The 114,795-nt window shown below is 38.5% G+C and overlaps 29 protein-coding genes across 29 annotated transcripts; 13 read left to right on the forward strand and 16 right to left on the reverse strand.

The window, feature by feature from the left end:
* Window positions 1–462: 462 nt before the first annotated feature.
* On the forward strand, window positions 463–3,981 carry EAE97_008035 (uncharacterized protein; the record flags this gene model as incomplete). Its single annotated transcript, XM_038878549.1, has 3 exons — window positions 463–2,765; window positions 2,819–3,278; window positions 3,319–3,981. Exons 1-3 carry the CDS (start codon window positions 763–765, stop codon window positions 3,979–3,981), a joined length of 3,126 nt encoding a protein of 1,041 aa, XP_038730799.1. The 5' UTR covers window positions 463–762.
* A 1,321-nt stretch (window positions 3,982–5,302) lies between these two features.
* On the forward strand, window positions 5,303–6,027 carry EAE97_008036 (uncharacterized protein; the record flags this gene model as incomplete). The annotated part of the gene is given in 5 exon segments (XM_038878550.1): window positions 5,303–5,441; window positions 5,505–5,674; window positions 5,709–5,800; window positions 5,822–5,888; window positions 5,905–6,027. 5 exon segments carry the CDS (start codon window positions 5,303–5,305, stop codon window positions 6,025–6,027), a joined length of 591 nt encoding a protein of 196 aa, XP_038730800.1.
* Window positions 6,028–6,770: 743 nt separating this feature from the next.
* Window positions 6,771–7,970, forward strand: EAE97_008037 (uncharacterized protein; the record flags this gene model as incomplete). The annotated part of the gene is made up of 2 exons (XM_038878551.1): window positions 6,771–6,957; window positions 7,024–7,970. The coding sequence occupies 2 exons, from the start codon at window positions 6,771–6,773 to the stop codon at window positions 7,968–7,970; spliced, it is 1,134 nt and encodes a 377-aa protein (XP_038730801.1).
* A 779-nt stretch (window positions 7,971–8,749) lies between these two features.
* On the reverse strand, window positions 8,750–9,592 carry EAE97_008038 (uncharacterized protein; the record flags this gene model as incomplete). Its single annotated transcript, XM_038878552.1, has 1 exon — window positions 8,750–9,592. The coding sequence occupies one exon, from the start codon at window positions 9,590–9,592 to the stop codon at window positions 8,750–8,752; it is 843 nt and encodes a 280-aa protein (XP_038730802.1).
* Window positions 9,593–10,339: 747 nt separating this feature from the next.
* On the reverse strand, window positions 10,340–11,320 carry EAE97_008039 (uncharacterized protein; the record flags this gene model as incomplete). The annotated part of the gene is made up of 3 exons (XM_038878553.1): window positions 10,340–10,441; window positions 10,527–10,720; window positions 11,074–11,320. 3 exons carry the CDS (start codon window positions 11,318–11,320, stop codon window positions 10,340–10,342), a joined length of 543 nt encoding a protein of 180 aa, XP_038730803.1.
* Window positions 11,321–12,048: 728 nt separating this feature from the next.
* EAE97_008040 (uncharacterized protein) lies at window positions 12,049–14,328 on the reverse strand (the record flags this gene model as incomplete). Its single annotated transcript, XM_038878554.1, has 1 exon — window positions 12,049–14,328. The coding sequence occupies one exon, from the start codon at window positions 14,326–14,328 to the stop codon at window positions 12,049–12,051; it is 2,280 nt and encodes a 759-aa protein (XP_038730804.1).
* Window positions 14,329–17,585: 3,257 nt separating this feature from the next.
* Window positions 17,586–19,247, reverse strand: EAE97_008041 (uncharacterized protein; the record flags this gene model as incomplete). The annotated part of the gene is made up of 2 exons (XM_038878555.1): window positions 17,586–18,754; window positions 18,803–19,247. The coding sequence occupies 2 exons, from the start codon at window positions 19,245–19,247 to the stop codon at window positions 17,586–17,588; spliced, it is 1,614 nt and encodes a 537-aa protein (XP_038730805.1).
* Window positions 19,248–19,715: 468 nt separating this feature from the next.
* On the reverse strand, window positions 19,716–20,183 carry EAE97_008042 (uncharacterized protein; the record flags this gene model as incomplete). The annotated part of the gene is made up of 1 exon (XM_038878556.1): window positions 19,716–20,183. One exon carries the CDS (start codon window positions 20,181–20,183, stop codon window positions 19,716–19,718), a length of 468 nt encoding a protein of 155 aa, XP_038730806.1.
* A 1,537-nt stretch (window positions 20,184–21,720) lies between these two features.
* EAE97_008043 (uncharacterized protein) lies at window positions 21,721–23,980 on the reverse strand (the record flags this gene model as incomplete). The annotated part of the gene is made up of 2 exons (XM_038878557.1): window positions 21,721–23,457; window positions 23,537–23,980. The coding sequence occupies 2 exons, from the start codon at window positions 23,978–23,980 to the stop codon at window positions 21,721–21,723; spliced, it is 2,181 nt and encodes a 726-aa protein (XP_038730807.1).
* Window positions 23,981–28,852: 4,872 nt separating this feature from the next.
* On the reverse strand, window positions 28,853–30,673 carry EAE97_008044 (uncharacterized protein; the record flags this gene model as incomplete). Its single annotated transcript, XM_038878558.1, has 3 exons — window positions 28,853–29,727; window positions 30,098–30,193; window positions 30,295–30,673. 3 exons carry the CDS (start codon window positions 30,671–30,673, stop codon window positions 28,853–28,855), a joined length of 1,350 nt encoding a protein of 449 aa, XP_038730808.1.
* A 675-nt stretch (window positions 30,674–31,348) lies between these two features.
* EAE97_008045 (uncharacterized protein) lies at window positions 31,349–32,410 on the reverse strand (the record flags this gene model as incomplete). The annotated part of the gene is made up of 3 exons (XM_038878559.1): window positions 31,349–32,094; window positions 32,154–32,291; window positions 32,368–32,410. The coding sequence occupies 3 exons, from the start codon at window positions 32,408–32,410 to the stop codon at window positions 31,349–31,351; spliced, it is 927 nt and encodes a 308-aa protein (XP_038730809.1).
* A 434-nt stretch (window positions 32,411–32,844) lies between these two features.
* On the forward strand, window positions 32,845–34,059 carry EAE97_008046 (uncharacterized protein; the record flags this gene model as incomplete). Its single annotated transcript, XM_038878560.1, has 2 exons — window positions 32,845–32,998; window positions 33,089–34,059. The coding sequence occupies 2 exons, from the start codon at window positions 32,845–32,847 to the stop codon at window positions 34,057–34,059; spliced, it is 1,125 nt and encodes a 374-aa protein (XP_038730810.1).
* Window positions 34,060–42,515: 8,456 nt separating this feature from the next.
* Window positions 42,516–43,245, forward strand: EAE97_008047 (uncharacterized protein; the record flags this gene model as incomplete). The annotated part of the gene is made up of 2 exons (XM_038878561.1): window positions 42,516–42,612; window positions 42,713–43,245. 2 exons carry the CDS (start codon window positions 42,516–42,518, stop codon window positions 43,243–43,245), a joined length of 630 nt encoding a protein of 209 aa, XP_038730811.1.
* A 1,292-nt stretch (window positions 43,246–44,537) lies between these two features.
* EAE97_008048 (uncharacterized protein) lies at window positions 44,538–46,986 on the forward strand. Its single transcript, XM_038878562.1, has 5 exons — window positions 44,538–44,565; window positions 44,625–45,542; window positions 45,608–45,979; window positions 46,049–46,450; window positions 46,679–46,986. The coding sequence occupies exons 2-5, from the start codon at window positions 45,341–45,343 to the stop codon at window positions 46,864–46,866; spliced, it is 1,164 nt and encodes a 387-aa protein (XP_038730812.1). The 5' UTR covers window positions 44,538–44,565; window positions 44,625–45,340; the 3' UTR covers window positions 46,867–46,986.
* A 343-nt stretch (window positions 46,987–47,329) lies between these two features.
* Window positions 47,330–54,634, reverse strand: EAE97_008049 (uncharacterized protein; the record flags this gene model as incomplete). The annotated part of the gene is made up of 3 exons (XM_038878563.1): window positions 47,330–53,735; window positions 53,800–54,065; window positions 54,470–54,634. The coding sequence occupies 3 exons, from the start codon at window positions 54,632–54,634 to the stop codon at window positions 47,330–47,332; spliced, it is 6,837 nt and encodes a 2,278-aa protein (XP_038730813.1).
* A 4,549-nt stretch (window positions 54,635–59,183) lies between these two features.
* EAE97_008050 (uncharacterized protein) lies at window positions 59,184–62,598 on the reverse strand. The gene is made up of 2 exons (XM_038878564.1): window positions 61,428–62,598; window positions 59,184–61,358 (listed from the first exon to the last, which is right to left on the reverse strand). The coding sequence occupies exons 1-2, from the start codon at window positions 61,644–61,646 to the stop codon at window positions 59,727–59,729; spliced, it is 1,851 nt and encodes a 616-aa protein (XP_038730814.1). The 5' UTR covers window positions 61,647–62,598; the 3' UTR covers window positions 59,184–59,726.
* Window positions 62,599–64,354: 1,756 nt separating this feature from the next.
* EAE97_008051 (uncharacterized protein) lies at window positions 64,355–66,692 on the reverse strand (the record flags this gene model as incomplete). The annotated part of the gene is made up of 6 exons (XM_038878565.1): window positions 64,355–65,211; window positions 65,320–65,682; window positions 65,846–66,020; window positions 66,265–66,322; window positions 66,454–66,514; window positions 66,608–66,692. The coding sequence occupies 6 exons, from the start codon at window positions 66,690–66,692 to the stop codon at window positions 64,355–64,357; spliced, it is 1,599 nt and encodes a 532-aa protein (XP_038730815.1).
* Window positions 66,693–69,022: 2,330 nt separating this feature from the next.
* Window positions 69,023–70,731, forward strand: EAE97_008052 (uncharacterized protein; the record flags this gene model as incomplete). Its single annotated transcript, XM_038878566.1, has 2 exons — window positions 69,023–69,548; window positions 69,797–70,731. 2 exons carry the CDS (start codon window positions 69,023–69,025, stop codon window positions 70,729–70,731), a joined length of 1,461 nt encoding a protein of 486 aa, XP_038730816.1.
* A 2,988-nt stretch (window positions 70,732–73,719) lies between these two features.
* On the forward strand, window positions 73,720–75,009 carry EAE97_008053 (uncharacterized protein; the record flags this gene model as incomplete). The annotated part of the gene is made up of 1 exon (XM_038878567.1): window positions 73,720–75,009. One exon carries the CDS (start codon window positions 73,720–73,722, stop codon window positions 75,007–75,009), a length of 1,290 nt encoding a protein of 429 aa, XP_038730817.1.
* A 660-nt stretch (window positions 75,010–75,669) lies between these two features.
* EAE97_008054 (uncharacterized protein) lies at window positions 75,670–76,518 on the reverse strand (the record flags this gene model as incomplete). The annotated part of the gene is made up of 1 exon (XM_038878568.1): window positions 75,670–76,518. One exon carries the CDS (start codon window positions 76,516–76,518, stop codon window positions 75,670–75,672), a length of 849 nt encoding a protein of 282 aa, XP_038730818.1.
* A 1,614-nt stretch (window positions 76,519–78,132) lies between these two features.
* On the forward strand, window positions 78,133–78,667 carry EAE97_008055 (uncharacterized protein; the record flags this gene model as incomplete). Its single annotated transcript, XM_038878569.1, has 2 exons — window positions 78,133–78,354; window positions 78,413–78,667. The coding sequence occupies 2 exons, from the start codon at window positions 78,133–78,135 to the stop codon at window positions 78,665–78,667; spliced, it is 477 nt and encodes a 158-aa protein (XP_038730819.1).
* Window positions 78,668–79,768: 1,101 nt separating this feature from the next.
* EAE97_008056 (uncharacterized protein) lies at window positions 79,769–80,279 on the reverse strand (the record flags this gene model as incomplete). Its single annotated transcript, XM_038878570.1, has 2 exons — window positions 79,769–79,940; window positions 80,002–80,279. The coding sequence occupies 2 exons, from the start codon at window positions 80,277–80,279 to the stop codon at window positions 79,769–79,771; spliced, it is 450 nt and encodes a 149-aa protein (XP_038730820.1).
* A 998-nt stretch (window positions 80,280–81,277) lies between these two features.
* Window positions 81,278–81,689, forward strand: EAE97_008057 (uncharacterized protein; the record flags this gene model as incomplete). Its single annotated transcript, XM_038878571.1, has 2 exons — window positions 81,278–81,522; window positions 81,608–81,689. 2 exons carry the CDS (start codon window positions 81,278–81,280, stop codon window positions 81,687–81,689), a joined length of 327 nt encoding a protein of 108 aa, XP_038730821.1.
* Window positions 81,690–82,141: 452 nt separating this feature from the next.
* Window positions 82,142–83,209, reverse strand: EAE97_008058 (uncharacterized protein; the record flags this gene model as incomplete). Its single annotated transcript, XM_038878572.1, has 1 exon — window positions 82,142–83,209. The coding sequence occupies one exon, from the start codon at window positions 83,207–83,209 to the stop codon at window positions 82,142–82,144; it is 1,068 nt and encodes a 355-aa protein (XP_038730822.1).
* A 1,002-nt stretch (window positions 83,210–84,211) lies between these two features.
* Window positions 84,212–88,716, reverse strand: EAE97_008059 (uncharacterized protein; the record flags this gene model as incomplete). Its single annotated transcript, XM_038878573.1, has 4 exons — window positions 84,212–85,991; window positions 86,047–87,756; window positions 87,805–88,509; window positions 88,565–88,716. 4 exons carry the CDS (start codon window positions 88,714–88,716, stop codon window positions 84,212–84,214), a joined length of 4,347 nt encoding a protein of 1,448 aa, XP_038730823.1.
* A 1,677-nt stretch (window positions 88,717–90,393) lies between these two features.
* On the forward strand, window positions 90,394–96,313 carry EAE97_008060 (uncharacterized protein). The gene is made up of 2 exons (XM_038878574.1): window positions 90,394–94,471; window positions 94,524–96,313. Exons 1-2 carry the CDS (start codon window positions 90,781–90,783, stop codon window positions 96,074–96,076), a joined length of 5,244 nt encoding a protein of 1,747 aa, XP_038730824.1. The 5' UTR covers window positions 90,394–90,780; the 3' UTR covers window positions 96,077–96,313.
* A 596-nt stretch (window positions 96,314–96,909) lies between these two features.
* EAE97_008061 (uncharacterized protein) lies at window positions 96,910–98,622 on the forward strand (the record flags this gene model as incomplete). Its single annotated transcript, XM_038878575.1, has 3 exons — window positions 96,910–97,075; window positions 97,172–97,684; window positions 97,772–98,622. 3 exons carry the CDS (start codon window positions 96,910–96,912, stop codon window positions 98,620–98,622), a joined length of 1,530 nt encoding a protein of 509 aa, XP_038730825.1.
* Window positions 98,623–99,175: 553 nt separating this feature from the next.
* EAE97_008062 (uncharacterized protein) lies at window positions 99,176–101,398 on the reverse strand (the record flags this gene model as incomplete). The annotated part of the gene is made up of 3 exons (XM_038878576.1): window positions 99,176–100,082; window positions 100,168–101,103; window positions 101,160–101,398. 3 exons carry the CDS (start codon window positions 101,396–101,398, stop codon window positions 99,176–99,178), a joined length of 2,082 nt encoding a protein of 693 aa, XP_038730826.1.
* A 3,428-nt stretch (window positions 101,399–104,826) lies between these two features.
* EAE97_008063 (uncharacterized protein) lies at window positions 104,827–106,068 on the forward strand (the record flags this gene model as incomplete). The annotated part of the gene is made up of 4 exons (XM_038878577.1): window positions 104,827–104,871; window positions 104,927–105,321; window positions 105,376–105,628; window positions 105,693–106,068. The coding sequence occupies 4 exons, from the start codon at window positions 104,827–104,829 to the stop codon at window positions 105,822–105,824; spliced, it is 825 nt and encodes a 274-aa protein (XP_038730827.1). The 3' UTR covers window positions 105,825–106,068.
* Window positions 106,069–114,795: the final 8,727 nt, after the last annotated feature.

Consider the following 114,795-nt stretch of genomic DNA (forward strand, 5'->3'; position numbering starts at 1 on the left):
TTGATATAGATTCCCCTAAATTCTTTAAAAGTTTATAAATCTATTTATATATATTTCTTTTTAATAAATGTTTTTCTTAAAGTTATTAATAAATTATAGATTTTGATATATCTAATTAAACTAAAATGAAGTATATATTTTCTTTTATATAGTATTAGTTGAATTCTTTATAAAATACTGATTTTTTTAATGAATTATATTCTCCATATAATTCTTTATTAGTGAGAATAACCTTATATTTAATTGATCATATGTTTGATAGCATTTCGAAGTTGAATTGATTGTTTATAATTTGAATTGTTTATTTTGAGGGTATTTTCAAAAAAGCGCGTGTTCCGTCAGTCCGTGCACCCCCTGGTGCACTCTTATTAGAGATTAGTCATCATGAATACACATTAAACTCCACCTCACCCACGTCCGATACATCGTTAATCATCAACATCCTTAGGATTGTAGATTTATTGATATATATCCACACGAAAGAAATCCACCTTTAGTACCCTATTATTCCTTTTTCAAATTGTTACTACATGATTGGTTCATCCTTCTCGTTCGCCCCGCCGTCCGCAGTCATCATGCACGCCCTCGTGCCCAGGCGCTCTCGCGCCCTTGTTATCCCGTGTGCCCTCGATGTTACCACCAGCATAATCCCATTTATTGTCCAATTTGGTCCATTTTGTTCTTCTGCCGTTTGACTCATTGCCCGATCCATTCATTCAATTCCACTTATCAAACCGAAACTCAATAATTTCTACTTTCACAATGACTTTACCTTCCGCGGAGCAAACATCTCCGACAGCCTTATCACGGGATGTGGATTCTTGGTCGTCCAACCCTGAATTCTTGGGTACATCGCACGTTTCTTCAAGTTATCTGGATGATTTGATGCAGAATGTACCTAATCTTACGTTTCTTAATGGTCCGATCGAATCGGGCACGTGGTTTACTCCCCATTTCGTACATGGTCTTCATGCTACCCAACTTGAACCTAGCCAGGACTCATATCAAGCATTGGCCCCTGTTCAAATGCCATCGAAGCATGTGTCGAACTTCAATAAGAAAGCGAAGTCTAAATCCAATGCCTACACACCCGCCCCAGATACCCACTTATCCGGTACTACAACTCGAGTTAAGGGATCTGCTCGCATAAGCAAAACCAAAAAGTATCCAGGGGGCGCCAGTGCCTTCGTTATCAGGAAAAGAGCAAGAGAACGGAAGGAACATCTGTTTCAAGCGTTTGCTCCGCTTGAGAAGGCGAAGGAAGCTCTGAAACCTTATTCCAAATTGTCCAGACGCTTCAAACAAAAGTCCGAGTCCTTATTTCTTCAGTTGGAGAAGCTTATAGATGAGGCCATCTTTGCGGATGATACATCTGATTTTTCCTCAATGTTAGAGGCATCAAATTTGGAAATGGATTCAGCATATGGATCATTTTCTGACATACCACTATCGGACGTTTCGAGCTCTGTGTTTGAACAACGCGATATTCACCTTGAAAGACAGACTACTACACCATCTAGTATTCAAAATTTGGAGCTTCATTCGGATGAAGAAACAACTAGACCATTTCAGCCTTTATCGCCTACTTATTCATGTACATACGGACCTGGAGATGAACGATGTCCATATGCTACAAGCAGAAAGTCCGATTGGATTCGACACGAAGAATCTGAGAAACATTGGCCACAGAAGCGTTATATGTGTATGCTCTGTGCCGAACCACGATCAGACGAAGATCTAAATCCTTGCTGCACTTACTGCTCTTTAGCATTCTCAACAATTGAGGAAGTGCAAAGTCATAGCTTGAATTGTATCGAAGCCAGAAGAAAGGAAAAAACTTTCACAGGAGCAAAGACTGATCACTTTCAAGCCCATCTAGTCGACGTTCATCATCGTCCTGGACTTGACACAACTTCTGCAGCCTGGACATACAATCACAAAACAAAGTGGCAAAGGTACTGTGGTTTCTGTACATACCACTTCATAGACTGGGAAGAGAGAAAAAACCATGTTGCCGACCATTTCAAAGAAGGAGCTGACATCTCGAATTGGGATCCTTTGTTGCACAATCCCCGACGAAAAAACGCGGATGAACCAGGCTTACCACCAAGAAACGACGATGAAGATAATGGCGATGATGATGACGATCATTCGCACCAACATGGCAGAGGAAGGTTTTCTGAATATGAAGCTACGCAAAGCGCTTACGCCACCACTACTGGTAGTAGCAGTAGTTCTTGCGACCTATCAAATAATGGCTACTTGGACTGGGATAATAATGAAGGGGGATGGGGTCAGTATAATCTCGACTATGAGAAACGCTGCTCGAACTCACTTGTGAACTACGTCAATCGCCCTCGGAGAAATCGACAGGATATGAAACGAAACAATCCTGGCTACGAAGCCTATGAAAACGAATGTACCAGCGAATCATATTCTACTGGTGACGAGGTTTCAAGAGCCGGACCAACAAGCGCGGTGTCGAGAACCTTCATCGAAAGCACAATTATGGCGACGTTGCAAATGGGTAAGTTGATTATTCTCAGCTGTCATCATTCTCAAATTCCCCTTAACAATGATATATGTATCCGTTTCATAGATAATCCTCCCACTCCGTTTTGGAACTATCTGCGGATTTCTAACAAGGCCCTTGAGACAGTCAATGACACGTATGTGTCAAGGGAGAACAGTCTGGATCACAAAATAAGTCAGGAAAATATCAGAATCAAGAGGGACTCTCCGAAAGTTACACTGAACTCACAGAGGTATGTTATATTGTATTCCAGAAAGTCTTTACTTAATGCTAAATTAGATATAGAAGTCCTCGAGAACATTATCATTCTCGTACGCATCCAAGATGTTCAAGAGAGCTTGGGCAACTTCCTGACTGGCAGCCACGTTCGCTAAACGCTAACTCCAAAGAAGACAAAGAGACTCGCTTTAAATACGAATGCAAATGTCATACTGGCAGTGGAGAATCTTCCACCGGAAAGGATTATGTTATTGGCCACCAAATCTTCGCCCGACGACAACGCTCAATAGACCATGTGAAATCCCACCATCAAAAAGTGGCTGGCACTGTGAAACATCTGCTATCTCGAGCAATATTTGACAATCAATCCAAGCCTTGTCCTCATGTCCCGGTCAAGGAATGGAAGATTCGCAGAGTATTTGGGGTGTCCTACTCTGGTCTATTGCATCACAATCCCGGGTATTATGAAGATGGAAGCCTTCTCACATCTTCCGACACGATATCATGGGGAGATGAAGGCAACTACGTCTTTGATCCATCGAATCGTTTTTTTCAATAATAAACAGACTTATGGACCAGGCGAACAATTGCAAGATCGTTTTTTTGAATTCGCACGAGACCAGAAACATAGAGCCTTGGGACAATCCTGCAAGAGAAAGTCGAATTGCTCTGAATGTCAAGGATTTGGAGGTCAGCGTGCATCGCGTTCAGTTCCTTTACTTTGGGACTGTGCGAGGTCATCTGGGATCACAGAAAAGCAATTGGCTTGGATGATCAGACCGAGTTTCAAGCCTGTCAGGAGTGCATCAGATCGACCGAGATGTCAAAAGGCGAAACCAGTATTTCAACAGTCGGTTGCGCTAGAAAGATATCTTTCTGATTATAACTTTACTGAACACCTGGCGTACCTTGCTTCCCGGCATATTGGTGGCGATGAAAGAAGTCCTTCGAGTGCACTCATGCATTCTCCTTGTTTCACGTCCAATGAGGAAATCCTCGCTCTGCAAGTTCTGCAGAAATTATGGGTGTGCTTGTTCAGAGTTCCTGGAGAATTGAACATAAAACATATAATTAATGTTCAGCGAGAAACAATCGACGACCAAGATGTGGATACGCATTTACTTTTGGGAGGCATAAGGGCTTTTGGGTCAAATCTTACCACATCTCCTGCTGATATTGACACGGTTGTATCAGAAAAGAGCAATGGAGATGCGGGGAATCTAGAATGACCAACCATTTTGGCAGTCAACTTGTCTAATTGTCGGATTCGGACGTTGTTTGAAGGGCATTGCGAGCATGGGTGTGGGTTTCATATGGAGTAAATGGACATGGACCTTGGTGGTGAAATTAGAACTCGGTATTCTGCAAGAGGTCTAGAGGGTTTGATGTATTTACTGGAAGCTAGAGCAATATTTTAGCATGGTGTTTGCGGAGCTAGGTATATTGCAGAGGATCATATTCATCGCTAATCATAAGAAATATTCTGGAGTGTTAAGGTATCAATGTAAAACCATTTTCTATTTGTTTAACCCGTCTTGAAAGGAGTATTTACTTTTTAAATGATTGTGTGGGTGTGTATCAGAGAGACATGAGCAAACAGTTCTGATTTGTTTGCAATACTGCCTGTATATAATGCACTCACTATTCCCAGTAGTTGCTAGTACTTAAAACCATGTAAAGAAACTTGGAGTCTCTAGGCATATTTTTCTTTCTGATAATAGCTTATGTACCATCCATTAATATGGATGTCAGGAATAATAGACTATTGGTGAGATTGAAAATTATATGATGAATTTACAGAACAACGTTGTCCTTCAGTTCCTTCTTAAGGAGACAGTCAATTCTCAATGCTCATTGAGATTGAAGTTCCGAGGTTCCTTTATTCATCTAATACAGAACCAAGAAAGAGGTATCATTTTTCTTTTCTTTTCTTTCGATACCCATTCATCAAGCTTGATATTCAATGTTCTGAGTGATCAACTTGCTACTTGCTTCGTAACACCACGATGCTGTATTAGTCATAGCCTTTCCAGTACTAGAAGCAATTCTCATAGCTATTGACAGTTATAGTCAGAGGAATATTAGTTTCTACTCCTGTACGAACAGGTCCAAACTCCAAGTGACATTGAATAATTCTATTGTATGACTTTAACAATGAACAAGAGCTCTGGAATGGATCTTCTGATGTTTATTGTGATTCTTTGAGTTATGCAAGTATATATAGAAGTTCGGTTGTTGATTCCGGTTCGGATTCGCTTGTAGACTGGTTCTGGTGCAGTGGAATGGGGGGGAGTTAGGTAGGTATATAAAGTTCTTGAGATTTGGAACTTAGAATTGTAGTTGATTACCTACTTGCATCCTATTACATACTACTTACGACTTAAACCCTAAACCCTGCAACTTTCCCACAACTTCGAAACTACCTAAAACAGATTCCAAGCATCCAAATCGTCTCAAGGTCCCCTTATATTTCATCCTTCCTACATCATGGAAAGAAACCCAGAAGCAGATCATCTTGATCCTATCTTACAAGAAATGAATCTACTCTAAATGGATCCTTCGGACCAAACAATCGCTCCAAAACCTGAGCAACAAAACACCAAAGAGTTTGCAGCCAAGATAGCCTTGAAAACTTCTCTACCAGACACAGAGACAATTCCCACAACTTTAGTCTCTGGATCTCAACAAGGTAGCATATCCCTTTAATGCTTGATTGTTGTTAACATTTGGCTAATGAGAGACTTTACCATAGTTGGGACACCAAGGATTTTGCCGGAGATATTGTACCAAATCATCGACTGTCTCGATTGGTCCGATGAGCTCCCGACAATAATTTGTGTCTCCCTAACAGCAAAGGTTTGCTACGACTATCTAGCATTTCTCAGAAGACAAGGGGGGGTGGGGGGGTGGTACAAGATGGCCGTATTATGTCATGGGATATGAGATGGAATCTTAGTCTAGATCAGTGATTGGAGCTTGCACCTCTATTAAAGAACTGGGTTGGAGGCGACTAAAGAGTTGCCGGTCCGAATACCGTCGCGGCCCTATGTTTAAATTCAGTTGATTCAGAATATCAGGAAACACCAAACGTTTTGTTCCTCTCCCGTGCGGTTTACGGCGATACATGAGAGGAAGAGTTTGACTTGCCACAGCGACACATGGACTATCACAACATGAATATGCCGTTCAAGTACAATTTTGTTACCCACGCACCATACTTCCACCTCCACTCCGCAACAAAGTCGACTGGTACGAAGACATGGCACACTTCATAGTTCATGATTGTATCATGGGTGAATGGAATGAAGAAAGCCACAACGGCTTTGGCGGTTGGTTCGACCCTGAGAGAATAGTGTGTACTATACCACATCACCCCCAGGGCTTGTGCGAAGTGCGGCGACAATTCTGGCTGGAATACATGCACAACAGTTTGCGAGATTGGGGTTGCCACAGGGGGACCATCCGAGTATAAAGGCAAAGGAGATGGCAGTGGCTTCGTTGTGAAAATTGAGGATAACCTTGTCGTAACAACTGCGTATGACCGTCGGGTGCCACCCCTTCCGTGGACTCACAATGGTCGGGATAGTTTTCATCGCGCCATATGTTATTAAGAGGGCGCCACGATCAAAGATATGTTGAAGGCCATTGAGAGAGTAGCAGTGACTGAAGAGCACACCTTCCCTCTGTTTGGCTCAGAAATTTGATCGCGAAGATTTTGAAGTAGTCTAGCAGAATCTCATTACTGTTTAGTACAATATTCGAAAATGCAATCATTTCATGTTTAAAACTTACTCCGTTATTGTGAAGTCTGCTATCTACCTAATTATAATACACGAGTGAATATCCACTGGTCTTGGTTGAACCATATAGCCGGGGGGATTTTTTGCACATATTTGTGTCCCAGCAAGCAGATTTTTCCTACAACTCTGCTCAGGTCCTCCAAAAATCTCGACAGATGAAGTAAGAACTCTACACCATTCTATCCAGCCAAGCACATACAGAAATGAATCAGTTCACAATGAAGATTTGTGATCAGATGGTCACCGCCACATCTGATCAAGATGCAGTCGCCGCCCAAAAGGTTGGAGATATGAACTACTACAACAAGACAAGCATGACAGTAGATGCTGGCAAGAATCTTGTAGATGCTGGCAAGAATCTTGTAGCCACTGCTGATATGGATTTGGCTCTTTCATCTCAATACGGTAGGACAGACTTCAATCTCTATCCTTCTACTTTCAAGTGACTAACAATATATAATCTTCTTGCAGACCAAAAGCGAATTATTCCACCTGAAATTGTTTACAAGATCCTGGATCTCCTCTTTAAGAAACATGATATGCCGACAATCTGGTGTATTTCTCTTTCCGCCCGTATCTACTATCATTATGTCGCAAAATTCTACCATCTATTTGGAAATCGTCTTACAAGAAAGGAAACAAGAGAGCTAGCTCCGCTTCTTAAGAACTGGATGGGAGATCAATACCGAATCATGCGCCTACAGACCATGGATGCAATCTACTCGACAGCCTTATTCCACAACAATACAATGTTTCTCTCACGCAAAGTCTACGGCGAAACAGATACAAAGGAGCAAGCTCTGTGCCAGAGGTTTGAAGACTATAATAATTTCACAGCTCCACTGAACAGTATGCTCCATAGGCTTCCATGCTACAACGGTCTCCGCATTCCAGATCCAACTAGAAAGGGAGCAGATTGGTATGAAGAGACGGCTAAGTCCCTGTTGCTTTGCGTTATCCAGAATTGGGACAAAGGCAGCGGAAAACCAATCAGTTCCTGGTTCGAGAATCGAGACTCGCCAGAGTATCCTGCTCGTCAACACTTTTGGCAGGAGTACTTGCACAGTAGTCTACGAGTATGGGCTCATTACGAAGGAGAAGAGTTTGGAGGGAAGCCTTCATGGAGAAGACGTTCATGTGATTTAACTGGCCAATACGATCGGCCATATTCGAGGAAGCCGAACTGGACTTACAATGGCTGTGATAATTTACATAGGGGTCATTATATACAAGAGGGCAAAAGCAAGGACGAAGTTATGCAAATGATTCCAGATCACACTATTCTCAAATGGATGATACATTATGATGGCGAGAAATGGGTTACCAAGGCTATCTGTTTCCCGAAAGAAACTTCAATGAAAGAAGCTTTGAAAGCCTTTGAGAGAGATATCGAGGAGTCTTGGGGTCCGTTGTATTAGAGATGTGGAGTTTGCAGAAAGACAAGGCGAACCCATTGTTCTCCTATGCTTTCAATAGTTCTATTTGCAGGCAGCTTGGGGGTAGCATGCCAGTGGAATTAGGGTTTTATAATGAGTTGGCTCAGCTCATGTATAATTAGCAGCTTTACAGGTTATAATTTAAATTAATACAATATGCCGAACTATTCCTGATACTTCGATGCTGAACAATGCCTTGAGTACGACCAGTTGTATCGTTTTGATGTTAGACTGCAGGTGCCTGCACACATTCCTGGCAGTAAAAAGACTTTATACTAATTTGGTACAAGAGCTTGTGTGTGATTTTACTTCTTTATTATTCCTAGCTTATTGACTTCACATTGATATTCACGTAGGACATGGTTATGAAGTTGAGAATGTATGTTTCTGAGCATTATCATCACTGCATTGTGGAGAAGTAAGAAGTACAGTTGATTCCTTTGCTAGCCTGTCCTGCAGGAGCTTTTGATATGTAACATGGTTGATAAATTAAGAAGAACCCTAATATACCCCCTGATTTCATCCTGATGGCTTGCAGATTATTGAAGGAGGAAGAAGAAACACTTCGAGAATTGAATATAACTAGCCATCCCATTGATCAAAATCTAAGCACTGGGCCATGAAACCAGACCAAATAACAAAGAATCTTCTGGTCCTTTGAGAAAGGTGTTTGGCACTGCACAAGATGTAGTATTGGTATCTTTGATCTCAATCTTCGTATCATAGCCAGTATCCCTCATTGCACGCGGTGGCTTCTGGTGTCATAGCATTCCGAACATGCCATCTGAATCTCTCACTTGCCTCTTAAGCTTCTTCAACTCTTTTGAGTCTCTGTTGTTCCTCTTATGTACCCAATACCACAATATGCTATGAAGATACGAAACATAAAACTCATGGTAAATAATTCTTGGATGATGGCCAGGAATATAAACATTGGGTTGTCGAAATATCTTACAGCTGACTATTATATTAAGCAGTTCCCGGGCGGCTGTAGGATACCATTGCATACCCATTCCGTATGGACTTGACAACGTCTTGACTATTGGAGAATGGAAAGGTATATTTGTCGGCCAAATTTTAAATGGGAATTCTTTCCAGTGTCGAAGTCTCGCTGCGAGTTCCTTTTCACGAGGGTGGATAGAATCGTCGTCAGATAAATCTCCGTATACCTCGCGGCGCAGAAATATGATCTGGCAGCCAACTGTCTCGTTGAGAAAAAGTTCCGAGACCTGGCGATAGTCAGGGCCAATCCATGTCTTCAGCGCCAGCGCGAGTCGTCTCATGCCGTATCTATCAAGAAAAGGTTGTTCCAAGGAAGTTGGAAAACATGACGAAGTAGCTGACCTCTGTTGCATGGGATATTGTGTTTTTAGGAAGTCCCAGTATAAACGCGCAGTAAGACCAAGGCAGATTATTGTAGGTCGATTCAATTTCTCGTCGCCAGCTTCTACCATAACTTCGATGAGCCTGAGAACAATCTCAGGTAGTAGGAGCTGTTTGTTGTGGGGCGTAGCTGCTGCCATTACCGTGATTGATTCTTTGTCTGTATTGGGATAGTCGATCATTGGGGCATGAATGTCTTTCTTTATGAAACGTTGCGCCATAGTCAATGCCGGTGATTAGCGCGTTCTATTTCATGTATCGTAAGACGAAAAATAAGTGATTGCGATGTTGATTTATTGATTTGTAGGCTGGGAAGAAGAATAACTTGAAAGGCTGGTTGCGAGTTTCATTCAGAGAAAACGTCGCATTTATCGCATTTATATTTCATGGAGACTTGCATGAATTCCCAATGAAACCAATCGATGACGAAATCTGTTGAATTGATGGGTAGTGTAGTTATTGCGTTGTTCAAGGTGGACATTCTGGGAGAGGAACAAGAATAGTGTCTGGTTCGGCTAAAATTAAAAGCCAGCCGAGCTGCATCACAGAACTGGAGAAGTACCTAGGCAGATGGTGGATATTAGGATATATCCATGCCAAGGCAAAAATTAATGGCAAAAGATTTGCCATAAATATGTAAGTTTTACCAGGGTATTCAAGAAAAATTTACAGTGAATAAGCGCAAATCAGAAGAATGAAACTACACCTAATCAATTCCAACCAATGCATAAAAAAGTTGACTTGCTTTGCGTCGCTACCTACAAAACCTTTGAATACATGCTTCTGCTAAGCTCATATCATTTGGAGTAGATCATTTTCAAGGCTGATGGGCAGCGGAATTTTGGGTTCTCAAAGTCGAGCTCAATGGTCCATATCAATAGTTGTGGAATTCTTAGAATAATCTACATTCATCAGATTGTCCATAGCCATAGAAAAGGTAAAATTATATATAACAGCATTAAATTCTGTTAACTACTCCATCTGTGTCTTGCTACTACAATTCTCTTGGTCACCATCATCTCTTGTTGAATACGACATCTGAATCCATGGAGGGGTATAAGCTGCTTTGTCTACAAGAAGAACAAATTAGACATTCAATAGTTATGATGACGCGAAACAGAGAACGCAATAACAGGAAGCAGGATAATCACTTACTTTTTTTGGCAACTTCAACTCCACAAACACTTGACCCAAGTCCTCGGCAGCAGAGCTTGTTGATTCATTCATATCTGGGGAAGCTTTTGATCCGAACCTCACTGTACTTTCGGGACTCTCCTTGATCTTGGACTTTGGATTCGTACCAGCAGCCGTAAGCTCTGACTCTCTTGAAAGTAGAGAAGGGGTCGTAGCTGACAAGATATTAGTCCATCAACTCAGGTGGAAGATTAATCCAGTAAGTATCATACCGTGTAGACCAAAAAATAATTGGGTTCTTATTGGATACCGTCCAGGTTTTCTGTCCATTGACTTTGCCCATTGTCTCCTCAAGCGTTTTTCTCTCTATTTCTCCTTTTTCTGCCTGTTCATATCAATGACCAACCTATTCAGAACTGCATCGGAAGTATCTGCTTTTCTACTAGAAATGCTGCACTTCTCTATTCCGTCAGGTTTCCTGTTTTGGCAGATAGTTCGAAATGATGATAATGAATGTTGAATCTTGTTAATGCCCAATTAAAAATTGAAACCAGGTAAAGAAACATACCAATTTTCAGGACGACAATCAAAGACTCAGAAGTGAGAATGCTATGGCTACCATCATCCATTACCAGCAATTTCCTGCGTTTCCTGACATTCTCTATTGAGTGATCTTCCTCAGAATCCTCACGTTTGCGTTTTTTGGTGGAGGGAGCGCCTGTATTTTGTGAGGCTTCTTGTTGAACTTGCGTGTATGGTCGACATGGTGGACATGAACCAAATGTAACCCTTTGTGCTGATACTTCGTTTCCCATTTTTATTTGGGGAATAGATTCTGTTAAAATGTGAAGCTTGTTTGGAAGTCTTTTGTAAGCCGGTTCGAAAAGCTCTCAAAAGTTTGGTGGTATTGAGACCTTAAAATTTGTGCAGGAGAAGGTAAACCTTGGCTAACAGATTTGGAGCTCGGGAATTACAGCCACAAATTTCCGGTCTTTTTGGAAAAAAATTATTCACTAATAGTCGGCTGTTTAAGTAGCAGACTAGTTATTATATAGACTCGGGAGTATATACAAGGAGAGAGGAATGGTACAAAGATTCAGTTTACCAGCTTATTGAAAACAATGACTACTACAGCACCCAGCACCTAATTACTCTCTAACATCAGGACTTGAATATTTATTGATTGAATGTCAACTTTGATGTCAACTTCAATTTCAATCTCAAGATTTTTAGGAAGACTACCAAACAATTCTTTTATTGATTTAAGACATTGGTTGTTCATAATATTAGCTTGGTTCCGGGCCTCTTTTTTATAGCCGCGATACTAGGCTAATCCGAAAGGTATACATTTCGCTTGTCTAATCTCGGACCTGACCTATATGATTTAACCTTCGAGTAACCAGCGAATATACCGAAACTCGGCGTCGTGAATCAGAAAAAGACCTAATATCTCAACTTCAACATTGGGTGCTGCCTAAATGTCGAGTGGCGCGGATTGCAAACCTCGGGCACGGTAGAGTTCTGAGTTCTCCAGGGCTGGTTTTTAACGTTCCGCGCCACACTCATAGCAACACGCTATCTTTATCTCGTGAAGTCTACGGAGATAGTCTTGATTGGGAATAATCGTATCTTCTGAATCACGGTTACTTGCCTCAAATTGTTTCACCTTCTTGTCAAACTTCAGTAAAGTCTGTTTGACCTTCTGCCTTCCTTTCATTCCCTCGTCATCCATCCATTCTTCACGAAACTGATTGAAGTTTTTCCCATTGACCCAGTCCCACAGACAAGTATCTTGAAAAGTATACCACGACTCACAAATGGCTTTGAATCCAGGACCGTCACCATTTAGTGTCGAATACTCCCATTTTTCAACAAGAAATAGGTACTCAGAGGCACTAGCATCGTACCAAGAATGACCCATTCCATACGGGCTTGGCAAATCAATCGTGTTATCTATAATCGCATGTAAGCCGCGGCTAGAATTTAGCTGCATACCATCGAGATTCGTGGCATCGAGGATGGAGAGACAGGCGACGTATCTTTTCTCCAATCTTTCCTCTTCTCTCGTATATCCTTCCTCGTATTGATTCTTTGAAAGAAACATTGGGATTAAGCTTGGACCACCTTTACCACCCTTCCCCGACATCATTCGATATCTTTCTGGAACCCAACTCTGAAGGAAAGGTGCTAGAAGTGCTTGGTCTTCTTTTGGCAGATATCCTTCGTAGATCATATCACTGCCCGGAGGACACCATCGGGCCTTGAAAAAGCCCCAGTGAAGTTTACAGGTGAGTCCAAAGCATATTGAAGAAAGAAGTTTTCCATCTTCCTGTTCACAAACGGTATCGAGGATCTGACGGATTATCAAGCCTGGAAGATCGGCGAAACTCTTTGGTGATTTGGTTCTGATAATTTCTCTGGGCAAAAGATGATCTGTAACGCTTTCTGGGATGAGCCAACTGGTGGACTCAACCCGGGGTACACCGTCGATATCTTTATTCACTTCGTCCCACGAATCGACCGGCGCTGTCTTTTGGCGCTTAAATCTTGATCCATCTAGTAAAGGAGGAGATGGACTGGAGACATAATTTGGTTGTCCCTTACTCTCCTGTTCTTGTGCAGTACTTGGCATGGTGTTCAATTTCCGCTTGTGCTCTAGAGCCATGCTGGCATGTGCTGGTGATGTGTTTTTCGAGGGAGTTGAATGTGGTTGTGCGGTAATAATTGCAGACTCTCCTTCTTCGGATTCACTGTCTTCCTCATCTTCCGGTATCCTCGGCATCCCGTTCTTTCTGCGCTTGACTCCCAGAGTCATAATGTCTTCATCACGTGAGATGCTTTTTATTTTGAGTGCTGGTATTGACGATGAGATAATGTTCCCTTTTTCTTTTTGAATTTTCGGCGTAATATTCTTTGTACGAATGTATCTTTGACCTCTTTGAATCACATTGCTATGATAATTCGTGCAATGAGGTGTTTGTTTTGAATTCTTCGAAGTTGAAATAGTGCGTTCCTCTAGCCGATGAAGCTCTAACACAAGGTCTCTGCCAAGTTTAGGTCCAGGGGCCGTGCCCTTAGCGATCGGAAGGTTCAGTGAATTTTCTATATATTTCGAAAGCGGAAAACAAATACCCTTTTCCTCCTTTCTCTCGTCACCCTCTTCACTTTCTTGATTCTTTCCGTCCCTGAAAGCAGTGGCATCGCCTTCGTTCTCTTCGTAAATGTCTTTATTGAGCGGCAGACTCTTAGTTTTTGCTGTATATTTTCTAATTGAATCAGAGCGATCTTTTTCTTTTTCTTCATCATCTGCAGTCTTGCCACTACCCTGAGGCGAATGTGCCTGACTCCAATTTCCTGCAATGTTTGGAGTTTTTCTGGTCTTCTTTGCGCCTACTAAAATTGACCCGGCGTTCTCTTTACCCCTCTCCTCATTCTTGCTTCCATACTCTTCGCTCTGTGATTCTTCAATATCTGTATCCTCACTTTCTGACACTAAGTGTATGATCACAGGACCTTCCCTTCGAGTCTTACTTGTTTGATTTACTGTCAGTGGTGAACTTTTGTTATTTTCTCGACGAATTCGGCAGAGCACAACTCTTCTTTCGAGTTTTCTTCTAAGAGCTAGTCTTCTTTTGGTCTTGCGTCCGTGAGCCTCCTTGGCTTTGGCGAGTAGACCTTTTCTTTTTTCAAGAGAGCGATTCCGAGAGGAAGTCAGATTTGCCTCAAAATGGAGCAGGTATAGAGAATTGGAAAGGCGGCTTGGGAACTGATCAAGTTTTTGCGATGGTCGCGGTGGTATCTTTTTTCTAACTTGTTTTGGCATATTGAGGGGAGAAATAGCTCTCTTGCCGAGTCGGGGTAAATTTGATGAGAATATAGAGAGGACCGCTAATTCAATTGGATACTCGGATCGTATTATTTTACGTGATCTTTATTGATTGTAAATGAGACTGACTAAACTTCGAACTCGTTCAGATCTGGATGTTCACGAGTATGTGAGGAAGAGAACCTTTTATCTTGGAGCGCCTTGAGCCTATATAAATTCCCCCTCCATCACATACGGCTCTGGCACGGCTTATCAATCAGGATCACTGATTTCGACTTTTTAATGCTTGCCATATCAGCATAAGTTGGGCTTGGATATTTAAGGATATTCTACTGCTGTTCTTCCATGTGAAATATATGCTATTACGGCTCAACCGTAATGTGTAGAATCTTACAAAGCTCAAATAGGTACGCCGCACTTTCCTTTTAGAAGCCGAGATATCATTGTCTTGAACGCATGTCCACAGCTTTTGATTGGTACTCCTGCTTCTTCTTTTAGCAGTTCATAAACTTCAGACTAATATAGACGTCCTTTTACACGCACCAGACCTTTGAGCGCAAAGAAAGTTGACACTATCCACAAATGAATGGTTTGGACCTGCCGAGAGAATTTGTAATCTTGCAAAAGGGGATAATCGCGCTAAATGATACGATGACCCAAGTTTGTTCCACAAATACCTTGAAAGATTACATCACACACATCTCTAGATATTAAATTTTACATCATGGCAATTATCTGTGAAGATGTTTGCAAGACCTGTAGCCTATATTTAATCTGGAGGTGGCAGAACTGGTACCTGGAGCGTTCAGCTCAGTAAAAGATAGTAATTGATATTTGTATTCATATCAACTGGAATGACCTCTTGTTCTTTGTGTAAGATTGATAATCATTGCTTAGATACTCGAAGAACATCCACCGATTCATCTTGCGCAACTACTTCTGCTAATCTCACTATGACAAATCTCAGCTAACCCTGAGCCCATTCGCCCTAGAATGTATCCTAGCGCCATTTCTCATCTCGAATGGAGCCTCACCCACCTACTCACAACTTTGATTCTCTGAACTCTTCCGTCGACTTTAAACGTCGACCAGGTCGAGTGTTTTGAATAAATCTCGTACCTCTACGCTGTCTTCTGCTACGCTTCAATCTGACTGAGCTCTTCTCAACAAATTGGAATGGAGATCCTAGCTTGGATGTGTGGCATTTGAATTCAACATCGTTGTCGTTGATAAACTCTGGCATAACATGAACCCAGTCATCTAGACTTTCTGCTTTGTTAAAGTACTGGTTTCTGTTGCACTCTCCAGCTCTGAAAGGGGTCCGAGATGGGGCGCTTGTATAGTAAGCGGATGTTTGAAGCCGATTAAAAGGTGATGGAAGGAGAGTCTTGGAAGTGGGTTCTTGTAATGTAGCTTGCCGGTAGCGATTCATTTACTGATATCTTTTTGAATTATAATTATGTCGGAGACAAATTCTCTCCGTAGTTCTTTTAAACTGTCTAAACAAAGTGGAAATTTAAACACAGATCCCTGCTGCTTGCCTCTTGACCTGAGAGAGCTGCTGGTGTTCAAAATTTCGAAATTGGCAATGTTGTTATCAAGAGTCTGAAGACTTAGGTTTCAAAAATGCATGAACTTGAAATGTTGCGAGAATATACGCCTATTTTTTGATACGGTAATCTACCTACCCTGCCTAGATTTGTTAATTACACGCCTGGCCTACGTTTAAGGCCGCTCCTCAATCGGCTAGTGAATTTTCAATGCATCCGGACCAATCAACAATGGGTCCGAGCCGTAGCGTCACGGTTAAGCGAGGAGACATTTGTCCCAGTTCAGACCGCTCAAAGAACAAAACTAAGTTTGAATTCTCTCAGAAACGGTTTCATAAGTGGTAGGATATTTTAAATAATTTAAATTTTGATTACTGATATCACATAAACAAGTGAGTCTAAGCAAAGCCTTGATTGGATCACTGCGTGTAACCGCGGGGCGCGGGGTGATGCACGAGATGATATCCTGAACTAGAGAGATTCACGGGTGGACAATACCGTAGGGAACATTTTTGCACATATTAAAGAAGTACGCCTTTATAGCGCTGTGGAGGGAAATGATGCTAACATTCGACAAGAGACCCAGGTATTCCTGGCAGAAAGTATTAGCTACACGCGAAATTGGAGGACGAGAAACACATTCTGAGGATTGTAGAAACTGCCTACCTATCTGACTTTTGATCCTATTTGAACAAAGTATTTCCATAATGTGCTGCTAAATCTTCAATGATACATGCGATCACCACCACAAGTTTACTGGTCAATTACCAAGGCATGAGCAGGCAGAAGCATGCTTAAAAGAACTGTTCGGATTAAAATAAAGAATTCCAAACAGACAGGAAGTAAGATCCTAGTTGCCGTCGCTATCATGATCTCGCAGCTTGTTTTCCACTTATTCTGTGCCAGTGACTCGAAAAATAACCCGAAGTATGCCTTGAAATCCCCGCACACCTTTGTTATCTCATAGTCTGGATCTGGATTCATTTGAACGAGATAATAAAATCCGTACCCTCTTTGAGAAACAACTCAACCACTTTTAGATCACCTATGAAACCTTGAATCTGGTCTAAAATTGGTCCGCTAGTGCTAGAATTACGTGTTAATTGACGAAGCCATTTATAAATCGAGGATTACTTGTACTTGTACCAAGTCTATTTGAAGTCGAAGTTTCTAGTTCCATTGTTGTTGTTGTTCAATTCAGGTTTTGGGAGACACGATGATATAATATAAACCATCGATTTTTAGATGATCTTGGAGAGACAATATATCTTTTATTTTTCTGCTAGGAGCACCTCTTTGTTAACTGGTTCTGTGCTGTGAATATCGCTATGTTTCTTCGCGAACGTGATGACATATACCTCCAATGTAATCATGTTCAAATATACTCAAATGCAGGGGCGCCTGTGTTGACTAGATCATCTACTAAGGAATCGCTATCAATGAGATGAAGGAATATAATTTTTGGTGTCCAGACAGAATGATTTCTGCATTTTGTTGGTGGCTTATAGACAGCATGCTATTTTGAATATGCACCGCAAAAAATCCCAAGGTAAATAAATCCCGATGATCACATGTGTGAGGAGTTCTTGACCACGTAATGATCTTCTATATCATACATATATAAAAGTTTCACGTACATCACGGAGATTGTGAGACTGAATCTTGGATATATTATTAGTTGTACCTGTATTGCTAACTTGACTACTAGTGGAGAGGAAGTTCCGGCTCCCACAAATTATGCCCATAATAGGTTGTAAAGCACATAACTTCAAATGCGTACGTTTCCCATTTATCTATTAGAAAAGGCCCATAAATTTCTTCCAACCCACCATCGTACGTAGATTCGTAAACGTGACTTATCATATCGAATTGTGTAGCATCCCGATAAAGCTCGAGTATATCCGTTGCAACTTGAAGTGACTCATCTTGGACCTGAGTCAAGGGGCGATCCCTAGAGTAATTTGAAGACTGAATCCTTTCAACCCATTTGAAGATTGCGGATTTCCAAAAGGATTCCCAAGAATGCTGCATTGCACAGCTGTGGGGGCCAATGCTCTGACCATAGTCGGTATCAGCCAGACTATCAACATCTTCCTCAATGGCCATATTATCATAATCGGAATATCTGAATTGCCAACTTATGAACATATCCCGATACTGTTTGGCTGCTTTTAAATACCAGCTGCTGCCCATTCTGAAAGGACTCGGCAGTGGGATTTTAGGATAATCCTGCAGCTCCTCTCCACTTAATATAAAATCCTCTAAGTTATTGCCTTCACTGCAATCTAGTATTTGAGACCTAGCCTTGTACCTGTCCCATAAAGACTGTTCCTTTTGCAGATCACGTTCATTATCTCCCTGTCCATAGACACTTCTTGAAAGAAACATGTTGATGTATCCTTGAGATCCATCCTCGCCTATCTCTGTAGACCATTCGGGATTTATCGTGAGGAGGTTTGAACGACGGTACTTTTCACCCATCCATATTTCTAGAAGAGGTGCCAGAACAAGCTCTTGTGGCATCGATAGCTCGAATCCCTTGATGATATTGTTGGTATTTGAATAACACCAGATATCGCGGAAGACGGTCCAATATCTAGAACATGTAAGAGCAAAGCATATAGCCTCAATGATTCCATCGTTGTCTGTTCCGAATTCCTTTCTTCCAAAGTTCTCTGATATCTCGCCATTTGTATAGATATCCAAGTCACTATCTTCCTCATCTTCTGTCGAATTTGAAGTTGATTTTGAGTCTTGTTTCGAAATTGACGGTGATCCGGGCTCTCGTGGCAATCGCAAGATGGCTTCGAAGATCTTGACTACGACTTCATTCGGGAGGAAGGATGTAGACTCTGCCATGGTTTTCAACGTTTCTGCATTTTTAGTTAGAATGTGGGCGCTTTTCGAAAAGATGGACATACTTCGCTGGATTATAGATGGAGTAGCTCTTTTTTCATCCTCATTATCTTTATCCCTCCAAGTAGCACTCTTCGCATCATCTACTGCTGAGGCGTAGTCGATTTTTCCTAGATTTGTTTCTTCACTTTCTCTTTTGCTGGTCTTAACTTGCATAATCGCGGAGTTGTCGTAGAAATTGCTTGCAGAACCGCAAGATGAGGCTTCACCATGAGGAAAAGTGCCGATATTGCTTTCCTGGTCGTCTTTTGGAAGTGATGATGGATGTTTTTTCAAACGGACGACCTTTCTTCTTGATTTCTGTGATTCAATGGTGTCCTCCTCATCGTCTGAATCTTCAGCACGGAATTTTCTCTTAAGGTTGATCGAATCCAATCCATTTGACACTCTCGAATCATTGATGAGATCAACCGTCACATTTGGCGTCTGAACGGAATTTGGACCGTTCATCTTATCGTTCTCAGACTTTTGATGAATTGCGCAGATTTTGCTGTTGAGGTGCGAGTTGTGTTTGGTGAGTTTATCATGGCTGCTCGGGTGTATTTCAAAAAGTTTTAACGACGGTTGTGAGAATCACGGCTTTGCCAATCAAATTTCACAGCACTTTTAGTACTTAAACTGTTATGGTGGCCTCACTTAATATATTCAATGACAACATTTTACGCGTTTTGCTTTTTTTTTGTTTTTTGGAGCAGAGTGTATATGCCCAGCTACGGCGGAATGACAGTAGAAGTATGGAGTATACCTCCCTCAAACACAGGATTATGTGAATTCTTTGATTGAATCAGTATCTTGTTCATCAGAATGAGTGCTATTTTGCATTAACACTGTATTGACTATGCTATCTGAAGCAAAGTATATATTACATAAAGTATATCACAATGTGCTAGCCTTGGCCCATGCATGCTATCAAAAATTCTAGAGTCCGAATTGAGTAATCGCTGAGAAAGCATGATTGTCCATCACCGTCCGATTTTCTCTGTCAAAGTTTTTGTTTGCGGAAACATCCCATAACTCGGGATTCCAGAGGCCCTTGTGCACCTTAAAACGACGATCGCCATGACGCTCTCCAAAGCTCTTCTCATATGATCCAAGCCACTCTTTGATGTTTTCCTGAAACTTTGATGTGGGAGAGAGCTCCTGAGAATGAGCCCAGTTATAAAGATGACTATTCCGAAAATTTCTCCATGATGCATCAGGACTCTCGATAATTTCATTAGCCAACACTGGTGCCACAAGACAACAATCTAAGCTGGTACAAAACTGTCTTGCTGCCTCTATGTACCATGCCTCACCCATTCCAAATGGACTCAAGACTCCTCTCCATTCTGAAGACATGGATCGAGAAGGTAAGCCAGCAGTAGAAGGGGTCACCTCCCTATTCATTTTCAATCCGACCCTGATTCCCTTTTTCTCACCCAACTTTCCAATTCTCCAATCTCTTTCCATCTATCAACTAGTTCTTTCTTATTATCTCTAATTCCAATATTCTACTATCCTAGCCCCTAACTTCTTATATATCTATACGCCTATACAACTCCCTATCCGGAATCTTCCTCTTACCTCCCCCTACTTCTATAAATCACTACCTCTAATCTTTGAATTGCCCTATACATATAATTCTCTTTCATCTTCTTTTCCTCCTCTCCCTATCCTTTTTTTCTTCCACCCACAGTTTCTTATTTCTTATGTTCCCTTATTTCTTTTTTCTCTATCTCCCCTCCTCTCCCCTCCTCTCCTCTTTCCCCTCCTTCCCTCTTCTTTACTCTTCTCCTTTCTCTCCTTTTTATTCTTTTCCAACTTCAATACCCAATAATCTAGATATTAAGTGAAGATAAAATACAATATTTATTTCTATAATCATCTCTCAATGTCCATCTCTCAATAACCATCTCTCCATATACAAACCTATCATAAACAACCCTACCATAAACATACCTATCTACAATAATAGCTTTAACCATCTTCAAACCCATCCACATAACCATCCACATAACCATCCACATAACCATCCACATAACCATCCACATAACCATCCACATAACCATCCACATAACCATCCACATAACCGAGGACTACCCGAAAAGTGCTATCCGAAGACTACCCGAGTTCTACCCGAGCACCATCTGAGTCCCATCCCAAGAAAAACAAAACAGCACAACTACCTACACTCCAAAAAAATATACAAACAGACGCCCACCCACCCACTCACCCATTAGTCAAACAAACAACATTTACTAGATACCTTCTATCCAAGCAAAATTTTCATTCACAACTCTTCAACTCTCTCTCCATTATACATCCCAAGGATTCGCTCCGGATTCGTTTCATTTCTTTTCCTCCTTTTTCATTTCACATAATTCCAGCTCAGTTCAATTCAGTTTAATCAAGTTCATTTCATTCAATAATATTCCACACTATACTCATTACAACTTCCCTACCTACATAAATGAATTTTATCTAATCCGTCCCCATCTCCATCCCCATCCCACAAAGTAAAGATTATAACAATACCAATATAACTTTGATCAATCATATCCGTTCATTCCTTCCTTCAATTCCTTCCTTCCTTCTTTCTATTCCAACCAACCATCCACCAATCCATCATTCATAGTTCGAAGAACCTGCCAGTTCATCATCCAACAAATAATCAAAACTCCAGTACCAGGACCAACCCTTTCCTATTTAAACTCCCAAGCATCTTCATTCATAATGAAGAATCCATATCCCATTGATTTATGTTAACCTCCAATTTCCAAACTCCCATCATAAATCCCATTTGATGTTTGCCAATAAAAACCTTGAAAGAGACCCATCAACGATGAACATTGCAAATAGGTATCTTTCCATCCGTCCATAAATAGCCAGTCGGCTAGTAATTTAAATCAAACCCAGAAGCAATGAAAATTCTCTCCACTTCCACTCAAGGTGTCGTTCCCTCCTCAATGAATCCCGTACTCTCACTCCCCTTGTCCTGACCCTCTACTTCTCCCTTGAAACTATAAAGTCTAACTTCACAATCCTCACTTCCTGTACACATCCTACTATCACTCAATCCAATACACGTCACCGGGCCTCTATGACCCGTAAATGTCCTGTCACATTTTCCCGTCCTCGCATCCCAAACTTTGGTCATCATATCTTGCGCTCCACTCACAACTCTCAGTGTATCACCTGCAAGTGCCCAAACGCCTTCCACATGGCCAAAGAGTGTTTTAAGACAGCGACCTGTTGATACATCCCAAAGACGAAGATTATTGTCCAAAGCACCAGTGAGGATATAACGAGGAGGACGAGGACGACCTGCTGGCCAAGAATCGAAGAGAGAGGATCCTTGGGAGGAAGAACAACTTTCTCCTATTGGTCGGTTGAGTTCAGTTGACGATGCTGTACTTGATGTTCCATCATCTGCTTCTTCAACATCCACATCATCAAATTCATACTCGGGTGGTAGAATGGTGACTTGTTGAACTGGACCCACATGACCTTCGAAAGTCTTGATTGTACGTCGAGTGTCCAGATCCCAAAGTCGAATAGTACAATCATCGGAAGCAGAGAATAATGTTCTGGAAGCTGAATCAACTTTGACGGCATTAACCCAGTCCTTATGACCTCGTAAACTGGATGTAGATTTATCTTCAAAATTCCAGACCTTGACCGTTCGATCAATAGAACCTGAGGCAAGAAGATTTCCTTCAAAGTGAAGACCAACAACTCCATCAGTATGACCTGGATAAGAGGACATACATTCTCCAGTACGCCAATTCCATACTCGAATACTTCTATCAAGACTTCCACTAATCAACTTGGTATCATCAAACTGCAATGTTCGAATTCCAGATGTATGACCACGCAAAGTTCGTAAACATTCTCCCGTCTCAATATCCCAAATCTTGATGGTTGTATCATAAGATCCGGTAGCGAGGATATTGTCATCGAATTGTAAACAAGTAACACCATTCGAATGACCTCGGAATATCTTTAACGAGCATCGACCATATTTCCAATTTGTTCCAACCTTGAATCGATCCTTGTATACGTCCTTCCATGGTCTGAATCTTGGCCTTCCCAGACATGATTCCTCCGGATTGGTACGTTGTCGCTTTGAACTTTCTTCTGGGGACTCCGGCTCAGTAGCGCTTCTCTTCCCTGAAGCATTCAATGTCACAACACTTGTTTCCGTATTGCGCAAAGTATCTGACATGGCTGTAATCTGAGGTGATTGACCATTAAGACCTAATCCTGTAGCTCTCAACTGCTGTTGTCTTTTCCAATCCCTCAATCGTTTTCGTTCCAACAATGGTAAACCCCATCCACACTTTGTACATTTTCTATCAATATGCTGTTCACACATTTTGTGCCAAACCACATCATCGTCCGCCATTATTCGCCATTGTCTACTGACTTGAGCAGCTTTGCATAAAGAAGTTGTATCGAGGTAACAGAGAATTTTGAAGGAGATTTCGGAAGGTAAAGCGGTAATGAAGTCAATTCGAATGAGATTCTTGACAGCGGAGGAGAGGTAGGATAGTTGTGGAAAGCAGCATTGCGATAAGATGCCCTGAAGCATGAGGTTTCGATGTTTCGATGGTGCAGCGGAGAAGAGTGTCCAAACATGAGAGATACCTTGTTGATCTGATTGCGACAAGGTCTCAAGTTCCTATGATCATGTTAGTAGATGTACGAGGACCGTAAGAGGGGTGAGATGTGAGGGGCGAGGGGTAGATTGTGTGACGCACTCTTTGGAGATTCTCCATTGTAGGTTCGTCTGCGGTTCTTCGACATTTCGAATCCGGTCGATGTCGATAGCAGTATTTGGTATTTGGATCCTTTCGTGAGGTTGATGTAGTTTGTGGAGGTCCAAAAGGAGCGTATTGTACTGGGATGTGTTTCGCAAGGAAAGGCGCAACCGTTTGACCTGCCAACTTGCTGGTGGACGAGATAGTGATGGTAGGATCCGAGTGATCGTGATCGGCTCTGCAATTATCTTCCATTGAAAGAGGTTCAATGGACTCAACTATATCCGTATCAAGATTTTCGCGATTCGATTGTTCTCTTGTTGCTAAACATAATTCTTGAATGTCTTCTCCTGTTGAAGTATTCCTTCTTGACCGCTCCAGATCCAATTCGACTTTATGGCGCAATGCTGAAGATTCGTCATGATTTGACGCCATAGTGACCATGTTATGGTGAAATGTTAAGGAATGGTGGAGAGGTCCAGTAGGATTGCGAAATGGATTGGTGTTAAGACCGGGGCCAGTAAGATAATGCAATGAATGTTTCGAACGCGCAATATGTTGAAGTAAGGTCGATGATCATGAATAGTTTCTTTTTTTAAGTCAAACCATCAATTGTAAATAAATAAAAATCCTTTTGCTTTTCCTCTGTTTGCTGAGTTGTCTCTTGTCCTCTCTTCTGTTGCTCGCGCAATCGCCAGTCAAATTAATAGAGGGTCGCTGAGTAGCTAGCCGGGGTTGGTGGGCGAAGTTGAGGTCAATTTTCGGTTTATTGCGTGCTTTGGTGTTGTTTTAACCAGGGGACCAAGATTTTTAGTGTGAGATTACCCAGGTAGGTAAGGCAGGTAGGAGGTAGATTACTAGGTATGATATTTGGACGTTGGATATTGGATATTGGATGTTGGATGTTGGATGTTGGATGTTGGATGTTGGATGTTGGATATTGGATATTGGATATTGGTATCAGAAAATTCCGGGGTAAAAGAAGACTACGGTGTCTCGGTGTACAGATGAAAGTTATGATTCTGGGGTAATAATCTTTTCTTAGAAGACTAAATTGTGATGGGATTTGTATTGTCACAAAGTGGTTAGAATAGCATTCATTGTATTGTGTCGTGCTATTGTGGTTGTAGGTATTGTCTTGTTTGTTTTCTAACTTCTCTCATTTCAATACTCTGACTTCACTTATCATTCCCTCCTTCACTTCCTTTCCAACTTGGAAGTTCCCAGAGGCGACAAATAAATTTAAATCTGAAAATGGCGTGCGATTGATAAATGCCTCAGGTATCAATATCACGCGATCGAAATTAAAAATTGATCATTTTTTCATAGAGAAGTCTAATAATTATGTAAATTTTACTCAAGATCTTGAAAAGAATTTGCCGGCGAAAGAATGGTCATTCAAATCCCATTCATTCCAGAACATTGATAATTACATCTTGATTTTTAATCACATTCGCCTTCAGATTTCTTTTCGAGATGTTGTAAACTCCTATCTACTTCGAATTCTTTCGCTTCTATCTCTTTATCTTAAATGTCACCTTATGTAACCTTGGGAACCCTTCAACACGGCGAATGCGACCCTGAATCCAATGCTGCTTTTATCGCATATCCTTCCTCATTCACAAATAATTCTCCACTCTCCGCATCTCCTTTTGGATCATCATCAATGATCACACAATTGATAAAGTTACCGTACCCATTGGATGGTATCAATGATTGCCAATTCTCCCTCGAGAGCTGAGACCTGATCCTTGAGAAATTCCCCGAGACCTCCAAGAGACACCCAAGAAAGATCATCTTATCTCATTACTCCATCGTGATACTGGAATACCCTCACCAATTGCTACATGCTTCGACATGCAGTCAATATCCGTCATAAACCCTCTCCTCTGTATATCATGCACCACGTGGCTCAGATCTAACCGAAGCGCATGTTAGTTTCAAGTGAAGCCCAGGAATTGGGTCGATGAGGCTGCTGAGCTAACATGCTGCAAACAGATACGAAGTCATACGAGGGAACTTTATCATTTCACGAGTCAATGTCAACATCAGATGTACAGTCGAGACAGCATACAAGAAGCTAATCAGATCGAAACAGGTGCTTGCAGTCTGAAGTCACAATCAATCCCACTACACAATTAACATTTTGTATTTATCCATCAATGAACCATTCTAGTTACATAATTCATCCACGATGCCTATGTTTCACTGGTCTTTCATTGAACATTTTACGCAAATCTAGCTACTACCTATCAACAAGTAGATGTGTTAGTTACGTCTGATCAAGTTCCAAATACTTCTTACTTTCGTATATGCCTCCCATGAACGTGTGATTTTTTTCCCCTCTTCCCCCTTTACAAACCTCGGGTATGCTTTCGGAGGGGTGTTTTGGGAGGAAATATTGGTACGAATCGGGTTCACGTACATTTATCCGAGTCGGATTCTACACTTATTACTTACTTGCTCACTTACTTGCTTGCACTTGAGGTATAGTATCATTAAAGGATAGACAGCATAATAGAAGCATAAAAGATATAAACATTATATCATAATCATCCGAACATGAATACCATTCCATTCAATAAATCTCCAAACAACACACAATGTATCCCCAAGACACCAGCAACAGAGATTAATAGATATCCATCCACTCAGCCCCACCTACCTACCTAGCACCCACCCCATATTTTCAGAATCGCTCTCAAATTTCAGACATGCAACAATTCTTTTTTTACAATATCACGTGAACCTCATACTCTAAGATTCTGATTGGTTACGAAGATTGATTTTTTGACTATGAGGTCATCGGACAATAATCAATTGTGAAGATACTACCTAACTCCTACATCAGCAAAATAACAGGCGGGAATTGACCATCAACTGAAAGATTTCAACAACTACAATCAATCCTTTTTTTGATATAATACTAAATAATAAAAATGCTTACCATGACATCAATACAAAGAAAACTCAACTTTTCGGTTACTCTCTTCACATTTCTATATTTCATTTGAGATAAATTAATAATCAATTTATTTTAAAAAGTCCGTTGAGAGAGTATTCATTTTCCGCTGGTTTTTTCGGTTATGTAGAGGGTGGGTATCGAGAAAGAGCGTGTGGTGGATAGGGTATATACTAGGTACGTGTGAAATTTAATGTGAAATTTGGGATTGATGAGTGGAAATGAGTGATGAGGTTATATCTAACTAGGTTCTATGGGATCCGTAGAGATGGTTACTAGGGGTATCATTGGTATACCCTGGGGAAAAGGTTACTCTTAATATCGAGATGAAAGAAAGGGAGAAGATTGATTAAGATAGTCATTCGAGATATCGATATGGGGGGTATGAAGGGCTAAAGAGCTTATGATATAGTAAGTAGTGAGTATGTATCGAAAATAGTATAGAGGAAGCTTGGAGGTAGATCTCAGTTCACACAATTCCCAATTCATACTTAGAGTCGAGGTGATCCATGGATACATTCATATAATGTTAACCTGGTAGTTAACCTTATCACATGATAAGATATTTTCGGCTATGGTTAAGGAGAGCTAGATGTAGGAAGATATTCCATGGGGAGGATGGACTTGGACTCATACGAACGAGTAGAGTAGAATTGAATAGGATATTGATTGGGTATTTAAAAGTAGGTAGGTAGGTAGTTTCCGATTGAGTGAGTGGAAAATGGAGAATCCGCGTGGAAATACTCATCCGGTTGATCAATCGATATGATATCTTGCTCGATATTACATAGAATGTATCACGTATGTCGCTGCATCAATTTATCGACTCGGCTTCCTTTCCGATCCCTATGGGGGTGTGTAAGGTTTTTGTCCTGCTGCGGGTACATTTTTGAATTGTGATACCTGGAGATGGACTTCAGCTGTGGGTTGAATTGGATTAGATGTGAGATACTCTAGCTCCTTGATGAATAAATAAAAAGTACTTGGATATATCGAATGTACACGATGTGGAAATATAGATACTCATCTCTGCGAGATTGGAAGGAGGATCGATCAGAGACTCGGGAATACTGTATTGCTAGATTAAGAATTGTAAAGGTTTGGATAGTACCTAGGTAGGATAGAACAAGTTGAGAATTGAGAATGTTGTTTTTTGATTGAAATTCGATTGGAAGGTGAGTTAGGTATTTGATTTGAAAAAAAGTTGACATGTGCTGTTGGACCATGGTAACAAGAAATAAATCATAGCATTGCCATGTTATTTGACTGATTATGCTAGAGATGAATCAGCATTTTGGATTTCAAGCTCGGTGTAGATCTCGCTCATAGTATGTGTTAAAACTCAGTGAGTCGCAAATATGGTCTTCTTCATGTATGCTATAGAGTTGTATAGTCACTGTATAGAGAATGTATGTTATAAAATATCACAGTTTCTCGTAACTTTTAAAGCATATCAATCCAACAATTATACAAGATGCGAGGTGGCATTACTAGTCCAGCATTGATGGAAACATTACCTACTCACTCAGTGTAGGCAATAGTATACTATAGTGAAACTGTAGCGCGTATTAGTATATTGATATTACAGCTAGTATATATAGAAAGAAGGCTATACCACTTTTGTATATATTTATATATCTAGAGAATACTATTAATATACTGAAATACTGGAATCCAATATAAAATATATATTCCTATTCAAATTAAATAATAAAATTCTATTCCTTATTTCAAATTGAATAGGAATCCCTTATTTCTAGTTTAATTTAGATAGGAATATATATTTTATATTAGATTCCAGTATTTCAGTATATTACTAATAATATTAAATAACTAAATGATATTGAATACTTTTAGTGGTATTGAATTCTATACCATATATGTATGTATTTCGAAAAAACTCGATACGTACCACTAAACTAACCCGTATACGAAATACGGGAAATACTATTGTCTACACTGTACTCACTTGTCTCAAACGTTATCACGTACAGCCACGACTACACATCAGAAACTCAATGAGATGAGTAGAGAGGAGATTCATCATTCATAACCTAAACTAAAATAAGACGGTCTAAACAACCAAACGCTATTGTTGGGAATCTGAAGACAACGACATGTCCATGTCATATCCGTATCCACGATCCCCAGCTTTGCCAACAAGTGATTGCTTAATCCGCCAGGTAAAAAGCGATGCATGATGCCAAAGTTGACGTTACCCATGGAAGAGTAGTTATCACTTTGGCAACAATTGCTCGGAAAAGAAGTGAAAGTATTCGAAGCAGCAATGATACTGCAAAAATATCACAGCCCCGACAGAGCGGACTGGCAACATAAATTCCCCTCATTACTCACTAACAATCGTGAGATGGACGACCCTCAAGAAACCTCAGCATCACGTCAACAATCTGCTTGACCCTAAGCTTATGTTCCTTCGTCTGCACATCCACCAACTTCAACATCTCAAACCCATCTCTCATACCGACTTTCTTCTTATCTTCACCCAAGCCACGCGATCGCTTGTATGCCATTGCTTCCGGTTGCGCCTCGACCCAATCTCTTATCATCCAGGTCTTGTAAATCGACCAGACTTGGTAGTGGCGAGTATACTCTTCTTTATCATTAAGCCAATGATATTCGCGATCCATGTGGCAATCGGACTTCCAGCGAAAGATAGTGTGTTTGAGAAATCGAATGGTGGCAGGATACCATTCCTCGCCCATTCGGTATGGATTCGGGATAAACCAGTTGAGACCGCGAGGAATGATATAGCGATCATGACGGATATTCTGGTAGATGCAGTAGAATTCCATGAAACAGTTACGTCGATATTGGGCCATTCTTTCTGTGAGCCTTTGATCTTTCTCGCCTCCTGCATGGGGATATGCGGCAAAACTGACATATACACTGATGGACGCGGTGTCAGAGATTGCCAATTTGCCATCCAATAATTGGCAGGGCAAAGGACGGTATGTCGGGAGCATCCACTTGACCAAGAGATCTCCGAGTCGGTAGGGGACGTAGGCTTTTCTCTGATTAAATGTATTGGGGGATTGAACGAGCAGGGGAATCTTGCCACTGAAGATTGAGCGGAAGATGGCCCAGTGGGTACGGCAGGTTAGGCCGAAGCAGACGGCGGTGCATAAGTCGCTTTCGAAAGTTTGATGCTCGGAAATGAGACATCGGAGGATGAGACGGGTGATTTCGGTGGGGAAATCAAATTTGACGGCTAGGAATGGGGAGGTTGTTAGCTGAAGCTCGTTTTTGTTGGAAATTAACTGTGAGATAAGTTGATGCTGAAAGGTTGAGATGAAAGATTGATCAGATTTTGACGCAGTGATAATTGAGAAGGCTCAGCACATGATATCGGAGTGAGAACAGAACATGTACATGAATAGACGGCACTATGTTTCCTGATTAAAGTAATTACCGTAGACCAGGCACATACGATGCGCTCTGTGCTCTGATGCTTAAAACTGGAGAACTGCCGTAGGATCTTGTGAAAAGATAGCAGTATAGATAGCGGAAGTGTTTGGGCAGTTGACAAGGAAAACCCAAAATTGAAACAGAGCAACAGTTATGAAATGATAAAGTCTTACCTCTTCTCTTAGCAGTATTATATCTCCTCTTACGAGCAGGTTGAGAGCTTCTTCCATCTTTCTCCGCCTTTGTGTCTTCTGCAGATCTCTTCTTAGCTGTGAGATATTAGCAAATCTTTAGTCAACGTAAATCCGCGTTCAAATAAAAAAGACAGGAGGAGAAGAAAAAAGAGAACAGAAGAGCAGCAGTCACATACACTTAAGTTGGCTTGGGCTAGCGCTAGGAGCCTTTCTAACCTTGTCAACGGTCATTTCCACTGCAATCTCCCGAGGGTGCATCAAATGCTGGCGGTGGACCTCAGCTCCTTCGAACTGATTGGGGTTCGCAGTAAGTCTGTCTCGAACTTCAAAAGGCACTTGGCTGGCAGTTGCAGCGCCATTACCTCTTTCAGAAGCGGGGCGAAGAGGTCGGCCGGTGTTATATGTTGTGGTAATAGTTGTTGGGATATTGGGTGCTGGGGTGCTGACTATGGTCGGTGCCAAAGTTTGCAAGATATAGGTGTCTGACCTGAGTTTATTTGGCTCCAAAAACTGAGGCTGCTTTGACTTGGGAGTTGGGGGACGCCTAGGAGGCATCTTGATTGTTGAGATTGTATTTGTGCTGCAGGTATTTGCTCTTTGCGTGTATCGAAGGTGGATGTAAGAGATGTTGAAGGAAAGGACAGAGAGCCCTTTGTGGTGTGTTGGAGGGTAGGATTTTGGCGGCGGGGAACCTGCGAGTGCGTTAAATGATTCAAGAGCCGACTTATTTCAAAAACAAGATTCCTTGCAGATATTAGAATGTTCCAACTGTGAATGGTTAGTGGTGATTTCATAGAATACTCGCTTAATCTGCTCTCATTGGTTTATTCAAATCTCTACATTGACGTCTAAACGTGATCTAATCAACAGGAATAGATACTAAAATGATTTTTGATTGGTCTCTTATTTTATAGAACATATTATTGATTTATTGTAATTTGTAAAGCCAGCCAGGCCAATAAATTAGGTCACGTCATGTTTACTCCATAAAATTAGGAAAGCACTTTATGGTATCACTGATTTGACAGCAAGAGAAAGATTACATGTAAGTCTCACAAGTCAGAGGTCTACTTTAGTGTGTAAAAGTATCAGCTGGATTCGATAAGATACTTCACGAGACTATGAGTGTGTAAAACGCAGTGCAAATGCACCTGATAGTAGAAATCGACGGATGATGTTAAAGGTAGTTGGTAATCTTGTATTCCATGCTAATTGCCATCCAGCCAACTATCAACCTTCTGCAGTCTCTTGCCCTAATACTGTGAATAGATGCATAGTAGAACCGGGTCTGTTCTGGTAACTAACTCTCGTCATATCTACAGCCTCCCATACATCACCCAGTCCAAAGGGGCTTGGGATATTGACCTTCATTGCTTGATACATTATGAAATGATATAATCTATCCTCAAGAATCTCTTCTTCGATACTTTCTTCATTCAATTCTCCATATACAGCACAGGATAGATAAGAAGGGATGAGCAAAGAAGTTGGAGGACGATATTTGGGGCCCATCCACTCCTTTGATAAGATGAGTTGCTGGCGTTGAGAAGGATTAAGACTACTCCTGACAATTACCGGTCCTTTCAAGAAACGGGGCCAGCAACGGTTAAAACTAACGTGTTTGAAAGTGTATTCATTCCTATTACTTTCGTCATCGACAGAGTTTGACTCAGCTTGCTCGCAATACGGATTGAACAATGGGATTTGGTCGTATTTGAAATCGATAATACTGGGAATCTGGTCCATATGTTCTTTGAAATAGCTTGTATGGTCCAGGTTACGAAGTATTGCCCAGTTTCTGCGGGAAGTCAAGCCGAAACAAAGGGCTGAGAAGATATCAGGGAATTCTTGTTCAAGAAAAGTGTTCAATATCCTGTTGATGATTTCGGTAGGTGCGCCTTCAACGATAGATAGTTCTGTTGTCGCACATTCTTGTATCTGGGTTTTCGCTGTAACTGTTGAACCATTACTCGATCCTGTGTTGAGTAACTCGCATTAGTAATGTTTCAGCAGCCTACGTTTGATTTTATCTTACCCTCTTCGTCAACAGCTGCTTCTCCCGAAACAAGATTGTTTTCCAATTGCTCACTTGATAGCCTTGACTTTTTTCTCTGGCGAAAGTCCGGATAAGTCAAGGTATAGAATTGAACAATTTGAGCTTTGTATCTTGCATCTAAATGAAATAAATTAGTTTTATTGACAATGGAAAGAAACAAAAGTTACAACTCCAAGGAATTCAAGGACTTTACCTGTTCGCTTCCGTTTCAAGCGCGAGACAGTAGTATTCATCATTATTAACTGTATGTTTTGAATAATTGGTATCAAGCTAGAAAATAGCGTTGGTAAGCATCAATGCATCTACCATCAGTAACAAAGTTGGTGGCTTTATAGTCCTGATCACATTGCTGTACAAGCAAACCGAAAAATGTTCTCGGGTGGCCTCGGCCCAAAGAGTTCTCCCCTCATTGCCGAGATAATCCCAGGAGGCTCATAGATGTATTCAGTTTCTCGAAGTGAATGTTAAATCAAAGATGAAATTTCTTTTTGGAATGACAAGGCTTTCAATGCCAATAGTGTAAGCCTTTCATTCAATTGTACCCAGAAAGGGTTAGGAAGTAGGCAAAATAATGGTTATCTCTGCGTCCTGCTTCATCTCTTCAGCCCTGTACCAGCTATACTCAACATCAACCACTTAAAATAGTAATACAACATTGGAAATTGAGACCATGTCCTCTTCAAATGGAAAGGAGGTTGAGCTAGGCAGTACTCCAGAGAACCAGTGGGAATATGATATCGTATCAACAGCACACCCCAAGGTTCAGTCCCGCGTTGAGAAATGGTTTAGCCAAATTGAGGACCAGCAATTACAACAGATCGAAAGTAAGCTACTGCCTTTTTTGAATGAGATGATCAGATCAACGTACTACTGCAGTCCAATACTAGACTTATCACTGACCCGTGTATCTGCAGATCCACGGATCCCCGCCGAAATCATCTTCCAAATCATCGAATTACTTCTTGACAGTCGTGATAAATGTACAGCAGTCTGTATCGCCATTACAGGTCGTGCTTACTATCGATTCTTCCGCTCACTTCACCCAGAAGGAGTATCACTCATTTCAAAACCACCATACCCATTTAGCCAGATAGATTTTCCACATACGCTCGCAAAACTTCTACACGATTCTTTGGTTCCAGAGTACCGATTCTCAAAAAAGCTCGACCAGTTTCTTCTTTGCTCTGTCTATGGAGATGAAGCCGGCACTCCCGCAGAGTGTGATCTAATCCAGCGAACAAAAGATTATTGCAGCATTATATCAAGACAAGGACGCACAGTCGGAGAAGCTATCTTGCCAAATCCATTTGGAATGGGGACCGATTGGTATCTTGCAGCAGTTCGCCAATTTGTCAAACATGTTGAAGAAGCCGTTCCAGATTTATCCACAGTCGGTAGCAATCTCATGCAATATTTACCCGTCGTAATGCCCGGAATCTCAATGATTGGACTAACAATGAGTACATTCACATCGACGGGACTTCCAATTCGTTTAGTCAATATGGCTTCGCCTTCGGAGATAAGACCATGGCTACACGGAATACCATACCCGGGAGTGACTTCGACCGGAAACATATTGCCAGGACAATCGATGCTCGGTCAAACACCCGATCAAGATCAAATTCGAGAAAACTTGAGAATGACCAATCTTGCGGTGAAAGACCAGTATGCAAGAGTTACAGGAATGCAAAAGACTGGTCTTTGGCATTTTATGGGGAAGTACGTTAGCACACGGATTCAAGATCATGGTTCAAGTGGTAATGTGCTCAACACAACTAGGCGTATGTGTTTTTGGGAGGCAATACTTCAAGCTTCAAAGCAAGATTGGGAACAGTACTTTCTTCTTCTTGCTAACGGAGTTGAGGTCCATCCAAGTAATGAATAAGCTGGGTTGTGGCTAAGAAGATGCGAACTTAGAGTGTATGGTTGGGATGTATGGGAGAAAAGCTTTTCGATCTTTGAGGTGGTGATATACCATCCTCCGGGCTTTGTATTCGAAGGTTAGTTCTACCGGAGACATTTATCTGATCTGAGGAAAGGAATGAACTTTTCAGACTATCTTTTGGAGGTCGGTGCGGCTAGGAATGCTCAAAGATTCAAAGCAACTAGTTCTAATTGAGAGAATTCGAGATAGGAATTAGCAATGAATCGTAGTTTCAGCAGAAATACAAGTAAACGTGAGATTCTAACTCATCAATCTGCTGGTTCACAATTAATGATATTTCGCTTGAATTTCCAGTCCTTTCAAGCACACTAGTTTCTCGAATCCACTTGATCGATCTCCATTAATGCACTCTAGATTCGAAAAGAATTTGCAACTGTGAGATGTAAAGAGCGTAGCAGGTCTAATAAGCCCATTTTCATTGTTATGAGTCTCAAGATACCACCAACTGAAACACATGATCACTCACGAGCGACGGTGATAAATTCCACTCAACCTAATAGTCAGCTCTCAAGCGACCGACTATTACGTGGTTATTTATACGCAAGTCCCCAGGCACAAAACTCACAGCAGCAACACGGCTGTACAAACCTCGATAAAGTGAATCGTCTCACTACTATCCATAAATTCAACGTGATTAAAAGTATTAGATACGCCGTACTGAGCATTCGATACGGCATTGACCTCAATCAAAAACTACTTAAAGATCTCAAACCCCACTCAACGTTCTTCAAAATCCACATCAACTTCCTAGACTTCTTCAACAAGAGCAAAATTTACACTTCGCAACATATATTTACTCTTTACGGTAATTGCAGATACTCTTCGAAAAACGATAGAAAACGATGGAGAAATACTCAGAACGCAAAATGATTCTGTTGGTATCAACTTGGTTGATATAAGTGTAAAGTACTTTAGTCTATTATAGTTGTATTTATTCTTAATTATTATTATTTATGGGAAACTAGTACTTTATATAGGGTAGTGCTAATGCGATATTAGTTAATATAATATTTTCTTTGATTATATAATCAATATTCTGATATTAATAATTTTCTAAAAATGAATATGATTATATGCTTTAGTTTATAATTCATTCCTTTAAATATAATATTCTTTTTTTATTTAATATATTTTCTTAATAACTATTTTGTTAATATCAATTAAGTTTTTTAATATTTGATATATGTTATTTTTGATTATAGCGTTTATAGAGTTCGATTTTCTATCAATTCATTTAATTTCTATAATCTCTCTATTCTTGTATTATTATTTTAAAACTATAATATTGATTAGAAATCGCTTTTCTGTATTTATACTGAATTTAATTAATAGATTATATAATAACTTTGAGTTTATATAGAATATAAGTAATATTAGCTTTTTAGATTTGAGAATAGTATTAATAATACTTTTAATAATTGTTTTGATATTAAAGTCTAGAATTAATATATATAACTTAAAAGCTAGTATATTCCTAGTGATTTTTTTGTATTTAATTAATATTTAATAAATAATATTAGTATTATTATATTTATTTATTAGATATATAATATAATCAATTTGTGATAATAAATTAGTATTATTGGTGAAGGATATATCTATAAATATAATTAATTGAATAAAATCCATATTTAGAGATATAAATATAAATTCTTTCATTAGATTATTCATTTGCTATTAATAATCTTATTAAGTTTAATTATATTTTCCTCTTTTGGATTGATTATTTGAATAATAATAAAGAAATGATATAATATCTCTAATTAATATATAATTATAATATATATTCCTTTTATATATTAAATGATATATTGATTTTTTAAAATAATATTTTTTCGAACTTTTCCTTTTATATTATATATATCAATGTTTTCTAATATCATTATTCTAATATTATTATATTGTTTTTTTTAATTTAAATAGATTTTATTATCTTTGAAAGTAATTAAATCATTATTGAATTTAAGTGAATGATTCTTAGTGAGTTATTCTTTGTTTTTAGCTATAAAATAAGCTTTATTTAATTATTCTTATTTTAAATGTACAAATCTTTTATTTGTAATTATAAGAATATTATTTATTTGAAATTCTATAATATTAATATTATTATTAGAATAGAATAAATAGGAATTATATATAGATTATGTTATATTTAGTTTATTTTTATAATAATTATAATAAATTTCAAACTAATGGTTTTTTACTTTAGGAATATTATATAAGAATTTAATAATATATAACGTAGTTTAACACCGAGTGGCCCATATCACCGAGTGGCCCACTTTCACCTCAATTTACACTTTCAAACTTATATTATTCAACAATAATTGAATCAATTGATTGAAATTATTAAAAATCTAATAATCTAGGATCTATTATATTATTTTGATAGATTCTTATATTATATCCTATTTTCCATATTTACATAATATTGATTAGAAAATGCTTTTTTATTAGAATTCCTTTTTTTTTGATATTATCTTATTTAAATCTAAATATTAATTTTTTATTGAGATATATATTAAGAGTCTTTTATTTAATAAGCATTTTTCCTTAATATAATTAAGTTTTTTTGTGTATTAATATTTGCTTAATACTTTATTTGCTGTTTGAATGTATAATTTTTATATTTAAAAATATATTTTTTAAGCTAATCTTTTTATACCCTTAACTAAAGCTAATTAATTTCGAATATAAATAAAAAAGCTTAATTAATAATAAATTATTCGAGATTTAATTAATATTAATTGAAAAAGAGTTTTAATTAGATTATAAAAAGTTTGAGAGATTTATTGATTTAAATTAAAAAAAGAAGGGGTAGATATACAAATTCGAATATCTAATTTTGAGAATATAGCTTTAGAATTAAATAGAATTAAATCTATTCCTTGAAATCCTGTTTTTATTCTGAAAGGTAATTGATTCTTAATATACAGTTTTGAAAACTATAAAGAATTTAATCTTCAAAATATAATTATAATATATCTTAATAAATTTATCAATTTGAATACCATATAAATATTTCAGATTATCAAAAAATTAATATTAAATGATTAAGTTAAATGATTTGAATATAGTAGTAAATTTAGATATATAATATTATTCGCTTTAATAATATCTTAACAACTATTGAGTTATGTTTTTATATTTATTTAATGTAACATTCATTTTACCTCTTTTCAATCTTAATCTATATTTATTGAAATAGTATCAATTCATTCTAATCATTTTCAGGAATTTGTTCATTTATTAGATAGTAGATTTAATAAGTCCTTCTACAGGAAGACTGGTTTTAGTAAACGAATTAAAGAGATGAACCGTCCCCTAAACCATTAGAAATAAGAGAATAGTGTTCATTTTTAGCATTTCCATATATTATTGCTATAGCCTATTCCGTGATTGCCTAAGTAAACTACTTTTACTTCACATATCTCTTAATACTAAGAAACATTATTGTTATATATATAATCCCTTTATAAAGTGTTGTTTTATTGAAATTAAGAAATTGCTATCCAAAATGCTATATTTCGCTTATATATTCATAATTAATTGAAACTATTTTTTAATAAGCTTAGAATCTTTATAGAAAGCTCTTTGAAAATTATAAATATAATTAAAACATATCTTTAATTCAATTTAATATTTTACAAATTAATATACCCAAAGCTTTCCAATACATTTCGTATTCCTCAATTTAAGAATATAATTTACTATATCTTCTATATTCTTTAATTTAAATAAAAATCCTCTTGAATTTATATTAAATATATATTAAATAATTACTTTTTTTTCTAATTCTATAATTTTATAATTATTAGTTCGAATTTCTATATAAAAAAATAAATCTTTCATTTTATATTAAAAAATTATATAAAGAATATTATAGAATATAATAGTTTTTTGAATATTTAGTTTTTTATCTTTATAAATAATTTCAATAATAAGGAGTATATAAGCTTTTTGATTATTCGAATTTATTATAGATTATTAATAAAATATATGTTGAAAGAAAAAGATATAAATTGAGATGAAAGTGGGCTACTTGGTGATATGAGCCACTCGGTGTTAAACTACGTTAGAATATATTCATTTTTGAATCTAATCTTTTTCAATATTTTTATATAAATCGATTTATTTAATATTATAATTAATTAGATATATATCTATATAATATCTTATAAATAGATTTGAATATATTTATTTAATATTTATAAACTAGTAACAAATATAAGAACAATATATTAATTGATATATTGAATAATTAGTAATTATATTAAAATAATAGTTTTATTTTTATTTTGATATACTTAAATTATTAATTGTAATTTGGTTTATATTTTATTAATATTTTTATTTTTTATTTTATTAATAAATTGTAATTTGAATAATCTTGTTCTAAATAATATACTAACTTTTAAAATAATTTTAAAGATTTCATTTTTTATTAATTTATTAATTTCCTTATATTGGGATTCTATATATTTTATAGATATATTTTCTTATAAGAATATAATCAATTGTAATTAATTAATATCAATATTTATTATATTGATTATATTAATTAAATTACTTTTTATATATTAATGTAATTATATATTTGATTATATTATTAGTAATAATATTTGAGATTGTAATATCTTTATTTGTGATATATTAATTACTATAGTATCATTATTATTATTATTTGTATTTCTATTATTTTCTTTAATTTCTTCTGATTTTATATAAAAAAGTTATATAAATATAAAACGGAATTTAATTAATTTATTAAAAAGCTTTATCTTCTATATCTCTTTATCTATTTTAATTAGAAAGTATAATTTAGTTTATTTATTTAATATATTATCTTCTTTGCTTTTTTTTTATATTAAAATCTTAGAATTCAAAAGCAGAGTAAAAATTAATATTATAGATAATCTATTTCTTAATTTTAATATCTTTGTAATCTATTTCTTAATATAAATATAATATACTTTTACTATAGTTTTCTTTATAGTTTTTATATATTAAATAATTATTATAGTTGATGGGTTAATATTACTCAATTTAGAATATATTCTATAAACTAATAGTATAGGAATAAGTCTATTTGGTTCTATTATATTATTTATAGCTTTTATTATTATTTATAAAATTATTATTTTAGTCAGATTGTTATTCTCAAGCTTTTTAATTACAATCTTATATATATGGTGTAAAGAGTAATAATATCTCTTTATAATATTTATAGAATTGTATATTTCAATTAGTATGCTTTTGATAGTAATTGATATAAATTTAGTATTTTGGACAAACTCTTTATTTATAAAATTCTTTTCTGTATTGTAAATAATATAATTTGGTAACCCAATATATATATTAATTTAGTATTCCCTAAGTATATCAAATATATATTTAGTGGATATATTATTAAGAAATCAAATTATTTAATAATATATTATCTTATTAATAATATACAGAATTGATTTGCTTATAATGTATATAATATTGATGTATATAGTATAATTAAATTCAATATCCTTTAATAAAATGAATCTGAAACATTCTGATAATTTGCTATATATTTGATAATATTTATAATATTTAATGAAATATTTAATAATATTATTATTCTTGTTATAGTCTATTTGTTATAATATTTGATGAAAGTATTGTGCTAATAGGTAATTGAATTATTAATATAAATATTGTAGTTTAATAATAGTTAAATAACAATTATTCTAGTAGATTAACTTTTAAATAAATTGATTTATATTCACTTTTTATATTAAAAATGTATAATTATATTTTCTAATAATAGAGTATTAATTGTTTAGTATAATAAACTAATTAATAATATTATTATAAAATACTTTAAAATAATCTATATTCTTAAGGCTCAATAAAAATGAAATATTGATATTCACAATATAGAAATCAATATTTTCAAATAATATAATAATATAGAATAATTCTATTGATATTATAATTCCCTTTTCAAAGTATATATTTATAATATCTATTATTTGTAGATTATATGTAATTAAGCAGATTTGCTTTTATGTATAATATTATTTGATTTCAATTATAGACTTTTCTGTATATATTATATTTATATATATATTATAGAATTCCTTATTTATATAGTTTGTATAAAAGATATTTATTATATTCTCTATTAATAAAATAATTTTAATTAAATTCCTAGTTATTATATATAGTATTATATTAATTGATAATTAATTAAATACTTCCTAATTATTAATAGACTTAAAGTTTACAAAAAATACTTTGTTTATATTATCTTCAATATTAAGATCTATAAAAAATAGATCTATTTCGATTTCTAAATTAAATTCTACATTAATAACTTCTTTCTTATATTTGATTATTTATTGATTATAATATTTATTAAATATATTATTATTATCACTCTTAATCTTCTTTTTATATTCACATTTTTATTTGTTTTATTTCTTTTTAGAATACTTTATAAATTGATATCCTTTTTTCTTATATATTCAATATTGATTATATTAATTTAAGAAATTAGAATATTATAACTTATTATAAAAATTGTTTCTAAAATTATTATTCTAAAATTACTATTTCTAGAATCTCTAAAATCATTTCGATTATTATTATTATTATTATAAAATCTTTTATTAATAAATAATACTATATCTTCCTTATTTTTATATAATTTTTCCTATATATTAATAAATTATTATAATTAATTAATCAAATCAAATACTTCTTTTTTGAAATCAAAACAAGTTAGATTATATATCTCTATATTCTTATATATAAATATAAACTTATTATATAGATAAAACATCTATTGTATAATAGAATCAAATCGATATTATAGTATATATAATTGCTTGATTATAATAATAAAATATTTATTAAGTGATTTATTTTTATTCTCCTTTTTAATTAATTTGAGAATAATATTATTCCATTTAGATAATATATTACATTAATATTTATTTCCCTCAAAATTATTTTATATATAAATATATAATTCTTTAAAGATAAATAGTAGTGATTTATAATTGATATAAAAGAATTCAAATATATTATCTTTAAATATAATAAAGAATGTTTTATATTATATATTTATTAATATCTTTATACATCATATAATTTCATAGAATATCGAAAGTTTGAAATCGAAATTATTATTATCTCTATTATATTTCTTCTTGTTGATATAGAATTTTGATAAATTGACAAAAAATTGTATATTGAAATACTTTGATTTCTTATCCCATAATAATCTATTGCCTTTATAACTAATATTATCATCATTATCTCCATTATTATTAGAATCCCCTTCTCTACTATACATATTATTATTATTATCGTTTTCCTCCTTATATTTGAAATTGTTTTTAATGAAATTACAAACAATTCCGGATTTGAATTTGGGTTTTTTGATATTAGAATCTTTTAAAACTTTTTAAATTTATTCTTTTGTTTATATATTAATAATAGATTTACAGGATTATTCATATAAGATTATAGATACCTTTACATATATTTTTGATATATACACTTCTTATATATATAATATTATATATAATTTTTGTATATCAATTTAATGGATTTTTACAAATTGAATAATTATGAATATTTTGAAATCATTATAAAAAATCTCTATTAGCTTATTATTATTGATATTCTTATAATTGTATTATTTACACTTGAATTTAATATAGATAATAAACATCTTAATATCAAATACAATAGATTCATTATTATTTTGTTATTCCTTAATTATATCTAATTATTCTTTATATTCTTTCTTTTCTTTCTTTATATATATATTCTTATTAATAATACTCTTAATAGGAATTACAATGTTATCATTATTTGATATAATAGAATATATATATATAAATATTTTGAAGGTTTGTTATAAATATAAATATATATAAAGAGTGTTTTTATAAGTATATAATAATAAAGATTATTGTTTTACCTAATATAATATACAATACAAAAATGAATACATAATAAACACAAGATTGATTTATTATACTTAACAAAACTAATCTTTTTGAATATATTTTTCCAATATAATTATTTGAAATATATTCTTTAATACTATAATAAAAGATAACATATTATACTAAATATAATAATATTTTCTTTATAATTTCTTCAAAATTTCTATTAATTCTAAATATTATATAAAATATCTAATACTTTATAATAGAATCTAAGACTTTAATTTATAATATTATTAATTAGTATTGATATCAATTTGATTAATATAAGTGTAAATTACTTTAGTCTATTATGGTTATATTCATTCTTGATCATTATTATCTATAGGAAGCTAGTACTTTATATAGGGTAGCGCTAGCGCGACGCTAGCTAATACAGTGCCCTCTTTGATCACATGATCGATGTCCCGACAGATTCATAAAGACCGCCGCAAGCCCAAGAAGCAGATTCAAGATACTGTGTCTAAATCGCGTGGAACTGAATTGGTTGCGATTACCAGTAAGTAAATCCTACTCTCTGTGACAACTACTATTTGCCATTATCATTTCATATAAAGAAGTGCTTAATTGAATCGAAAGCTAACATGGTTACCTGCTAGACAATGTTGTCCCAACAAAAAAAAGCGAATTCGAGGGGTTTCCACTCGACATTATAAACATGCTCTTCGATACACTATTGGAGCGAGATGAGTTATCTACCATCATCTGTCTTGCCCTTACATGTCGAGCCTGCTGGAGCCTCTTCCAAGGAAAGCTGTGGCAGAGACTTGTTAAATTTGGTAAAGGGGAAGGTTGCACCTTCTATGAACCATGTTTTATCGGGCTGGTTGAAACCTGGATCGGCCCAGGTTTCCGTCGTGTTGGCCGTGATAGTCGGTGTATTGAAACCCCTTTTCTATCGCGCGCTGTGTATGGAGATTTTTCAGGATCGAAGGAAAAGAATTTGGATGATCGATGGAAAGACTACCAGACCTTGACCAGTCGAGAAGATGTAACGCATAGGTTGATTCATCATGTTCCTAAGCCCTTCAGTGTGAGTGCGGATGAGTGGTTCCTTCTCGCCGCACAGCAACTCAAGATTCAATTCTTGACCTGGGAGCCCTCTGCAATTGGGAAACACTCCACTTTATGATAGTTTTCGTCAATCACGCCTATGTCAATGGTTGCTGTCAAGCAGCGAAGATAAGTGGCCACTTTTGAATAGCAAGTATGGGAAAACCAAAGGTTCTCACCATGCTTTAATGGCGGGATTGTTGTATTTCCCGGATGAAGCTCAATCTTGGCATACGCCAAGGAGATCTTAGCCATCCGGAGCAGAGAAAATGGCGAGGAAGCTGGAATAAGGCTGGCAGATGAAATCCTTCATGTTTTTGATTTAAAGGTCACTAAGGAGATGTGGGACACTCTCCCAACACTGTATGAAAACGAAATTGGGTAATTCAATCGATTTCAATATTACTCAAGGAAAAGTATTCTCAATATCTTCAATGTGAATTAAAATTCGTGATAAATCCGTCTCTAACTGCTACAAGAAGTAGGTATCTATCTGATCTGTGCAAACCTGCTATAACCTTGAGCAATGTAGCATGAAATCCAAATTATCGCCTCAATTCATCAGAATGGAGGAATTCTAGAGACTTTATCTTAAGCTCAGTGGAAAAAAAGTCTTATATAGTTATAAGTTTTAGAATCCCAAAAATTCAAAGATGACTGTCCTCTTTTGCAGACTCCAGATTCAAGTGAAACCAATCTTCAACAAGCATTCATGAAATCCATCAAATCATCAGTTCTTTCCAGCACTGTTGAATGACATGTGACTCTCGTTTCATCTTCAGGGGTGTTTAGCGCGCGAAAGAACAAGGGCCTGACAACCCCACATTGAATCTCCGACTAGGTGACCTCGCATCTTCCAGTCGTCCATCAACTAGCTGTGAAGTTTGGCATAGTTCGATGACGACTATTTCCTCAAATTATGCTTGGACACTGGCTTTGGTACCAATATCCCTTTTTTGATGAACTTTCAGTCTTTACGCCGGAAAGTGGTAGTCTTTTCCTCGTGAATTAGGTTGACTTTCCACAAGAAAGCTCGCACCTCCATTCATAATCTTCTCAACGCATTGTTTTTACGTCATAATATCTGTCTGAAGGTTTAAAGGCAGTAAGACACATAGATGTCTGTGTGAAAAAGCAAAGAAGCGACAGCAGCGAGACAGTCTCGTTGGAGATATGTCGTCGATCAATTGTTTTATAGCGCGCAAAGAAGCCCTATAGTATGCAGAATCAATTCAGGCAAAGACACGAAAATCACGAACGACTTTCTCTCGACTTGGACAAACGTGCATAATTGAAGCAGAATGGCAGAATTGGAGAATGCAAAGGCAAACAAAACGAACAGCGTTGAATGCTCTGATCAAGGCAGTTTGTCTGTGCTATCGTTGAGTTCAGATTTCATGTAAATGCAATCCTCCAATGAAAGTTCACCAGAGGGCGTTTAGTTTAACACATCAAAAGGAAGCGGTCAAATTGATCACATCTATCGATCTTTCCTGAATACACTCACTACCGATAAAACTACTGTACCCCGTGGCCCGGACTGTGATCTTCAAAGCAGGAAAGTACGATTCCGATTTGAATCTGGAAACGTATTTTGTGATCTTCCCCGCACAGCACCAACGCGTCGCATAATCACGAGAAAAATAACTCAACTTCCATCTCATCCCTCTCAAAAATTCTAATCACAATCAATCAGTCATCTCCAAAGATACGAAAGACATCCACCAATTTTCTCCTTCGCATCACAAACAAACTAGGATCTCCCCTCACTTCATCTATCAATCTCCAATCTCCAATCCGTATCACACACCCGGTAAAATCGCGGCATTTCCAGCCCTCATCTTTCCACAACGATAACCTTAACAAGTCTCTGATTACTTCATAGAGTCGGTGCAATCAATACCTATGTGGGGCCCAGCAATAGATACAATATCGTTTAGGTAACTGCATTTGTCCTGTTTCCTGACGATCTCTCTCGATTCCCACGAGGAGCGGTGGGTACGAAAAAAGAATTTTCGGTGACGTCCGTGGAGCTAGATATGAGATTGAGTGATTAGGGTGGGTAGGTCATTTAACTTCATATATATATCTCGTGACGAGTATTCTCGAGATTTTCTTCACCTTTTCATTTTCGTTCCATCTTGAGTATTTCCCTGTGTTACGCGGAAGACAAGATGATAAGTTCACGCATCGTCTCCGGCCTTTTGGGCTTGGGAAGTTTGGTATGCGGTTCTAGTGCGCTGGGATATGGATCTAGTTATGCTACCAATAATGCAACCAAATATGTTATTATGGACAATGATTGGAGTTCGACGGGCTTCATTCCATTCCTCATCGCTCTCGATGCCGGATGGGAAGTATTGGGTCTAACATCTTGTGCGTATCTCCTCACCTTCTCAGAATTATAGCTACCTTTCAGCTGACGATTTCCTCCCTTTCAGGTACCGCAGATACATGGCAACACCAGGTCGCACTACATGCACTAGCTACCCTCTCTGTCGGTAACCTGACTAGCTGTATCCCCGTAGTTCCGGGCTCTACATTCCCGCTTATCAATACCGCCACGAGATTCCAAGCATGGGAGGCGGTTCATGGTAAACTTCCTTGGGAGGGTGTATTTGCTCCGTATAATGCTACAGCGGAAGCAGAAGGAAGTGATCCCACATCAGGAGACAACCCTTTCAGAGTTGTCGAGGGAGCTTTCGTAGAGGGAATGCCAAGTAACCATTCAATTAATGGATTGAAGAAAAGTCAGAGTGCGAGTGCATTTATGATTGAGATGGTGCATAGATATCCAGGACAAGTTTCCATATGTAAGTTTATGAATTCTGCTTATCTTCTCGTAAGTTTAACCTTCACTCGAAAACTAACACCCCACCTAGACGCCGGCGGCTCCATGACCAACATCGCTCTCGCCGTCCGCTCCGACGACAACTTCGCCTCCCTCGCCAAAGAACTTATCATAATGGGCGGTTACATAGACGACAACCTACTCCAAGTAACCGGCAGCGTGCTCCAAGCCGATCTCAGCTCCGACATCAACTTGATGGTCGATCCCGAAGCCGCCAAAATCGCATTCACAGCCAACTTCCCCAAAATCACCTTCGCAGGAAATGTCGCGAATCAGGTTATGAGCACACAGGATTTCTTGGACGAGATCAAGGAAGTCAATAATCCGTACTCGGAATTGGTATGGGGACATTATGGCACGGAATTTCCATTCTGGGATGAGACTGCTGCGGCGATTATGGTTGATGAATCGATTGTGCAGAATTCTACTAGCTGTGAGTTAATTTTGATCTTTCCTCCTGACAATCATTCCTCTTCCCCCAATTTTCCAATTCTCTCTCCTCTATCACATCGCATTCGATAGACGAAGAAAATGTTTTGCGTCAATCCCCAGAGAGTGGACATCCATCATAATACGCGATGGATGCACAAATTCTATAGCATCTACAAATCACGTTTCGAAACCTCTATCTTGACACCCACTAACCCACCTCCCCCTCTAGTCTACATCGACGTCGACACATCCTACGGCTCCCCCTCCTACGGCAACATCCACGCCTACCAAGAAGCGCTGATGCCGCCCGGCCTGCGCAAGATCAACTACGTCAATCGCGTCAACGGTGATACCCTGAAGAGCATGATTAAGAGAGCCATTCAGTATCCCAGGAATTGTTCTACGATGGGGAAATAGATAGATGGATAGATGGATAGATATGACGGCGGTGATGAATTTGAAAATTAATTTTAGTATTATTCATATATCTAGAAACTGATTAATTGCAAGACTTGAGATTTTAGTGAAAGGCATGCTGCTGATGGACAACATCATTAAACTCAGATCAAACACGAGTCATTCATCAATCAAATTCACAACAGGTATCAAATACATCACAAGTGAAAACCCCAATGTTTATGAATAATTATATCTTATCATACTTCTAACTACGCGACGCAATGCAGTGCTTAAAGACTATAAACCGACCAGTCATTTATCAAGATACCAAAAACATGGCTTAAACGAAAGAAATTGTAATAGAGTACAGAGTAAAAGTTGCATCATCCTCTAATCGTCTTTCCATCCCAGATCCCATCTTATATGATCATATAATCATGCTGAACCCCTCGTTTCAAATCATGGCATTCATAACCCAACTTTAAGGTCTTCCCAAAAACTTCAATGCCTCTTCCCTTTCCTCAACTGGCAACATAGACAAGACTTGTCTAATACCAGCCATAGCACCACCACTCAATCCTCCCTTAGCACTAGGTCCACTAGCTCTAAGCAAAGCCGAAACCTCGGCAGCTACACCCTCGATCTTCATTTGTTCAACCTTCTCATGAACAACTTTTCTGTTCTCCTCATACCACATGGCTACGCTCTTATCATCTGTTTGGAATGCTGGAATTGCAGTCCAGGCGGCAAGTTTTCTCAAGTTCTCTGGCCTGGTACCAGTTGGTGATTTCGAGTTGGCAGATAACATGCGCTTAAGGATGTACTCCTCGTTCACACGTCTTCGTACACGCCAGTAGAAGAATCTTCTAGCCTCTCTCCATTTCAATGAGTCTCTGATAACACCCTTTGCCTTCATACGTCCAGCGCGGTCGTGAAGATCAGCGAACTGAAGCGAGATCTGATTGTAGACAGGAAGTAATGCCTTCTCTCTTTGCTCAACCTTAGCCTTGATTTCAGCCAACTTCTCCTGTCCAGCAGCATTGTCGAGTAATTGTTTCTTGAGTTCAGCGTATTCTGGATCGAGACGGGCCATGGTCTCCAATTGCTTGTCTTTACGGTACTTGATGTTGACAATACCTTCTGGTTCCAAAACACCACCGCGAGCATCTTCATCAGCGTACATTTCCATGAATTCTGGGTTGATTGTAGGATCAACGACGACCCAAGAACCACCTCTGAGCTCACCAAATGGTGGAATGTAGACAAAGATTGGTTGCTCGTACTTGACCAAAGCATCAACGATATAACTTCCATACTTGAGAACTTCGTTGTACATATCACGTTGACCACCAGAGAAACCTCTCCAGTTAGCCAAGATCATCAACGGCAATTGCTCACCATTGTTGAAGTCCTTGATAGCTTGAGCAGTCTTGAAAGCGGAGTTGGGATACCAGACACCACCAGCTTCGTTGGAGATTTGTTCGGTCGAATCTGGGTTTGCTGGATCGGCAGGTGTGATGTTCTCAACTGAGCGGGTCTCGACAGCGATAACACCCATTGGAATACCACCAAGACGAGCACGACCAACGACGACAGTCTTTGCCCATCCGCCAAGAGTCTCAACGAAGGAGTCCTTATCGAAAAGACCTGGCATGAATCCTTCGTCGTCTTCCTTACCAGCGATGAGGTTTCTAACATCATAAGGTTGCTTCTCAGGTGGAGTGTATACAATATCGCGATCCCAGGAGTCAGCGGCAGGTCCAATTGGTAGAGGGCTGTTTCTCTTGTCTGGAACATAAGCCATCCATTCGACGATCTTGGAAACACCCTCAAAGTCATCATTGGCAGTCATGTGAGAGACACCATTCTTGTACATGATTTGAGTACCACCAAGTTGCAAGTTGGAAGTATAAACTTCACGACCGAGAAGCTTGTTAATGGCAGGGGCACCAGTAAGGATGATTGGTTGTCCTTCAATTTGAATAGCACGTTGACCAAGACGAACCAAGTACGCACCAATACCAACTGAACGACAAGTTACCAAAGTGATGGTAAAGATGTCTTCGTAAGCTCTTGAAGTGGCACCGGCAATCAAACCAGAACCCTTCAAACACTCAACACCGAGACCATCTTCAGCACCAACGATAGTGACAATCTTGTGTCTCGTCTCACCATCCTCAACAACCTCCTCAGTAATGACGTCCTTGCTCTTACCATCCTCAAATCTCTTCTTGGCCTCAGTATCCAAGTAAAGATATTTGAAGCCGGCTTCTTGTCTCTCAGGGTTCTTCCAGGCAACCTTGAAGTAAGGCATAAGTTCTTCAGCCATACCAATACGAGCACCAGAGTTGGCAGAAAGGTAAATACGTGGAATACCCATCTTTCTTGCAAGTTCCGTGCACTTGTGGAAGAATTGATCTTCTTTTGGTCCGAAACTACCAATTCTGAAAGTGATATCGTTGGCGACGATGATAAATTTGCGGCCACGAGGATATTCTGGTGTCTTGGCAGTTATGAGCCAACCAACCATACCGTGGGTGTTAGTACCAGGTTCGCGCGAGACCTCAGCAAGACCATCATTATCATCCAAGACGAGTTCACTGTACTCGATACATTCACCAGTAGGGGGTTGCTTGTCTGCCAAAGAGGAGTGTTTGCGGACAGCCTTGACCCAGCTGTTTTGAATGGCTTGTCTGAAAAGCTCTGGGAAATCGTACACGTATTGGGTACCCATGAGATGAGCCTTGTATCTCTTTGGTTGCAACCATTCCTTGGTGGGGTAAGGGGTAGATACTGGTCTCAAGTGCATGGAACCAATCTTAGTGGTACCACCGATGCTTTGGAAGACCCACTCACCACCCTTCTCAGATTTACGCTCAGCGTACATCTCGACCTGGATGACATAACCAGAAGTGTTGGTGATAACAACACGAACGGGATATGGCATGCCAGTGGATGGGTCCGTGCAGATAATACGGATCTCAGCACCAGTAACACGAAGTCTCCAAAGACGTCTACCGAATCGCTCCAAGAAACCACCGAGAGCTTGTTCGATCTCGGGAGGTTGAAGAGGGAAAACAGGAGAGAAGTTAATGAAGATGTGGTTAAGATCAGAGTTGTTGTTTCCAATGATCTCAAGAGCATCCAGAATATCATTCATCAATCTGTCAGACTCAGAGATCAGATACTCAGCAGTAGGAATCTCATCACGAAGTCTTCCAGGACGAACGACAGCACGAGTGAAGTATCTCTTATCGCTTGTAGCTTCCTTTCCAACAGCCTCATAAATGTGGATGTTTCTGTTCTCGGTGAAGACGGGGGTAATCTTGAACTTGGAGAGTCTTCCCAACTCAAGTTGAAAAGCCAAAGCGGGCTCACTGTGACGAATACTCTCATCTTCCTCGTAGTTGGGGCCTCTGAAAGTGTAGTATCCAGGGTACGAACCATCTTTGTGACCACAGATGAACGTGAGACGACGAATGCGACGGTTGAGAAGTTCCTCCTTATAATCGTTGACGATCAGCTTGATCTTAGCGACAGTCTCATTGTCATCAAGACTCTCAGCATCTTGAATGGCGACATTGCAGACGGCGGTAAGCTCGTCCTCAGTATCAAGGCGGGGAGGTGCAACCTTGCGCTTGCCACCAAGTTCTGGTAAAAGACCATTGCCCTTCTTCTTGGATCCAGACATAGGGAAGACTTCAAGAGCCCGTTGCAAGTACTCCTCAGCTTCGTCGAGATACTGAACTGGTACAATAACACCCTTTCTGGTTGGTTCATGATCAGGTTTGTTGGTAAGATAGGTCATATCACTAATAGAGCTGACACGTTTGAATGGGTTGCCGGATTCATGTGAAGGGGTGGCTGGTGTCGAGGGAGCAGAAGATTGAACTGGCATGCCAAATTCTGAAGCTCCAACCTTTCTCAAGACAAAGTCCCATGAGACAATGAAAGGAGGCTCGGCACTCTCGTTGTGATACTCAATCTTCTTGAGAGAGTATGCTCTGTAGGCACGACGAATATAAACTTCAAGAGCTGCGAGCGAGACCCAAGGATCACTGTGTCCGAAGAAAATTGGCAAGACGTCAAAGACAGTGTACTTGGAATCAACAACCTCCTTGAGGACCTCAATATCAGGTTCTCTGTGTTCCCATCCGGTCTCACCATATCTCGATTCAACAACCGAAGATCGAAGGATGTGCTCCATTTGTGCAGCACGTTCCTCCAAGGATGGAAGAGCACATTGAATGAGAATCTCACGTGCCTTCAAGGAAACCTTGGCAGTTTGACGGGCCTCAAGTTCAGTGAGATTTCGGAGAGAAGGTCTGAGATGTTTAGCAACATCGCCGGCATTGGGCTTGTTTGGTCGATACTCCTCGAGAATAGCGAGGATCAAGTTGTTCTTTGCACCGACTCTGCTGTGCGACAAAACGATTTGAATAACCTTGGAAATGTCATCCTTGTTCTCATCTCTGAGCTTAAGAATAACCTCCTCATCACGCGAGGTACGGCCAGAAAAGAGACGCTCGACGGAAGCATACTTCTCGAGAAGACCAGAGAAGACGGCAAACTCGTGAGCCTTTGGTCCATTTTGGTATCGGTTCAGAATCTCAATCAATGGAGAGATAGAAGCGGTAAGAAGATCAACATCGCCAGGAGCAACATTCTCTTCCAAGAATTTTTGAAGAGCCTTTGAAAGGTTCTTGGCTGGGAATTCAGCGTTGCGCGACTTACCACGGTCAAGAATTTGAGTCAAGGTAGCATCCAACTTTTGTGGCATTCTTGCGTGAAGAGCCGAGAATTGAGCATTGAATTCACCGTATGGCAATTCTGGATCTCTAAGAACCTCGATCAACTCCTTCAAAGTAGAACCCATGATGACTTGGTTGTCAAAACCATCAAGGATATTGTTGAGAATGTTATGGAGGAGTACGAAACGTTGAGCAGCCTTGGTGCCAACAATTTGTGGTGGTCCAAGATCTGGTAGGTGGCCCAAGAAAGGTTGAGCATGCTTGACTCTCGATGGATCATCCAGAGCAAGTATGGCGAGGATATCACCAGCCTCTAGAGTAGCTCCTGGTTGCTTGATGAGCTGTACAATACCATCTTCTCCGGCTATAAGAGGCATGTACATCTTCATGACTTCGACTTCAGCGTATGGCTGACCGGCCTTGATGTGTTCTCCGTTCTCAACAGTGAACTTGACGAGCTTTCCTGGGGATGGAGTTCTGAGTTGAGTGGGGTCATTCTCTTGTTCAAGAAGACAAGTCTTGCTATCAACACTCAATCGAGTAGCACCGACCTCCTCCTTCCAGTAAACGTTGTGAGAACGCCCACTGAGAAGAACAAGAAGACCACCATCACTCAATGCACGAACACCAACAGAACACTTTGATCCGTTAATGAAAAGGTGGTAGCTATCCAAGCTGGATCGAGTAGCAGTGAACTTGTATCTGTGACCATCGTAAATGAAGTCGATTGGGAAAACAGTCTTGAGAATGTCCTTTGATGGAACTTGACCCTTCTCCAGAGAAGTTCTGTATTCAGAGATGCAAGCCTCACTAGCAATATGGGCCTTTGTAACGGCACCACAAACGACTGCAAGCATAGGATCCGGTCTCTCAGCAGTCAATTTGTTGGAAATAAGTTCATCAAGCCATCCAGTGGTAATGGTGTTATCTTCGAAGGCAGGGGTCTCCAAAAGCTTAATCAAGTATTCAACGGTCGTTCTGAAATCACCACGAATACTCAACTCCTTTAAAGCGACAACCATGTGCTTCCTCGATGCAGATCGATTCTCACCGTAGGCGAAAATGTGACCGAATTGCGAATCGGAGAAACTGTGAATACCACCAGCAGTACCAACAGAGAAATAACCCCAAACGTTGGAACTACTCCTGAAGTTCAGCTCATGCATAGTACCACTCGAAGGCTTGAAACCCTCTCCTGGATCTTCGGATGTAATACGACAAGCGGTGGTGTGTCCCTTTGGTGTTGGTCTCCTTTGAGTCTGGATGCTCTTCTCTTGGGAGAAATCGAAATCAATTTCTGTGGTAGTGGAAGGATCAACTCCATACAGTAATCTGATATCCTTAATTCTATGCAAAGGAAGACCCATTGCAATTTGAAGTTGAGCCGCAGGCAAATTAACACCACTGACCATCTCAGTTGTAGGATGTTCGACTTGCAATCTTGGGTTCAATTCCAAGAAGTAAAATTTGTCATCGGAATGCGAATAGAGATATTCAACAGTACCAGCGGAAACATATCCTACGAGACGACCGAGACGAACAGCTGCCTTCTCCATAGCTTGGAAAGTGGCTTGTTTAGCAACAGTAACTGGAGCCTCTTCGATAATCTTTTGATGTCTTCTTTGTACGGAACAATCTCTACCAAAGAGGGAGATGTTATTTCCATACTCGTCAGCCAACAATTGAACCTCCAAATGTCTCGCATTACCAGCCAACTTCATGATGAAAATTGGAGAGCCAGGGATTTCACTCGCGGCAGCTTTGTAAAGGGCTTCGAACCCATCTTCGGATTCAGCTTTTCGGATACCCTTTCCACCACCACCTTCAGATGCTTTAATCATGACTGGGAATCCGATCTCCTTTGCCTTTTGTAGACCTTCTTCCCATGATTGAACACATCCCTTCATGTACACCGAGTCTTCGACGGTAACAATGCCATCCTCATTAACCTCTACCTTATCAACACCAGTTCCTGACCAAGGTATACAAGGTACTTTGGCGTGTTGTGCAACGATAGTGGAAGAAATCTTGTCACCGAGCGATCTCATGGCAGAACCTGGAGGGCCAATGAATACAATCTTCTTCGGACTTGCAGCTAAGGATTCCGGAAGTTTTGGATTCTCTGATGCATGACCCCTGGTAGATTTATTAGTTTCTCGGAATATTCTTTATCTGAGCTTGTATCAAGGGCAAAACTCACCATCCAGCCCATACAGCATGAACATTCATTCTCTCGGCCACATCAACGATTAATTCAACATTGGCATAATTGTTGTTATTCGTGCCACCCGGAACCTCAACATATTGATCTGCCATACGGATATAATCTGCATTGGCTTGGAGATCCTCCGGGGTGGCCATAACCGTGAATTGAATCGCCTTTTCATCTCCAAATGTTTCGTATGCCCATTTTCGTACCGATCGAATTTCCTTTACAGCAGCAATTCCGTTATTTGCGATCAGAACCTATTTCTTGAGTGTTAGTTATGTTTCTGAACTGAATATGAATATGCCAGTTCCAAAACTCTCAGTATGCAAAGGGAGCAGATTGCACGTCATCCGATATCAATGGGGGCAAGCCCCCAAACCCCCATAGCTCGCTACGCTCGAAGCTTTCTCTATATATTTGAAAGGCGAGGTATCCAAAACAAAATATGTAAGGAGAGAAGTCTTCTGCCATGCTCCACTACTCTCTCTCTCTCTCTCTTATCTACCACCCACCCAACCGGTCCGTACTCTCCTTCTACCACTGTATTCAAGAGCTCAGACGAAACACATAATTCCTCTCGCACAGTCCGCCCCCGTGGCAATGGCCCCCGGAGGGCCAGCGGAGCGTCACCACATTCAAACTCAAGAAACTTTTTACTCACATTTGTAATAACCGTATGTCCATCACTTGCTGCCACGAAATCCTTAACCTTACCCGCAGGAGCATTTTCTAATTTATTTCCTCCAATAAAGTGATCTGCGAGGTTATGTCTCGCGGCGTAAGAGGACACTATTGGTACCGTGCCGTTTGTATGTGGTTCCGCCATTGTGAATGTGATTTGAGATTCGTATATCTTTGAGAGGTATTCAGGGCTCAATGAAGAGCAGAGAAGAGAACTTGTGCCAAAGAAAGAATTGAGGCCTGGAAATGGTGGAAGGAGGGGAAGCTATACTCTTAAGCCCGCCGGGAAAATGGTTGAGCGTCAGATAATTATTCGAGAAACGGACTCCGAAATCCCCTCACAAGATTTCTAGATATGAGGAATTGAAAGAACTCCGAAATGAATCTGAAGCCCTTTGTATATTGTAAGAAAATGGAAAGATTAAACTTGCAGTGTAAACAAAATACAAAAATAGTAGAAGTTTTTGAGTTTTCGGAGGAAGGGTTGAGGGTTGAGGGGAAAGGGAAGGGGAGAAGTATTAAGGAAGGTTTTATAATCTTACCTGGGGTATCTCAATCTAATGAATGCTTGACAGAAAAAAGATTGGAGACAGTCCCTTCTCTCGGCGAATGATGTCCGAATATTACAAAGTAGTCTGTGTATACTGGGGGAAAGAGGATATACAGCGGATTAGTATTTAAGAAGAGTTGAGGTGATGATATAATAATGAGTAAGTAAGTAAGACGGGAGGTAGGTAGGTGGATGAGTGGTTGGGTATATGATTGATGGATATATGAGGAAAGAAGACGAGTCGAGAAAGGAGAGAGAAGAGTGAAGAGTGTATCAATGTATCTATCAAAAAGTACAACACAGGGAAGTAGATATGGTTATGGTATGGTATGGTATGGTATGTGTACTTATGGCTAGTTGAAAGACTTCAAGTCTTGTCGAATGAGGGGATGGGAAAATAGTAGACAACACAACACAACAATCAACAATCAACAAGTTTCAAAATTGTTGATCTACAAAATAGAAGCAAAAAAAGCTTCCAATTTTATGGCGATCAGGTTCCTTTTTTATCTTCCTCTATGTAATAAAGTCTTACATGGTATGAAATTCAATGCTCGATGGATTTTTCTTGACCGACCGAGTCTTATTCTTTTTTAATTCTCATGCGAGATGCGAGATGCGAGTATGCGTATCACCATTGATATTGGATTGTTATTCGTTTCATCACTTTGGAGTCTTGAGTTTGTAGTCTTCACTCGCAATATCAAATCATTCCTTACTCCTTCACTCCTTCACTCCTTCACTCCTTCACTCCTTCACTCCCTTTACACTTTACACTTTACACTTCATACTTCATACTTCATACTTCATACTTCACACTTCACGCTTCACTATCAAAAATTGAATTTCTCCAATTTCTCCAAACTCTCAACCATCCCTCACTTTACCCCACTAAACCCAAGCGAGTAAAGCGCGTCTCCCAACGACCACGAATTTGGTGAGTTCTGGCGTTTTGAAGAGACCCACTCAGCCACTTACATACTAGGTGGGTAGGGTAGAAGACCAGGGAGGGTAAGGTAGGGTAAGGTAGGGTAAGGTGTATACCACTTTAGACTTAACAAGCCTTTGAGAAGTCCGTCAAGACTCAAAAGATCTGGCGGAAAGTTTGAGAATTATATTACTAGGTAGGTATGGTACCAGGTAAGTGTAAATGTAAATATTAAATAGTTATTGAATAACTTATACTCTTTTAAATCAACAGACGACAATAATATATGATACCACCACAAGATGGTAAAACATGAGTAAATATCTCATAAATATAAATAACCAACACATCAACACTCACCATCAATCGAAAATCCAAAATCCAAAATTCATATTCCATCAATTTAATTCTCCTTTTGCAAATTCACCAAACAATCAACGACAATCATCAAGAGTGACAACTTCATTAACCTTTCTTCCCTCTAATGTACCTTTTTCCCAGGCTAGGGGTCGTGGCCATGCTTCTGGAATGAATATTACCCGGTCGATCAATTCCAACACTACCTACATAGCAGACATACATACCCAAACAACAAGGGTTAAGAATCCCGTAGAACCTTTGGTTTGCTGTACCAATCCGAGATAATCTCACTCACTCTTAATTACCTACATGCAAAAGATATCGAGAGGGAGAGAGAGAGAGAGAGAGAGAGAGAGAGAGTCATGAAAGACAATATCCTTCATTCCGTACATCATGCAATGTAATGTAATGGTGATGTCGTCTCTTACTCGTTCCTCTTCCTACTAGAATGCATATATCTAGTCTAGGTATGCAGTTTCAAAACTACATACCTACAAAGTACATACATACATACAGGTATACCAAGAGAACCTATCCAGCCTTCCTAGCACCGGACTTTTACGTCGTATAATCTCTCTACATCGTATCCTTTCCCGCAACACATACACACACACGACTAATTCTCAGCTTCCCCCAAAAATGGAACCCGTCGATGATCCATTTCCTATATGATCATTGACTCGGTATTGATGGATGGGGGCAAGCCCCCAAACCCCCGTAGCTCGCTGCGCTCGATAATTCCCTTTGGGAGATAGTTTGCGGCCAACAAAACATTATATCATCAGGACCCTTGCTCTCCCGATCTGAAAGCCATCACAACTAATCTGGGCTTCCAAGCAAGCTGGATATAAACATTCCCCGAGAGCTGTGTCTCGCTCCAGCAAGCTATACGAGTTGGGTGCGGAGGTAGGTAGCTCCAACCCAATTTATCATCATCATCACTCACCATTCACTTCTTCCTCCAATCCAATCTAATTTGACTCAATATCAATCCAAAATCCGAATTTCTGCATTCGCCACCACGAGAATGATTTCAGAACATCAGCAAAGTAGCCATCACCCAAATGTGCGTGCACATTCGCACCCTTTAAAACTTAACACAGAAACCCTCTCACCATATAGCATGTAAGCTAGCTACCTGATAGATACGCAGCCATCAAATTCAAATTCAAATTCCATCTTTCCATTCCAATAATCGCTACATAATTTTTCCACTTCGCGGCATATCTACAAGTCCGCTTCTCTCTTCTCTGCTCTCTTCTCTGCTCTCTAGCTACGTGAGGCTGAACTAGGTACCGTACCTAGTAAAAACCAGACATTCCTTATTTCTCCCCCGATTCCCCACGGACATCCGATGAGCTAGCCAGCTACATTCCCCCCTCACCTTCTCCGAGCTTCTCTCTCCTTTCTCTCGTCTCTTGTGTATACATTTCCTCGCTAGACGGCCAGATAAATTATAAGAGATGGATGCTAGGTAATATTCTTTTCAACACTGAACAATAAATATTAAATATTAAACAAAAACCACAAATCAAAATTCCATAAACACCATAATCATCATCATCATCATCACCCCTCTTCCCCTTCCCCTTCCCCTTCCTCCAAAATTAAAGAAAAAGATCCGTAAAATCACATCCTCCCAACTCAACCCCAGACACAGCAGTACCAATCCCGAACTGGAGACTTTCTATCACGGTGGATAATCTATTCACACATGTATCCATCTATCACATCATTCATCGCATCATTTATTGAATCATTATAAAGTCCATTCCACTTGACTCACTCATCCAAAGTAGAAGAAGAAGAAGAAGCTTCAAAAAAGAGTACTCTCTTTTCTATCACTACCAGCATACTATCTACCTCTGCCTCTGTACCTCTCTACCTCTATCCCCTCCTACACAATCACCCAACACCCAATAAACCACCTCAAGAAATCCAAATCCAAATCCATCAGACTCCAATCTCCAAAATCTCCCACGTAGAAACCCTCCCCTACACTTCCATCCATCCATCCATCCATCCATCCATCCATACCTATCTCCCTCCATAAACTCCATACATCCATCCCTTCTGCACAAATATACTCACACATATCTTCCCTCTCTCCCTCTCTCCTCTCCATCTTCCTCCAAACCACTCTCAACCCTCACCCTTTAAAAAACCCTCAAAAAACCACCACGTACCTACCTACCTACCTACCTACCTACCTACCTAATAATTACATCCTATCCCCTCATCCCCATAAGCACAATCAACAACAAACACCACCCAATGAAAAACCACTACACCCATACACTCGGCACTGCCAACTATAACTATAACTATAACTATAAGAATAGAAATATATCAACATAAAAACTCCCTCTATGAATAAATTCAAAAATTTTCATATTACTACCTAGGTATTCCATTTCATTCCATTTCATTTCATTTCCCAATATCAATACCAATACCAATACCTCCCTGCCTCCATATTGCCCTACTAATAACCAGCTAGCCAACAAACTGCATACATACTCTCTCTCTCTAAAGATCTCGCCAAAGCCTAGGTATCTACCCCTACCCTAGCTTAGCAAGACCGGACGGACCACGGAGGCCGAAATTTTTTCGGGGTACATACATACCTGAGTAAGTAGATGCTCCCGTTTTTCTTCGCCCCGAAGATGCCTACCTGATCAATTTTCTCTCCCGAAAAAGGGACTGATTGTTATCTACCTATCTAGGTAGTTCAAGGGTATTCCTCATCATCCGCTACCGCTACCGTAACTAGCGCATTCGTCTTATTTTATAGTTACCAGTACTCTTTTACTATCAAGATCTCATTCATCACATCACATATCAAAGAACACCCAATTGAATCATAATCATTTCCTTCATTCTTATAGTCTGTCTGTGTCTGTAACGCTCACTTCCAGCCATCCATCCCATCAAATTCCATTCCATCTCATCTATCCATTCATCCGTCCATCCATCCATGCTCTTTCTCCGTCCATATCACCTTCCCAATTCATTCCAATCTCTCCTGCACATCATCTCACCAACAAATGAAACATCAAACCCATCATCAACCATCCATCCCCTATGTACAAATGAAACGAAAAACTCTCTCCTCCCGGAAATCAAAAAGGAACGAGCCAAGAGGAGCAGAGCAAATCAATAAAAAAAGAGGTATAGCAGCAGTATCAATCCCAAACTGTTTCCCATACCATGTCCGCCTAGCTATGCACGCACGATGTTGAGAAAAACAAACAAACGCCTTAGCCAATGCACGCAACCCAAGTTTACACCCTTCTCCCACGTCCTCCCAAATATGATCCCAAATTCCCGGATTCTCCATAACGGTATACAGATGAAGTGAAGAGGATGAAACACATTCATCCTTCTTATCTAGTGAGCTTAATAACATTCTCCCACACCACTCAACTTCCTTTGTCTTCCCGATGGTGCCGTGGGCGTTCTATTGAGTCCCGCTGGTTGTCTAGGATTTATAATCATCCTTTCATCCTCCTCTCGAAATCCTTGACTTGTGCTTGTTCTCCTAGGCATAGGTAGCCCCGACATCGATAACGATTGTCCACCGCTTTTCCTTCGAGGGAGCGAAGATAGTGGTGTGCCACCCGAACTCTCATGCACAGTTCCTCTACGAACGGGTGTCGTATAGGTAGATTCCCGGTTCTCGTCCACGCCGTAGCCAATATATGATACGCTCTGTGAGTACGTATGAGGTCTTCCATCTCCATGCCTATCCCCATAATTTCCACCCATACTACTCTTCGCCCTTCTCGAATCCACAACTTGCGACTGTGCGTAAGATGATACTGGCGTCTTAGCGCCTGGGCGACTGAGAGTCGATCGACTCGGTGGGCGTTCATAAAGTGAACCACTGGCACGACTACCTGGTCGACTGGGTGGTCTACTACTATGTTGACTGCTATCGTTCCCATCTCTATTTGCAACTGGTCCAAAAGAAAGCCTGCTGATTCCAGATACAGAGACTCGAGGAAGGTGTTTTACTGAAGGTTCATCTCCAGTCATAGATGATGTAGTGCTCGCGCTCGCAGTACTACCTGTAGTTCTCTTCCTACCCCTTATCGTACCACTTGGTGGCAAGTAATTTTGACCCATAGCCGATATTGTTCTCGGTATAGCATGAGGTGGAGTAGTGACCGGCGCGGGTAATTTTGATCTTGCAGACTGTACTCTTTGTTCTAATCTCTGCATTTGCGCCGTCAGACTTCTGATATGAGTTAGGGATGTTGAGTTCGGTAAACCGCGTGTAGGTGGTGCTTTTTGTTTTGTCTGGCGAATCACTGCTGGTGTCGCACTTCTTGCTTTCGAATTGCCGTTCGGTGTTGTGCCTCGTGAACTACGAACTGTGCCAGACACGTAACGAGATAGGCCTTGTTTAGGCGTTGCGCTTGCATTCGTAGCTGGGAGTTTTAGATTGGTTTGGGGTGGGTTCATTGATGTATTTAGTCCGTGTCTTGCAGTCGCCGATGCTTCTGACATGGGCGGAGATGGAGGGGTAGGGGTTTCGGAAACGGTATCTGTCGTTGAGATAGACTTGGTATCTGGTGGAGTGTTGATGATCGGAGAAGAAGCTGTGGATCTAGGAGATGTTCCAAAGGGCTCAAATGAGGGAGTCATTGGCGCAGTATAATCTGTTGTGATTGATGGAAATTGTCGTTTTCGTAACTTGTCTTGCATGATATCTGCCTCAACTTTCAGGTCCGACAACTCATCTCTCAGACGTTGTGTTTCGATCCGGAGCTGTTCTCTTTCCTTTTCGCCAATCTTGATTTCTTCTTCCATCATCACCCCTCGTTCAATAGACATATTGAATTTTGATTCCATGTCTTCCAAGGATGAGAAGGTATTTCGCGCTTGCCGCTCGATATCGTCATGTTGAACTTCAATGTCTCGAAGTTGGAGTTGCATGGTTCGATTCGCATCGCGCAGAGAAGTGATCTCCTTTTGTAAAGTAGTCTGCGCAGCATTTGCTTCATTCTTGGATTGCTTATACTTTTTCTACAGATAAATTCTGGTTAGCCACCTACGCTGCCGATTTACCACATTCACCTCTTCACGATGACATACCTTCCATTCTTCCACTTCAAATCCCAGACTCTCTACCTTTTCCTGCAATAACCTTTCCCTTCTTTCCGCAGCTTCAACATCCTTCTCTAACTCTGCTTCCAACTCCTGCGAACTCGCCTGAAATTCCGTCAATTCATTCTCCAATTGCTCGTACTGCAATTTGTAGTACGCGATCGCATCTACCGGATCCGAAGGCGGGGAGGATGGTAATTCCGACATCTGTGGTGATTATTATTCTTGTTGATTCTGTCCGGTCTTGAATTCGTATCGTTGTCGTATCTTCTCACTATCTTAAAGCCGTTCTGTTACTTGGCGGTAACATCCGTTCCTTAGACTTGCGATCTTGCAAAACTAGTGACCAATAGCATATGCAGCTGTTGCGATTTTTGTTGTGGACCATAAACAAATAAAGAATGACCTCTTGCAGACCCCTCACAATGATGTAAAACTTGTTTAGCCGTCAAAAGGTCGATAAATCAAAGTTGGATTATTTGGATGTTGATCGCAAAGCAAATGATGAAGGCTGCAGGTTGTAAAGAAGACTAAGAGATTGGAATTCGTGTACAATAATGGTCGTTAGAAGTCGTGAATCACCTTTATCCTTCCCGTCAAATAATATGAAACAATAATTAATGTAGTGGTAGTATTTGGAAAATGTGTATTTGTAGCACTGCTGAAGTTGTTGAGTTGAGAATGGAAATCCTTTGGCTCTCGATCTATGTATTCTCGTTGGATATTTCCTGTATCAAGTGGTGGTCGGGAGTTGATAATCGATAGTCCTATGAATTGTTGAATGTTGATGTCGAGTACGTACGGTCAATCCATAGGTAGATATCGCACAGTAGGTTATTTTTGGCGGGTGGAATGTAAAGTCAAGTAGGATTCCTTAGGTTCGATACCAAAATGTAAGTGAAAGTTTATGGAAGGGGAAGAAGTTGCGCTGGAGGTTGTTGTTGTTAATGTCGTCGACGTTCGTTTGTCGTTCGTGTGTCGCTAATGTTTAGATTGAATTCTGGACTCCCGGGAAAAAGAAAGAAAAAAGAAGGTATATTGCGTCGGCAGATTTAGACTTGAAAATGAAATAAAATAACAAAATAGAGAATTAAGAAAAAGAGACTTTTCTCGTATTGTCGATGATGATGTTGTTGTTGTTGTTGTTGTTGTTGTTGTTCTTGTCCCAGGATGTGCGATGTATGTTGTATGTGTAGTGCAACTGCTGGTCGGGCTGGACTGCACGACAGGAAACCTCCTGAAAGGGAGAGAGGTTCGAGAAAGAATCAGGAGTGAGGGAAAGAGACGTGAGGCCTGAGACTACCGAGAGAGAACGAGAGAAGTCAGACACGAGAAGAGCAGAATCTAAGGCATTTCATTGGTCAAAGTCTCAATTATTGTTTGGCGTGAGAGGTATACCTAGGTAGAATGGCAATTATAACCCTGTTCACAGAGATTATTAGTATGGTTTAGTAAAGTTTTGCTGATCCAGCAACCAAAACATCCCCAGAGCATGGATGCTGGATGCTTTGAGCCATTATCATGGATGGATTAAGATTGATTTGTTTGAATATTACCAGCCACATTTTTAAACAACTGGCAGTCACATGAACGGTGAGGTGAGTCTTGATTTCATTTTACATCTTCTACGCATTCTATTCTTTCTTCTTTATTTTCTTCTTCAACATCGACGTCGTTCTATTTTGATCATGGGAATAGTTTCATTTTTCCTTTCCTATGGTCATGTCATGTCATCAACATCCATATCGACATCCCCAGCAAACCGGTATCGATCCGTCTACCTGCCATCTAGTACCTCCGGTCCGTACCTTTCACCAAACCCCCTTGGTCATCACGCTCATGCAACTAAGTCGATAAATGTGGGAATCTTCACTACTAGCCTCAATGTATTGACGTGTTAAAACGATATCCCGTGATAATTTTAGCTACTCTCGCAGTTAAGGCTTCTCCGACTCCTGCACAATGTCATTCATGTCATTCATGTACGGTTATTCCTTGCATATCGTACACCTGGTTGTTGACTTTACCACACGGGGTACAAGTAAGCTTGACTACCCAGATACACGAAAGCGAGGCGTCGCTTTCGCGCATCCGAGATTCATCATATCGAGCTCCCTTCTCAGCACAATGGAGGGGAAAGTGTCAAGATGAAAGGTAGCGGTATATACGAAATGCGGTTGAAAAGATTGCTTCAAAGCGTCTAATATAATCTGACAGCCAGGGGCGAGCCAGGCAAATTCTTCTTAGGAACTTTGCATATATGTTTTGTTTGATATTCATTTCCTTTCCCTGCGTTTGTACTCCCGTTTGCGCTTCCGTTGGCCATTTTCGATCATTTCGATTTTACACGTGGGTCGAGTCATGAGGGGCATGTAAGGTGGTGAGGCAAGGACCGCATCAAAGTCCTCAAAATGCCTTCCAGAAACTACATCTCTATACTTCTTGTGGTTACCTAGGCTCGCTCGGTAGTTCCATTACAAAATTGCGTCCATAACTTTTGTTTTTCTCACAAAGAATTTCCGATCTTTGATCCTACAATCTCAATCCCAGCCTTCACCCGGCAAATTCTCGCATTGACACAATATCCCACTTCTAAATTGTTTCGTCCAATCACAAAACCGAATTATATCTGATCGCATCAACGCTTCGAATGGTAAGATTTGTTTCTATTTTCAATGTACCCTGTGACAAGGTCACGGGTCAAAATCAATCGAAGATATGATGCAAATGATGTTGATGGCGCGAGGAGCGGTCTCAAATGTCTAAATGTTGGGCATCAATAGCATTCACGAAATGGTCTACGTGAGTCAGGCATACAGAAATTCTAAATGTACCACAAGTTGACTCGTCCATTTCTATCATTTTCTCTTTCTGATCATCCATCAATTTCGTCACCGTATCTCTCCCCCTTCCGCTCATCCACTCTTCTTCTCCTCTCTCTTTTCCCTTCTACTCATCTCATCCGAATCCATCCTTTCCACCCTCGTCACCACATCTACAACCTCAATCTCTGGCCCCGAAAACCTCTTTCGAGCAGTCGTTCCCCAAGTTACCGCCGCTACCATCATTATCACGCCTATAGCTGCTGAAGTATAATTCATATTCTCGCTCGTAACCGGATACACCGATGGGAAATTGAAAGTAATACATGCGAAAAGTAAATACGCCAGACCAACCCCATTAACCAGCAATGAGACGGCTGGTCTCATCGCCCAGGGACCTGTAAGTTGTCGATGTGATCCGTTGATATGGGATATTATGCGCACGAGAAGAGGCATGGCGTACGAAAGATAAAATCCCTCTGTCGCAATAGCGATTACAGTATTAAACCCTGTTACTGTGCCAAAATATATGCTGTTAAATGCCATTTGTACTATAGTCCCAATAATAATAGCCACAACGGGAACTTGGTGCTTGGCGCTCACTTTACTGATATGGCTCGAGAATGGAAGTCCATGATCTCTAGCGAATGCGTATAGACTTCTACTTCCTTCCGCAAGCAGTGCGTTGGAAGATGCGACGTTGATGACTACGATCACGGATGCTAGGAAACATGCTGCGATGTGACTATTGGTTGAATCGGCGTAGATTTGAATCAGAGGAACCAGAGTGGAGGTGTTAGCAACAGCATCGATATCGCCCACGCAGAAACAAATAGCGATCAGGAAGATGAACCCTGTGATGGATCCAATGTAGACAGAGAGAACCATTGCGCGAGGAGCTTCTTTGGAGGCATCTTTTAACTCTTCAGTCATGTGCGATGGCGCATCATCTAGTCGAGCATTTTGTGTTAGCCTGGTGGTGAATCAAATGAAACCGGGTAATATCCGGAGACAGTAAAGGAAGCCATGATAAAGGCAGCATGGTAAGAAACACTTACAACAACACATGCCAAACGCCGGCTGCAATATGCCAATAATACCAGCCATGGCCGTCCCGAAACCGGTAAAGTTCTGAAAGTCTTGAAAGACAAAATTCGCACTTTGTTTGTTGGCGTTGCATGCTAGGATAGTGACAACCGTCACAATAAACGATGCGATGTTGAAGACAAGCGCAACTGTAGATACCTTGTCAAGAATCTTCGATCCCCATAGATTGATGAATGTTGCAATAAAAGTCACTGCCCAGGCGACCAAGACTGTGTGCCACCGCTCAATTACGTAGGATGGGTTAACGAGATTCGCTTGGCCCAGGATAAAATTTGCGCCGATGAAACTGTTCGTTGCGCCCATGGCAAGAATACCTATGCGCGTACCACAAAACGTCAGTCATAATCATTGCCATGAAGAACAGGGAACATGGGGTCAAGTTTCATGAAAGGTCATGAGATGCTTCTTTGGTATCACTTTTTATCTCAGGTGCAACTAAGATTCGATGCTAATATGACGAGACAGAATATGACTGACCGATGATCATAAACCATCCCGTAAGATAGGAGAATTGTCTCCTCAACGATTTCGGTGAGAGAATGTAGACCCATGAGTATTGACCTCCGGCAACGGGGTACTCAGAACACATTTCTGCCATGGAATAGACGACGCAGAGGGAAACGAGACTGATGCCTACCCAGCCCCAAATCATCTGCGTAAACGAATCATGTTAGTTCGAGTCGCATAGCAGATAGCTTTTGTCATTCTTGACAACTTGATATGTCTCGGACGTCGTGGAACATGTTTGGGACTATGTCGCAATACCAGCGCAGTGCAATGTATGAACATCCTCGAGAATCGACTAAAATTCTCAAAATCGAGCCATAGATAGGAGAATTAAGCCTGGATTTGGAGGCATGGTAAGATCTGAATGTGAAATGTAAAAGGTTACTCACTACGGGTGGACCACCAGCATTGACACCTGTGACAAGCACACCACCAAGGGCACTCCAACTGCACGAAGCCGTTAGCAAGCGTTAAGCGTCCCATCTTGCCACGTTTTTCTGCTCCAAGGTTGCAGCACCGGTGCCGATCACCGGTGTTGGGATTTCGAGAATGCACAGCATACGCCGAAGAACACTCACCTTGTAACAATGGAAAAAGAGAAACCAATCATGCCCAAAAGACCGAATGATCGCTTGAGCTCTGAGATTATGCTTATCAGCAGACGATCAAAAAAGTCGCCATGTGTAGATAGTACGCCAACAAGATAATAAGGACATAAGGAAATTAACTTACCCGGACGATAACCCATATTCTCTAGGGCGGCATCTTCAGCCACACCTGGAGGGAAGACTTTTCCCGCAACTCCTTCTTCTTTCATCTTGTTCCTCACAATGAAATGCAGATACTCGAGGTCAAGATTCCCAATACCACAGCTTTGGAACAGGACAGTGGTAATTTCCAAGATATGTTGTACTGTTAATTAAGGAGTGGAGAGACATATGACCGAGGATACAACTCAAGGTATTTATAAACACATCCAGAACATCTAGCAAGAAATCCATACCTTATCGGGATCATATTGACGGGTATGAGGAGAAGTTGGATGGGGGGGAACGCAACTTTTGATGCAACATTACAACTGCCGGGGTGATTGTGAAATAGCCATGTTAGACTTTTTCCTCGTCGAATGATATTGACTTAGCTAACTAGGACTGTGGTGTGGGATGTCATTGAGATACAAAAGCTGAGATAGATATGAATTTCTATCTTGTCATTTGTATCCGATAGCAATCTCTCTATCAGTCTGCTATCAATATCTCATCTATCACGGTTCCCTCCGGCAAACCCATGATGGTGCTTCGCTTATGCATGTTTGTATCTAGCACCTTGTCTTGAATTGCCGTATCGGAGAAAAGAATGAAGAATGAGGAACATTTTTCTCGATGAGCGTTGGATTATCTGGTTGATGGGGTCATGGTTGGGGAATGGATTGGTCCGGGGCAAACAATGCTAGGATAATTCTTTAGGCTTATCTGTGGCTTGCCTGCAATCCTCTCCACAAGACGATCTTTTTTAAGCGTTTTAATTATTCCGTTGTTCATCAACATAAACTTATTACGTTTCGTTATTTTCCCGTGATATGGTAATCTTACAAAGTAGATGGTACTACGAGTGGCTATGTCGGCCTTCTAACTTGCTTGCTTTCTTGCATGTAGATATATGAATGGAAATGTACTGCCCGGAATCTTGGTTATGATATTGCTTTCTTTCGAATCGGATAACCTCCTCGGCCGCCTCAATCTACAAACAAGACACACCGCAGACGCCATAACGTGGTTTAGTCTTGATGTACGACTTGAAGCCCATCCAATATCAATGAAAACTGCCTCCCTGCCCTTGAAGTCCGAGGTGCGAAGAATGTTAGATTCAAATCTGAAATGTGATAGAAATTCATCATCGTAACACGATTCAATTGCAGGGAAGTATTGATTGATTGTTTTCAAACAAATTGAGAGGGTTGTTGCATACCTCCGACCGAAGAAGGCCGAGTCTCATCATTTGCTCATCGGCATCAATACAACGCGTTGTCTCTTGTGCTGAACATATTGGAAATTCACACGTAACATTCCTTTTGAACCCGTCACTCTTTAGGTTCAGGCGAGTGCCAACAATGTTACCAGCGTCCAATATTGAGCTTCAATGTTGGAGCCTGTCAGCTCAAGCTGCTGAGCTAACTAATTCGTATGAGGAGCCTCCTTCTCGACGCTCTGAACATTTGCCATCTTCTCGGCCCCACAAGATTCATCGCCGCGGGGAAAAAGGAAAAGGGAATTGCTTCAGCAGGCTTTTCTTCCGTCGGATATCTACATGGGACCTACGCAAGGTCCAGCGCCATTCTTCTTTTCCATTATTCATTCTGGTGAAACGAGACGGGAACCTGCACACCGCCCAACATCTCATTCGATGATTCTTTTTTCCCCCTTCTACACTAATCCGAAATTCTGGTTTGTACTACATGTACTGATCTACAATTAAGTAGGACCAACATATCGGCTGGGCTATTACACCCATTCCAGAATCTGCAAGATTCCCGCATGTACTACCCCGGATTTTTGCACTGCAGGTAGCAGAGCAGGCTTGTGCAGAATCTCACCAAATAGACGACTGACTTGGATGAGCAAATGTCGTAATACAATTTCAAAGAAGGGAATTTGGGACTTGTCAAATTCTTTTGATACTCCACGGAGATTCGTCCTTAGTCAATTGAATGAATCAAAGCCAGCATGACTCTATGCCTGCAATGAGCCGTAAATGATGATTGCTTCACTTGAAGTTCTGCGCCATGATCTTTGGAGCTTCCCCTATTATGTTCGTAGGTACCCGAGGCAGGAACAAGATCCAGCTGTACCTGCAGTCAGTACATGATCGGACTTTTGACTTGGCCTATCGAATTCAAGAAGCTTGTCAAATTAAGATATATATCAATCAATCAGTGAAATTGATATAGTATACATAACCTATCTCTTCTTCAACATCTTTATAATCCACCATCTTTTTGTTCGTTGTTTTCAGCTTGACCACAAGATATTCTCTTGGTTCAATCCGTTATTCCTTCCTCATCTGACTGAATCCAACTCTGGTCGAATGAGAATCTCTGCTTAGTCGGGTTTTACTTAGTTGTTGACCCCTACATAAGATTTTTTCAAAATGGAAGGACCGAATGGCCCAAATCTTTATCAACAAATAATTCCAACTTCTGACAACACTCCTCCATCAATTATCATTCATACCAATTCTTCTGCTATTCTTCCGATCGTTGAGCCTCACCAAACTCTCTCTAAAATACGCACCAACGGTGATGCATCAGTAACCTCAGAGAAGATTTACGACGAGATTGATGAGCTGAAATTCGAAATCAAAACTCGAGCAGCAACAGCCGTTTCTGCAGCAAAGGTCAAAGTTGTTAAATCCAAGAGATCCTCTTTCATATCAAAAATTCTCAACTTCCATCGAAACCCACCACATTCACTTTCAATACAAAACCACTGCCAAACTTTCAGAATGTCTCCCTCTACTTTACAAGAACGAAGAGCTATTGATAGCGAACATCGTTCTACTGTGGTGTGTCCGCAAAGATACACCAAGCTACAGGCCATACCTTACAAGTGGCCTCATGACGGTACACTGAACAGATCCACCACGGCGCTAGTCATTATTGACATGCAGAAAGATTGTAAGTCTTAAGCTCTAATCTATTTTCCGTTGTTGGGCGTGTATAATCCATGTGACGCATCTATTAGCACCTTCTTTACATACGCATATACTACTAAGAGAGAACGCCGATAATGAATTCTGTATAGGATTCTTTATTCACAGGAAAGCTCAGAGACTCCAATAATTCCTCACGCATTTGATTTCAAATCCTCTTACTATGGATGCAAATCAAATTCATGCGCACTTACTAACTTTATTTCACTGCAGTTGCTTCTGCCGAGGGATATTTGGCAAAGCAAAACATTGATAATAAGCCAATTCTCGACATTGTTCCCAACATTCGAAACCTTCTCGACACTTGCAGAGCCAAAGGATATCCAATTTACCACACGCGCGAAGGCCATCGGCCTGATTTGTCCACCCTTTCCGAGCGTGAGAGGTACCGCTCAAGAAATAATCCATCTGGACTCGGCATCGGTGATCATGGCCCACTGGGACGTCTTTTGGTCCGTGGGGAGAAAGGACATGAAATTATCGATGAATTGATGCCCCTATCAAATGAGCCAGTTATTGATAAACCGGGTCGGAGCGCTTTTCAACACACAGAGTTCCGGCTTATGCTCAACATCAAAGGTATCAAGAATTTGATTATATGTGGTGTAACAACGGACGTTTGTGTAACGAGTACGATGAGGGATGCCAATGATAACAACTTTGATTGCGTCTTGGTGAAGGACGCGTGTGCCGCCGGCGTCCTCGAAAATCATAAAAGTGCTGTCGCATCGATTACCGAAGAAGGAGGAATCTTTGGCGCTGTTACAACCGTAAGAGATGTTTTGAATGGGCTGGGAGCTGGGCTGGCTCGAAAGAAGCATAAGGATAGATTTCAGGCTTCCAAACCAAAACCGAAAGTGGCACAACACTTCAAAGCTGCCCCGAAGACTATCATCGGTGATAATCCATCTTCCAGTTTGGGGAGGGAAGATTCGGAATTGTCTGACTCTGAGCCAATCATGGAACGTGAAACTGCGGTATCAGGGGAAGATTATGGACTGAATGAAAGGAATAAATATTCGCGACGCTCCATACGCACCTGCAATAAATCCAAGAAACGCAAAACTATTCTACCCGACTACGGAGACAACAGCAGTGAGGAAAGTGAAGAGATGCCCAACTACCTATGTGGCAAGCAAGTTACATGATATGGCTTTCGTCGATTACCTATACGGACTTACAGAGCTAATTGTTGGTGTGTTTCGACGTTGTTTGACATGTTTGACAATTTTGTAAAAAGGCGGTTAGAAGAAACCTTATCAAAATAACGACTGGTGGAATAATTCATCTTAAGATATTGCAAGCATAGACATTAAAATAGAGGAAACGAAGAAAAGAAGTGTCGGCAATACAACGAAAAGGGAATGGTTTTTGAAAACTAGGGGGTTGAGCTAGCACCGAGGTGAGGAAACTTTGCTGTCCTTGGGGCTGCTAGCGATGGCATTTTACAGGAGGCTCAAACTGTGGAGGTGGATGCTCATTACCTAAGAGCTTTTTGTAGTTTCCTTCTTTGAACCTTTTGAATAGATTAGTGAGGTCAACTTGGCCAGCGTTGATATTGCTCGTGAGGGGGTGTATATTGGAATTTTCTAGCAGCATAGCATCGAAATGAATTCCACACTACACAAGAATTTGTCGACCAATCCAATTCTGAGATGATCACTCCAGATCTAAATCCGAAGAAGCCTAGTCACAGGTATCATTGTGTATTGAGAAGTTTCTATCATATCACCGTCGGTTATTGACGCCATTCCCTAGGATAATCTAGAAACTAAGGCAGTATATTCAGTAGTAATTTATTTGCCAACCGATTTATCTCAAGAGAATCACATTTGAATTCTAGCAACTTTTTTTCTGATTCTATTACTGGCAACGCAATAGATTAGCCTGTTGCAACAATGTGAGTGTTTGATTTTCCTTTCGTACTAGGGTAGAGTTTATCTTCATTGAAGTTTTGCCTGATCTTTCTCCATAATTGTTCAGTTGTCTAGTTTTTAAGCAGAGCGGAATGGGTGAAGGAGTACAATGGTTGAATGAGTAAGTTGTATAAAACACTAATTGATCCCATATGTAGGTGAAATATCAAAATAAATAAATTTAATTAATTGATTTAATTTATTTTGATACTATTTTTAAAAATCTATTTCAAATTAGTTTTAAAAAGTATTTTTAGGAATTATTATAAGAAAACTCGTTTTTTATATTTTCTTTAAAATAAATATACTAAAATAAATATACTAAAATAAATATACTAAAATAAATATACTAAAAAAAATATAATATTCGAATTTATTAAAATAAAAAAAATCAATTCATTATTATTTATCTTATTATTAATATTCTTAAATACTAAATTTATATTATTATTTATTATATTATTATTATTTTCTATATTTAAATATGAAAAAATGATTTAAAATGAATAAATCGAAATATGTGTTTTATATTATATTAATTTAAAATCTGAAGAGATTTAATCTTTTTTTTTTAAAAAAAGTAAATTTGATATATAGATAGATTTATTATATTATTAAAATATAAGTAATTCTTTAAAAATGTTTTAATTAATCTTTTATTTTGATTATTAATCAAATTAATTAATTTATTTAAGTTATAAGTAAATCAAAAACAAATAGGTGAATATTATATTGAAAAGTTGTTATTATATTAGTTTAGGAAGGAGTAGAAGAATTTATTATTTGATTTGTTTTATATAAAACAAAATATAAATATTATATTACTTTTTGAAAATCTTTTGTATCAAAAAGAAATCAATAAATTTGATTTTAATTTATATTAGATTATATTTATTGAATTAAGAATAATAAAATATTATTTTATAATCAAATAAAATATGAGTAACTACAGGATTATATAAAAAGATATATATTATATATCAAAAAAATAAAGCTTTTAATCCTATATATATATTAAAAAGAGAATATAAGAAAACCAAATAAATATTCTAGGATTGTTTTTCAAACAAATTAGACAAAGTATTAAATATATTTTAGAAAAAGGATTAAAGAATTATTAATATTGAATTTTATTAAATATATATAATATTTATTATTTATAATTGGATAAGATTGAATTTAGATCATATATTTATATAAAATAGTATATTAGAATACTTTGCGGATATTATTATTCAAGATCTTTTTAAAAGAGAAATTGAAAAGATAAATTGGCTTCCTTTTTTTCCTAATTTCAATTTTATTAAAAATATATGGAATTGAATAAAAGAATGAATTTGGAATTATTATTCTATAGATAAATTGAGTTATAAAATATTAAAAAAGGCTATAAAAGAAGTATAGAAGATAATTTTAAAGAATTATCTAAAAAAATTATTAAGATTTATGAAAAAATGTTGTAAAGCAATAATTGTAATAAATAGAATATATATAAGATTCTAATATAATTAAATATATTTAGATATTTCTTTATAATATTTTGGCATACTAAAGTTCATTATATTAATTTTAAAAAAACATAATGTTTTTATTGGTTAAAGCCCTTGTATATAGGGAAAAGCACAGCCGCTTTTTAATATGTTTTATAATACTTATTCATTCAATCATTGTATATACATATGAAATTAGCGCGTACAATGACTATTTATAATTTCATATAATTAATTGTGTATAAAGGATTATAGCAATTCAAGATCATTCCTTCATCTCTTTGTTCTTTGTTAAAACAAGCTTTATAAAGCATTTACAAAAAGGCCAAGAAATGAGATGACAGCTTGTATTGTTCCATTCATACTCGATGTTTTCCGAATTGTTTTCAGTGCTTGTCTGTTTCACAAGCAGACCAGATGTTCATGCAAATAGGTAAGCAAAGGATTCTCGTATGATGTTCATTGTCATTCTTGATTCCTCCAAAACCGATATGTAGACCAAATTGCTGAGAACATAGATGCACGTGATAAGTGCTTTGCTTTCTTGGCCGCAAAGAGATGTGCGCCTAGATGGCGAAAGGGGTGCTCTTAGAAAGTTAAGGGACGTTCCTGGCCCGCGACGATCATTACGTCATTTCCAGTGGCAAAAGATCCAACCACAACTTCAATTCACAACATAACAAACTCTATTGATTCAAGTAGAACAAATATAAATCACTCTAAAATCATAATGGAGCCAGCTATCGTAACTGCCGCCGCTTACGGTGTCGAAACAGCCGTTGAGGGAGGAGTCGCGGCATATTATCTGTCGAAATCAACATTACCTTTAAAAGGACATCTCGAACATGTGACGACCACGGATAGATTACTGCGATATGGACATACTTTATCGGTGATTAGTGATAGGGCATACGTTTTTGGTGGTTCTGAGGATCTCAATGCTCAATCCTTGACAAATGATGTCCTTGAGCTTCACGTCTCAACTGATGAGAATACCACGACTGCAGTTTTGCGATCCATTCCAGCAGTCGGAGATGGAGAACAGAATACAGCATCTGTACCTTTAGCTCGCACATATCATTCAGCAACCGTTGCTCGAAATCGTTTCTTCGTTTTTGGCGGGAGTGAAAAGCCTTCTGATAGTCCGAAGCCTTTGGAAGAAAATGGTCGATTATGGGTATTCGACCTATTATCTTCAAAATGGACATTTCTGGATCCTCCCCCAGACACCACATTTCCATTTGCGCGAACGAAACATGTCAGCACATCGAGTCCTGACGGCTCTGTCATTTTCGTTTATGGAGGATTATCGTCTGATCAAGTGCGTTTGAATGATTTGTGGGCATTTTATCTGGATGAAGGGAAGTGGAGCAGGCTACCAGATCCTCCAGGGTCACCAACATCTGGAATCAATCTCACCTGCGGACAAGGAAAATTATGGAGATTGGGGTACAGTGTCGATTCGGAGAAATCTACAGGCTCGATTCCTCGTGGACAAATCGACTTCCTGGAATATCCTACCGGTGGAACTCTGGATGATGTGAGTAAGGACTTGGCTCAAGGTCACATGAACGATCTTAAGAGTAATATTCAATGGGAGACAATGGAATTCGATACGAGCAAACCATCTGAGGTTCCATTACCTCGCGAATCTGCGGCTTTGCATTTCATTACTATCGGAAACGGTAGGGATTATTTATTGTTGGCTTTGGGCTCTGATGACAAGGAAGAATTCTCGGATATTTGGATCTATCAACTTCCACCAGCGCAATATTCGGGCGCAAAGGTGAAAGATGTCGTGCGAGAAAAACTGCCGGGTGTAGATAGCCATAGAGGAGAATGGTCTCGTCTCCAAATCAGCGGAATAGAGGTGGGGGCAGATGAAGAGAAAGGTGGAGCTTGGACTAGTAGACGATACTTTGGTAGCTCGATGACGGGCACGAAACAACTCATGATTTGGGGAGGACTTGGCTCTAGGAATGAGACGCTTGGTGATGGGTGGAGGATTATCATTGATTAGGTGTGAGGCTGAGATGAAAGGTTGCCGTGAAGGAATATATGAGAACTTTCTCATTTCTTTGTAGCTTCTGAGAAATGACCAGATCAAGATGTGAGCTGGCTCTCTGGTCTGTATAATTTCTAAAGTTGTTATTTGAGGGTATTTGTAATACTCTCACTGTATCACCACAGAATACGAGCACGATTAGAGACACTAAAAACAATCGAAATACAATTTGATAGGACATGGTGAATCGAGGAGTAACATCATTGTGATATATATGCGTATGTTCGGAAGATCAAGTACTAGGTGGCCAACTTCCCGGTCGTGATATGTGATGTTTATATTCAAATCATGGTTGTCCACTAACGCCACATTTTCTGGACTTTCACACATATTTTGATTTGGAGAGGTATTGGGCAAATGGAGTTTCGTAAACGCTGCTCAGTGTTGAGATTTTCATGATAGTAGAAGGGCCTGGAAGACAACAGTAGCCAAGTTGGAAAATGAATGTAGGATATAGAGATCACAACAAGATAGTTTTGAGAATTAGACGTCTCGAAATATGGTGGTTAATTGGAGTTCACACGTAGGGCACGATAGGGTTGGATTCGGTAGATGTTTAATTGGATAATGTGTATGAGGTGAAATTGTGAGTAGGAAAAGTAGGAAAGGATTGACTCATCTGGCTACTAGAGGAACTATGTCAAAAAAGTCTGGCGGAATGATGATGTTCCTTGTGGCCCTGCAAGCAGGGCATGTGACGGTATTCGGGTTTCCTTCTCGGAACCAGGGAAGAATGCAATCATGATGGAAAATGTGACGACCGCAGAAGACCCGACGAAGATCTGTGAGCCCACCGACTCCCGGAACATGCACGGATTCTCGACAGATCCCACAGATTTCGTCATCTGGGAGATCCGCTGGGAGGACTGGTGCAAGAATCGCGGGGTTGAGATTTGTTTCCTCGTACAGATGCTCAAGCTCATCATCCGGGATGCCTCTTCTGATCTGTCCGAAGTGGTAAGTTTGTTGTGCGATGTACCAGTATCGGGCTCTGTCAAGTCTGATGCGGTTCAATGCCAATTTATCGAGTATCTCCTCGGTCAACTCATCTGCACCATCTTGATGCAGCTGTACCCCCACTTCGTAGGCTTCCCTGCCAATCACGGCATCGAGTTCCAAAACCTCCTGTCTTGCGAAAAGTGTTCTCTGCCCCTCGGTGTATCGTGTCCAAAACTCCCGACGAGATTGGATCTCGGCGGGTGTAATTGCTTGCGTGTCAGACCTCCATTCGTTAACAATAGCATCAGTCTCAGGATTCAAGCAGAACTTACAGGATGAGTCAAGGACTGTGGCTTGATTGATGTGATAGGCTCTACATTGGCAGTTAATGTATTGACCCTCGAGGTAAGGATTTCTATCGAAGTGTGGGCAATGTTCATCTACATGCTTAATCCTGGTGATGATATGGCCACAGACTGTGTGGAATGTCTCGTCAATGACGCAGAGTTCTTGTGCAATGTCCATATTTAGTTGTGTTATTGCAAGAGTCTGGGATTCTTGGAGTTTGAGACATGTAGATAACTATACGATGATCCAGTATTTATAGTCATAGCGAAAAGCATTGTTTTGAAGCGCGAGTTGAGTATGTGATCTATTTATACATTGTTCTCGACTTATTCTCAATTTGTTTTTGAGCTGATGTGAACAGAGTCAAAACAACAACGAATTTTGATTCGTAGATCTGGGACTTACGAAGGCTCCTCTTGGCCTGAGATTAACATGAATTTCATCATGATTCACTAGATGATCTTAGATCTAAGGTTTGGAGATCTGGATTGAATAAATCGAGAAACATTTTCAGCGCAATTGTTGATTGCAACGCCAAAAAGCAAAAGCAAGAACCAGGAACCACGAACATCAAGAACGTTGCCTAAGTCCCATCACATTTGGGGGATATTATAATCAAAATCGCGGTTCTGTGATATATGTCGGCTGCAACAAGGGTATCTTGGTGGAGGATGTTCAACTATGCGCGAACGGAGGAAGGTTACAGCTTTGGGAAACAATGCCACACTAATGACATATTGCAAGATCTTTTTAACTTCCCAGAAAAAATGATTGTTGATCGGTAGAAATCTATACAACGCATATAAATGTAAGCACAGCATGAACATGAAGAAAAAGTCGTAACCCTGCCATCGTTGTTGAAAAAGAGAGAAAGGAAGGCGCCAAAAACTTATGTGGAGAATCTTTCACCCCGCCAAATACTCGCTCGCTAACCTAATGCGTCCAATCATCTCCTCGAAACAATTCCATTGAATCCAAACACATAAAAGTGACAACTAGGGCAATGTACGGATTTATCTTTCGAATGTTGCATTTCAAACGCAAATTTAAGCTTCTTTATGTCTTGGCATACCGGTATTCTGACAGCCGCGTGAGAAACGCATATGTGTCGCGAATGGCCAGACACTCCCAGCTTCCACGCCACGAATAAGAGATTACTCACTCGTCAAAATGGCGTCGAAGTTCTCAACAATCCTAAAATCACGATCAAATGATCGATGAAAGTATGCAGAGTGAATTGATCAGTGTCAATGTTCAAATTTTCCATCCCCTCCTCAGTGGCGTTGTTCAATTTTTTAAAACTGGTGATGTGACACAACCGCGGCTACATACTTGCAATGCACAGAAAAACTCATTGGCTATACACGGTTTTGTTTCGCAGCCACAGCAAAACTATTGCCATCGGCGATGGGATTGGGAAAAATCAGGTCATATACGCATTAAAACAGGTCGCATTCACCAGGTACAGCAAAAATTCACATGCTGTAAGCCCAGTGGTGTGATTTCCCCAAAACCCAGCCGCGATGAAACTACCCGATAGGTCAATGAAACTATTCCGACCACGAATGTTGAAATGGCTACCAATTCTCGTGTCACATTGATCATGGCATCTAAGCATGACGCCTCACGCGATTTTCTAACTTGATATATATAAAAGTCCCTGATGCTAGGTGAGAAGATGATTTCCGTACCCGCACCAAACAAGTAAAATCGATTCACACACCATCAAATCAATACAAACAACACATCTCAACACTACAATCTTCATATCGCATCGCAAATAAAATCACGATGACACGCCCCGGACTTGGAATGAGAGGCTACTCAGATATCATGAATACCAGCGATAAAGAGCTACATGGCAACGGACAAAAAGTCGACTTCCCCCATGAGAACTTGGGAGCCCATACCCTCTGGAAGCACAATTCCGAGGGATCAACTTCAATATGGCATCTAAGGGTAACAGTACTCAAGAACGGCGACGCTCGAGGCGATTGTCCAAATCGTGTCTTTGTGAGTCTTTTCATTATCTCATCAATGAAGAAATTCGTCTACTAACAGTTTTCTCTAGGCATTCAAAACTTTAGAAGATGTTACTCGTGCTATCAATCAAGTTGAAGCTGCTTTTGGAAACACGTTTGAGTTGAAGAAATGTGGAATTGATTCTCCAGATGCTATGGGTGGAAGAGTTAACGATGGGAGGAGTGAGAATATCACGATTGAATTCGACTCCAATGTGACGAGGGAATCGTGGGCAGAGTTCCTAGCAAGGTTGAAGGGATTGGAGGATGAGTGGTCACATGCAACAGAGGTTTCGAGTCTTTGAAGTGCTATGTGATTGAAAGACACTTTAGAAAATAGAATGGTTAAAGGCGTGGTGAATTGGAAGGAATGTTGGGAGGCAGGGTCAGTTCTAGAATCACGGGACAGTAGGATGTTAACAGAATTTGCAGAATTTGTAAGAATCTAAGCAATTGAGAGCAAAATTTACTTGAGACATGCCTCAACGGATCAGTGAAGCCACAACACAATAATTATAATACCAACACTTCGCCGTTAGGCTGGAACCATTCATACACCAAAGCGACGCCGGAAGAGAAACAAGCTGACAGTGCAAGAAGTGTAACTAACACAGAATTCTTAACCCCTCGCCTCCCGAAAGCGAAATCTCTCAACTAATCATATATCAAACTCAAAGGCAAAGAGTAACGCTTGTCAATAAAGGTTCAACGAGCTGATTGACTTCGGGTAATTGCGAAGAGAAGAAATCACCAAGGGAATAAATGACATCGCCGCTCACGATCATTTCTGCGAAAGGTCCAACAATATCAGTTCTCAGCTCCTCGGCTGTCTTCAAAATAATGATATTAAACGAGAATCAAAGCAAATCAACTCGGAGTGATCGGGAATTAGACAGCGAATTAGTGGAAAAGATGCGAGATCGATGGATACTTGAGACATGGAGGGTCAATTCCATCACTCTGACTCGGCGAAGCGTATGAGGGGCTCTGCTCTGGGCTCTCTGTTTGGTAGAGAAATTGCTCAAGGTGGTGATGAAGACCCTTGAGAAGTAATAGTTCGTCAAAGCGAAATAGTAGTAAAGATCAATATCTCAGTGAGAAAATAAATTGGTCAAAAAATATGTTATTATGTATACAATGAGTAAGAAATGAAGATTTAGGAAGACCAAGCATTTTCTTATCCCAAGGCAATTAGTGCTCCAAGCATATGCCCCACCACAGACTCAACGCCGGAAAGTATATTTTGCGCGCGGAAGACCCTGATTTCCGCCCTCAGATCCCTGAAAAAGACCGTGTACCCCGCTCTCCGAATTATGTACATCGATGTCTAGAAGATCTCTGGATATCCAATTGTGATTCCCACATCACAGCCACTATGCTATTCATACAACATTGATCGAACCCTTTCACAATCTTTTTTCCTTCTCATCCCAGCTTTCTACCAGCACGACTTTCTCATCACTTAACGGGTTGTGGACATACACCTCTTTCTCGTCATAGTATATGGTATCGTTCCTCGGTTCCAGCATTGTACTTTTCATGTTTTGATGGGATCTGCGACGAGACATATTGAGGGGTCTGATTGATATGAAATTAGCATGCTGATATCGAATGATTGGAGACAAGTGAGTATACTTACAACGGAGGCAAAGGCTTCTGTTTCTGAACAAGAGCTTCCCGTGGCAATGGTGGCAATGGTTTATCGTAAATATAAAATACCGTCCCATCACATGGACCTGAATAGCTCAATCGTGATTCACGGGCTCGAGTTGTTGTGGGACATGTTTCGACAGCTAGAGTGGTCCCAGTATAGGCGGAGAAAGTCAAATCACAAGAGTTGCGAGAATAAACTGAAGAGCTTCGGTTGTGTTTAGGGCCCGGTGAATGAGGCACTTGGAGAAGTACTAGGTTTGACATTGCGATATATCGTAGCTTTCTCGATGAAGTTTCTCGGGTTAGATGAGTTCGTTCACTTAGGTAGGTATTTTTTATATGATGAGTTGTTGTAAGCGATCGCCCATAACTCTAAGCTGGGAGGGCTTTCCATCTTATGTGTATCCTGGAAGCTGAATACGTGATCTAACATGTTGTACGACGACGTTACAGTAGGATTTTCTCGCACGATCAAGCCGAAATTTGTATGATGTTTGGGGCGCAGAAACAAATCCTTCATGATGAAATACTCACAATGAAATACTGAAAGTCGCCTTGTGGATGAAGGGGTAGGATTTAAAGTTAAGCTTTGGCGAATGACCGATGACCCGACAACCCTGCATTCCGGGCAGTCAAATCCTAAATCTTACCCAAACTTTTATATATAGAAAATGTTTAATTGTTTCTGTTTTTTCGTAAGTTCTTTCATAAAATGAAACGTGGCGTAGATAATGGGTGTTGTTTCTGGAGAGGCAGATAAACCTGTTGACGAGTAGGAATGTCGTATTCAAGCCGTTTCTTTTTGAATACCTTGGAACTGGTATTTCCATAGTATGAAGCCTAACATGGTTTGCAATTAGTGGCCATTTTTGTCTACCTTCCAGAATCCGGGGTTTTACGATCATCCCCAGATTCGACTTATTTTTAGTATGACAACAGCATAGATCGAGATTGGTTGTGATTCTCTCATTGTTCTCGTTTCCTCTTGTCCTTTTCTGCTGGCTCAAATTTCACGATGGTCAAGAGTCGTAAGATCACCGTGTGAAATTTCTCACATCAATTTAGTAGGTAGTAATCTGTTCTTGATGTCACCTCGTAGTTAATATTGTGCCCCGAAAATCTTTGTGTCTGTTTTCTGTGTACCAAATGGACTTCCTCTGTATCTTCAGTCGTGGAGTTGACGACGACAACACATACTACCTATTCATGTGTCTTTCAACTATCAAAATCCTTGAATAAGACTACTTCACTTTTCATTCACGATGGGTAACTGTCTCACTCGGCTGGAGGCCGAAATGGTTTCGCCTCCACCCATTCCTGGAAACTGGAAAGATCTTGGACCTCGAAAAGCTATTCTCCGCAGTCCACAGCATGCAAAGGCTAGGAGAAGGTGTAGGAGAGAGATTAGAGTTTATAGACACGAAGAGGGGAATAGACTGCTTTTGGCAAGAAGGGAAACGTCGAGTGGCATTGAGGGTCTAACCTTTGATTGTGCGGGGAGACCTGTGTAAGTCTATAATGTTCCTGGAAATCTCATATCTTCTAGTCAGTTGAGTTTCTTGCGGTGGCTAATCATAAAGCTTGTGTATTAGTTGGAGGGACCCAAGACTGCAGATTCACGACTCCGATGACAGTGATGCTGCGAAGGCTGAGGATATCGAGGAGACACTATAAAGTTTCAGATCTTAAACTTGTCAATCGAGCGGGCAGAAACTTTGCAATATGACTTCACAATCATGGTCAATCTCCCGCTGGGCATATGAAATTGTTTTATTTCATCTCTACTATCCTGAACTTTGTTTCTGTTGCAATTGTAGATGTCCTCTTGCATATGTCGTTTTGATTTTCTAAACCGTACAGAACTTTCATCATGATTACATCTTTGTTTGTTAGTAGAAGGTGACATAGTGATCCGCTTCAAGCACGCACAAATAAAATCCTATAGTGAAATCGCAGAAGCAGGCTGTACCATGGTATTATAATAGTTTACCAATATATTGTTCCATCATACAAAGCTATATCATCCCAGAAGCGCCAACTGCTACTTTGAAATGCATTCTACAAGCTGTTTCGATATTTGTGATCTTAACTCTAGCATTCAAGCTTCAAGCATCGTTCGCGGGTTCCTATATCCCACTAGCAGCAAGTATCGCCGGTTGCTCCAAAATAAAAGCAGGCCCAGCAACAACAGATTTCTCCGTAGGTGCATCCAACTCATCCGCAATAACCGCCAAGATTATGCCCTTCAACTCTAGCTCAGAAGGGAAAGTCGTGCTATTAGTAGCAACATTGTACGGAACCGATATTATCTCCAACCCGTGGAAGAAAACAGCATAATAATCTTTTCCCTCTTCAAAGACCGGCATCTCAGCCCCATCACTACCTTTCTCATACACAAATGTCAAATTCCCTCCACCAGTAACATTCTCAGGGGTTTGCAATTGGGGTAAATGTTGACTAGGAGATGGATACCCGGGATTCGCACTTGGACATGAACCATCGACAATAAATCGATTCGTCGAGTCTAAAATTTGATTTGCATACGGAAAACTCGTATCAATCGGTCCGGCAAAGGGATCAGCTCCCCAAACAGATATTAAAGCCCATGTAGTGTGTCGAGTCTCCGTTTCTCCAATTACCATCAAGGCACCTTTCGTCACATTCAAATTTGCTTGCTGCACGAGTCCAGCCGCAAATGCCATACTTGAGACTTCAATCAATACCTGCATCTCTAGGAATTCGGTGGCGGTGCCCCAGCCAAAATCGTAGTTGCACGCGCCGGGTTTGATCGATGTGTTAGATATGGAATCCTGAAATATTCGGAGATGACCAGCTTCATTATCGCGGATTTCTTGGAGACGATCGTAGGTGGTGTTTGGGAATCCGATGGATGTGAATGATGTAGCATTTAGAGCTTCGACGCCTTGTTGGTAGAAGGAGAATACTGCCCATTCTGCGGCCAGAAGATTCTGAAAGAGAAGATCATCAGGTCCGGGTGGACCACTTTCTATTAGTAAGATAGGTGACGTAGAATTCCCTGGAAACGGAGCAGGTTTACCGCGATACGAACTATAGTAGTCCGTTTCGCTGGGTATAGGACCAGTAGACGGGTCTGAGATGTTGAAAGCTGCTGGAAGGGCAACTGATAGGCTTGCCGAGACTAGGATAGACAAGAAGACAAATTTGGATTGCATTATGAAAAGATACAAGCTAAAAGCGTAAGCTAAAAGCGTAGTAAATGAAATGTTGATATGAGTGATTAAGCTTAAAGAATAAAAAAGGTTGAGATCTGGGTGATTTATCGGGCAAAGGAAACCTTCTTATACATATCGTTGTCCTAGCCATCGACGTCCATTCAGTTACCTTTACTAATTTCCCTCCATCCCTCATATCAATAACCCCTACGAATCACGAATGACGAAACCCAATTTTCGCAGTCTACGAAGAGACTACCCATTTCAATCCATAACCTACGCCCCAAGAAAACAAGCATCAGCTGAGATTATTCTAAAGATCCGACATAAAATTGCATAGTTATTTGCACCCCCATTCAATTACTTCCCACCATTACTGAATCTCTCCACACGAACTGTAATCGGGTTACCTTTTCGGGTAATGGATAAGTTGTTAGCAGCTCGTAGCGTCAAAGTCAGCCGCATCGCTTACAATCAAAGTTCTGCACGGAATGACATACATTTAGTTGCATGCTGTAATAAGACAAAGCGAGAGTAAATTTGTGAATATAGATCTCGATTCCACTACTTAAATGGGCACGTTTTAACTCGTGGAAATGACACAAGAGCAAACAAGGGACGAGAGAAAATCATACCATATAGCATAAATTGACAATTCGGATGAGAGGTGGTGTATTGAACATAATAGTTACGAGAGTCAAAAGTACTCGAAGTCTCGGGTCATTGAATTATAGTTTGGTACATTGAAAATCGAGCGCGTAGATGGTATATTGTATGTCATTTATCTCGTATCATATCAATCAACTAAAAGAGTATCCGCTAGTAAACACATCACAGCAAAACAGAAGGGAAATTTAATACATCTCAGGTTCATACCAAAAAAATAACCTTTCCACGCATCTTTTTTTAGTATAAAGCCACCTACGCCCACCCACCAGCCGAACCTATCTCATTATTCATTAGACAATCTTCACTAAAGCCTCCCAATCGCGATCTATTCCATCACAATTCGTCTTTTTTTCCACCAACAGCTTGGGTGGCCTCTCCAACGACACTCCCCACACTACTAGCCATTTGCTCAACACCCTCACTCGCTTTACTGAGAGCTTCATTTCCACCTTCTCCAACCGATGATGCGAACTCTGTTAGCTTAGCTCGTGCTGACTCAACTGCTGCATTTAATCTTGATTGCGCACTCTCCACAGCTCCTTGTTCATGGCCATAGATGGCTTCCGAAACTTTAGCTTGCGCAGCTGAATAGGATTCTGCAGCCGCAGAAGTTGCAGAAGAAAAGTTCTCTGCTATAACCTGAGTTGCTGACTCATAAGTGCCAGTGGGTGTTCCGTAGATTGCTTCTGAAATCGCCTTTTGGGCGGAGGCAGCGGCGTTTGAAATCGAAAGTTGAGCTTGATCTGCATATCCTGATTGTGTACCATATATGCCCTCGCTCGCAGCGCTAGAGGCAGAAGCAGAAGCAGAAGCAGCTGCCTCGGTAGCCTTTTCATAAGCACCCTTTTCGGTACCATAGTACTGAGCACTAGCAGCTTCAACAGCCTCGTTGAGGTGAAGGGAAGCAGCATCAAGAATTTTCTCGATTGCAGGAGGAGGGGTGAAGATCGAGTTTGCGACGGAACTAGCCGATGCGTAAGCTTGACTTGCATAAGATGACGCCGAAGAAACAGCGTCACCTGCACCCGTATAGTAAGCGGAGCTCAATCGACTGTAGACGCTTTCGGTGAAATCGGGTTCTTTTCCAACCACGAGCTCATTGATAAGCGATTGCACAGCCGAATATTGAGACGCTGCACCGTCTGTAGCTTGTGCAGCATATTGTTGTACATTCGAGAGGAAATTGCCTGTAACAAAATATGGTGTGGGGGATCCATAGACTTGATGACTAGCTTTCGTGATGAGAGCTTCCCAATTTTCGCTAGCGACAGACGCAAGAGATTCAGGAAGTGGTGTTGTGCTGCTAGAAGTGACAGCATTCATTTTTTGAGATATTTCGGAAGAAAGACTAGCGTAGCTCGCAGAAGCTTGAGATGATGCCTTAGCAAAACGAGACGACGCAAGATCAGTAAACTTTGCAGCGGGTACAGCATCACTAGCAACATTGGATAGTCCTTCAATGACTTTATCAAGTCCTGCTTGGGCCTTTGCGACAGCACTAGAGTACTCTTTTGAAGCTTGAGATAGAGCTGCTTCGTATGCTGGTGTAGAAGTCCCGATAATACTGGCGCTGGCTTTATCATAAATACTCACGTGAAATGGTCTCTGAGTTGGCATGACAGCTGAAGATGCCGCCTCAAGAAACTCGGAATATCTGACATGAGCTAGACCGATACCGGCGTAGTATTGATTTTGAGCTTGGGAGAGTAGTTGTTGAGCAGCTGGGGTAGGTGCGGGGCCAATGTGTTTCTTGGCAGCATCGTATTGAGAGGAAGCAGCTTTGAGGCCCTCTGAGAGTCTTGATGCGGCTACTGATTGTATTGATTCTATGGCGCCGGTAGGAGCGCCATACACAGCGGTTGATACGCCAGAAAGTGCAACTTGAAGTCTGGAACTAGCTGCATTAACGGCATCGGTGTAAGCAGATTCAACAGAACTAAACATTTCCTGGTGAACCGGCTTTGCAGATCCCGAAACTTGAGCTGAGACAACAGATTTTGCTTGTAAGTAGTGATCTGATGCCCTTGACAATGCGTCGCTGTAGACAGACTTAGCCGAACTTGCGGCGGAATCCAGCTTTGGTGCAGGTGTGCCATAGATGATGGAGCTTGCCCTATACAATGTCAGTGGATTTGAGAACAATAGCGAGTGATAATTGAACAACTTACGCAGCAATGGCATCAGCATATCGACTTGTGGCAATACTAGCAACACTTTCACCAGTCCCTTGTTGCGTTGAATATAGAACCGAACTCGCAGCAGACAAAGCACTAGAATATTGCTCAGCAGCAAGCTTGGTTACACTCTCCACAGATCCTTGTGTACTAGTTGGTCTCAACAATGCTTCGCTGACTGCTCTTGTCATGTCACTGAATTGATCCCCAGCCACGCTTGCCATACTTTGTATCTTCTCACTGTAAGTTTCCTCGTCAGAATCATCAATGACATCATCAAAAATAATTTGTCGTGCCTCAACGTGAGCAGCTATTGCTCCACCCCAAACTTTCCTGGATGCTGTACTTGACGCGACCGATGCAGATGAGCTTAGGGAACTGGTAGCGTCGGTTGCACTCTTTGATAAAGAACTGGCAATAGAAGATGATGCGGACTCGAGAGATTTGGATACCGTTGAAGCTTCGTCGGAAATTACGCTGCTGATGGATGATATTGATGAACTTGCGGCATCGGAAAGACTGGACGCAGAACTAGAAATAGCAGAGCCTGCAGACTGGACACTGCTTGAAGCCTGGCTAACAACTCCCGGTTGCTCACCAATTATAGATGATGATACCTGTTGCGAAATACTACCAATTTTTTCACCCACAACAGAGCTAGCACTTTCAATACTTCCTTGAGGTGTGCCAATGACACCAGAAGAGATGGATGAAGCCGCCTGATTAGCGACTGACGAGACAGATTCTAGAGTTCCTTGTGTGGTACCGGCCATAGCATCAGTGGCCTCACTGATCTTTTCCATGACCTTTTGGCCAGCGACTTCAACTGCGGGCGGCACATATTTGGTGCTGAAATCCTCACTGGAATCGCCGGTCGATATCTTCCATTTACCAGTCTCTTTAATACGAGATAATTCAGCTGCTGCATCTCCAGCAAGACCCATTGCTTTACTCTCCACGTCTTCCGAGGCTGCTCGAGCTTTCGCAAGACCTGGATGATCAGTGACGACTTTTTCAACATCAAGTCGCCATTCTTCAAATTTACTCTTCAACGCATGATATTTGGTCCAATCTTTATGAGTAATTCCATCGGTCCAGGCCCATCGCATTCCGATTTCTTGCAAACCCAGGTCCCTTATATGATCAATGATATCAAACGTATCTTTGACCGATTTCCCAATAAGTGAATTCGTCTCCGCGTCAAAGCTTTGTCGCCAAGTTCGGACGGCTTGAGCCTTTTCCTTGATTGCAACTCCTGCTTTTCGGACAGCAGTGTTGAGCGATTCTTCAGATTCTTCGGGATCTTTCTTGGCGTTGACGATTGAAACTATTGTAGACTTGAGCGACTCGAGATTCGACTTAATAGCCTCCTCCAATTCGATGAGTAGTGCAGATCCTACTTTCTTGGCTTGATTTTGAACCAATCTCTCAGTGATCTCTATCACTCGCTCATCGATTTCGTCAGAACCTTCATCTGCCGCCTTGGAGAACTTTTCTTGCCAGGTTGTTAAATCTTTTGCAACGACGTTTCGAGCATTTTCTCTGATCTCATCTTCACTTAAAGGGGTCTTTTCTGGTGATTTGGTAGAGGAAGTAGAAACGGATAAAGAAATGGAGGTCGAGGATGCACTTGTAGCGTGCGCGGATGAGACGGACGAGGATATTGATGAAAATGTGGAAGAGGCAAAGGAAGCAGACGAGGAACTGAATCTGCGTAAGCTAGAATCTAATAGATACATCTAACTGACTCACGAATCAATGCTGTCAACCACAGCCTGCAATTTTTTGCCATCCCTATATCTACCTAGTCTCTCACCAATTCGTACTAACTGTGGTTCTACGTTCTCGCCATACAAGATCCTCAATTTGGGCCAGACCTTTCTATCCAAAAATACCCCGGTCGAAGTCAAGGCCCACTTTGTATATGGAACTCCAGTGCCTACAACGAAATCATTTGCGTACCCATAGCCCTGAATGGCATATGGCTGTACAATATTGAAAGTTGGAACGATGTGTTCATGATATGTTTGCGCAGCATTTGTTTTGGCCAGATCAAAGTATGGTCCACTCGCAGCAGTGACTTTATTCCAATGTGGAGCCAATGTTTGATCGTATTTGGCCTTCGCAAGACTCTGATATTTGGATACCTCTGGTTGCAAGGTCTTGTCCCATTGAGCTTTACCATATGCTTGTACCTGTGCCACTCTTGGTGCACCATATTTCATACCAAGAGCAGTTACAGGTGCAATGATTTTCTGGTCAACGGAATGATAATACGGCTTTGCAGCATTCACATATGGTGCGGCATATGAGTTGTAATATGGTTCGAAATGAGGCACCAATACAGATCGTAGTTGAAAATAAGGTTTGCAGATTTGAGGAGAGGTATCTGTAACGAGGTCGAGGTTCGCAGGACATCGTAGGAAGATTGTAATTATCGAGTACCATGTTAAGATCCTGAAGCTTCATTAGTAATTGACGATGGTATGGAATACATAGACGTATAGCATACCGTGTAATAGTAGCGAAACTGAAGAATCCGGATCTCTTCTTCTTGATCTTCTTTTCGCTCTTTGCTGCCGGCGAAGTGGGAACCACTTTGGTGTGGCCATTTAAACCATTTTGTTTGGCTTCCACCACCTTTCCATTACTACCTGCTGCCATCTTCTTCTACAGCATGTAGATTTTGTCGATAGCCCTTCGTTACTATCAATGTGATATATTTTGTGTGATTGGTGAAGGGTTTTCTCAAGGTGGTAGAAATGTAACAATGATACAAGCAGTAAAGTGGGAGAGCTTGCCGAAAAAGAAATGGTGGTGGTGGTGATTTCCCTCTAGATTTAACTGGAACAAAAAAAAGCACAAAGTAGGATTTCCAAGATCTGATGTATGCCAAGATTTATTTCTATCGCTATCAGTGTCTAATTGATGACGACAAAACAAAGGTGGTGAAAAAAGGAAGATAGAAGAGAATCTTAAAGAGCCTGGGTCAAATGTATGGATTTTTTATGGCGTATTTGTATGAATAATAGAAATGAGCCAAATTTCACTGCATTTGTGAATTGTTCGTTGTTCTGTTGGTATAAGTTGGAATGATTGCTTATATTTTCTGATATTTTTCATTTCATTCGATTCTCACTACAGGTTGCTGCCAGGTACCTGTCCTGTATACCTAGTAGGTGGCAGGTGGCAGGTGGCAGGTATATTAAAGCTGTCAGCTATCAAATGTCAATTTGGACGTCTAGTTCCAAGTGAAGCTTTTGGACCCTAAGCCCGTACCGAAGTCTAGTGTCCGAGGCTAAGAAGAGATGCTCAATTCTGATTAGTTGGCCAGGTTCAGAGGAGGAGGAGGAGGTTGAAAACAATGAACTATTTCGTACTGCCTCCCTCCTTGGTATTCTGTCGTCATATAGTAAGCACGGCTAACTAGCTGATCAAGAAACTACCACGGCCAGTCCCAGTGCTCAAAGAGTCGAGACTCGCTAACAAATCCAAGAAACCAAGAGAGTGAGCTGCTGCTGTCGATGATGGGTCGAAAAAAAAAGACCTGATAAGATGAAAGATTGATGAGAGTTAGCTACTTTAAAGTCATGTCACTGATCAAACATACATGGAAGCAGTGCAGCGGAAGGTGTATGAATACCTACGATAGGTCGCGAGTAAATTTTGATTAAAGACCAACCCCGCAATAAAATAGATAGATAGATCACCAAAAGTATCTGTCAAGCCCGAGTTCGATGGGTGGGAACATCCACTCAATCTCGAAAGTTTACACGTGACACATTTCCCTATTCATCGTATCGAGTTCGTTGTAGGTCAAAAAGGGCAAACAATTGAGATAACGCACTGTGCTTGCAACATGACATCTACTCGGTAAATCTAGATCGTAGATACCTAGACACTTGACTCCCAAATAGTCTGCCTCCACGGTAGTGGCTCCCAGAGGGCCAGCGGAGCGTCATTCATTCAACCAACGTTCATCACATTTTATATTCCGATCTCGTGTTAAGGTCGTTAATCCAGGAACAATAGTTGACTAGGTACGAGTACTTGCCTAGGTAGGTATACATAGCATTCTACTGGTAAATATATGGTATTCCACGATAAAAAAATACTAAATCATAAAACATAAATCAAATCATAGATTAACCCCCTTCTTCGAAACAATTATTATATGGTTGTGTAGATACGATCTAGACAGTATAGGGCTGGGCTGTATCTAGTCCTCTCCTAGCTGGTGTCTTTCAAATGGCACTTGCTGATTAATCACTTCCGCACCCAATTTATTATTTGTGTGAACCCGGGAACCTTCATTCATAATCCACGATACTCAAGAAAGTACCCAGGTACTCAATACGTACTTGACGATTTTCACACCCACTATTTTATATCGATCTCTTTTTTTTCAACGTCATCATAATAAATAGAGCCATTTGTAATACCATCTAGTTTATTCACTTCCCCGCCCCTCTTCTCTTTGATATCCCCTTTCACTACTCCCTCACTCCTTCAATTAAGGTGTGCATTAACTCCGACAATTATTACCATCAAACCGACCACCCACCGACAACTACATAACGGCATGCTATTTCGAATTTTCTAGCTTAAAGGCATTGACTGCTTTCCGCGCATTTCATCCTTCGAGCTTTGTACTCTATCTGCCCTTTCGATAAATCTCTTCTTTTCTCGTCCTCCCGTTCTTCCGACCCTACCCACGTCCCTTTCAATATGTCTACACTGGGGGTCATCTCCACGCATAACGACAATCCCGCGCCAGATGTCATGAACGATCCTCAATATGCGACCAATACAACAAATGGGGTGGATGACAATGGGGATCCAGATACTTGCAGGATATGTAGAGCGGAGGCTACGGAGACAGAACCTCTGTTCTATCCTTGCAAATGTAGCGGAAGTATCAAGTTCGTTCATCAGGATTGCTTAATGGAGTGGCTATCGCATTCGCAGAAGAAACACTGTGAACTCTGCAAAACGCCCTTTCGATTCACGAAGCTATACTCGCCCAATATGCCACAGTCATTACCGACTCGGGTTTTCCTAAAACACTTTGCCTTTCATGTCATCAAGAATATGGCTACATATTTAAGGTTTGGCCTGGTGATTCTGGTATGGCTAATCAGTTTACCATTCTTCATTCGACAAGTATGGCGATTTTTATTCTGGTTCAGTGATGGAGGCACACCAGCCCAAATTCTGATAACCAATTCCAGACAGAATGACACCGTTTCAGAAGGTTTGGGAATCTCGCGTGGTGCTGTAAACTCAACTTGGGGTGGGATGGCTTCAGAAAGGATTACGCCCCTCAATGCTAGTCAAACTTCGCCTGTTGGAATTGGGGGCTTTATGGAGAAGCTTATGGGTATCATGATGCCTGTTTCTCAAACACTCAACATTAGTGGTTCGGACCCTCTCACATCTGGTTTCTTCAGGTCAATCTATTACGGATTTGGACTAACACACGCGATACCTTCAGATGGCTCGACGAACAATACAGGAAGTATCACTACAGTACCCCTATCCGGAAGTCAGGGACATTCGCTTCTCAGCGATGTCTCTTTTTTAAGTAATGGAACTAGGTTTCCGTGGCTGAATCAAGCCATTCTTGACACTGCCGAAGGCTTCATCATAATTCTGGTAATTGTGATTACATTCATTCTTGTATTCTTGATACGGGAATGGGTGGTTCAACAACAACCTGTCATCAATATGGGTGCAGCATTTAATGCGGATGTAGCTGCTGCTGGTGCACCTCCTCAAGAAGACTTGCCACTTGACGTTGATGAGCTTCAAGAACGGATGGAGGAACGAATTCGAATTATTCAGAGAGAGCATCTGGCGGAAGCTCGAGGACTCAATGCTGGACCTGGTGCTCAGCTGGATGTGCCTATGCCTGTGGAGATACGCAATCCAATTCGCCCTCGCCCTGTATTCGACTTCAATCATGAACTGATCACAGCAGCCGAACTTGAAGATTTTGTAACTGCACCGGAGACCCTCGATCAGCAGCGTGATCCGGATGATCCAGAAGTTCAGCTCGCTGATCAGTTTTCGGTTATATGGCGACGAGCCGGCGGAGATCCTAGAGAAGTATTGAACATAATAGAACAAGAAAATCTCGGGGATCGAATGCAAGATTTGGTTGAAGCTATGAATTTGCGGCTGCATAATGGAAATTATCATTATGACGAATTGGCCAATGATAGAAGGATTTCAATGTCATCAGATTTACCTCAACCCGCCAACACGAACCATTCAGCCGACACCAGCAAGGCTAACGGGGCGGGCCAAAGCAGTACTAGCTCGGACAGTTGGGAGGAAGTACCAGAATCTCTCCAACTCGAAAGCAAAAACAATTCTACGTTTAATGGAGAATCTAGCCAGAGCTCTAAGCGGGTGGCAACCAATGGCGATATAAAGGACGAATCGTACAAGGCATCGGAAACATGCCTCAAGAACAAGAGTTCCGGCTCAGATAATTTGCAAGAAACGGATAACAAATACCCTACGATTTCAGGTGGACGAACTCCTGCATTTCCCAATCGGGAACCACACGCCCTTCCGTTGTCTCAAAACCGACCCAGGGCTACCTCGGATATCCCTCATTATCGAGACAAATCGCCGTTAGGTCGAAATAATTGGGCCTTCTCTGATCTTCCAGATGAGGACTTATCCGACCCAAATCTCAGCCTGTTTCAGGAAAACAAAAACCCGAATGAAGAGAAAATGGTTTCTATGGCTCGAAAGGCAGCTGAAGATTTAGATTTACACCACGGAGTGACCTCGGATTCAAATGCTGGCCAAGACAATCCGCAATCCTCTTTGTACGCTGGGAATGTTCATAGCCACGAGAGTGATGATGAGCCCCTCGAGATAGTTGGTGAGGATGGCGTAACTCGTACCGCAAGCAACTGGGAAAAAGTCTTTGAAAACAATCCTATTTCAGAAGATGAAGACGATAATGAAAACGCTTTTGACGAGACAGAGCAAAACCCTTTCGCCCCGGATACGCCTCTCCCACCACAACGCGAACCGGTTCTCCCGCCCCGTCGACCAGTAGAACCAGAAGGCTTCGTTGGCAATGTCGCGGATTGGTTATGGGGCAGACCTGATGATGTTGCACCAGAGGAAGATCTCGGTGTGAATGATGAGCACATAATTGAGGATATGGCTGATGAAGCCCCGTTTGTACCAGTTGCACAAGCTCGTCGCGATGCTTTTGATCACGGGGATGAGGGTGATGAAGATGTTGAGGTACGCGAGGCTGCTATTGCCCCAGCCTTAGATCCTGAAGCAGATATTGAAGACGCTGAAGATTTTGATGGTATTATGGAGCTTGTGGGTATGCGAGGGCCATTGTTTGGTCTTGTTCAGAACGCCATATTTAGTGCTTTCCTTCTTGGTATTACCATAGGGATTGTTATCTGGATTCCATATAATATTGGCCGGATATCTATCCTTCTCTTGGCAAACCCAGGACCAGCATTCAAGCTTCCCCTTCGATTCATCTTTGGGGTTGCAGCTTTTGTGCAAGACACTGCCTTAGTAATATTGGGGTTGTCATATTATTGTTTCATTGCTGTCGCTCAAGTTCCTTTGCGGCTGTTGGCTTTTTCTAGCTCTCCAGGAGGAAATGATGGTCTCAAGTTCTCTCAGGCCGCCTTCGAACGCGTCATGAACGGCACGGTTGATAGCATTCTCCACCTCGCTGATTCTGAAATATTTACCTTTTCAGCTGCCTCACATGAAGCTCTGATGATGATCAAGTCAACGCTGTATGGAATACTTGCGATCATTGGAAATGGACTCATGTTTCTCTTGTCGGGGAGTTATCAGCTCACCGTCGCCCATTTTCGAAACCTTACGGATTCTCTGTTCAAAGCTATTACATCCATTGTATTGGGGATCCCGACATTCTTGGCGCGGCCTGATTCTTGGGTTATCAGTTTAGAAGTTCCCAAGCGATTAGCACCACTGGATCCAGCCTTAAGCGTCTGGGGTGGTTTGGATCGAATGTGGGCTACCCTAGTAGGCTTTGCTACCCTTACCGTATTAGGCGGTCTTTACGTCAAGAGAGGCACACCATTTTCAACAGAGCCGGGGAGTGTACGAGATGTGGAAAACGGAGTCATTGATATGTTGAACCAAGCAGGCGGAGTCATGAAAGTGATTTTTATCATCAGTATCGAGATGCTCGTATTTCCCTTGTATTGTGGCTTGCTTCTCGATGCAGCTCTGCTGCCGTTGTTCGAAGGCGCTACTATTATGTCTCGTCTTAGTTTCACTGGCCGGTCACCTCTTACTTCCGTCTTCATACATTGGTTTGTCGGCACTTGCTACATGTTTCATTTCGCCTTGTTCGTGTCGATGTGCCGAAAAATAATGCGGAAGGGGGTTTTACGTAAGTTGATCTACTATTCTTGTCATCGATTAACCATTGCTAACACTATTAGACTTCATTCGTGACCCCGACGATCCGACATTTCATCCTGTTCGTGATGTACTAGAACGAAGCGTGACGACACAACTGCGCAAGATCCTGTTTAGCGCATTAGTTTACGGTGCTCTGGTCGTTATTTGCTTGGGTGGAGTAGTCTGGGGACTTTCATTCTCATTCAAAGGTGTTCTTCCAATTCATTGGTCCTCAAACGAGCCAGTACTGGAATTCCCCGTTGATCTCCTCTTTTACAACTTCTTGATGCCTTTGGCAGTCAGATTCTTCAAGCCCTCTGATGGTTTGCATTCGATGTATAGCTGGTGGTTCCGCCGGTGCGCTCGGTTGTTGAGGTTAACGTGGTTTATGTTTGATGAAAGAAAACCAGACGAGGAGGGTCAAATTGTTCGAGGGTCGTGGAAAGATTATTTCACGTTCTCGAAACCTAAACATGCAGAGGACACGGAAGACAATGATGTTAAGCTCATACACGACGGACGATATGTAAGAGCTCCCGCATCGGATCAAATCAAACTCCCAAAGGGTACCAAAACTTTCCTCGAGGTAGATCGTGATAATCGTCGTCTGGATGGCGTCAAGGACAGCTTTGATGGTGTTCATGGTCGCAATCCTGAAAATTACAAGCTGGTCTACGTACCACCATGGTTCCGCTTAAGAATCTCTACATTCATTCTTTCAATCTGGCTCTTCGCTGCAGCAACAGGAGTATGCTTCACCATTGTCCCTCTGGTGTTCGGAAGGTATATATTCGCAAAGATCATTCCAGCGGACGTGCGTAAGAACGATGTTTATGCTTTTTCCATTGGAATCTACATATTGGGAAGCGCACTTTATGCTCTTATACACCTTCCAACCGGTTTGGCAACACTTCGTAACTCATTATATCTTGACGGAGACACACCAAGCATAATATTTAGCCGCGTAGCGAAGGTTGCTCTTCGCATAGCCCGCATTGTCTGGACTTACACTGCTTTCATCCTTGTACTTCCTACACTCTTTGCCTTCCTCGTGGAATTTTATTTTATCATCCCCATGCATACTTATTTCTCGGAGGACGAGAGACATGTGGTTCATTTTGTGCAAAGTTGGACATTAGGATTGTTGTACGTTAAATTGACCACAAGAATTATATTGTGGCATGAGGGCAGCCGGCCAGCGGAAGCATTACGTGCAATCACGCGAAACGGTTATTGGGATCCGGATGCAAGGCTAGCTACGAGGTCTTTCATATTCCCAGCTACGCTTGTACTTTCCATAGCTCTTGCTTTTCCCTACATGCTTGCTCAATTTGCAACCAAAACTTTGTGGAGGAACTCTACAGAACTAGAATTGATATATGTGAATCGTTACGCATATCCCATGGTCCTGGTCATGTTAGGGGTGGTTGGTGCCTTATGGAAAGCGGCACAGATGGTTAAGGGATGGAAGCAGAAGATTAAGGATGAAGTCTATCTGATAGGAGAAAGATTACATAATTTTGGTGATAATAGAAAGGTAGTTGGAACCGCCACTGGTTTGGGGGGTATGGGAGTGAGGAGGATTGATACTTAGGCAGATATTTCATCAGAGCTAAATAGAGCTCCAAGACAGTACAGATTCTGACCCCTTTACGAATTGAGAACAATCCGAGATCCCATTGGTCTTGACCAAACAATAGGATATTGACAGAAATGTATTCTTTTATATGTATATAGTCATGTGGCATGAATGGAGTTACGGAGAATACCTTTGGGCGTAAGGTGGGTACGTCTAGATATGATATGAACTTTTTCAAGTGTAGCACATGTTAACGTGATTTTCCTTTCGATTTCGTGAAACTTTTACAACGTCAGCAAAATTCTTTTCCCTTCTTGACATCCTTCTCGCTGATTGAATTTTGCGAAAGCAATGACCGTCAGGGGTGTGGACACCACCATCCCCGCTCAGTACCCCATTCTTGGTTATCATCTCCGGCGATATGAAAACAAATGCCAATGGATATTTTGCGTTTCCCACGTGTTTTTAGATACGAGGAACGACATTCGTTATCAAGCTGATGAGGAAATTACTCCATCTTGAAATGTGAACATCCATGAATTTTCTGCTACTGTGGAAATCTTCCCAGTGGAAAACCGATGTTTGTTTGACCAGCCCCCTTCTTCGGAGTATTCTATGGGCTAATTATGGCACTTCTCATAGATCATCCAGTCGGATGAATTACCAACTTCTCCTGACCGAAGAAAAGTGTACTTATAAATATGTATATCAACTGCTCTGGTCGATGAACTCGTTTTTTTTGTTTACTCAGTGATACCATTTTATGTGAGGTTTATCTTTGCAGAACCCTACTCTACGCCTTCAACCATTTTGCCCGCATAAATTGATCCATTGGAGAGTAGCACATGATGAAGTTCATTCCTTCAAATACTCTTGTCAGCACAAGCTTTCTTCTCACTTCCTTTGCTCAAGCAACCATCTTTTTGGCGCCAGAGGACGATATTCTGCTTCCACGAAGTTCAAGTGCCACCAATCCATTAACTAGTTTAGGTGCCAACAGTCCCTACTTTACTGGTAAGTTCTTGTGAGAAATTTCTTTGGTGACCGAAGTATCATTTCGGTTGATACAGATCCCTCCAATCTATTGTTTTAGATGCTAAACAAAAACAGGACCAAATGTCCACGGCATTAGCAATCACGTGCCCGAAAACTGCTATGTGGATCAGGTAGCATATAACGTTAGACACGGAAGTCGATATCCGGATTCTGGAGCATATGCGCAATGGACCTCCTTATATGCTGAGATACAAGCAGCCAATTTTACTTCCACTGGTTCTTTGGCTTTCCTAAAATCATGGAAGCCTGTTCTGACCAACCCTACCCTTCAAATAGCTCAAGAGAGCCCCACGGGGTTCAAAGAAGCCTACGATCTTGGCTATCAATTGAGGACTCGTTACCCAAATCTTTATGCTTATGGCCAACCATTCATAAGCTGGGCAAACTTGTATCCCCGCGTTGTACAAACTGCACAAAACTTTGTGAGGGGGTTTCTCGGGTCTACAGCAAGTAATCTTGGCATGGTAATTACTATCAACTCAACGGGAAGCGAATCGGCACTTTTTGACAGCTTAAGTCCAAGTGATTTATGCCCGTCATTTGTGGACGGCAATGGTGGTACAGAACGTAAGTCTCACTTTTCCATGTCCTTTTAATTTCATGTTCTGTCTGCGTGATTTGGTCGCTTGAAATGTAACTGATGAACGGCTCCAGAGGTAACATGGAACTCGATCTACCTTCCTCCCATTCACGCCCGCCTTCAGTCATTAATCAAGGGAAATCTCAACTTCTCAACCACCGATGTCTCTATCATGCCATATCTCTGTGGTTTCGAATCTCAAATCACAGGCACATTGTCTCCGTGGTGTGGTGTCTTTACAGACGAAGAACTCAAGCAATATGAGTATGCCCAAGATTTGAGATACTATTATGGCACCGGTCCAGGTGTCGACTTACCTTCCAAAATGATGCTTCCATATCTCAACTCCCTCGTCGGACTCCTGGAACAAGGTCCAGGTACCAACGGAACATTTCTCAACGGGTCCAGTTATAAATTACCTAGCATTCTCACTGCTTTCATGAACGACGGACAGATTACCGAGCTCGGCGCCGCAACTGGCGTATGGGACAAAGCCAAATCTCTGGGCGACGGAACGAAAATTCCACACGATTACGAATACATCTCGAGTCATTTCGTCACCATGAGAGGCACAGTCGCATTCGAACGATTGAATTGCGCTATTCCCGGAAACTCAACCTCCACTAACTCAACGCACTCAGCACCATATTCGTACAAGGATGCAGGCTTATCAGCCTCGACAAACGCAACATATGTTCGCATTCTCCTCAATGATGCTGTCTATCCAGTGCAATCGTGTCGATCTGGGCCCGGCTCCAGCTGTCTTCTTAGCGATTATTCGAAACTGATCAAGAGTAAAATCGACGCCGCGGGAGATATTCCAACTCGATGCAATGTTACGGCTTCTGGTGCTCCTACTACCGTTAAGGGAGCCAGTTTCTTTACCGATTTGTCGCTTCCGTGGCTGGGAACTGTTAGCCCATAGGTGGATGATCTTTACATCATAGCGGTTGATGTAGAAGATGTAGATGGTTAATTGTAAACTATTTCATTAAATTTCTAGATATCAATTAGCTTTTTTGACAACTTGATGGGTTTTGTTCCCTCCATCGCGCTTTCAAAGATACGTGTTTGATGTGCCATTGTAGACATATGAGAAATCACGATACAAAGCTTAATACAAGGAAAGAGATACTGGGAAATTAGTAAAAATATAGATTAAGTTTTAATTAAAATATCACTAAGACTATTCGGAATGAAAGCAAAACGAACAAGAATTTCTCGCATCAAACATTGCAACGCCACGCTCTTTCTAACCTAGGTATCACCTAAAAGTAAATATCCCCTCCAATCCCAACATGCAATCTGCCCAAACCATTATTTTTTCCAGCCCAAAAACCAAAGCCTGGGTACCTACTGACCAAAATCTATCTAGCGAAAATTAAACGTACAAAACCGAAGTAAAGGAAAGAAAAGAACGCAAAGAAGGACAAACAAGAACCAATATTTCCAATCGATCGTAACATGGCAAGGGGGTCTCATATCAGCACACTAACAGCCAATTCTCCAGGATCCATAACATAATACGGAGCAATCCCTTCACTCATCGCCTCACTATTCTCCTTGAACTTTCTAGCCGCGACGTCGAGGTCAAGTAACAACTTCTCGGCTGCCTTTCTTACCTCATCTGTTCTTCTTCCTGTATCACCTGGCCCTGCAAATCTCCCTCGCGGATTAATTGCGGCGTCTCTCAGTTCTCTGGCATAAGTGGATAGTGTTTGATCTTCTGCGACTCTGTAGCTGAGTAGGTAGGGGAGTTGCGATGCTTGGATCCAGAGTGATGGATCATTTATGGGGAGAGCATTGATGACATCAGCCTCTCTGTATCTTTGAAGAGCACCGAGACTTCCAGGAAGGGGTTGTTGAAGAGAGGGTGGTTTGTTGGGTATGAAAGACATGTAGTAATTCTGGAGGTAGTTGACAGCGTTATGCTGGGGTGAGGCGATGTGGATACACATGGTTATCGCATTTGTCAGTTCGTTGAGAGTTTTGATGCCAGGGAAAGTAGACATCTGACCACCCATTGGAGATTGCATCTCATTACACCAAGTTGATACACATGTGTCTTTTGCGACGTCGGCGTCACCCGTGTAATATGTGGAAAGCATAGAAGAAACAAAGTCAAACAGAATGGGCCACAAGATAGCCATGTTTTTCCCGTATGCGTAGTTGTGAAATCGGCGATCTTTCTTGTCATTGAGGGCTGATAGAGGGAAGCCACGGGTAATCAGAGAAGTTGGAACGTAGTTTCCAGTCCAGTTGAAGTTTTTGTAAGAGCTGAGGAGGAATTCGTAGGTCTGCTGTTCAGTGAAGCCGTTGATCCTGGTGACAACCTGTGGCACAAGAGTTTCACGGGCGGCGGCGTTCAGAGGAAGAGTTTTGAACCTGTTTCGTTATTCTTAATCAGCTATTATCATTTGGAATAAACCTGAATGTTCGCGAGACTGAATGAGAACTAAGAATAACATACCAATGGGGTTCCAAGATTTTGTGAACGATGTGATCACTGGGAAAGCTTCTATAAGCAGCCACAGCACTGGCCTCCGCCACAAAATGACAATCATTGAGATGTAATGTCACCTCATGATGAGTCCAATCAGAAACCAAACTACACATTTTAGCGTATCTCCATGGCCAATCCTCATGCTCGTTTTCTTTTGGATCCTTCGGATTAATTCTCTTGTTGAATATCGTGACCGAATGTTCTATACTGACTTTGTAGTCCAAGACAATGGCTAAGGGATGAAGATCGCCGTCTGCATTGAGATGAAACAATGTTACGGAGGCACAACCATATCTTTTACCGTTGTCAGATTTGAGAACAGCGTCGGGGGAAGCGCCGGCCCATTCGCGGAAAAAACTACAATCTTGTATATAGAAGGATTCTGAATTGAATGTCTCTAGGAGGCTGTGCATTTCTTTATTGCCTTGGTCGAAAGCAGATTTCTTGAACCTATCGAGCCAGATTTGTCCAGCCAGAGCAACAGATGAAGGATTAGGACCAGTAAAATATTGTTGAGCGAACACTGCATCACTGTACCAATCCTTACGGTAGCCAATACTTGGTTCAGTTCCAATGTTCTTCTCTTCTACTTGCAAAGCTTTCATTCTTTCTTCTAACATTACCATTGTGGTTCCATTATAAGGATCTCCAAATAGAAGATTTGAGATCTCTGGTGGAATTTTGGGGAGAAGCGACACAGAAACATCGATAAATCGTTTGAGGTTGAAGATTTTGAGTAGTCCTACCCGATCATCAAGAGGTATCCATTTCAGGTGAGGTGGGTATGAAGGGGTTGTGGTTCCCGGAAGTGCCCATTGATAAAGTGCTCGTTGTGTCTCAAATTTGCGTGGTATGAATGGTCTATCTACTTCGAACCCTTGAGCGCGAAAGCTATCCGCATACCTAAAAATATGTGAGTTCGTCTCATCGTATAAAGCAAGATATATACAATAACATACCTCTCCTCGAGCCTCGCAAACAATTTTGCTGTCGCTTCATTGATTTCGGCAGGTGTTGCAACGATTGTGCCTGCGGCTTTTAGATTGGTCTTCTTGGGTCTTCGAATTATCCTTCGAAAAATATTTGGCTTCTTCTCTTTTGCACCACTAACCATCTTTGTATCCTTGGTTGTGGACCCATTCACCGTCGTAGTCCCATTGGTGCCATTAACCGCATTCGTTGCCTGATGAGCGGACATGATTACATGTGGAAGCAATTGCTACAGATAATATCAAGTGGGTAAACAACATTTATGAAGAATATTGGTGTGTCAATGTTTGTCTCTAGATGGAATGAGAAATGAAATGCGGGCTGGAATGAAGGACAGAATAGGAAATTCAATGGAATGAACTCGCAATGTACCAAATGAGGAATTTTCAAGCTCACTGTCTTTGAAATATTTCATCAAAAGAATACAATTTTTCACTGGTCTCCTGGAGAAAAAGTGATAGGAGAATCATCCGACGGCAACCATCATGAATTCGTCAGCTGATTAGCGCCAGGCTTGCTCTAATGACAAGAGAAAATGCGTGGCAGGATTTTTTTCCGGATTTGACCTGTGGAATGTGTACTGTTGCACAATAAGTTTTATTGAGAACGATTGCAGGCACCTTGCATATTTATGAAAGTTATTTCATGTCTTGAAATCTTCTCATTTGGCCATGGGCTGGGGAAGTTGAATGGAGAGCTAAGGTAGACAACTTGACAAGTAGCAAAGGTAAATAAGGGGGGAAAATCGGTATAAACGCCTTGAAAATAGACATTAAATCTGCAATATCGCTGCAACAAAATTATTTCCATCGAAGACGAATCGATTGGAAAGCGCCAAGATTTGCAAAGATAACGAATCATAAAATTCTGAGAATAGAGAAAATTGAGTCTCCAAATCTTATTGTTCGGATTGGCTTCATTCCCTGGGTTGATCTGGTATACTTCCGAGATCAAAAAGAGTACAGAGTACATCGCATATCCAATTGCCACTTCACTTCTAAGAGAACACTACTCCTCAAGCCACTTGCAAACTCTTATTACAAGTATCGCTGTCGGTGACTGGCGATGTACTTCAATGGTATGCCGCATATATCTATGTGAATCCCTTCATTCTCCTATCCCTCAATGTGTTTGCTCTTCAGAGTTTCGTTCATTTGCACGGCGCATTCATGAGACGAACTTTCTTGCCCAATTCGCGATTGACTATTCTCGCACCTTCGTAATATGGGTATATAGGCCAATCAAGCGTGTCTCATTTCTGTCGCGATTATATCCTTCTATCAGCGATCAGCGATAAGGCAATTCTCTCTGCAGAGTCTGCCTGCAGGGAATTGGAAGGTGGTACCGCCTTTGTATTCAACTCGCCAACTTCCTTCCCTCGGTCGTGATTTCAATCTCCGTTTCGATACTGATCTGCCAGAAAGATTGTATCGATTGATTATCAGAAGTCAGCATGGCCTTTCCATTGAATGATTTCTTGATCTTTGAATACCCAGCTTTGCGTTGCATTGAATCGAAGTTGATTGATTTCCTGCTCGCAAGAGCTGACTTGGTGGGGTCGGACTTATTCTCAGCCTTCTTAGAGCCATGGCACAAGCCGAACCTTCCCACTTACGAAGTGCAGACATGCATGTCACCTTCTTACTTTTCGAAGCAAAGGGTCTCTCTTTGCAGAAGTCGCCACGCAATTGGTGCAAAGCTGAGGGGCCATCTCATTGCAATACCTACCTAAAGCTAATCCTTTTGGACCTTTGGCAAGAATTTGCTGAGATAAAACTCGTCTGTCACTAATACCACATTTCTATGTGACAGCCAATATTCAACCACAATGGTTTTGTTGACTGAGAACGTTCAACGAAGTCTAGGGGCACGTTCCTTCATCTTTTGATTCATTCACTATCCATATTTTCCCCCTATGATATTACTACAGAGCTCAGAATATGCCATGGGCAAGTTATTCTGATTACTTCTTCTACTTCTCGGCTGATCACAAAAGGACGATACGATTGAAATCTAAGTATACCCCGCTTACTACTCGATGCAAGCATGATGAAAAGAGAAGGCTGGGTAATCTGCTTCTTCTGTCATTGCATCTGCATTGGTCCCGCATCGCGTTTCCGAGAGCTGCGCTGCCAAGTTGTAGGAAGGCAAAGAATCCTTCGTAACACGAGTTCCGCATTATAGCCACAGTAAAATTATGATGTCCACCAGCTTTGAACATCTCTTCATATCTTAACCTTATTTTGGAAAGTCTTTTCTTGTCCTGCGAGATTCCTCACAGCCAGGTGAAATTGCATGTGCGTTTTCAGGCTAATGCAAGTGCATTAAGGATGTAATGGCAATCACGAGCGAGGTCCACGTTCCATTTTGTTTACTCTCAATCATTCAGAAATGACAGTTGCGTTGACTCATGCTTGTAATAATCAATAATAGGTCATTTTGCCACCGTTTCGAGTGGTGGTGATGTTGAATTGTCCACGATTGAAGGCATTCCTGACACGGATATGTGAAGCTCTCCCATAACAATAAGGAGTTCATTTGGTGCATGAGTGATCGAGGCATTTCAGATCTTGGTGGGATTAGCCATAGTTGTCTTGAAGCAATTGAAATATTGATGTCTGGATCAAAGGCTTGAGCTGGCCCCTACTGCAAGACGTTGTTCAATGCGCACCCCAGATCTCCTAGCTGAGACGTGCCACCAAGGGTGAAAGTATGATGCAATTGCTCTGTTTACTTTTTGCTGGCAAATATTTGACATAACATGAGGGGCTGAGGAAATGGGTGCGCGTTTTTAATGAATCTTCGGTGGTGGGAACCAGGTTTCGATGATAACCAATCGAGTTTTTCTGCGATGCCGAGGAAAGTCGCTCGTCTGAGGAGAACACCTAGGCCTTTGAGGTCTATCTTGCCTGTAAATGTATAGTTTTTTCGACAATCTCTTAAGTGATGTCATTTCACTTGTGAGGATAGTGCCCTACCTTTCCCCATCGGCAGCCAGTAGGAATCACCCCACAAAGCCATACTATTTTTCGCCTCCATCTCACGATGAAGCTCCATGCCTAAAGTGGCCCGGATTCTGTGGTTCCGAACTTAATTTTGACAACAGAGCATAAGCTAGCAAGTCAGCTACGTGCAAGCTCGAGATTTCTTACTGTCTACCTCGAAAACTTTAAAAAAACTCGAACCAGTAGAATCAAAAGGGCTGATTTTGCACATTATATATAGCATCCACAAAAAGACCCACATGCAGCCGAGAATTCTTTTCGGGCAGGTAGATGCAGCATTTGACAAGTCGCTAATGCAGCAAACCACAAAAACGGCATTTCCGAAACGTGGCTCTCCGGGGACGATTTTTCGACGTTTACTGAACCGAACCATGCTTAGATTTCAGCTCGTTTCTCAACATGACGATCCTGAGATCCAATTCTGACTACTTACATGAAGACTTTTAAGCGAAGTACATCATTGATATTGTTCTTACTTGATTATTTAAATGAGCCATAACTCGCGTTGAATCGTCAAGTTTCAACGCTGTCCAAGCTATCATTAGACTGCCGAATAGCTACAGGCGTTCTCTCGATATACACATAAAACTTTTTAATCCTACTTTGACACTATTTTTTTCGAATACTAGAGATGTATCTCTTGCCTTTCATGACATGGCTTACCGCGAGCCCAATTGTAATTGTCTACGTTGAACTCCCTAATGCCCTTCTTACTGATACTGAGAAAACAGGTAGTCAAAGCGGCTTACGACCCAAGTGTTGTCGCATTATCCGCAGCAGATACCGGCTGTATCGCGTTTCTGAATGCAGGGGATGGACAGGTCATCGTAGTCGAGACCAGTCTCGTTAACAATGCATATAGCATCGGCAGCCCCAACTTTGGAGCCGGCGACTTTCGAGCTACATCAATTGCACCTGTATTGGGCGAACTGATCCAAACATATATCACTGACGCAGGCGGAAAAGTTTGGAAGTACACCTATATTCCTGGTTATGGATGGATGAGTGGTGATGGCTGGGAAACTAACTCCGAAACGGGACAATCTCGCCTCCCTGCAGGACAGTGGCAAGACAGCCAGGGAAGCGTGTACACTGTAACAAAAGGATCAGGGGCAGTCTGTTACAGGTGAGTTTGATGTCTGTTTTATTTATATAATGCCGAGGCTGAATTTTTTGATAGTTACAGTAGCTCTTTCAGAGATACCCCGCCCTCATGTAGAAACTTCGTTACAAAGCCTGCTTTCGCTTCCGAACTATCTCACATATCAACTGCGCAAGCTACAAACAATGGAATCAGCTCGGTAGTTCATTACGTCGGGCTATCCAGTGCAGGGGATCTACTTTATGCTAAGCAATGGTCGAAGAGCGATGGGACCAGCTATTTTACACAACAAAAGCTTGGTGGAACGTTAGTATTCGTCGGTGAACCACTTGTAAGTCATTCTCACCAATGATGATGCCGATATCACATGATTGATACTTCAATCGTGTCACTAGATCACTCGCAAATCTCATACAGAGTTTGATATTTGGGCTATTGCCAATACCAAAAAATTATTCCACCGATCTTATACTGGTACTGTGGACACCAGTATTTGGACAGAGGTAAGTTTTCCGAAAATCCGATAATTTGTAAGGTGCGCCTGACCATATCTCTTCTTGTAATGGGAGGATCTCGGTGACTACAACAGTCTCGCCAAGCCCGCGGTAGCTTACGACGCAGCAAACAACACCTACATAATGACTCTCGATCTCAATAACAACAACAAATATAACTGTCGGGACAGGGATCATGTGACCGCACTAGCGCTTACGCTAGTGCCTCAGCATTTAAATATAGACGTATCATAGCCCTAGCTTTTAGAACCTCAAGTAATATTATAATAATATAAATTATAATATTATATTATCTTTACCATTCCTATAATAATATTAATATTAATCAATAATATTATAGATTAGAAACCTAATATCTTATTCAAAAGTAATATATATTTTAGATTAAGATTAATATTTTTTTGAAAAAATATAAACTCTTATATTAATCTAATGTGGATTGATATTATTCTTTGTATAAATAAAAATTATCAATAATGTAATAATAGCTTTTATGCTAATTTTAGTTTATATTCTATTCTTTAAAACAATATATTTTGAAAAATAAGAATTAATAAATTTAGCTTAAATTCAATATTATTTCTTTCGAATAAATACAATTTTGCTAAATTTTGACAAAATTATATTTTAGTATTTTGTTTATTTTATTATTTATTTGTTATTCATTAATATAATAGGATTTTGTATGGATTTTTTGTTATTTTGAAAGAAACATAATAATAACAAATCTATTATCAAATCAGAAATTTTATTAAAAACCAAAATTATTATTTTTAATAAAATAATTAATAAATAGAAAAACAATTTTTTCAATATTCAAAAAGTAATAATAAAAGATATTAAAGAATTCTATAAATTCAAGCTATATAAATATCAATATAATATTTTTTATAATAAAGAATTATAATCAAAATATTCTCAATCTTTTTAAGAATTTATATTAGAATACTTTTAAATTGTAAGTATATATTTATTATATAAATTAAAATACAAATTCTATATTTATAAACTATTTATAGCAAAATACTTTAATTATATAATACAATTAGTTTATAATATATTAATTAATATAATTCATTTATTATATAGAAAATAATCAAATTAGGAAATCACAAATACTCTTAAAAAAAGACTTTATATTTTAATTAAAGAATATATAGAATAAAATTAGAAATAAAAAGTTAATTATATTAAAGAGAAATTTTAAAATATTCTAAATAAAAAACTCATTTGTTTTATATTAAATATAATCAATATTGAATGCTATAATAACTGGAGCTTTAAATTTAATTTATATAAATGATTACAAATATTATATATAATTTCTTTAAATATATTTCAATTTTTTGATAAAGATAAGAGTATAAATATTGAAAAAATAAAATTATTTAATTCTAAATATATTCTTATAATTATCATATTCTAATATTGTTATTAAATAAATTAATTATATATAATTTTTATAATCTTGAAAACCCCCTATTTGTTTAATTTTATTAAGCAATTAATTTTAAATAGAAATATTTTTTGTTTATTAATATACTCTTTTTATTATTACAATATTATAATTATAAACAGACATAGTTAATTATATAACGAATTATTGATAAAATAATAAATAAAGGAAATTATATAAAAATAATAATAATAAAGAACTTAATTTTAATAATAGAATTTTAATCGAACTCATATAGACAAAGAGAATATGGTTTTAAAAAAGAAAACAAAAATGATTGGAATATCATTCTTAATATTTTAAAAGCTCTATTATTTTTATTATTATAATTATTTAATATTAGTTAATTTTTAGAGAATTCTAAGAAAGTTTATAATAAAATTAAATAGATATAGTGGATAAATCTAATTGTATTAGAATATTCAATATTCCTTAATAATTATTAATATATTAATTTTCTAAAAGATTTATTATTAAAAATATTTCTAATGATAATTATAGAAATTATATTGATTTCTATCATACAAATCTAAATAATATATTAAATACAATAAATAAAATATATTAATTAATAGAAATATATTTAAAGATTTAGAATAACGTAGTTTAACATCGAGTAGCCCATATCACCAAATAGCCCACTTTCACTCACTTTACACTTTCAAACTTATATTATTTAATAATAATTAAATCAATTAATGAAATTAAAAAAAATCTAATAATCTAGAATTTATTATATTATTTTAATAGATTCTTATATTATATCCTATTTTTTTATATTTATTATAATATTAATTAGAAAATGTTTTTTTTATTAGAATTTTTTTCTTTTGATATTTATTGTATTGAATCTGAATATCAATTTTTATTGAATAATATATTAAAAGTTGTTTATTTAATAAATAGTGCCTTGTTAATATAATTAAGTTTTTTTTACACATCAACATTTATTAATACTTTATTTACTATCTAAAATATACAATTTTTTACATTTAAAAATATATTTTTATAAGTTAATCTTTTATATTTTTAGTTAAAATTAATATTAATTTTTGAATATAAAATAAAAAGAATTTGATTAATAATAAATTATTCGAGATTTAATTAATATTAATTGAAAAAGAATTTTAATTGAATTGTAAAAGATTTGAGAAATCTATTGATTTAGATTGAAAGAAGGGGGGGTAGATATACAAATTCGAATATCTAATTTTGAAAATATAATTTCAGAATTAAATAAATTAAATCTATTTTCGAAATTTTGCTTTTATATTTTAAAAATGATTGATTTTTAATATACAATTTTAAAAACTATAAAGAATTTAATTTTTGAAATATAATTAATATATACCTTATAAATTTATTGATTTAAATATTATATAAATATTTCAAATTATCAAAACAATTAATATTAAATAACTAAATTAAATAATTTAAATATAATAATAAATTTAGATATATAATATTATTCTTTTTATAATATATTTGAAAAACTATTGATTTGTAATTTTTATATTTATTTAATACTAATATTTGATATTTGCTCTTTTTTCGATTTTTAATATATTTATCAAAATATTTTAATTATTTTAAACCTATTTTATTGTTTGTTTATTCATTAGATATAAATTTAATAGTTTATTCTATAAAAAGATTAGTTTTGATATATTAATTAAAGAAATAAATCTATTCTTGAATTATTAGAAATAGGGGAATAATTTTATTTCCATATTTCCATATATTATTGCTATAGTCTATTCTCGATTACTTAATTATATTGATTTATTTCTATTATATTTTTCAATATTAATAATAATTATTGTTATATATATAATCCCTATTATAAAGTTTGTTTTGTTGAAATTATAGAAATCATTATTCAAAATACTATATTTCGCTTATATATTTGTAATTAATTAAAATTATTCTTTAATAAGCTTAAAATCTTTATAAAAAACTCTTTGAAAATTATAAATACAATTAAAATATATCTTTAATTTAATTCAATACTTTATAAATCAATATACTTAGAGTTTTCTAATATATTTTGTATTTCTTGATTTAAGAATATAATTTACTATATTTTTTATATTTTTTAATTTAAATAAAAATCTTCTTGAATTTATATCAAATATATATTAAATAATTATCTTTTTTTCTAATTCTATAATTTTATGATTATTAATTCAAATTTCTATATAAAAAGATAAATCTTTTATTTTATATTGAAAAATCATATAAAAAATATTATAGAATATAACAACTTTTCGAATACTTAGTTTTTTATTTTTATGAATAGTTTTAATAATAAGGAGTATATAAGCTTTTTGATTATTCGAATTTATTATAAATTATTGATAAAATATATATTGAAAAAAAAAGATATAAATTGAGATAAAAATGGGTCACTCAATGATATTGGCCACTCGGTGTTAAACTACGTTATAAATATAGTTTTATATAATAATAGGAGAATACTATATTTAAAAAAATAATAATAAAACTTAAGAATAATAAAAAACTAATAATATACTATCTATAATTAATAATTATACAATTTTGTTATCTATATAAAGAACTTAATTCTATAATAAGAACAAATAAACTATTTTATTAAAAAACTATTAATATATATATTTCAATAAAAACACACTTTTTAATTTGTTTTTGCTTTATAAAAGACATTCTAAATCTTTCAAAAAGTTTTAATTAATTATAATAATATAAAAATAAGTTTATTTTAATAAGATAATAATATTTTATATTAATCACAAATATTAATGTGGTTGAGGTGAATATAATAAAAATTTTAAATATAATAATTAATATTTATTTAAATTTTAAATAAAAAAGAAATGTTTTATCTATAAGAAAAAAGATTACTGATTAATTTGATATAATAAGGAAAAATAAGACGAATTATAATACAAATATAAGAAGTAATTTTAGGATATTATTAATAGTTTTAATAAAAGATTTAAACAATTTTTAATTAAATATAAAAAACCTGTTGAAGATTTTGATTTTAATATAAATAACAAAATTATAATTTATTTTATATAATTCGAATTTCAGGATTTATTTATATAGAAATTATATTCAAGTTTTTTTATTTAAAATGAATTTATTAAATAATACAGAGATTATATTCTATTTAATTAATAAATCTTTTATATATACTTTAATATATTAAATTTATAATAACGTAACATATGAGAAACTCGAACATATAAGGAATTCGGATATTTTTAGTCTATTATTAATTTGAAATTGTAATAACTTTTATTATATATACTTAATCATTTTTTATATCTACTCAAATTAAAGAGAAACTTTAAAAAACTATAATTTTACTTCAATTAAAAGAATTTAAATTAATTAAAAATATTATAGAATATTTTGAAATCCCTAAGTCTATTTTAACTAATAGATTAACTAAAAGAAATATATTCCCAAATCTATAAAATAGCTCAAATTCTTTTAAATATAAAAGAAAATATTTTTGTATAATAAATTTTATAACTTGTTATTATTAGATTTCTTATTATATCTATATTAATAATAAAAATAGTTAATGAAATTTATTTTTAATATGTTTAGATTATATTATTCTGAAATCTTATTACAATAGAAATTCTATCTATAAACTATAAATAGATTTATAAATTCTAAAAATAATATTTAAAATATAAAATATATTATTTATATCAATTAGAATCTAGTTAAATTAAAAAAACAATTCCAGAGAATATTTAGATTTAATTTAATATATTTTATATATATTTTATTAAATAAAAGTATAAATTAAATAATATATATAATATAAATAAAATTGGATTTAAAATTGAAAATACTCAAAATATATATATTATAATCAATTCTATTTAAAGATCAAATTGAAAAGTTATAATTAATAAATAAAATAAATAATTATATTTAAATATATTAATATAATTGAAAATGCTTTATTACTTATAATTATTTTTAAAACTTAGAATATAAATTCTATATAAATTCCAAAGGATATATTTTAAAACTAATAATTCTTTATTAATACAAATAAATGAATTTCAAATAATTATAAATTAAAATAATTAAAAAGAGTTTTCAAATTAAAATCCAAAAAAGTATTAAATAATCAATCTCGACTTTTGATTATAAATAATTATTTAAATTATATTATAAATAGCTTTATTATTTTTTATATAAATAATATTATTATTTTATTTATATTATTTTCTTATTATTTTTATTTACTTTAATTATTCAATATTATAATATATAAACTAATAAAATAATATTATATTTAAAAATCAATTGATATTCTTGAACTAACATAAAGCAAATCTAAAAAACTAAATAAATAAAAAAAATTTAAAATATTAAAAAAAATATTGAATTCTTTTAATATTAAAATTAATTAAAAAAAACCTAATTTAATATTTTTTGCTTTATAAAAGGTATTCAATTTATTATTATTTAATTTCTTCTAATAATCTTTTATTTTATAAATAAAAACCTTTAATTAAAATTTAGATTTATTTATATTCAGAAATTCTTTTTTAAATAAAATAAAATTAAGATAAGTAAATCAGATTTTTAATATAATTTTAATAAATCATAATTTTCCTATCTCACTAATTTATTAATATATTAAAGAAATAATTAGATTTATAGAATTTCAAAATATTGAAATAGTCCTATTTCGAAAATAATTCTTTAACATTTAGAAAATAATTAAAATTTGAAAAAAAGAAACCAAAAATAAAAGAATAAAATTATAAAATCGATTTATTTTTAATATTAAAGAAATATTAAAAATGATATATAAAACAAAGAAAAAATTGAAGAAAAAAAAGTTATAAGAATAATTATATAAATATTTAATTAAAGAATTAGAAAAAAAATTGAAAAAGAAAAGCTAAAGAATAGTTTAAATAATTTGAAATTAGAATTAAAGGATTATATAGCTTATAGAATAAGATTATATATAGAATAATTAAAAAAGTATTCGAGTTCTCTATATGTCCGAGTTCCCTATACGTTATGTTATATAATTAATAATATTATATAAATAATTAAGATAATCCTATTAATTTTATATTAATATTAATAAAGGAAAGAGATTATAAAATTTATAATTCTAAAGATTAAATAGTTTTTCTTTAATTTATTATTATTAATTAAAGGTATTATTAATTTTAATTCTAAATATTTTAGATAAAACAAATAATAATAAGTTAGTGCTCAAAGTATTTAATATATCAGCTATAATAGGAAAAGAGAATAAGACGAAGATATAAATGAAGATGAAGACCAAAAGATGTAAAAAGTATAAAAGATTATGAAAACTATATAAAGATCTACCTTAAACAAATAAAAACAGAAATAAAGAATTTCTATTTCAAATTGAATTGTTTTTATTATAATAAGATTTTTTTTATAAAATAGAATATATTATTATAATATAAGGGATAGATATTAGATAAGATATATAATATTCTATAAGAAATAAAGAAGAAGGCGGAGAGGCGCCGACTATATGAAGGGCAGATGCCTAAGACATCCACATAACTACGTATTAAACCCGTAACAGAATATTTATATAAAAATTGAATTGAAGTCAGTTTATAAGAGCTAGATTTATTTAAAATGAAATTACTTGCTTTTTCTAGAATTCCTTTAAAGAATATCCTAGTTTTATATAATTTATAATAAAATTCTAGCATTTTCTATATTTATAAATAAAATCGATTTAAATCAAATCTTATGAAATTATAAAAAGAAAATGCAACCAATCAAATTTAATCAGTTTAATAATAATCTTCTATATACTTCCATTTGATTTTATTCTATTCTATTTTATTGTAAATTAATTTAATAAAAGATATAATAATATAATTTTATAATATAAAATCATATTATATATATATTAGTTATTAAGATATCTCTTAATTAGTAAGATATTAATAAATGATTTAGTGAACTTATTATGAATTTTTACAACAATTATAAATAAGTAATAAATTGCTTGAAATCAATCTTTCGCTAATGAATAGATATATTAAGTCTGTAGTATAGATCATTATAGTAATAGTGATATTAAATAGTAAATCACTAGTGAAGAGAAAGGAGTCGGAAAAGATAATAATCGTCTTTATAGGGAACTTTAGAGCTGAGGAATTCCTAATACGAGCATCGATATGGAACCGGCATCGAGCCGATATTATTCTAATACTAAAGAATTTTTATATATATATAGCTTCAAGAAAGGTTTTAAGGAAATCAATAAAAAGTCTTATTCTAGATCTATACTTATATTCATATTAATTGTTATTTTATATTCATTCTAATAATTCTTTTTATTTAATCTTTTTAAAACAAATTAATAATTAATTTTTAGGAATAGCTTCGAAAACTTTAAAGATAATTCTTTCAAAGATTTCATTTCAATTAAACTATAATATACCTGCAATATATCTATAATATATAATTAATATTATTTATATTAAAATAATCCTATTTCCTTTATTTAAATCAAATTAAAAGAAAGCTAAGAAAAAAAAAATGTTTTTATAATATAAATCCTTCAAAATATTTATAAGACATTTTTATAATATACCTTCTATATTCTTTTGAAATAAAATAAGATAATTGAATAAAAAGAAAAAGAAAAAAATATTAAAAAAAAAGAAAAAGATTCTTTGAAAGAAATAAACTTTACTCTAAAAAATATCTATAAAATACTAGCAATACTCTTATTATTTTATAAATTCTATTAGAAAGATAGAATTTCTTTATAATATTTTAGAGATTTTTTATATAAAAAAGAGTCTAACTAGCTATTCTATAAACAATTAGATTCACTAATTGAAGCTAATTATAAATAATTGATATTATATTAAATAGCTTATGTCTAATCAAAAACAAAATAGTATCTATTGAAGTCATCTATTTTATAATAAACATAAATAAATCATTTTCAGAATTTTCTTCAGATTTCAAGGATTTAGTAGGAAGTTAATAAAGCTTTGTATTTTTCAATTATTTTCAGGATTTCTTTTAGATTTTGAGAATTCAATAGAAAATCAGTAAAGCTTCATATTTTTTAGTTATTTTCAGGATTTTAGATTTTAAAAGTATTTATTTAATTAATTCATAGAATTCTATTAATTTTTTAGGGTTTTTGGATTTTTAAATATTATATATTAACAAACTATTATTGAATTCTAATTTTATAAATTTTATATACTTTTGAAAATTTAACAAAAAGTTAATAAAACTTTGTTATTTCAAGATTTTCCAGATTTTCTAGATTTTCCGGATTTTTAAACTCTTTCTAATATTCCGGATTTTCATTGTTTTCAGAATTTTCAGGATTTCGAATATTATATAATAGTAAAGTACTATTGAAGTTCTAATATTATAAATTTTATATATTTTTAGAACAAATAAGCTTTTGAGATTAAAAACCAAAAAAGGGAAAGCAAAACCCTATTGAATATAAATCACTATTTTATTAAATCG

Source organism: Botrytis byssoidea (genome assembly GCF_014898295.1).
Source record: "Botrytis byssoidea strain MUCL 94 chromosome Unknown BBYS_016, whole genome shotgun sequence".
Lineage (NCBI taxonomy): Eukaryota > Fungi > Ascomycota > Leotiomycetes > Helotiales > Sclerotiniaceae > Botrytis > Botrytis byssoidea.

Bases quoted from the DNA above. Each gene is read 5' to 3' on its own strand.
- EAE97_008048 (XM_038878562.1), top strand. From the start codon at position 45,341: ATGATAAGTTCACGCATCGTCTCCGGCCTTTTGGGCTTGGGAAGTTTG. The intron at 45,543-45,607 runs GTGCGTATCTCC...CCTCCCTTTCAG, and splicing joins AGTATTGGGTCTAACATCTT to GTACCGCAGATACATGGCAA. The intron at 46,451-46,678 runs GTGAGTTAATTT...CTCCCCCTCTAG, and splicing joins TGTGCAGAATTCTACTAGCT to TCTACATCGACGTCGACACA.
- EAE97_008060 (XM_038878574.1), top strand. From the start codon at position 90,781: ATGTCTACACTGGGGGTCATCTCCACGCATAACGACAATCCCGCGCCA. The intron at 94,472-94,523 runs GTAAGTTGATCT...TAACACTATTAG, and splicing joins AATGCGGAAGGGGGTTTTAC to ACTTCATTCGTGACCCCGAC.
- EAE97_008050 (XM_038878564.1), bottom strand. From the start codon at position 61,646: ATGTCGGAATTACCATCCTCCCCGCCTTCGGATCCGGTAGATGCGATC. The intron at 61,359-61,427 runs GTATGTCATCGT...ATTTATCTGTAG, and splicing joins TTGAAGTGGAAGAATGGAAG to AAAAAGTATAAGCAATCCAA.